The following is a 108,314-nucleotide window of genomic DNA, read 5'->3' as shown; positions in this document are numbered from 1 at the left end:
TTTTTCAGAGCTCTGGAAATTAACCAAAGGCTTGCGGCAACTCATCTAGCATTTACTCAAGAAAAAACAGCTGACTCTCACTAGGAACAGTAATCTTTGTAGCATTTTAACTTACCCTAGTCCTCTCCCACCTCCAGTACCATGGCAACCTTGAAAACTTAAAATCCCACATTCCCAGTACCCTGTACCAGAGGGAGTACACAGTACTGGTCTCTTTCAAAGTCTCATTCCCAAGGAAGAGTCATTATTTGACCTATTTAGTGGTTCCCTGAAAGACCCCCTGAAAAGGTTCGTATTTATCTGGTCTCACTGGAACTAGCCTGGGGGTTGTCAAATGCTTTAATATTATGACTGGCTAAGGTAATGGATAACAGTTGGGGAAAACAACAAACTAACCAAAAAGCTGAAGAATGAGATATCCATAGGGGCTTTGAAAAGCTCCAGCATATTTCTGGAAACCAGAAAGTCACATGCATGCATAGGACTATACACATGCTCAGGAAACACTCCAAAAGATCTTAACCTTTCACAACTAGCTGATCCTGAAGTTCTCTGCACAAAATGCACACAGAGCCCCTTAGCAAAGACTAGGAGACTATTTCCAAGTGTTTAGGGAAAATTCTATTCAGTAAGCTAACCAACTAGAGATGAACAGTCACATACAATGCAGATACACACTTTACAAATGTAGTTTGGAACAGTCAGTAAACAAAGAAGCAGCAACTATTACAATGAGCAGCAACAACGAACCCTGAAGAGGGGAGAATCTGACTTTGGGAGTAGCCACATTATTTGAAATGTTCAATTTTTAACCAAATATTATAAGACATGTAAAGAAATAAGAAATTATGACCCATACAAAGAAAAAGCAATCAATAGAAAAGGTCCCTAAGGAAGCCCAGATGTTGGACTTTGTAGACAAAAGATTTTAAGTCAGCTTTTTCAGATATGTCGAAAGAGCTAAAGAACGCTGTCTCTTAAAAATTAATGAAAATTGTAAGGATGATGTCTCATCAGAGAATATCAACACAAAATTATAAAAAGGAACTAAGTAGAAATTCTGGAGCCAGGGACTGGGGTTGTAACTCAGTGGTAGAGCACTTGCCTAGCATGTGTGAGGCACTGGATTCAATTCTAGCACCACATATAAATAAATAAATAAATGTTCATTGACAACCTAAAAAAAATTAAAAAAAAAAAAAAAAGAAATTCTGTAACCAAAAAGAACAATAAATGAAATGAAAAATTCACTAAGATTCAACAACAGATTTGAGCAGGCAAAAGAGTCAGCAAACTTGGACTGGAGTTGTGACTCAGAGGTAGCACGCTTGCTTAGCATGCAAGAGGCCTTAATGCTCGATCCTCAGCACCACATAAAGAATAAAAGTATTGTATCAGCCTACAACTAAAAAATATATTTTAAAAAAAGCAAAGTTGAAGATTGGTCAATTGAGATTATCTGGTCTATGAAGCAAAACAAATAACAAATAAGCAAAAAAAAAAAAAAAAAAAAAAAAAAAAGAAGAAGCAAATGAACAGATTCTCAAACCAGTTCTGGATACCATGAATTGTACCAACATATACATCATGGAGGTACTAAGAGAAGAAAGAGAAAGGGAGAAGAAAGACTGTTTGAAGAAATTGCAGCCAAAACACCAACAAATTTTATGAAAAACACTAATCCGTATATCCAAGTAACTCAATGAACTTCCAGTAAGATAAACTCAAGAAGATCCACACCTAAATACATCACAATTAAACTACTGAAAGATGAAGAAAATACCAAAGTAAAAGAGAAGCAACTTATCATGCTCAAGGAATCGTCCATAAAATTAACAACTGGTTTTTTGTTAGCAACCTTAGTACTAGAAATAAGTGGAACGACACATTCAAAGTGCAAAATGAACGAAAATCAGGCTGGGGAGATAGCTCGGCACAATGCCCTGAGTTCGGTCCCCAGTACCGCAAAAAAAAAAAAAAAAAAATCAACAACCAAGATTTCAACATCCAGCATAATTGTCTTTTGAAAGTGAAGTATAAATTAAGACATTCCCAGATAACAAAAGCTGAAAGGGTTAGTTGCTAGCACTAAAAGAAATACTAAAGAGTTTTTTGGGTTGAAAGTAAAGGACACTAAACAATAATTCAAATTCTCATGAAGAACTAAAAAGCACCAGGAAAGATAACTATATAGATATATGAAAAATATAGTATTAATGTATTTTTCATTTGCAACCCTTTGCCCATATCTGATTTAAAAGACAACTGCATAATGCAATAATTATAAATCATGTAACTATGTTCTCTGACCATAGTGGAATAAAATTAAAAATGAACAAAAGGAAATTCATACGTATGTGGAATAACATGCTTCTAAATAATAAGTCCAAGGAGAAATTACAAAGGAAATTAGAAAATATTTTGAGATAAATGAAAACAAACTTATAAAATGTAGTGAAAGTAATGTTTAGAGGGTAATTTGTAACTGTCAATACCTTACAATAAAAAAGAAGACCTCATATCAATAACCTAACATTCTACCTTAGAAACTAGGGTGGAAAAAAGAGCAAGCTAAGTCCTCAAAGAAGGAAGTAAAAAGATTAAAGTATTAGTAAACACAATAGAGAATACAAAGAATCAATAAAACCAAAAGCTTGTTCTTGGACAGATTTAAAAAAAAAAAAAATGGGGAGATGAGGGCAAATCTTTACCTAGACTGACCAAGAGAAAATAGAAGACTAAAATTACTAATAGCAGGCATAAAAAAGGGGTCATAGCCTGGATCAGTATCATATGCATGTAACCCCGCGGCTCTGGAGGCTGAGGCAGGAGAATCACAAATTCCAAGGTCAGCTTGGGCAACTTAGCAAGACTCTGTTTCAAAATAAAAAATAAAAAGGGATGGGGTTGTAGCTCAGTGGTAAAGCACCTTTGGATTCAATCCCACAAAAAATAGATAAATTTTTAAAATGTATAAAAGAGGGGTCATTGCTACTGGACTACAGAAACAAAAAAGGAATATAAGAAGTAATAATCACATTTTCTAGTTTCTGTATTTGGTGTTTGACGTCTTGGTCCTTACTGACACTGGAAGGACTGCTCTTCGCAGGGCTGGCTAATTTCTAAGGCTTGCAAACAACTCACATGTGAACTGCCTTTCAGTGCAAACCAGCTGAGCCAGAGTCCATATGTGCAACCAGCTCCTTCCTGGAGCCCATACTTGGGGCCCTTGTTCCCCTTTCCTATTTACTAGAGGTCATGGGTCTCAGGATACTGAGAACATTCTCTGTATGCCTCAGAGGCTGCTGAAATTATTCAGGGTAGCCTACCCTAAGCTTGCTTACCTTTCCTTACTAGAGAAGCCACTATAAAGACTCTTGCCCACATTTCCCCCTCTGTCTGCCTCCCTGTGTGGCCCTGGGTAGCTTGCTATCTCTCCTGTTTCTAGAGATCTGTGAGTACAAAATCTTCCTTCCTTCCTTCATCTGCCTGTGAGTCTTGGCATATTGCTTAAAATGAATCCTGGGTACCATCTAAGACAGATTATAAAGGGTTTTAAGACAGAATAGAGAAGGGCTATAAAATGTCCAAGTGGAAATGCCTAGCAGATGCTTGGATCTGAATCTGGCATTTAAAGAAGAGTCAATACTAGGATTATGAATACTCAAAAGTATTTGAACCCACAGGGCTGGATGAGATCACCCTAAAAAACAGCATAACTCTAGAAGGGAAGGATGCCCTATCCAAGGACCTATCTCCCTAATAGAGATAAGAAGGATGAGAAGCCAGTAGGGTAAGAGGGAAGCCAGAAGAATATGGGGTCACAGAAGCCAAATACCTTTTTCTGTTGGTTCTTTTTAGTTCTATATAACATTAAGATTCATTTTGACATAATTATAAAAGCATGAAATATAATCAATCCTAATTTAGTCCCCAATACATGTCCTTTCCTCCACTCCTCTCTCACCCCATTCCTTTCTACTCTGTTGATCTTTCTTCTATTTTTTTTCTCCTCCCCCTTATTTTGGATTACCTTCTGCATATCAGAGAAAACATTCAATCTCTGGTTTTTTGGGATTGGCTTATTTCACTTAGCATGATAGTCTCCAGTTCCATCCATTTACCAGCAAATGCCATTTTTCTTTACGGTTGAGTATTACTCCGTTGTGTATATGTACCACATTTTCTTTATCCGTTCATCTGTTGAAGGGTACCTAGGTTGGCTCCATTGCTTGGCTATTGTGAATTGAGCTGCTGTAAATGTTGATATGTGGCTGCATCACTGTACTATGGTGATTTTAAGTCCTTTGGGTATATACTGAGGAGTAGGATAGTGGATCATATGGTGGTTCCATTCCTACCTTTTTGAGGAATCCCCATACTGCTTTCCAGAGTGGCTGCACTAATTTGCAGTCCCACCAACAATGCTTGAGTGTACCTTTTCCTCCATATCCTTACCAAGTTTTATTGTTATTTGTATTGTTGATAATTGCCACTCGGACTGGAGTAAGATGAATTCTCAATGTAGTTTTAATTTGCATTTCTCTAATTGTTAGACATGTTGAATATTTTTTCATATATTTGTTGACTGTATTTCTTCTTTTGAGAAGTGACCATTTAGTTCCTTGACCCATTTATTGATTGGGCTCTTGTTTTTTTTAGTGTTAAGTTTTTTGAGTTCTTTGTTTACCCTGGATATTAATGCCCTATCTGAGGAGCAGGTGGTAAAGATTTTCTCCTAGTCTGTAGGCTCTCTTCATGCTCTTAATTGTTTCCTTTGCTGTGAGGAAGCTTTTTAACTTGATGACATCCCATTTATCTTTATTTCTTGTCAAGGAAGTTGGTTCTTGTGATGACATGTTGGAGAGTTGGGCTTACGTTTTCTTTCTACGTTGCAGGGTTTCTGGTCTAATTCCCAGTCTTTTGATCCCCTTTGAGTTGACTTCTATGCAGGGTGAGAGATAGGGGTCATACTTCATTCTTTCACATATGGATTTCCTATTTTGTTTAAAAGGCTATCTTTTCTCCAACATACGTTTTTGGCACCTTTGTCTAGTATCAGATAACTTTATTTATGTAGGTTTGTCTCTGGTCTTATATCCTATTCCATTGATCTTCATGTCTCTTTTGGTGCCAGTACCATGCTGTTTTTGTTACTTTAGTTCTGTAGTATAATTTGAGATCTGGTATTGTGAGGCCTCCTGCTTCACTTTCCTCACTAAGTATTACTTTGGCTATTCTGGGTCTCTTATTTTTCCAAATGAATTTCATAGCCACTCTCTCTATGAAGAATATCATTGGAATTTTAATGGGAATCGCACTGAATCTGTATAGTGTTTTTGGTAGTATGGCCATTTTGACAATACTAATTCTGCCTATTTAAGAACATGGGAGGTCTTTCCATCTTCTATGGTCTTCTTCAATTTCTTATAGTTCTATAGTTTTTATTGTAGAGGTTCTTCACCTGTTTTTTTTAGATTGATTCCCAAGGTTTTGTTTGTCTGTTTTTGAGGCTATTGTAAATGGGTTATTTTTCCTAATTTCTTTTTCAGCAGATTGGAATATAGGAATGCAATTGATTTTTTTATATTTTTTATTTGTTCTAATTAGTTACACATGACAGTAAAATGCATTTTGACACATCATACCTAAATGTAGTATAACTTCTCATTTGTCTTGTTGTACATGATGTACAGTTACACAGGTCATATAATCATATATGCACATAGGGTAATAATTTCTACTATCATTCCTACCCCCCATGCCTACTCCTCTCCCTTCATGCCCCTCTGCCTAGTCCAAATTACCTCCATTCTCTTTGTGAATTAGCATCTGTAAATCAGAGGAAAAAGCTCCACCTATGGTTCTTTGGGATTGGCTTATTTCACTTAGCATGATAGCCTCCACTTCTATCCATTTACCAGCAAATGTCATAATTTCATTTTTCTTTAAGGCTGAGTAATATTCCATATGTACCACAGTTTCTTTATCCATTAATCTGTCTAAGGGCACCTAGGTTGGTTCCACAATCTAGCTATTGTGAATTGAGCTGCTATAAACATTAATGTGGCTGTGTTACTGTAGTATGCTGATTTTAGGTCTGTTGATTATATACCAAGGAGTGGTATATACCAATGACTGGATCAAATGGTAGTTCCATTCCAAGTTTTCTTAGAAATGTCCATACTGCTTTCCATAGTGGTTGCACCAATTTGCAGTCCCACCAGCAATGCATGAGTGTAACTTTTTTCTCCACATCCTCACCAACATTATTGCTGCTTGTATTCTTGCTAATTGCCATTCTGACTGGAGTGAGATATAATCTCAGTATAGTTTTGATTTGCATTTCTTTAATTTCTAGAGATGTTAAACAATTTTTCATATATTTGTTGATCAATTGTATTTCTTCTTCTGTGAAGTGTCTGTTCAATTTCTTTGCCCATTTATTTATTGGGTTATTTGGGTTTGGTTTTTTTTTTTTTTGGTGTTAAGGTTTTTGTGTTCTTTATATATCCTGGAGATTAATGCTGTATCTGAAGTGCAAGTGGTAAATACTTTTCCCATTCTATAGGCTCTCCATGTTATTGTTTTCTTTGATGCAAAGAAGCTTTTTCATTTGATTCCATCCCATTTATTGATTCTTGATTTTACTTCTTGCCCTTAAGGAGTCTTGTTAAGGAAGTCAGTTCCTAAGCTGACATGGTGGAGATTGGGCCTACTTTTTCTTCCATTATGTGCAGGGTCTTTGTTCTAGTGCCTAAATCTTTGATCCACTTTGAATTGAATTGCAATTGACTTATAGGTGCTGATCTTGTGCCCTGCTACTTGGCTGAATTCATTTATGAGCTCTAGAAATTTTCTGGTGGAGTTTTTTGGGTCTCTTAAATATAGGATTATGTCATTAGCAAACAGATAATTTGAGCTCTTCTTTTTATATTTATATTCCTTTAATTTCCTTCTCTTACATGATGGTTCTGATCAGAGTTTCAAGGACTATGTTCAGTAGGAGTGGTGAAAGTGGGCATCCCTGTCTTGTTCCTGTTTTTAGAGGAAATGCTTTCAGTTTTTCTCCATTCAGAATAATGTTGGCCTTGGCTTTATTGTATAAACTGCCAAGCTCATTCTATGAAACCAGTTATCATTCTTCTAGCCCAAGTTTTTCTAGGATTTTAAACATGAATGTATGCTGTACTTTGTCAAATGCTTTTACTGCATCTATTGAGATAATCATGTGCTTCTTGTCCTTAAGTCCATTTATGTGGTGAATTACATTTATTGATTTCCATATGTTGAACCAACCTTGCATCCCTGGGATGAAACCCACTTGGTCATGGTGCACTACCTTTTTAATGTGTTTTTGTATGTGGTTTGCCAATATTTTATTAAGATTTTTTTGCATCCACGTTCATCAGGGATTTGGTCTGAAGTTTTCTTTCCTTGATGTTTATCTGGTTTTTTGATATCAGGATGATAACTGGCTTCATAGAATGAGCTTGGCAGTGCTCCTTCCTATTTTATTTCATGGAATAATATGAGGAGGATTGGTATTAGTTCTTCTTTAAAGGTGTGGTAGAACTCAGCTGAGAATCCCTGTGGTCCTGGGAAAAGTCAAGTATCTTTTTAAAATTATTATTTTTTGTGACTCTGTGGGTTAAACGCTCCTGGCATGCTCTACCACTGAGCAACACCCCCAGCCTTTTCTGTTTTGAGATAGGGTCTCACTAAATCACCCAGGCTGGCCTAGAACTTTCCACCCTCCTGTCTCAGCCTCTCAAGTAGCTGGGATTACAAGTGTGTAACACTTCACCTAGCCAAATATCTAAATTAAAAAGGGATGGTCAACTACATTGAGTACTATTAAAGACTGAGTAAAAGAGGATACAAAAATGTTTTGTCCATTGCTGTACAACCACCTGGAAACTTAGTAGCTAAAAATAACAATGACTTGTGTTTCATCATTCTGTGAATTGATGTGGCTCAGCTGGGTAGTTCTCTTTCTCTGTGTGTTACATGCAGCATAAGTCACCCCTGTGGCTGCCTTCAGCAGGGAACTGAGCTGGGTCAGAATACCCACCAATGGCCCTCCTCCTTCAGAGTATGCTCTATGTGGCTCTCATTATTTGGTAGTGTAGCCTGAGCTTATTGAAAGTGTCCTGGTGACTTTCAAGAGACCAACCCAACGTCAAGCATTTATCAAGGTGTTGTGGTTCAGATATGTAATGCCCCCCCAAAGCTCATGTGCAGTATAATGCAAGAAGGTTTAGAGATGAAATGATTGGGTTATGAGAGTCTTAACCCAATCAGTGAATTAGTCCCCTGATGGGATTAATTGAGTGGGAACTGAAGATGGGTAGGGTGTGGCTGGACGAGGTTGGCTTTGGGGGCGTGCCTTGGGGTATATATTTTGTCCTTGAAGAGCAGAGATTGCTCTGTTCCCTGACATGATGTCCCGTGTCTCTTTCGTCTGCCACACCCTTTCACCATGATGTTCTGCCTCACCTTGAGCCCCAAGGAATAGAACCAGCCTTCTATGGACTGACACCTTTAAACCATGAGCCCCCAAATAAACTCCTCTGAAATTGTTCTTGTGGGGTCTTTTGGTCACAGTGGCAAAAAAACCTGACTAAAACATCAAGGTTTTCCATTTTTCACTGCAGCTCTTGGTTCTGCCCTGGAGTCATCCTTTCCTATAAGAAATGGCTCACATTGGCCATTGAGTAATTTTCTCAGCCTGCTTCCTGTCCACAGAAGATTAAGGCCCAATAAGACTTTTTACACTGGAACTGTCTCTATCCTTTCTTTCTGCACAAGCTGGTGCAGTTTTTTAGAATTCTAGGTATCAAATTATTATCCACGCCATTATGCAAAAGCCACATCCACAAAGTTCTTTGAGACAGGTCCTTCTCTACTTTGGCCTGTGTGTCAGCATGCTGTGGAAAATACCCTTAAGATTCTTATAATTCAACCACAAAGGTCTGGTAGGTGCATTCTTGACCTTTGTGTGTGTCAGAGGGGTTGCTGGGGATTGAACCACGGTCTCACTCTGCCCTGCATACTACTGAACTACATCCCGAGTCACTTTTTTTTTCTTTTTCTTTTTAATTTATTTTTCTTGTAAACAAATGGCCGAATCACTTTTGATTTTGAATGTGACGCAACATTTTACCAGCAGGCCCTGTCCCAGTCTACATCTAGCATTGGCTAAGGCCTGCAGGTAAGTGGGCAGAGGGGCAGGAGTAAAACCCCAGCCCTTCTGGCTCTCAGCACCTGCGTCTGGGCAAAGTGAGTGCCAAGGCTAGGACAGGTCTGTGATGACGGTTTCAAAGCGAGGTTCACAAATGGGCACACAGAAGGGTAAAAGGTGCTGCTGCAATGCCTCTGGCGTATTTCTTATTTCCTTCAGTCTTACAGAAGAGACCCACCTTGTTCCCATTGACCTCCCCAGGGACCATCTAGTTCAGTACCTGGTACTTAGTAAACATTTGAGGAAGAAACAAAGAAAAAAGTGTCATCCAAAATCTCACCGCCCAGGTTGAACTCATCTTAATCCCTGGGGATTGGCTCTGGACAGGAGTGAGCTAGAAGCCCTGCCCCTAAATTCCACGTTGGCCTAAAGGAAGATGATCTTTGTAAGGGTGCTGGGCAGGCTGATGGCTTCCTTCCTGCCCTAGTCACCCTACTACGGTCAAGGGAGTGTATGCTGGTAATGTGGTTAGTAAGAAAATCCTCACTCCTGGTGTCTCAAAATGTAACTGTATTTGGAGACAGTCTTTAAATAGGTAATAAAATGAGGTAATCAGAGAGCGCCTGAAGAGGAAATTTGGCATTAAGCCTTCATTCACTAATCTTTTTATAGACAGTAACATAGATTTATATTCTAAATGAATTGAAGGACTTATGTAGGTTAACTATTGCAGAAGTTTCAAAATAAATTTTAAGGGATTTGCTTTTTCTTTCATATTTTAAATATTATCAAAGTAATTTTTTAAAAAAGAAGAGGACATTGGGTCACAGACATGTACAGAGGAAAAGATGATGTGAAATAACACAGGTAGAAGACAGCCACCCCACCAGCCAAGGAGAAAGGTCTAGAGCAGATCTTTCTCTTAGGGCCATGTGGAAGGAACCAACCCTTCTGAGAACTTGATTTCAGACTTTTGGCCTCCAGAATAAATTCCTTTTGTTGAAGCCTCCACGACACTATTATAGCAGCCTGAGCAAAGCTGTACAAGTAGTTACCCTCCAAACCAAAGAAGAGAATAGCTACATCTTGGCCTCACATTGTTAAGAAGAACTGAGAAGAAATAAGACTTTGGAGCACAGAAGTCCCTCTTCTCCCCCACAGACTGGACAAAGTCCACCTTTGAGCCCTCCCCCCAAAATTGATATTCTTTTTTATACTGGGGATTTAACCCAGGGGTACTTTACCACTGAGCTGTATCCCCAGTCCTTTTTTATTTTTTATTTTGAGACAGAGCCTTGCTAAGTTGCTGAGGCTGGCCTCTAACTTGAAATCCTCCTGCCTCAGCCTCCTGAGTCACTGAGATAACAGGCACGCACACAAAAACTGTTATTCTTAATTGAGTAGCTTGGACTCTCTCTAGAATTGCTGCTGGTGGTTACTGCCTCCTATTGAAGGCTGTACCTCAGGGTGCCATTGGTTCTTCTCTATAAAAAGAAGTGATTTTCTTAAGATGGGGTGGAGATTTTGAAAAGCATTTGTGCTGGATAGTCTCCATTTGCCCCTACAGGTCTACTTTCCCCTCTCCATCCTGCTCTGTGTTCCTAGGGCTAACCTCTGTGGGGTAGTCCAGAACATTCCCTAGTTGTCCAGTTCCCAGAGGGACCCACCAACTCAAAGCCCTGGCAAAGTTGTAGAGAGCAAAGGCAGTAGGAATTTATTCCCCCTGGCTCTCCTCGGGTGGCTGGTAATACACTGGGCAGAGTACACAGCTCCTCTGTATTCTGGTAACTTCTCCCTTCCCTGGCTCTTCAAGAGAGGCAAAAGCTCCTCCTCCTCACTGTAAGCCCCAGGATGCCTCAGCATCCCTTTTATGCTTTCCCTAAATTTTGTTGTAAATAGTCCTTTTATTAAACTCTTGGTAATTACACACAGCTTGAGGGTGTTGTTGGCATTTTTCAAGGGACCCCCCCCAGACAGTGGGATAAAGAGAAATCCCTTCTTAGGGAAAGTGGAGAGGGTCCTGAAAAAGAAGCAAAGTCAGGTTTCCTTTCCCTTGGACTGCAAGGAATAATAATATTGTATGGACAAATTAAACATTTTTTCATAAATCCCTTCAATGATCAAACCTTTGGTTTGCCCATTGGTGAGCCTAGCTCTGGATAGGTGGCACACAGGAAGCTAAATGATGAGCACCAAGGGCCCCACAGCCTTTCCCACTCACCAGTCTGCTGAGGTCAGCATGGGAGTGCCAGGACCATCTCCAGAGCACAGTGGTGTTGTGGAAAACTCCAGAGATCTGATGTGAAAGTGTGGTGACCTAGAGAAGCAACAGGAAGCACCTGCCAAAGGGTGACTCAGTCATGGATGTGAAATAAGACATCTTTAGCCAGATAAACCATAGCCCAGTGAAACTTCAGGGAAAGGAAGCTGATACTGTAGTGACAAATATTAGGAGTCAGGTGCTTTTGGTCCCTACCCTCAAAGTTATTTTGATGTAATTAGGAAAAGATTAGATAGAATCTCAGAAAAAGAATAACAAGGTTGTGCATGGTGGCACACCCCTGTGAGCCCAGCAACTCAGGAGGCTGAGGCAGGAGGAGCACAAGTTCAAAGCCAGCCGCAGCACCTTAGTGAGACCCTGTCTCAAAATAAAAGGGCAGGGAAGTGGCCCAGTGGTTAAACATCCTGGGTTAAATCCCTGGTATAAATAAAATAAAATAAAATAGGGTGTGAATGTAGCTCGTGGTAAAGCACTCCTGGGTTTAATCCCCAGTAACTCCCCCCAAATAAATAACTTGGGGCTAGGAGTACGGTACAGCACATGTTCAGCAACTGTGGGTTCAATCTTCAGTACCAAGAAAAAAAATCATGAAGTGATTATGGTTCACCCTCCTCCTGCTGGCTGGAGATTCGAGCAGCCATCTTGGGTCATGAGGTGGAAGCTGTGTGTTGAAGGTGGCAGGCCAGCAAAATGAATGGATCTGGGTCCTTGGCAACTTTGTGAAGTCTTCCTGTCCTCGAGGGCCTCTCCAGCCTTCTATCTTTAAGGCATTTGTGCTTTGGGTTCTCTATCCCTGGCAGCTGAATCCCTCTCTGATTGATGTACCACATTAAGAAGTTTGGTGTTGGTCCTAAGAGTTTCAAGGACAGCTTTAGTGAGGCTGTTGGTGGTGGTGGCCATCAACCGAAGCCATTTTGGGGCGTGGGGGAAGTCAGAATCATGAGGTACAAGACTGTTTGTTCATGTGTTTGATATTTTTAGTAAGATTTGTACCAAATCTACAAGAGGTGCTAGTGATGGAGCCACAAGAGTCCTGACCCTAAACTCAGGCTGGTAGGAAAGACGGATGAAACGTGGGAGAGCGACAACAGTGAGGAGTGCAGGAGCGGGCGGGAGTGCTCAGCAAGGCTCTCGTGATTGCCTGTGTCCCACAGTTAGCCTGAGTGGTCCCATCCTGCCAGGCTACTCTAGAGGGGCAGGAGAGTTGGATTTCTCATGGACTGCACGTGCACAGGTATCATGGTATAACCAGTGTGTCTTGGAGTGTTGACCCATAACCCATAGAGCACACTTGCTTTTCAAATTACAAAACTGCCATATTATTTGATAAAAACAACCACAACAAAAAACCCCAAGCAACTCAAGCGTGAAAGTCTACATCCTTAATGATCTCTTCTCTCTTACTGCGTTCCCTGCCAGGAGCAACCAGTCACTGTTAACGACCCAGGCGCATTATTCTAGAAACTGAAACATACTTCAGCTCCCTAGCCTGTGTCCTGAAATTTTGGCACATACCATGGCTTGTGTTTGGGCTCAGGTTTCCCACTCCAGGAGGATCCCATCCTCCAGCAGCTGTCCCCTCCTCACTTTCCTGTATGCCCCACTTGCAGTCTGATCTCATTCACTCATGGCAGTAACTCTGGTAAGGAGAGCAGGCGGCACCTGGGCCAACTCCATGGCGCTGTATAACAGCACCACTAACTCAGAGGCCAAGGAGACTGTTCTAACGGCTAACGGTTGTGCCAGGCACTCTCCTGAGTGCTCAGCTTGTTCATCTGTTTAATCCCCTCCACGACTTAGTGAGGTAGAGAAGTATGTCACAAAAGAGTAAACTGAGGCACAGCAAGTGCCTCAAGACCAGTTAGTAAGTGGCAGAGCCAGGATTTAACTGGCTTTCGGTCTGTGCTCTTATCCCTGGTATGCTGATGGGCCTAACGGGTTAGAATGAGGAGTCCCATGAGAACCAAGGGCTAGCCACAAACACCAGCCCTGCTTGCCCCCACCTGCAGCCCGTGGACAAGAGTATGAAGTGGGAATTGTATGCAGTGGCTTGCATACGAGACCTGGGTGGTCTGGGGTAACCCAAAGTACACTGCAAGAGCATGGTTCAGTGCCGGATGCCACCGGGATATGCAGGAACTTGGCCAGACAGAGGTTCCCTCCCTCCCCTGTCAGAAGCTGTCTTTGGTGCCCAGGGGGATGTGGAAGAGTGCAGAGAAGAGGTAAGAGCTAAATCTGCAAAGATTAGCAGTTGGACAAGAAAACTGACATTGCTGGAGCTCCTGCCAAGTGTCTGGGTCAGTGAGGTTCAGCAGCAGGTCCTATGTGACAGATGAAAGGACGGTGGTGTGATACAAAGTGTGCAGAAACAGCACTAGGGCAGCTTCTAGAATAAGAGCACAGGAGAAGGTCAAGTAGGGTTTCTTATTGTTACTGTGAATCTTCTGTCCCTGGTAAAATTGCCCTTAAAAAAATAAATTTGGAATTTACACATATTACTATTTAGACTTTTTTCTTTTTTCAAACTCTGGCACAGAAGGAACATGAATTTACAAATTTTCAGACTCAGCACTTTAAAAAGTGTGAAAGTATTCTGGGTACAGATATTGGGACAAGTCTGGACAAGGAAGGGAGGGGACAGTGGGAGTCCAGAAGTGCCTGAAGTTGGTGTGGATGACAGGGCTCTGGGAGGGGAGCCTTGCATGAGGGAGCTGCAGGTTTTCCTTCTCCTCTACGTGGGCTCACCAGCTAAAGAGCTCAGGGGCAAATGGTGGCAGGAACACGCAGTACCTATGGGAAGGCAGGGGAGGAGGGCAGCCGTGCTGGTCCTCGAGGCCAGGGTCAGGTGTGCAGGGGGCACTGGGCATGGCCTCTGCTCATCCTCTAGTTCTGAACTTCAGAAATCCACATGTGGTTCATGTACTGTGACAGTGGGGCTCATCCGTCACACACAGCCCACGCTCTCTATCAGCAAGTGAGCCAGCTCAGTTCTAGAAAAGAACTGGCGTTCTCTCAGCGTGGCCAGCTCCTGGGGAAGCACAGACTCTGTTGTGTCAACTGACAAAAAACTTCCATAAGAAAAATATTTTAATCCAAAATGAGTGGTGTCTACAGAGAAATGTTTAGGATACAAACCATTCCTAAATCAAGAACCAACTATTCCTCCTTAATGCTTAAAAGTATATAACTAAAAATAATTAGAGAAAAACAATTCAGATAAAAGAGTAAGGCCATTAGATTTGGACAGACTTCCGATTAAAATCTGTTTTACTTAGTAGATGAACCTGGACCTGTTATTTACCCTCTCTGCTCCTTAGCAGTAGTGCCTACTTCGCTGGGATACTAAGGAAGAACACAAATATTCTTTGCACATCGTAAGTACTCCAGTGGAATAAGATAATGAGGGCTTCTAGTCCAAGCCCTATCTGAAGCAAAGCACGTGATTCTTCCTACTCTAAAACAACAGGGGGACAGTCCACAATAAGGTATTTCTTAGCCCTGCTGGTGGAAACACAAAAGCAGGCTAAGAGTCTAAGGAGAGCGGGTGCTATTGACTTAAAGAGGCAAACTTGGAAAAGGTGAACATCCAGATCTAAAACAGTACACGCGGAGTTGCTCAAAAGAGCAGATCTGCTCAGGTTAGGCTCCCTCCGGTTGTATAAAAGCAGGTCAGTCAAGAAAGAGGAGGCGCGAACTGCTTTTGGTGTGACAACAGGGACAGCAGCTGCAGGGCTCTGGCATCCCTAACTTTTGGTAGTAGGGAGGACAGCCATAGCCTCCGGTGCTTCTGCTACCCACTTCCTGTCTTCATCCAAAGCTTCCTTGATGCCCATGAAGTGCTGCCCCAGCATTCCTTTCCCCTGGCTCCCTGGCTCCCTCAGGTAAGAGCTTATCCTCACTCACACTATCCCTGACCTCTCTCAGACCCTAGGTCCCAAAATCCTCCTCCTCCTTGAGCCTGCACTTACACTCTCCCCTTCACTAGGCCCTCAGGCCCCCAGGGCTCCTGGTTGTCCTTTGCCATTTCCCTCTCACATGAGGCCTGGCTTGTGATGCTCATTCTGGTAGCACAAGTGCTAGAGCAGTGCCTGTTACGCTGCAGGTGCCCAGGTTGGGGACACTGAGTGCTCCTAAGTGTTTGTCCACACACACCCACATCCATCCCCGCATCTTGGCCTCATCTCGCTGATCACCCTTTTATATACTTCTCTTTCAGTCATCCTGCTTCCCCAGAAAAACATCTAATAAAATAATAAAACACATTACTTTCACATTGAAATTTTCAGAGAAAGTAAGGAACAGTTTTTCATATTCTTGAATAATGTTCTGAGATTTCAATAAGAAAAAGGTAACAAAGTCAGAATTGGATATAGAATTTGGATTTTTTTCGTTTAGAGACACACTTTATACAACTTTTGAAATTTATACTTTCAAACAAAAGGAGCAAAAAATACACCGAGTGCTAGAAAATCAAAACAGAAGTAATACAATTTTAATTTTAATATTTTAAAATACAGAAATTGGAAAGTAAGAATACCAAATACAACTTTAAACAAGTCACTTGTTTCCCCTATAATAATCAATGTAAGCTACTTAAAGACTTACAAATTCAGAGTAAAACAGAAACAAAATAAATACTGTACACTTTCCCTGCCTGCAGGCAAAAGATGGGAAATACTGTTATGAATCGAAAAAAAATGCTCTTAAAGCTTCTGCATCCCACTCCCCAGCCACACCCCATTCCACTGTCACACAGTGTGCTTCTGTATTCCAAGGACACACATGTGCACACACACTGGCTGCCTATACACATAGACAAGACACTACTCCGCAGACACCCAAAACAAGAAGGGTAACAGTCACCTGGGACCGTGGGCATAAAAACCAGTAAGGAAAGTCAGTCAGGCTAGCAAAACGTTACTACAAAACTAGTAAGTACCATAGCCAACAACTGTCCCCTTTTCAAATTTCACAGAGTTAAAACCCCCAAAACCAATACTACCCCCCCATCACCACCCTCCACCGTCCCCCCAAAAGAAAACTTGCTGAAGCACTGGCAAAGTTAGACATTTCACAGTAAATGTGAAAATTCATACTATATAATCTCTTAAAATGAACCTTTTCACCCTCTTTCCACAGCATGAAACTGTTATGGCTTAATTTATATTAAAAGTAGAAAAGTCTTTTCCGAAGGAAATACAGTCTGCAAAGATGCTCGTGCGTTTCCTGATCGGTGCTACTCCATGCCTAACAACTGCACGACCTGCTTTGCAGCCAGAAGCTGTTTGTGGAAAAACTGAGGCTGTAGCTTTTGATTCAGTCTAACCATAAACTGTAAGGCCCTTAGTTTGGTTTAGGTTTCTTTTACAAGATAAAATAACCTTGGGGTTCACTTAGCAAGTTACACCTCAGGTCCCTGACTATAATGTGGAAGTTATATGTATTTTGTAAAAAATAAAAGGTTACTTTTGAATCTTAGAGGGAAGAAATGATTCTAGGCAAGGAATCAACTCCTCATCATATATTACATTTAATGCTGGTAAGTTTTACCAACCAAAATCCACCAAAGAAATAAAGGAGTATGTCTGGGTTATTTTATTACCGTAAAATATTATATATTCTAGCACTTCATGACCATTGTTTTGGTGAAAAACCTTAGAGGGAAATAGCTTATATTTTGGAAAAGAAATGGTCAAAATAAAATTGCTTGAAAATAAGTTTTTTTTTTTTTTTTTAACAAGGAACTTCCGTTTATGACTGCTTTCTGAAATAAAGAAAAGTGAATTCAGAAGGTCATGGGTTTTGCATAGGTAAACTACTTGGAGGTCAAGGGCTACGTGGTAGCCAGGGTTTATTAGTGAAATAGTGCAGAGCAGATAAACTTGTTGGAAGAATCATTGAATACAGTTTCAAAAAGCTTTTAACAAAATGTAACATTGCAATTGTTAAGACAAAGTCTTAAGACACAAGAAGGGGCACCAAAGGCAAGAGGGAGAATCTAAGGGTCTCTCATTGTTATTTTCTCCTCCCAACTAAAGAAGGAAAATTTTCTACAGAAGAATAAAACCAGTCCATCAAAATAAGCTAACAGCTTTGGAAATAGGCATTTGTTCTTTATGATCTTAAGTTTTAAAAACTTTATGTAAAGGATATCAAATATTTATTTGATTTAGGGCATGTTCATTGAGAAATGTATTAAAATAAGGGAAGGGTTTTTAGTAAGGCTATACATTATGCTCAACAGCCATTTAGTAACCATGGTAATTTCTCCCTTTCCTTTCCATCTGACTTCAAGCATATGGACATCATCTACCACAAGACTGGCAGAGGCTGCAATGTCACAGAACAAGAGCTATTTTAGGAAGCAAGGTTTATTCTATATGTCCCAAGTAGATCCATCCTGTGTTCCCAGGCAAATCACTGCCCTATCAGGTATACACCAGTCTCCTTTATTCACTGGCTTCCCTAGCTAAATGATATATGATATATAAGATATATGATGTTCATTCTCAAGACTGCTTTGGATGAAGGTGAAGGACTCAGGAAAGGACTAGGGAGCCTTCATTTCTCTCTCTTTTGCAGTGCAGAGGATCTAACCAAGGGCCTTGCACGTACCAGGCAAGAGCTTTTCTGTATATCAGGAGAAATTAGGTCAATATTTATGAGAAAGATGAATTTTTGAAAGATGTTTAGATTTATATTATGAAAGTCCTTGTCTCTCCCATGTGAAAACTAAAAATGCTTATTTGCTATAATAGTAACTTCTAGCAGTAGCACAATGGGCCATGCAACTATTCCCATTAACTCTCAAAGTAGCCTTAGCACTATAGAGAGCGTCTTTTGAAACAAGCTGATCATTTTCAGTTGGAGACATAGTCAGTCTCCTTTTCTGCACTACTCCAGAGATTTCTTTGTTTACCCTGGCAACTGTCACCCAACCTGCAGCTATCTGTGGAGTTCCATCTTTCTAACCACCTTTGTATCTTTCTACCAGTCCCAAGGGTAGTTGCTAATCATTTTAATTCCATGACTTATTTCACTTTTCTCTAGTACCTCAAAAGTATGCCAAATCTGGGGAGCAGTACTAAAATCTAAAGGTTATCTTTCAATCATTTTATATCACCTTCTCTCACTTTCCTCTCCATAAACTAGCTCACCATTTTTTCTTTCACTTCAAGCACAGAATCTAACTTTAATTCAGCACCTTGTCAGAGAGTCTTCAGATTTTTTTATATAGCATGCCCTCAGCATATATTTGATAAGAAACGAATACTTTTCATTTTAAAATGTATATAAAGGTGCGTTCATTACCAGTTGTAACTTAAATAAGGATCAATTCTCTGTAAATATGAAGTATCAATAGATTATGGAATGTTTTTCTTCACTAATTATCAAAGTAAGCATTTTTATCCAAATTTACAAATAAGACAACTAAGACTAGAAAGAGTAAGTGACTTACTTAAGGTTAAGAGCTGACACACAAAAGGCAGAACTTAGACCAAAACTCAGGACTTTTGTTTTCTTCCATGCTACGTCATATCTTTATGTTACCAACATTATTAAATAACTTGAAATGTTTCTTAAATTTTTAAAGAACTTGAATTGTTCTTACTTCTATAGTAGGATATCTCAGTTGAAACTAATAGAAGTAAAGCTGCTTTTTATGAATGGGCCCTCTTTTGCTGAAGTTTACCCAAAAGTGAAAATAGTACTGCTAAGTTCCTGGAGGAGACAATTTTGGGGGCAAAAACTACAACTGCAACCTGATGCTCCCCTACCATACTAAATAGTGTGAGGCACAACAGATGTTTGATAAATACCTGCTGATCCCATATGAACTGAGTACAATAAAAAGGCAATAATTAGGTTATTAAAAATAGAACATTCAAGTTAAGTAGTTAACTAGTGATAAAGATGGGCTTGTTTCCTCTGAGTTTATGATTTCAGTCAGAATGTTCAATTTTGTATGCTTCAAATGTTAACTGATACTTATGAAGTTCAATGTATTCCTAGGATACTGAATTGCTATAAACTGCCACTTGTATTATTCACATCACTCATCAGTACTGGGGAGCATAATATGTGATGCTGTGAATTACAGTACAGTGGATCCCAGGTTAAGAATCAATATAGGAAAATCACTATCAATATGGGAAAATTACTACTACTATTAAGTTGCATACATTAAATCATTAATTCTTGATTTTACATATTTTTATTTGCTTACAACTAGCTAAATGCTGTGTTCCTGTCTAAACTGTGGTGTACTATTCATAAACAAAACTAAGGGAAAGACTAAAGGTTATTTCATTACTGTTGAGCCCAGAAACTGGCAGTCATGACTTTAAAGTTCAGTCAGTTCCATGAGATAAAGAGACACTTCACAGCCAGTAACTTTATAAAAGGTTTGATCAGAAAAGTCACTATATGGGTAGCTGAAATTTTACCAAAAAAAAAAAAAAAAAAAATGTATCCTCTTATAGTGGTTATATGACCTTGCTGAAAAGATTTGTTAACTTAGCCAGTTAGTGGGCTAAAACTGCCCCCCCAAAAAAGAATCCACAGTAATTTCACTTAAAAATTTTACATATTTGCTATTCAGAATTAGTGTTTACTGACCTCAGGACATAGGGTGGATAGTGGCCATGATTTTTGTTCATTAAAAATAAATGACATTTTATCTCAAAAAAAATTTTTTTTTTTTTTTTTGCGGTGCTGGGGATTGAACCTATGGCCTTGTGCTTGCGAGGCAAGCACTCTACCAACTGAGCTATCTCCACAGCCCAATTTATCTCAATTTTTATGGCTAAAGAAAAATGTAATTAAAAATAAATTGGGAAAAATACAAAGAAAAAAACTCCAGATCATGAGGTAACTGGGAAAAAAAATTATAGTCCTTATTTCTTAAACCAGAATAAAAACATGTATACTGTAACACCAAAATAGTGTCTATAGAAAACCAAGACACACAAGTATTTAGAGATATACTGTGCAGAAAGGTGAGGCCAGATTTTTGCAGCTTGAGATGTGATGACCAGTCAATGGTTGACTACAGCCATCTCTCCACTAGTTAGGCATAGTACAAACAGGGTTTTAAGTAGGTGGTTTACAGATTTTAAGGATTTCTATAAAAATTCTTCTCCCGGACATCCAGATAAGATTCAGACTCTGGTCCAGATACTCTGGACCAAAAAGGCCAACTAAGAAGCTATTTCACAGTTATCCCATGAAATACTGGAATGAATACAAAGTAAGAAATGTTTCTCTTTGGAAATACACATTTGAATGCAACCATAAAAGATAATGGTATAGATTTCTTTTTCTTAGTGACTTAAGTGATATTTAATACAGAAGGAAAAGACCTGCTATCTTCCTTATTAAAAAAAAGACAAATCCATACTGTGGCCATATTTCTTCTCCATAAAAATAAATTTCAGTCTATTTGCCTATATTGCCTTTGTAGGAATTTGTAAAATGCTATATTGTCAGACTTGGGAATAGTTCCGCTTCACCCCCAGCAATCATTTATTTTTATACCATGGGGGTGGGGAGACCCAGAAACTGATAATCAAATGAAAACTAATATTTAGTAAAAATTGTACATAAAGTAGACAAATGATTACCTTAAAGTTCAAACAGATACTTGACCTAAGTATACACTGGTCAATTTAAGACAGATGGAAGAAACTGCAAAAAGAAGCACCCATTTTACTCCGAATCTATATATGAAATAATTTTGCAGAAGGTTAAGAAAAAGTAAACACACACGCACATATATGATCTACTCCAACATGCTTGCATCTATACAACTTAATATAGTATAATCCTATTATATTACGGCTTATTATGCAGATTTGAGTATCCTACATCAATTTATACTTTTCAACAAATTAGGTGTAGACAATAAAAGCATCATGAGATATAACCTGGCAGCAGGCGTTGGCCCTGTCCTCCAACACCAGCAGTAGGAAGAAGGCCCTCTGTAGTTACAAATGTATTTGGAAAAAATACAAACATGACAATTTAACCAAACTTATAATACTTTCCTCACACGTAGGAAAAAGATTTAAAGCTGTTCTCTTTGGGACCCAGATATCAGCAGAAATGAAAATGCAAGAAGCCTATTTCTTTATATTTAGAAGAAAACCACAATGTCAAAGGAAATGAGAAATGAGGGATCGTTTATGAAGTTCTTACACATTGGCTATGGAAGTATTTCCCTGCAAAGAGTCTCGAAGAGTCATCACAAAATGACGGGGGTTGCGGGGAAGAGGGAAGGTGGGGTGTAAGGGAATCGACCTGGATGACAGTATGCACCTTGAATGTTAGCAAAAGCGAAGCTAATAGCTTATAAAAAACACATGGAATATATAAAATAAAATGATTTTCATATACATCTTAATTTAAAATAATTAATGCATCAAATCCCTGTTTAAGACTTTAACCTGAATATCAAATTTAAGAGTCCAGACTAGTTACTGTTACCGTGGCTCTTCCCCACATGTAACACACACACTATCAAAAATAATTTAAAAACCTTCACATTCTTAAATCTAAATTAGTGAGATATTTCTCCAGAAATCTTCCAAATAAATAGCTTTAAAAAAGAAAGAATTTAAAAGCTGTTAACTTTAAAAAAATCTGTTAAATAAATTATCGATAATTCTTTACCCTATTACAGAAAATAAATCAAGACACTACCAACAACAAAATGAAATTCAAGCCCTGACAAGAGACCCTTTCCAGTTCAAGGTCTCTTTTTAAGGTTCTACCCTCCTTCTTCCTCTCCCCCACCAGGTCCAAAGGGTTATTGCTGAGTGGGTGTGGCACAGTGAAAATGCAGCATCAGGTTCATTCTGTTCCTCGGGCAGTGTTCTTACTGTACACACAAATGTTCCAGGCAAGGGGTGGTGGAAGCTCCAGGCTCCTGCACCCCAAGACTGGTCTCCAAAGTGAAGAGTGGCTGCAACAGTGGCTCTGTCACACGAAGAAACGTGCATGGCCATTTCTGTTCAACTTAAGGATCTTTCCAAGACGTTGTTTGGCTGTTGCCATTCCTTTTTTAGGACGTTTACCTATAAAACACCAACAACAGTGAAGAGCACACTCGCCAGACAGGACAGAAAGACTTAAGAGAGTTTTATAGCAAGTAAGCCCATTAGGTATTTTGACCACAACAAGCTACACTTGTGGGCTTCCAAAACTGGAAGTTTTAAACTGTGTTTAAACTGTGTTTAAAACTCCTCCCTGCATCACGCTAGGGGTAAAGGCTAACTTCTTTCCACATTAAATAAGCTTTTCAGCAACCAGATGTACTGCAATTTCATCAAACTGTTCTTCCCTATGTACCTTAGGTCATGCTTTCTGCCTTCCTTTCTGTCTATTCTGCCTACTCCCCAGTTCAGCTTCGTTAACTCCTTATCATCTACCTTTAGGATCTGCCTTCTCCTGTTAGAAAGTCATTCCTGATCCTCAGGGTTGACTGGGTAACTTCCTTCTTTGTTCCCACAGTACCTTGAGCATACTATTACAGAGCTGGCATGATTCATGAGATGGTGAGCAGCTTGAATGAAGAGATCATAGTACTGCCACTACTGCCACAGTCATAAATATACTTAATCTGCAAATGTTTAAAATTTACCTTTTGTTGCCTGGTTGCTGATAGGCGGTGGATTTGATGCAGGTCTCTTGGTAGGGTGTAGGGGCACTGAAAAGGAAGTTTCACCAACAGGCCTTTCTGGACTTAGGCTGCCATTACTCATCTGGCATGCCCCTGAAAGCAAGCTGGAATTCTGCATGTACTTTCCATTCTGAAGACTTGAGCCACTGCTATCCATATAATTCCTACTTTGTACCTTCTGACTGATTTCTGATAAACCTTCCTTTTTGATGCATTTCTGGCTTCTGCTCAGGTCCTGAAAAGAAAGAAACAAAGCTGAATTTTTAGGGTTTATGATAAGTGAGGTATTAAAACTCTATGCATTAGCAAAGCTGGCAGACAAAGAAACAAACTACTGAATTTAGGTTTTCTTAACATATTAGCTACAGATGACCACCCTTCATGATGGTCTTCTCATCCATAATAAACCTAATAGTTCAGAAGAATCCAGGTCTTGAAGTTGTATCATAACTTAAGTCGAGAAGAGTGAGAGGGGGAAAGCAGAGGTGCTCTGCCTGCCATTCCATGAGCCATGGGGGAACACAATATGGGACACACGGACCCACACAATCATTTCCTTACCACATCACAGCTTCCAAAGAACTCTCATGATACAATGTGCTATCTTTTTGGAACTTAATTTCTGTAAAGTTCATCTATCCTGTATTTGTTTGCTAGAAAAATCCCTAGATCCAAACTCCAAAGCCTGTTTCTTATTTGACTACAACTCTTCTTTCAGTCTTTCAAAATTATTGAGTTAACTTTCAAGGAGGCAGACACTACTAACTGATGAGACTTGAAATTAACCAAGAAGGTCATGACCAGTTGGAGAAAGGAATAGACAGGCCATGAAACGAGTACCCTGCATTGTGATGTTTCAGAAACTAGCTTTAATTATGCATGCATGTGTATGAGAGAGATGTGAAATACATCTGACTCTGTCATGATCAAGTAAGTTTCAAAAGTGGTATTAAATACAGAATTGCTATAAATTAGTCTAACAAATATTCCGGAGCATAAAGAAACGAGCTATAACTTGATATGCCAGTATAATACCTTTCCAAATTAAGACAAAAGAAATCTGATTTGCTCTGCTGTGATCTTGCTAATCATCTGCCCTCTGCTTCTTCATTTATTTTCAAAGACAATTACAAAACACAAAAGTCAGATTTAAATAAAAGCTTACGTTTTTTAATATATATATATATATATATTTTAGTTGTAGGTGGACACAATACCTTTATTTTATTTTTTTATGTGGTGCTAAGGATCAAACCCAGGGCCTCAGGCATGCTAGGTAAGCACTCTACCACTAAGCCACAACCCCAGCCCCACTTTCATTTTTTTTTAACAGATTACTTTTAATACCGAATCCCTCTGATGTTAGTAAGTGACAACTGTATAACCAATAAGTGAGGCATTACAAAATGATACACTGAAAAAGTGAAATAGGGTCTGGAGTTGTGGTAGAGTGCTTGCCTGGCATATGTGAGGTCCTGGGTTCAATACTCGGCACCACATATAAATAAATACAATAAAAGATCCACTGACAACTATATATATATATATTTTTTTTTTTTTTTTTTTTTAAGTAAATTATAACCAGTAAGAAATTTCTTACTTGAGCTTTGATTGTGGAGCATATCCTCCTGATCAAAGAACTTGTTTTAAAAACGACAACAACAACAAAAAAATTGGGGGTACAGCAGCTACCTAGCATGTGCAAGACCCAGCACCACAAAAAAGCTAACTTTTTCTTATTGCAACAGTGCTAAAATTTAGAAAACCAGATAAGCCAAACCAAGAAAAGAAAAACCATCCATACTTCCACTACTCAGAGATCAACAATATTTAATACGTAGAAGCACAGTCTTACTGCCTTTTCTGTGCATGTACATACATCTCTTCCTCTGAGAGTTTAAGTTCAAATCTCCAACTCGACCCAAGGCTCTGGACGATATATCCCCTAGAGGCCCCTTCCAGTCCTGCTGAGGTCTTTCAATATAACATTAAAGTTTTGATTCCTGAAAGTTTCCCTTCACTTTTTCTTAAACTGCCTACTCACATTCCCTCCTCTCACCATTCTCCCCCAAAGTGTTAATTAGACAAGATAGAAGTGACAGTATTTCTACATTTGCTTGATTTACTTTCCTTCTTAAGAATGCTTGGGGTTGGGACAAGATAGAAGTGACAGTATTTCTACATTTGCTTGATTTACTTTCCTTCTTAAGAATGCTTGGGGTTGGGAGTTTTAGGGGCCACACTCTGCCACATGAGAACGCGGATTCTTTCTCTGGCTGCCATTTTCTAAGACGTGCAGCAAAAGGTCTTATCAGTTTCCTTGTTTGGTGCTGCTGTAGGTTTAGTTTTTTTTTTTTTAATGCTGTTTTGGGTTCATTCTGTGTGATGTGAGCACAAATATGCTGGGCTCCTAAAATACCTAGTTTCTTCTCTTAGAGCAGAAGTTCTTAATTTGCAGTCAATGGAGATCTGGTGATGGCAGCACAAAACATTTAGCTAATGTAAGCAAAAGTCAACTAGGATTTATGATGAATATTTTTTTGGAAAAGAGAATCTAACTTTTATCAAATCCTGAAAGAAATTTGGTTATCTAAAACGTTCAAGAGATAACATCAGAGATAAAAAAGAGATGCTCTTTTCCTCATTTTTCACTCTAACCAGATAAAACCTTACAGGTGTTTGCTGCTGAAGGTTTCAACTCTTTCTTGAAAAAGTTACTCTTTTCCAGATCACATTCTGCCGTTAAGCCTTGCACCAGTCATCACATCAGAATCACTAAACATGGACAGCTGTTCAAATGTGCATTTAATTATCATTTCTTTGACTTCCTAGAACTAGTAGTTAATAACCAGTTATAGTTTTAGAAAAGAAAACAAATTAATGATAATTTTAAATCTCATTTTAATGTTTCAACCTTGGAATATACCTGAGGATTAAATCTGGAAGTTTTATCAAATTGTTTAACCCAGGAAGAAGTTCTCAAGTCTTGATCTTCAGTCTTGACACGGTATCCTAGGGAAAAGTTTTAACTGAATTATCTTTGCACAAAATTGATCTTAAAGAATAAAATAAGCTTAGTATTTAAAATTAAAAGCAAATTTATGTTGACATTTTGTTAACTCTTTGGATACTTATCATATCCCTTCACTTTCACTACACTTCTTTCCCTCTCAAAACAAAAACAAAAGTTACCAGCTTACAACTGAACTTGCTACTTTTTTCAATTCTCTCAAAGACTGTTCACATGACAGGTTTTATGTCAGATGCTGCAACACCTATGGTCACATATTATTGATGTAAATCAAATGCAATGTACTCTCTAAAAATGGCAAGTTTTCCCATACAGAATTAAAGGCACATGTTTGCCTGAATTTTGTAGTTATTCCCATAAAAAGTTTTATTTTCAAAGGCCCAAAGAGATTACAGGAAGACAAAGATGGGAGTAAAGACAGACAAACCAAAAAAAAAAAAAAAAAAAAAAAAGACAGACAAACCCAGATTTAAATTTGAGTTTTTCCATTACCAAGTCAACTTTAGGAAAGTTATTTAACCTTTATAAATTTCAGTTTCCTTTTATACAATAAGCAAAGATTTTGGGATCAGATAGTCAGATAGTACTAGGTTCAAATTATAATAGCTCTGAATAATAGCTATCTATGTAAAGTGTGGGCAAGTTAAAATAACTTCACTTAGACAGGTACAGTGGTGTATGCCTGTAATCCCACATTTGGTCTCTTTTCCTTTTCCTTTTTTGTTTTGTCAGTATTGGGGATCAAACATAGGGCCTCATGCATGTTAGACAAGTGCTTTAACACTGAGCTACAACCCCAGTTCAATTCCAGCTACTTGCGAGGATGAGGCAATAGTTCCAGGCCAGCCTGGGCAACTTCGTGAGACCCTGTCTTAAAAATAAAATGGGCTGGGGATGTAGCCCAGTGGTAGAGAGTCCCTGAGTTCAATTTCTAGTACCACACACAAAAAGTAACTTCACACTATACCTACCCCATAAGCGAAATGAATAACAAGTTCCTGGTCTGTGGCTGACCCTTAATTATTTAGAATTGAACACAACTGTTATATAGGCATTCAATCTTAATGCAGTACTGTCTTCTCCCCAAACCTTCTCAGACCTTCTGGCAAACAAAATTTTTCTCTGGAGGCACAGAGAAGAAAATACTAGGTGGCATCACTGACATGCCATTGAATCTACTCTTTCTAATTCTTCCTTTTTGAGGAAGAAAAAGAATATCCTCGATTATGAACAGTTCAAAACTTGTTTTCCCTCTCATAAAAGGAAAAAAGGTTGACTGTTTTAGTTAAGCAGACCATTTAAGAGACCAAAACATTCCTGCCACCTGGTCAACCTAATGGTGGTGAAAAGAGCAACGGCAGAGCTGTGCTAGTGAACACAATTCTCAGTCTTGGGTCATTCACATTTTGTGTTCTTATGCTCACATATTACATGACTTGTAAGTGATATATATATATATATATATATATATATTTTTTTTTTTTTTTTTTTTTTTTTTTTTTTTTGCAGTGCTGGGGAGTGCTGTATATTTTTTTGGTGAATTTTCTTAATACCATTTCCAAATAAAGATGTGTAATAAATAGTCTTTATTCATATAATCTCTAACCTAAACTAGGATTATGGAGCTATTAAGATGGGGGTCAAGTTTTCAAAGATTTAATAATTTATGTTTCTTACCATATTCCACTGGTTTATCATAGCGATACAACTGCCTAACCTCATGGTTACTGCTGTGGCAGCTGTTAGGATCCTGGAGAGAGTTCTTCTCACCACTGCAGTCTGTGCTTTGCATCTGCCTTTGTAAACACGTGGAATAGCGCAACCCTGCCATAGACAGCATGCCCTGAATAGCTTCTTCCTCTGTGCTTGTCGAGGTAGGACATTCCCTAAGGAGAAGGTCATCCCAAGAGAAAAGAATGTTTTCTGAAGAAACGTTTTAGTTTAAAAAAAAACTTAAAAAGTTTTCATTGCATTTATATCACAAATGTAAAACAAATACTACCATTAGCAAGCCTACCTTTTAATTGGAATTTCACTTTTAGATGGCTTCTGACTCTTTTGTAGGAAGTTCCTCATCACACTAGATTCAGCCTTAAAATTTGATGTTATTTCTTGTTTCTTTTCATCGCCGGAACTTTCAGACTCTTCAGTGGTAAAATTAATTTTCTGAGACCATAAATAATTAAATGGAAACAAAGCTATGTAAGAAATTGATGAGGGTTGTACAAACTAGTCAAAAAAGACTTCATCCATCTAGAGAAACGTAGAATCTTAATCACCATAGAATTACTTCCATGTTTCATATGAAAAAGTGAAAATCTCTAGTAACTATGGTAACATACAACCTAAATTTAAAAACACACTGTACAGATTTTCTTTAAGGTATAATAAAATATAAAATATATTTGTGAGAAATACAAACAACCTAAGAATAGCATAGGCAGTGGAGTCTTCTACCCTTTCCAAAACTGGACAAAAGCTGGACAGTCACAGAATAATGTGTGTATAAAGTAAGCACTATAGGAAGACCCTGTACTGCTCAGGTCAGACAGACAAGCTTTGGGAAGAGCTGTCATCTGACTTCCTCCTAGGTGAAGATCCATGGATGCTTATCTCTCATCAAAGGACATGAGTCACATGGTTTCGAGCATACCAGTGCAGTGCAATCAGCTCCAGAGTCTTCTGAATCAGAAATATCAGAATATTCTGATGATCTATTCCTGAGTTCTGATTTCACACTTGTGAAAAATCCTGATGAAGAAGGCAAAGGATGGAAGAAAAAGAAAAAAGACATTAGAACTTTATGAACAAAATGGCAGGTGGCTTCCAAAGTCTAACTGTCTTCACAAAACCTCTTGGTCTCTCCTGCTCTAGCCTACTTTTTCTCTACTTTCATTTTTTTCCATTTCTTCACACATCTCTCCCATTTCTCCATAACAGATCAAGATAAGGACTGAGGCGTTTTCTTAAAATGTTTGGTATTTATTGAACACGACTATATATTCTTTACTTGAGTGAGCTGACTGTATTTCTTTCTAGAAAACAACCTTCAAAATTAAAATAAACTGTAAGAAACCTTTACTTCTCCTTCTAGATTAGTTCTCTCAACAGAAACCAAAAAGATAACTCTTCTAACCCTAAAATGCTTTCAAATAAACTGAATTTAGCAGCTTATACACTGGGCTTTCCCACTGCCTTTCCGCCTTTTCACAGGCATGTGAACAAAGGCAAAGTCAACACTGTATCTAAACCAAATTTATGTAAAATTAGCAGGATCTGAGGTATTCAACATGCATTAAATAATACTCATTATCTGGAACATTTACTTATCAAGTACTAAAATACTGTTACTTTTTTAAAAAATACTTTTTAAATAGAAGGGCATATGGAAGTCTTGACAAAAGTTGAGAAACTGAATTTATTCAAGGAAAAAAGATCTGAAGGAGAAGGAGTTGTTACTTTGGCATCTGATAATATTATTTTATTTGATGATAATCAATTAACAATCTAGTAGAGGACTTCTTGACAACAGGCAATAAAATAAAACCACAGTACAAGAATTCCAAATAACTTCAGATCAGCCAATCATATATGTCACCTAATTCAGAAAATCATATATGTAAAGCTCATAAAACACATGAGCTTTTATGTGACTTTAAAGACTGACTAGACATGGGGCTCACTTACCCACACGCACCCCTTCATTGATACATCCCTGGCCACTATACCTCACTGGCATTCATATTCAGCACTTCCCTACTCAGACATACTTCTGATTTTTCAGAATAGCATAAGGAGCACAGTTTCAATCCTATTAGAAACTTAAAAGTTCTAACATTAGTAAGTTTCTTTATCTATTGTCACAACAATAAAGACATTAAAATGACTATTACAGCAAACATACTGTTAAGTGGTTTTCGAGATTCTTCACTTTCTGTCCTGTTTATTCCTGAACTCTCTTCTGTCTTCATAATGGTCTTTTTTGTCCTTCTCTTATCCTCTTCATTTTCACTATCTGCTGTGTAAAGACTCTGATCTGCGAAGGGCTGTCTTTCATCTCTGCATCATTGGGGAAAAACAAATGAGAAATAGTGCAAGACCATGTATTCCCTCCCACTTCATTTACAGAGTAGAGAACTGAGTGAGACACTTTTCCCATACTACAGTCAATAGCAACAGTATGGACGAGGCAGTGCAAGGACAAAGGGAATCCAATGAAAATTATCTACTTGATATCTGATATATTTTACATACTTAATTATTCTTCCATTTGTCAGCAGCAATCGTAGATCATTATCTTTTGCTCTCCATTCAGGTACCGTGGAAGATGGTTGGAGATGTTTGTTGAATTTTCCATTCAGTTTAGAGCTCAAGATGTCCTTAAAGTATAAAAACAACTGACTTAACCTCAGGCACACCTACTCCACTGAAGACCAGTAGACTGCTCTTTCCCCAAAGCCCTGCTGTGTAGAGTGACAGGCAGCTGCTTGGGCTTGGGAACATTCAGGAACCCCATGCTCCAGAGTTCCTCAAGTCAAAGCATGAGGATAGCTCATCTTTTGGGACAGTCATTAACAATAAAATACATTCTGTAAAGCAGAACGTAAAACACACATAAAGCAAATCCAAAGAAAGTTTCCTCTTGCAGAAGCTGAAAAGGAGGAGCAGCACTGTCTTCAATATTTTTATTCTCTTCTGCTACTTCCTGTTGAAGTGCAGCTGCTGGGCTTTCCCACTCACCCTGACCTTGACCTCATACCTGTCTTCCCATCAGGACCTGTCAGTAGCCCCACCATTATCACCAGGCACAGAGGCCATGAAGTGAACAAAGACACAATGGTAGCTCATTTTTTAATGTATAAAAATTATTTCCTTTTTGAGATATTTTTCCTTAAAAACAAGTAGAACCTTTAGAAATAAGCTAAAACTTCCCCAGGTGGCTATGGGTTAAGTAGGCTTAGAACAATATACTTTTTTTTTTTTGGTACTGGGGATTGAACCCAGGGGCACTGAACCACTGAGTCCAGAGTCCCTGGACTTAAAGATGTGCACCACCATGCCTGGCTTAGAACTGCATGATCTTAAAACAATGTAATTATGTCCAATTTAAAATATTTAAGAAGGTTATAATTTGCATATAACTTCTAATGTTTTAATCTAGTGATTTCTTTAGCTTATTAATTGTGGATTACTGACTTTTCTATATTTAAGACATAAAATTATGGACAGCACAGACTGCATCACAAACTCATTACATGTTTTACAATGGTGCTACATTGATCTCATTACTGCCTCTAACTCTCCCCTGGCCAGTAGGCCAGCATTTCTGACTTTAGTGAGTTTATTCTAACAGTCTTCCTGTCTGACTGTCAGTCAGGCTGCGGCAGCTGGCTCAAGGACAGGCTTTCTGCATTTGCTCTTCCTCTACCTGCAATGCTATTTCTCAAATTTGTGTATCCACATGACATCTTCCTGTCAATCAGGTGTCAGTTCAAATATCTCCACCTGAGAGGCTCTCTGACCACACCGGCTAAAGCAGCTACTCACCATGCCTACTTATGCTATTGCTCTATGTTCTGGGTTCCTTCAAAACACTTAGCATCTGCAATTATATTATTTTAGTATGTTTCTATCTCTCAATTTTCATACTTGAACTCTGATAAAAGTTTCATAAGGACAGGAACTTGATTTCTGCCCACTCTGGTGACTTCTCTAGAATCTAAGAGAGCACAGAGTACTTGGTAAACACTCAATAAACATGTCAGCAAATGAATGATGGTCAACTCATCCTAATGTGACACTAATGCCTAGAAAGATTAGGCACCCCATACTGCCCCAGACAAAAGTATTGATTGACTCCTACAATTTTATAGCAAAGAAAAATAAGAATGGTCATAATGTCAAAAGTTTTATTACTATAGAGAACTTTAAGGAACAACTGAGTTTCTTTTTCTCATCATGAAGTGTAATACTTACCTCTTCCCATGGACACATCTCTAATCTTTTAAGAACTTCTCTTGTGTGGAGCTCTAAGATGTCTAGGTTAGAAGGAGTTCGAATATTATTATGATCTCGAAGTTTCCTCATCTTTCGCCGGGAATGGTATGGGGAGGTTGCTTCATTTGAGGATCGTGAAACTGGACACACAGTAGGAATTCCCTGAGATTTAACTGGTTTGCCATTTTCTTCCTTTAAGAATTAAATTCAGAGTGTGTTTTAAGACAAAGGCTATTGTGTACAGACCCAACTACTCGCTCATAAAAATAAGCTGAAAAGAAGGAACAACATTGTCTTCAATAATTATTCCATTTAATCATAGAAAAGAAAAAGACCAAATCAAAGCTTTAGTTTCCCATCTCTTCCTCATACAATATACTGTTGATACATTTTCATTATTACACTAAAAACTATGTAGTATTTCACTGTGAGGGTATAACATGATTTACTGAACTAATACTTATTGGTTGGTAGCTATTTAGGTGACTTCCAGTTCTTTCCTATGATGAAAATTCTTTTCACATATATATTTGTGTAAATCAATATTTACTTTTTAAACCAAAGTCACACAACTTTGCATTTTTTTCCTTATTTTTTTCTTATAAAATATATTAAAGTATATTACAGCAAAAGGAAAAAAGATCCAGGTACGATAATGAATTGTTATAGTCTTCTAGAAATAATGAGTTGACAGAATTTAGTTAATATTTTAAACATTTTATTTAAAGATTTCAAATGGGCATTTTGGCACAAGCCTGTAATCCCAGTAGCTCAGGAGGCTAAGGCAGGAGGATTGCAAGTTCAAAGTCAGCCTCAGCAACACTGAAGTGCAAAGCAACTCAGTGAGACCTTGTCTCTAAATAAAATTCAAAATAGGGCTGGGGATGTGGCTCAGTGGTTGAGTGCCCCTGAGTTCAATCCCTGGTACCACCTCCCCACCAAAAAAGAGATTTTGAATGGGGCTGGGATTGTGTCTTAGTGGTAGAGTGCTCACCTAGCACATGCGAGGCACTGGGTTCAATTCTCAGCACCACATAAAAATAAATAAAATAAAGGCATAAAAAAAGGATTCTGAATGATTCAAAACCCACCCTGATAATGAAAACAGAGGAGAAATTTTCTTCCTATCTAACTATATTAACTCTTCTGCCCTTTCTTTTCTTTTTCCTTGACTTCAACTGCCACATGGGAACCTCGGCTCTATCCTAAAATAAAACTATCTTCTCTGAGGATTATCTATGCAGTGATTCTTGAGTTTGGTACTTTTTCCTCCTGGTAATCTTTTATGGACCATATATCTATGCAGTTTTAAAAATTAAATAAGAATATCATGAAAAGCAGCATTCTACTTTTTCCCATCCCTGATACCCATTTTTCAAAGGCAACCACTTATATTGTAGAAACTCTTATATAACATAAAATTTGCAATCTTAACCACTTTTAAGTGTACAACTCAGTGGCATTTAGTATAGCAACACAACCAGCATCACCATCCATCTCCAAAACTTTTTCATCTGCCCCCATTAAACACTAACTTCTCATTCTTCCTTTATCCTAGCTCCTGACAGCCATCATTCTGCGTTCTGTCTCTATGAATTTGACAATTCTAGGAATCTCATATAAATGGGATCATACTTGTCCTTTTGTGACTGGTTTATTTCATGTAGCAAAATACCTTCAAAGTTCATCTATGTTGTAGTATGTGTCAGAATATTCTGTTTTATATATACTCCATGTACTAGATGTTTATCATATAAATGGGATCATACTTGTCCTTTTGTGACTGGTTTATTTCATGTAGCAAAATACCTTCAAAGTTCATCTATGTTGTAGCATGTGTCAGAATATTCTGTTTTATATATACTCCATGTACTAGATGTTTATCCATTCATCCACTGATAGACTCTCAGGTTGCTCCTTCCTTTTGGCTATTGTGAATGCTGCTGCTATGAATATGGTACAAATATATCTGTTCAAGTCCCTGCTTTCAATTCTTTTAAGCACATAGCTAAAACTTGCAATTCTTAAAACTATATTGCCCCCCCAGTTATTCAATGCCTCCAACTTTCTTTTCGGTATAACATGTTTATACTGATTTCAGCTTTAGGTATTACTGAATTCCTACTATGCAAGATAAAGTTTTAATCCTCATATACCACTTCCTAAACCTATACATACTTCCCTTTTCTTCAACATTTGGAATTTAAATAGGACTCAGTAAAAACTGATAAACCAGTGCCATGCAACATACTATCACATTTTCCCCTTTTTCTTCCTTTGATTTTTCCCTTGAGTTATAACTGCCTCATTCTCCTTCTGTTTTGTTTTCTGTGTATGTAGCACTGATGTCCAAATTCTCATCAGAAGAGTGCAAACATTAAAACACATTAGGTGATCAATTTTATATTTTTCTTTGAAAACATCCCTCCTAAATAGAATTGCCAGATAAAGTATAAGACATCCAGTCAAACTTGAATTTCAGACAAACAAACAAAGAGTTTCATTTTCTTGTGCTATCCTAAACTGGCTGTTCTCTAGAACAGTCCAATTATTCTTTCAGGTCTATCTTACCACTTAAATTTCTAATATTAATTTGGAATTGAAAAAGTTTTGGAAATGATTACATTTATTCAACTATTATTTTATTTCCCTTAGTAAAGGTTTACAGGGTTGTTTACTGTTTGTCTTCATGTAGATTCACACCTTTATTCTTGAGTTCTTAGTTTTGGTATTGTGTATGATACATACACATTTACATAAGAACAGAAATATGTTTTTTGATGTTAAATCCGTTTATATGCAATCACTATCACTCTTTAAGATATTTTTCTACCTTTATGAACATACTGAGAAATACATGAACTATTCTTATTCTACCCAAAACCTAACATTTTAATATTTCTTAGATGTATACTTCCTTTCATTTCTTAAAAACAGCCCTAATGTAAGATATTAAAATTACCAGTTGACCTCAAGCCTCCACTTAATTTCCTCTTTTTTTTTTTTGCAGTGCTGGGTATCGAACCCAGGGCCTTGTGCTTGCAAGGCAAGCACTCTACTGACTGAGCTATCTCCCCAGCCCTTAATTTCCTCTTAATTCAAGCTATACACTAGCACAATCACTTTCCTGAAGAATTATTTTAATTAAAACCCCCTTTCTTAAATACTTAGAATATCTCTTAATTAATAAAATACCTAATCAGATTTATGGGTTTTTATCAAAGGCATTTACCTCACCAGCTGCTCTCATATTTTCCGTCAAGTGGATTGCCTTGCCCAAACCATTAATACCAATTATCTCTCTTTCCAACCCAGTTTCACTTAGCTTTACTCACTCACCTTAGTTTTTTCTTTTGCTCTAATTACTTAACATGCATTCATTTCTGGGTGGCTGAAATTAATTGGATCTGAAAGTTGTACTGATCACTATGCATTTAAAAAAAATTTTTGGAGTAACCTGGTAACTGCTTCCTCATATTTCATTACTTCATTGCAATACAATATTCCAAATTTCTCTCTAGGACTTTAGAAAACTTGAGACCGTGTTCAAGACTCAGCTCATCTGATTTCTTCTAAGTGTGTAAAAGCTTTTGGCTTTCTTTTCCTTCCTTCCCTTCTTTTTTTTCTCCCTATATGAGGGATGGAACCCAGGGCCTCACATGAGGCAGGCAAGTACTCTACCACTGAGCTACACCCCAGTCTCTGTGTGTTTTCAAACGTTTGCATCATGGTGGTAGATCCATTTGCTCCTCAAAACAGAGTAACCAAGCATTTAGATGACAGTTTCTATCCTTACCTCTATTGCTCGAATTACTTTAGAAAGTTCCTTAATAAGATGTCCAGGTCTAACATTGTCTGGAATTTCAAAGGCATGTTCAGATACAAGCTGTAATTGGATTAACAAAGATAACAAAACCAAAGTTATTTATACTTTATTAATTAAAAACTAACTTACTGACCCAATTTTGGGGTTCTGTAGACTTTACAGAATAGTCAGTAACAAATCCAGTCTCAAAGATCATGTAGTTGGTATAATACCTTCTAAGGAGATCCTCATCATCATATAAAATCTTCAAAGTGAATTAAAAATGGACTTGTTTCAGTGGATTTTGCTTTATATTGAGTAGTAACATTGTATTCTACACCTCAAATCCTGCTGTAATTCTAACTATAGTTACTACTATAGATACTAATTAATAAAACAATAATTAAGCCTAACACTTACTTGACAATATGTAAGGATTTTTATGGGGAACACAAGCAGTTAAATAATTTTCAGTTTCTAATGGAAATCTAATTTGAATAAATTTTGATAAGGTTTTTTCCTTTTAATAGTCAAAAGCAAAATGGGGGAAAGATTCCATCAATAGGAAAAAGAAATCAATTGGTGAGTCACTAATGTTATTAATTTTATGCTTATTTCCATATATTAATCTCTATATCTAAGAACATTCTGATTTTTTAGACACACTTAACATACAAGAATTTCTACTTTTGTTTTATACCCTCTACTTGGGTTTATTTATTGAAACGAATTGCTAATAATGGTAATGCTAACACAGTGCTAACACTGTGCTTTCATACTGTTAAGTAATTATATATTAACTCATTTAACCCCTTCAATAACACAGATATTACTGGTTGAGTATTCCTTATCTGAAATGCTTAGTATCAAAAGTGTTTTGGATTTTGAAGCACTTGAGATTTCAGATTTTCAGATTAGGGATGTTGAACTTATAAATTATTCCCATTTTGCAACCAAGGGAACTAAGGCACAGAGGTTAGATAATGTGTCCTGAGTTACACTGTTTATTAGTAGCAAAGCTGAGATTTGAATACAAATATCTGACTCTAGAATCCAAGTTCTTAACCATTAAGCCAAGCTGTCTCTCATCTTAGAGCAAATTAAACGTTACCCGTGGTAACAAATTTTACTATGCACTGAAATCACCTATAAGATTTTTGGGTTCAGACCCACCCCAGATCTACTAAACCAGAATCTCAAGAGAAGGGTTCAAGGTTTGTTTCTAAAAAGCTCTACAGGCAATGCTCACAAATACACACACTGGAGAACCACTCATCTAAAGCCTCTAGAAGGAAACATATTACACAGTTTTCTAAATATATGTCTGATTTTGTTTTTATGTTAGGTGTTTGTTAATTTGCTTATGTTTTTCCTTATTACATAGATGATGAAGTTTTTTGATGGTGGAAGACATGATTTTTATTTTCTGAATGTTTCCACAGTGCCTTTCTCTGTGGATATATAACAATGATAATAGAGTGAAAGGAAGTGTCAAAACATTGGGACTATCATAACCTATTCTCTCAATATCTCTTAAGAGCAGAATTTTAAGCAGATATTAAAAAAATTAATATGGAAATGTATTTTCATTAGCTCACATTATTTATCACTTATTAAAGCATAATGTATAAAGTTCCATGGGGTTGAAATAAAAATGAGAAAGATGGAGACTATTCTTCAAGAGTTCATAAACCTAGTGAAAGGAGAAATGGATACATTACTCTCTACAGATAAGTTTTAAGTTTTTACTCTATAATGGTTTTAAGTCCACTGGCACACAAAATATATGCTTTCGAGGCATAAGGGAAGGAAACACCAATTCTAAACAAAGATGTGGGATGACCTCTCAAAGGCAGAGTTTCAAGTACAATAACTGGGTCACAATTTAGTGAAAATGAAGAGCTCATGCTTGAACATTACCACTTCCTTTCCTTCATTTTTACATAAGTTTAGCAGAGTGGCAGAGGCTTACAATCCCAGAGACTAACTTTATGTCCCCTAGCTCCACCAGTTCTCTTGGGTTGGTTATACAATAGGGTACCAAGAACAGCAGACCTCATACAGGTGCTCTGTGGATTAAATGAGATCATGCACATAAAGACAAAGCACAATGCTTAGCACACTATAAGAGCTCAATGTTATTTTATTCTATAGTTACAAGTTCATTTCTTAGTCAAAATATTAAATGTACTTGAAATATTTTAATTTCCAGAATAAAGACTAAAGAAATACCTAAGTACTTTCTTATCATAAATGTAACCAGAAATAAGTATATCTATATATATTGTATAATAAAATACAGGCTGTGTTTAAAACATGATTTCCATTCCCTCTACCACTGGCAATTGCAAATGCTGCAAAAACAGCAAAAGTAGTCTTGTTTTCTTGACCTTGCCACATAAAAACAACTGTAATGACTTACATCTTTTTTCATCCATAATTTTAAAGCAGTATGCAGAGCTTTCACTCCCTGTACTAGGTAAGTCTGAGGCTGGAAGCCATCTTCTCTCAGTTCTGTAGGAAGGAAGTCGGTGGGGAAAGGAGTTAAAGTGTTCTAAGACAAAGAGATTAACTTTAGGTTCTGAATAACCCGCAAATGTCAAATTGTACATTAACAACAAAAACAGTAGAAAACAAAATAATCAATTCAAAAGAAAAAAAAACGAACTATATTAAATCTAATGGTATTAAATGTTCCAGCTAAACATATTTTTAAAAATACAAAAAGGTTTAAGATAAAAAACAAACAAACAAACAAACAAACGAATTCCCCAAGCTTTAAAAAAAAAAAAAAAAAAAAAAGCTGGAATAACTATGAATTTATTTTCATTAATAAAGGGTCATTTTAAAATGGCAAAAAATTCAATTCATGAGAAAGACAACTATTTAAAATTTGTACTCAATAACATGGTCTGAAAATATAAAAAGCAGTAACTAAACAGAATTACAAAAAGAATAAGCAACTTCTACAATCATAATGGAAGATTTTAACACATGTAGTGAACAACAGAATAACTACTAAAAATGAAAATCTGTAGATTTTATTTGAATAACATAAAACGTGATTCAGCAACTATAGGATAGAACATTGTTTTCAATCATACACAGAACATTTACAAAAATTATCCATCTGCCAGGGTCAGAAATAAGTCCCATCAAATGTCCAAAGACCTAAATCACCTATATGTTCATAGACAATTAAGCCTGAAATCAGTAATACAGACATCGGCCACAAAAAGATAGAGAAAGCCCACATATTTCGAAACTAAGAAACTCAGATAATTAAGAAATAAACTGCTAAACAGCATTTAATAGTATTGAAACAGCATTTAAATAGTATTGAAAATCAGAAAACATTGGTTAAATAATAAACACATTATATCATACATTTAAATGTATTAGAAAAAATGCTGAAAATTAATTAGTTGACACACTAAAATGTTAAAAAATAAAAAATGATAAGGAAAAATTAAACAGAAAACAGATTATTAATTCTAAAATTGGTTATTTAAAAAGACAATAAAATTCATGAAAAGAGAAAATAGTTACAAATACCAAGTATCAAAAGAGAGACATCAACATAAATGTTATAGGCATCAAACAGTTAAGAGAATAACACGAACAACTTCATGCTGACAAATGTAAAAACTTAGAAATGAACACACTTCTAAAAATTAACTTATCAAAATGGACTCAATGAAACTAGAAAACCAGAAAAACTTAATAGTCCTATATTTTAAAATGATATTTAATAGCAGTCAAAAATCTTCCCACAAAGATTAAGTATAAATGATTTTTTTCATCAGTGAGGTCTACCAATCATTCAAGAGTCTTTCCAATCATATACAAATCCTCCAGAGATCAAAAATAGGAGGAACAATTCCAACTTTTATCCTGAGCCTAATGTAACTTTCATGCCCAAATCATAAATTTCATATAATGTGCTATTTATGGCCAGTAAATCACGTTTTACATTATTCCAAAAAAATCTACAGATTTTTGGTTTTAGTAGTTATTCTGTTGTTTACTAAATGAGAAAATAAAATACAAGCCAGTTTCACTCATGTGCCAAAAGAAAAAAAACACACACATACACACATTTATATGCAAATATGTAAATGTATATTTTCTATATATTTAGAGAATATATTTTACTATTTTAGATATAGCAAATATAAAAACAGACTATAACATAAATAATATTCTAAGTTACTACACGGAAATTATAAATTATCAAGACTGAGGTGGGAGTAATATTAGAAAGTCAATAAATATAACCACTAAATTAAAAAATTAAAAAAGAAAAATCATAAGACATGCAGGAAAAGTTTTTGATAAAATTCAACTACCACTGATTATTTAAGAACTAGTCTTTTAGCTAACTTGGAGTAGATAAGGACTTCCTCAACCTGATAAAGGTTATCAACAAAAAGCCTACAGCAAGCCCAAGATTCAGTGATGAAAGGCTAAAAGCTCCTTTTGAGACTGGGAATAAGATAAAGGCTCCCATCTTCCCTACTTCTAGTTACTACTGCCCTGGGGATCCTAGCAGACCTAGTAAGGCAAGAAATAAGTTAATGATATAAATATTAGAAAAGAAGGAATACAGGGCTGGGGAGATAGCTCAGTCGGTAGAGTGCTTGCCTTGTAAGCACAAGGCCCTGGGTTCGATCCCCAGCACCCAAAAAAAAAAAGAATACTCATTATTCATAGAGGAAAAAAAAGAAGGAATTCTCATTATTCACAGAGGATGTATGTGATTATATGTTAGAGAACCCACAATAACCTCAGATAAATGATGAAGTCACGGTTTTTAATAAGATTGCTAGACGCAAAATCAGTATGAAAATTTTTTTCTATATTCCAGCATCACATAGTTAATAGGTTTAACTACATGCAATTGCCAATGTTTGACCATTTTGAAATACAAAAATAGCACCTTCATAAACGCAACCATATGTATAATGACATATATCATTAATGTAATTAAATTATATCATGATATAATTATATCATATAGTATAATTAATATCATTAATATGATATTAATGATACTATTATAATTACATTTTATTTAAGTAACAATATATAATGGCACCAAAAATACGATGAACCTAGAAATAAATTTCAGGGATATATGTGCAAGAGTTTACATAGCTATACACATACACACACACACACACACTCTCTACAAGAGATCAAAAAAGAGCTAAATAGATATTCCATGACAATTTTTTGAGAAAACTCAATTACTTAACAACATAGAATTTTACCAAAATTGATCTCTATATTCAATACACTCGAATTAAGATTCTCACATTTTTATTTGCCTGATTGATTTTGGGGTGGGGGAGACGAGTGTCAATGTATAAAAAAACTAACTCAAAAATTTATGTGGAAAAGAAAAACAGAAGCCAAGGCAGACTTGAAGAACAAAGTATGAGGACCTACTATATATCAATCAATTATTAATTTAGTGCTAATATGATAGTGTGCTTGGTGAAGACACAGATTACTAGCCTCACAGGATAGAAAGGTAAGTGAGTATTATGGTTTGGATATCAGATATCACAAAAGCTCCTGTGTTAGTGCAGAAATATTCAGAGGTGAAATGATTGGATTATGAGAGCTGCAACCTAATCAGTTCATCCTAGTTTGAATGGACAGACTGGATGATAACTATAGGCAGGTGGGTCATGGACAGAGGAGGTGGGTCATTAGGGGTCATCTTCTCCTGAGGCCCCTTCCCCCTCCCTCTCTTCTTTTCAACTCCCCTACCCCCACCCAACCCAGTTTCCTGGCTGCCAAGAACATAGCAATTTCCCTCTACCACGCCCTTCCTCGATGTTCTGTATCATCTTGGGCCCAAAGCAATGGAGTCAGCTGAACATGTACTAAACCTCTGAAACCATGAGCCAGAATAAACTCTTCCTCCTCTAAGTTGTCTTGTTGGGTATTTTGGTTACAGCAAAGAAAAGCAGACTAAGACAATGACTAATGAGTAAGTATCACAGGATCCACACACACACCAACAGAGGACAAGAACAGGAAAAAAAAATGGAATGTTCAAAATATGACCCTGGAACAAATGGGTATTTGTAAGGAAATAACTGTCATCATTTGCAGGAAAATCAATTACAAGTGAGTTAAAGGCCTAAATGCAAAAATTAAACTACTTAAGTTTTTAGTAGGCAAAGAATATTTGTAAAACCCTAGAATAAGAAAGAACTTCTTAAGTAAGGCACAAAAAGCACTAACCATAAAAGCTAGAAAAAAATACTATTTTAAAATTTAATAAAGTCTGTCCTTCGACAGACACCAAAGAGAATAAAAAGGTAAGTCAGAGTTGCAGGTTATTTGTAACATATATTCCTGAAAGGACTAGGAACCAGGATAGATAAAGAACTCCATAAATTAGTATTAAAAAAAAACTACATTAAAATATTGCTGAAAGACCTAAACAGCTACTTCACTGAAGAGGAAATCCAAAAGGCCATTACATATATGAAAAGTACTCAATTATATTAATAATCAGGACTACGTACACCAAAAACACAAGGAATACTATTTCACATCTGATGGGTTTGCGAAAATTAGAACCTAATAATACCAAGTGTTGCCATGAAAGAATGGACATTTTTTTAAGCTGTCTGTTTTATCTCAACTCCCTCCCAGTGATGGGAACAAAGCCCTTAAAGTTGTTCCAGGAAACAGCCCCAAACAGAGAGTAAAAGGGTAAATTGAGCAAGATAGTGCTCAGACAGTTAAGATATATAGGATATAAGATTACCAGAAACTGTTGACCAGAATCTACACCCTGTTGTAAAACATTGCGAAACATGTTGTATGTTATCAGCAAACCCAGACCCCCTTTGGAATTTCCCGGCGGCTTTGTTCCCCTTTTCCCTTCCGTGTGCGACCCCTCCCGATGTGTGGTTTCTGCCTTTATAAACTTGTAAGATTTTCTGCTAGGGACTCGACTCCTCGACTCCTGCGTGAGTCACGAGTTGGGTCCCAGCGCGGTGGAATAAAAGCCTCTTGCGGTTTGCATCAAGTGACGCCTCCTGTGGTTGATTGGGGTTGCCGTCGATCCGTGGGACAGAGTTAGGGTCTCCTTTGTGGGGTCTTACATTTGGGGGCTCGTCCGGGATCTGATGGCCCCCCCTCATCCGCGGAGTCGACCTTGGAGGAGGGAAGGGGTACCCCGAGGTTGTCTGTCTTTGTCTTGTGTTTTGTTAGTTGGTCTGGTCCTGTGAGCGCGCTTTCAGTTTCGGTTTTGCAGCCGTTCAGCGACTCGTGAGAGTGGTCAAACAGTGGTTGGTAGACGTGCCAGGAGGGCCACAGGTTGCAGCCCTGGGGGACGCCCCAAGGGTGGAGGAGAGCCAGGGACGCCTGGTAGTCTCCTACAATAAGGGCGCTGATCGGGTTCAATTGTTGGATCAGAGATTGGCACCCGTCTCATTCTGTTGCGTGTTTGTGGCGGACAAGGTGGAGTAAGTGGGTCCTCCTGTCTGTAGCATTTTTGTTGTGATTCTACCGACAGACGAACTGACGATGGGACAGACTGTGACAACCCCTCTTAGTCTGACATTAGACCATTGGGCTGAAGTTAAGGGAAGAGGTTGCGACCTATCAGTTGAGATCAAGAAAGGTCCATGGCGGACATTCTGCTCCTCAGAATGGCCTGCTTTTAATGTAGGATGGCCAGCAGAAGGGACCTTTAATCTATCTGTCATTCTTGCTGTTAAAGAGATTGTTTTTCAGAAGGAACCTGGAGCCCATCCGAATCAGCAGCCTTACATCGTGGTCTGGCAGGATCTGGTGCAAAATCCACCTCCCTGGATTCCACCTTGGGTTGCAAAACCCAAGCCCCGGCCAGCCGCACAGATCCTAGCAGCCCAATCTCCCAGTTCTGGGGGGAAATCCAGTCACTCAGAAACCCCCAAGAAGATTTATCCCGAAATCCAGGCTGACCCACCTTCTCCTTGACTCACCTCCCCCATACCCTCCCGCCTCGGTCCCCATAGGGGGTCAGGAAGAGCCAGAAGAACCGCCGGCCCCTGTAGTCGCCCCCTCTGCTCCCCTTAACAAGTCTCTGCCGGGGCCCACGCAGGGCACCACGGGGCCTGCACGGGATACCAGGAGCCGCCGCGGAGTAACTCCCGACACCACCCTTAAGGGCTTATGGGCCCCCGCCGGTGGCAACGGATGGTGGACCGGCTCCTCTTCAGCCCCTCCAGTATCGGCCTTTCTCCTCCACAGACTTGTATAACTGGAAAACTAATCATCCTCCCTTTTCAGAGGACCCCCAGCGCTTAACTGGGCTGGTTGAGTCTTTAATGTTCTCTCATCAGCCCACATGGGATGATTGCCAGCAGCTACTGCAGACCCTTTTCACTACTGAGGAGAGGGAGAGGATTTTATTGGAGGCAAGGAAGAATGTACCAGGAGCAGATGGACGACCCACCCAGCTCCCCAACATCATTGAGACTGCCTTCCCCCTCTCCAGGCCTGACTGGGATTTCAACAGGGCAGAAGGTAGGGAGCGACTGACAGTCTATCGCCAGACTCTAGTGGCCGGCCTCCGTGGGGCAGCAAGACGCCCCACTAATTTGGCTAAGGTAAGAGAGGTTATCCAGGGGGCCACGGAACCCCCGTCAGTATTTCTCGAGCACTTAATGGAAGCTTTCAGGCACTACACCCGTTTGACCCTAACTCTGAGGGGCAAAGGGCTTCCGTGGCCATGGCTTTTATAGGGCAGTCAGCAATAGATATTAAGAGAAAGTTGCAGAGAATAGAAGGGTTACAAGATTATACCCTACAGGATTTAGTTAAGGAGGCAGAGAAAGTGTATCATAAGAGGGAAACTGAGGAAGAGAAGGAGCAAAGGAAAGAAAAGGAGAGAGAGGAAAGAGAAAACCAAAGGGATCGTAAGCAGGAGAAGAACCTAACACGGATTTTGGCTGCAGTAGTAGGTGAGAGAGGCCAGGAACAAACACAAGGCAGGGCTAAAAAAGGGTCAGGCAACCTGGGCAACCGCACTCCATTAGACAAGGATCAGTGTGCCTACTGCAAGGAGAGAGGTCACTGGGCTAGAGAGTGTCCTAAGGAGAAGACCGGGCCCTCTAAGAAAGCATTAGCCCTAGAAGAAGAAGAAGATTAGCGGGGACAGGGCTCGGAACCCCTCCCCAAGCCTAGGGTAACACTAGAGGTGGAAGGGAAGCCAGTTGAGTTCTTAGTAGATACTGGGGCTCAACACTCGGTCCTGCTCGAATCGTCTGGGCCCATCTCCCACAAGAAATCGTGGGTCATGGGAGCTACAGGGCACCGGCAGTACTCATGGACTACCCGAAGAACGGTAGACTTAGGAACGGGACGGGTAACCCACTCGTTTCTAGTCATCCCCGAGTGCCCTGCACCTCTACTTGGGAGAGACCTCCTAACCAAAATGGGAGCTCAGATTACCTTCACCCCTGATGGCCCAGAAGTGACCCGAAGCAAGAGAATAACTACTGCCCTGACTATGCGCCTGGATGATGAACACAGACTTTTTGAGAGACAGGGAGCAAAAATATGTCACATAAATAACTATTGAACAGGTATCCAGGGGCGTGGGCCGAAACGGCTGGAACAGGACTAGCCGCAGAAAGACCACCCATAGTCATAGAGCTTAAGGCCACATCTACTCCTGTGGCTGTACGTCAATACCCTATGACTAAAGAGGCCCGGGAAGGAATTAGGCCCAATATCCAGCACCTCCTTCAGCAAGGTATCCTAGTGAAGTGTCAGTCACCATGGAACACTCCCTTGTTACCTGTTAAAAAGCCTGGCACAGGAGACTATCGCCCGGTACAGGACTTAAAAGAAGTAAACAAGCGAGTACAGGGCATCCACCCCACTGTACCTAACCCTTACAGCTTGCTGAGCTCTCTTCCCCCGGATCATATTTGGTACACTGTCTTGGACTTAAAGGCCGCTTTCTTCTGCCTGCGACTACACCCTTCCAGCCAAAACATCTTCGCATTCGAGTGGAGGAACCCTGACTCTGGGACAACAGGACAATTGACTTGGACCTGACTACCCCAGGGGTTCAAGAATTCCCCGACCCTCTTCGATGAAGCTCACCACCAAGATTTAGCCCACTTCCATGCCAGCCATCCCCAGGTAACACTTCTGCAGTATGTAGATGACTTACTACTGGCCGAGGCCACAGAGGAGGAATGCCAATGGGGCACGGGACTACTGCTAGAAGAACTTGCCCACTTAGGGTATCGGGCCTCCGCCAAGAAGGCCCAGATATGCCAACTCATCTGGGCCCAACATTTAAAAACTCTTGTCCAGTCTTCACCATATTACATCATGAAGCTCGGGGAGCTGCAGATACAACTGTAAAAGAATGCAAGTCTTGCCAGATGGTGAATGCCCGGCCCAGCAAGCTACCTCACGGCAAACGGCTGCGAGGAGACCGTCCTGGGAGTTACTAGGAGTGGACTTTACTGAGGTAAAACCAGCCAGGTATGGATACAGATACTTATTAGTATTCATAGATACATTTTTAGGATGGGTTAAAGCCTTTCCTACCAAGAAGGAGACTGCTCAGGTGGTGGCCAAAATAATACTAGAAGACATCTTCCCGAGGTTTGGGGTGCCCAAGGTAATCGGGTCAGACAACGGCCCTGCGTTTGTTGCTCAGGTAAGTCAGGGACTGGCCAAAATCCTGGGGCTTAACTGGAAATTACATTGTGCTTATAGGCCCCAAAGCTCAGGGCAGATAGAAAGAATGAATAGAACTTTAAAAGAGGTCATGACTAAATTATCCTTAGAGACTGGCATAACAGACTGGACAGTCCTCCTTCCCTTTGCTCTGTTTCGGGTGCGCAATACCCCTGGCTCCCTCAAGCTAACTCCTTTTGAAATCCTTTATGGGACTCACCCCCCACTCATTACCATACATAGTGCTGCTCACTACTCCAACTGCAGTAAAAGTCGATGGCATCACCGCCTGGATTCATGCTTCGCATGTCAAGCCTGCACCACCACCAGACCCAACGTGGAAAGTGGAAAAATTGGACAACCCCCTCAAGCTCCACATCCACCGTGTTCCTGCTCCTGTTGACGCACCTCCCACCGATAAGTAGTCCCAACCCTCATGTCCACCCTGATGGGTCCCCTTGTTATACTGCTTTTACTCCTCACTTTTGGGCCCTGCATCCTAAATCGCCTAGTCACCTTCATCAGGGAGAGAGTAAGTGCTGTACAGGTACTAATGCTCAGGCAACAATAACAGTCCCTCCGCCAAGGAAATAGCTTTGGAGAAGAGTATATAGAGACAGAAGTTCCATGATTAGAACTTACCAAAAAGAAAATGAGGGAATGAAAGAATGGACATTTTTCTAAGCTGTTTTATCTCAACTCCCTAAGGTCTCCCTCCCAGTGATGGGAACAAAGCCCTTAAAACTGTTCCAGGAAACAGCCCCAAACAGAGAGTAAAAGGGTAAATTGAGCAAGATAGTGCTCAGACAGTTAAGATATATAGGATATAAGATTACCAGAAACTGTTGACCAGAATCTACACCCTGTTGTAAAACATTGCGAAACATGTTGTATGTTTTCAGCAAACCCAGACACCCTTTGGAATTTCCCGGCGGCTTTGTTCCCCTTTTCCCTTCCGTGTGCGACCCCTCCCGATGTGTGGTTTCTGCCTTTATAACCTTGTAAGATTTTCTGCTAGGGACTCGACTCCTCGACTCCTGCGTGAGTCACGAGTTGGGTCCCAGCGCGGTGGAATAAAAGCCTCTTGCGGTTTGCATCAAGTGACGCCTCCTGCGGTTGATTGGGGTTGCCGTCGATCCGTGGGACAGAGTTAGGGTCTCCTTTTGGGGGTCTTACAGCCACAGAAATGGGAATTGGGAACTACTGAATTCTGTCTATGACTCAGCAACTGGGGCTATTCTCTGGAGTAACTCTTGCACTCAGTTGGACAATGACAAGAACTTCTAAGAATCATCTTCCATAAATACCAAAAACTGAAAATAATCTCCAAATGTCCAACAACTGTAGTAGAAGTATACAAATTAAGGTACATTCACACGTGATATTACAGTAATGAAAAAGAAAGGACTACAGCTACACACAATAACATGAATGAATCTCACAAATAAAGCTTAGTCAAAGACAGGTTATATATAAAAGAAAAAGTTTTAACCTATCATATGAAGTTTACAAATAGATAAAAATCAAACTATTTTCATTTACAACACAGGTGATAAAACTGAAGAAAAGGATCATCATAAAAGTTGAGACAGTGTTTATCTCCAGAAAGTGAAAGACAATGTAATGGGGAGGTTCTGGGGCATTTTTAAGGTATTGCTGCTTTTGCTTCACTTGGGTAGAAGTTACCTGAATAACAGCCTTCTTTAAACTAGATGAGAATATACAGTGTGTGTGTGATCTACATACAGTAAGCTGTATATGGTCTATTTTACTATTTGTCAAAATTAAAAATATAAGCTGAATCTTTTATCTTTTGGGGGATTTTAAACCAGAGTGTAATTATCTAAAACTCATGCAAAATATTTCAGATGTGTCCCAAAATCAGGTGTGTTGAATCAAAAGCAAAATATTGGGGCTTGGGATATAGCTCAGTGATAGAGCACTTGCCTAGCATGTGTGAAGCACTGGGTTCAATACTAAGTACCACATTAAAATTAATTAATCAATTATTAATGATTAATAATTATTAATTATGTCCATCTACAACTAAAAATATATTAAAAATAAATGCAAAATATTTCACTTCTGCCCACTGGCTAACTCATACAAATCCAAACTGATTCATTCTTTTTTTAAATTGGTATTGAAGCCAGAATTGGGGACAGGCAGTTAGTGTAGAAATAGGGGATCGGGTCAGATCGAGGAAATGGAGGCCATGAAAGCCATCTGCCTGTGGAAGTTGGGGACCGCCCTGGGAGAATGGAATGTCAAGGATTGCAGAGCCCATTGATTACCAAATTTATCTGCCCTTGTCAGGGACTACAGGCAAGGAGATGCTAATCAATGCCCCCTGGGCCCTTACCTGCCTGAATCACCTTGGCCCTCCCCCTGCCCATTGCTTCTCACTTTATGCAAAACCATGCCTAATCACATAGGCGGGAAGGAAAGAGATAAGGGGGAAAGTACAGGAGAATAAAACCTATAAAAAGGACAAGATTTGCTCCCAGGGATTCCGCCTTTGGGTCCCCTTCTTCCGTCCGGGAGGAGTCTGCTTTTACTTTTCTTTAAAGCTTACTTTCTACTCTTATGCTTACCTCGGCTTGCTTCTCTGGCGTTATACTTCAACACCTGAGGAAGCAGGACTCATCACTGGTAAACGCGGTATCAGTATCAGGGATTAAAACTCAGGGGCCCTCAACCATTGAGCCACATTCCCAGTCCTATTTTGTATTTTATTTAGAGACATGGTCTCACTGAGCTGCTTAGCACCCTGCCATTGCAGAGGTTGGCTTTGAACTCGAGATCCTCCTGCCTCAGCCTCCCAAGCTCCTGGGATTTATAGGCATGTGCCACTGCACCCAGCTGTTCATTCTTTTATTATCATTAACATGGAACCTCACAAAGTGCGAGTTTCAGACAATCCATCACACTGCAGAAGCTTTATAACACTCTGATAATGGGCAAACAGGTCACAATGGAAAAGTAAAAAAGTTAGTGAGAACATAATGTGGGGTAAAAATAATCCCATTTCAGTTTGTTTCCAGGAAGAATGCCTCGGATTAAAAGAATGGACATTTTTTTAAGCTGTCTGAGGTCACCCTCCCAGTTATCTTAACTCCCTAAGGTCTCCCTCCCATTGTCTCAACTCCCTAAGGTCACCCTCCCAGTAATGGGAACAAAGCCCCTAAAGCTGTTCCAAGAAACAGCCCCAAACAGAGAGTAAAAGAGTAAATTGAGCCAGATAGCTAGATAGTGCTCAAACAGTAGGATTACCAGGAACTATTGACCAGAATCTACGCCCTGTTGTAAAACATTGTAAAACATGTTGTATGTTATCAGCAAACCCAGACCCCCTTTGAAATTTCCCGGCAGCTTTGTTCCCCTTTTCCCTTTCATGTGCGACCCCTCCCGATGTGTGGTCTCTGCCTTTATAAACCTACAAGATTTTCTGCTAGGGACTCGACTCCTGGACTCCTGCGTGAGTAGGGTCCCAGCGCACTGGAATAAACACCTCTTGCGGTTTGCATCAAGTGACGCCTCCTGCTGTTGATTGGGGTTGCCGTAGATCCATGGGACAGAGTTGGGGTTTCCTTTTTGGGGGCATTACAGGATAATGGCGACGAATAGATTGGTCATTTGGCTCTAGCCTTAGGGGGGACTGGATTAAAACAATTGTATCACTAAGTATCCTGGTTTACTGATTTGGCTGATAAAAAAATTTTAAAGTGACCTACCAATACTCTTACAGAATCCTTTTTAAAGTCCTTAATATATAGGACTATCCTGCTGATTGCACCTCATTTCTGGATTTTTGATGGGCTAAAACAATACCAAATAGTTATTTCTAAGACTGAGCATATTACTTTTGCAGCTTCAAGAATAATAGCAAGCTTTTGTCTCTCAAAACAACTCTTTAATTTGTTCTAAAAGGTAAACTGATGAGCCTCTCTAGACATGGGGGGGAGAAGAAGACTCCAGCAAGGGATGGGGGTAGGGGAGGCAAGGGGGGAGAGGAAGGGAGAGAGGGAGGGGGGGGGGAAAGGGGGAGGGAGAGAGAAAGGGGGAGGGAGGGAAGGAAGGATGGGGGGAGAGAGAGAGAGAGAGGGAGAGAGGAAGAGAGAATGTGTGTATGTGTAGTTTCTCGTGTGTGTGTGTGTGTGTGTGTGTGCGCGTGTGTGTGTGTGTGTGTGTGTGTGTGTGTGGTTTCTTGTAGGTAACCGTAAGACAGGAACTTGGGGTCCTGGGTCAGAATAAGAGAAAAGATGGGAGAAAGTACTCTGGACAAAATGAACTGCAAATCTCTTAAGTGGAGAGTTCAGTAGTTGAGTTTTATTTTAGAAAATAAGGACATTATAAATGTTTTTATAAGCATGCTTCTGCTTTTCTAGGCATGTACTTGATAAAAGACTGAAATTCACCATCCAGTTTTTTTTACTGGAAACCGAACATTCTGGAGATGACAACTCTATGGTCCATGAGACATTCCTGCAGCCAAGAACTATATCTAAAAACAACACTGGGCCTGGGATTTAGGATAAAGATTCATTTCTGAAGGAGGGACTAGATTTGTGAAGAAGAACCTGGTCCTCTTCATTCAGGTAACCCCACCTCCATCACACACACCCACAGCACTGTCACATCTCCCTCAACACTGTATTGCATGGTGATGATATTTTTTCCTTTCATTCAAAGGGAAGGAGCTTATTTTGAGGAGAAAAAAAAATTCATGAGTTTTATCATTTTACTTTATTTTTTAATACTTTTTAGTTGTAGCTAGATGCAACATCTTCATTTTTATGTGGTGCTGAGGATCGAACCCAGTGCCTCACACGTGCAAGGCAAGCACTCTACCACTGAGCTACTAGCCCCAGCCCTCATTTTACTTTCTGTATATGCTTTCCTGGGTTATTTCATTTTATTTTTTCTTCTTATATATCTTCTAAATAGAGAAGAAACAAATTTCTAGATAAATCTTACTGTTTAATCCATATCTATTCTCCTGAGAGTTAATTATAATATTTTCACCATTTGCAGACTCATTAGAAAAGTTAGGCAACTCAAAACTTTACAAACTGTATTCTCACTGGCACAAGTACATGAAAAGTAAAAATTGGACAGAAGAAGTGACACTCAATTTTCAACTTAACTGCCCAAAGATTAAGTCAAAATATAAAAGCAGGAAAATCTGAAATTCTATCTTTTAAAAAACAACTTCAAAGCTACAAAAGGGGATTTCAAAACAATATTTTTCTTCAACTATAGGCTGCAACTTAACATTCAGCTGGTTTGCATACAAACGTGAATTATAATAGCCAGCATTATGGTCATGATGGTGATGTCACAGGGATTCCCTGATTTCCTCAGAACATGAAAGTTATCCACTTGGTTTTTTTAAAGCAAATGTCTGGGAATGCATATTAGGTAACCGTCTTTTGACATAACTAAATTTTTAGAGCAAGGCACTTAAATATGCTTGAGAATGTGTGTAGGTCTCTAAAGCACTACATGAAATGAATGTTTTCCGGTATTACCCATGTGGCTCTGATACAGGTTTTCACATACTGATTTCTAAGAATATGGGTTAGTAGGCTATGGACTGGAAACTAATTGCTATAAAACTTCCTGGCAGGGGGGAGATCACATATTTACAAACAAACAGGTGTGACATCCAGACCCTAGAAACTTTGAGGGTATTTACAAACATTATGCATCATATTATATAACAAATTGTACAAATCATTAATTACCTTTCAGGGTTTCCAGCAAATTTTTGGCTACAAACCAACATATGGCTTCAAAGAAAGGGAATTTGAAAAGATCTGGTGTTTTTAGCCTTTTCTCCATCTCATAACACCTAAATGAATAAGATTTGAAGAAATACTTAGTATTAATATTAGCATTTCAAAATAGCTAATTAAAGATGGCCAATTAAAGATAAAATAAGCAGGGCATGATACATAAGAAAGACTGATCAAGCATAGTATATTATTTAATGTCACATTTGGACAACAAAGAATTGTGATCTTATCCAGGTTCTGACCTTCATAAATTTGACAGTGTATTAAAGAATTACATTGGGTTTTCATGAAAGGTCACATGTTGAGATTTGTATCCTAGTTTTAACAAAAGGTACTTTATGAGGGTTCCACTACAATGAATCAAACAACGCGTTTAAAAATCAGCTTCTTGTGTTGGACAACACAGAACAGCCACTTAAGCATTTAAGATCAGAACCACATTTGGTACTAGGTTAAAGTATGAAGACAGGAACCACAGTCTGCCTGATAACTATGAATCTTCTGCAGGAGTCCATGTAGCTGTCCCTGTATAAGCCATCTTTCCTCCAAGGACAGCTCAGGTACAAAGAGAACAAATCCACATTTGATAGGTGTGGGACATACCCTCAGTTAAAGCCTCATACCCTCTAAGACCTACTATCTTCTGTAACCCCACAGATGTAGAGTATTCAGGGTTCCCTGTGCGCATGCAAAGTTACAAGTCCCACACATTCAGGGAAGCCCAAAGATAAACCTCACACCAAGAATTTCTAGTTCTCCCAGTCCTTATGCATTTTATCAATCATGAATTATTTGTACCATAAGCAACGTTGCTCCGTAACATTCTACCCTCATTAGGCTATCTGGGGAACAGTATTACAAAGGTCAAATATTCATGCGGAAGGGTAATAGCTGTTAATCCTTTACCTGAAGCAAAACTAAAGCATATATATGTCTGACAGCAATATCAACTTAAGAATTGGTTTGTTCCAGCATCAATGGTTACATATAAGTCTGGCTAACTTAAATCATTTTCCTTAGGGCAAAAACAGCCAAGGAGAATATACAAATACTTGTACATTTTTTTAAATTTGGAGGAATATTAAGTTATTATTTTTGCTTTAGATTTGAAATGTCTCAAGGAATCCTTCTGACAACATTTTAAAATAATAGTTTTGTTAAAAATTTCTATTCCTAATCATTCTCAAGACCTATCTCCATGGACTCTCAAATAAAATATGTCAAATTTTTTCTTAAACAAGCAAATAATCAAAAACATCCTATTTAAGGAAAGACGAAAGATCCTTTCAAAATTAATGACACAAACCTGAGCTGCATGCCAATGTTAAGGTTGTGCAGAAAGTTCCCCCCAAAAGCCATACAGTCCTGAGAAGTGAGCACAGCATGAATCCACCCTGAAATGGTTATGAATGTAAAAATTAGTGTTTTCAACATTTTAAATCAAACAAGTTAAGCTGGGTGCCATGGCACACACTTGTAACTCCAACTAAGCAGGAAGCAAGAGGATCACAAGTTTGAGTCCAGTCTAGGCAACTTAGCAAGACACAGTCTCAAAATTTCAAAAGGGTCCTGGATGTAGCTCAGTGGTAAGTGCTTGCCTAGCATATGTGAGGCTCTGGGTTCAATCCCAATTACTTCAAAACAAGCAAAAAACAAAACAGATATTTACCTGTGAAATAATTAAATCAACTATTAACATCTGTTTGTTTCATACTCCAGTGCTAAAGAAATTAATGTCTATTACAATTGATTGAGGCATTCAATTAAATATTAAATACCTATAATATGCCAGGCTCTATGCTGAGTTTGAGGAATAAAGTAAAGGGTTTTGGTGGTAGTCATTCTTTTAGTTTAAAAACATAATACAACTTAAAAGATGTTACTCTGAGACAAGTCAAATGTGCTTTAAAATTAGAAAAGCACATTTCCCATTTAAAAACATTGGGGCTGGCTGAGCACTCTGCTTCTTTGGGATCACACTGAACTGAGTGCCCTGAAGGAAACAAGCAGAGGAGGATTGGAAAACCCAATAGGACTAGACTCTGTAAGACGGAAAAGGCAGATCACCCACATTTAATTATTGTTTTATAATTTCTTTTAGTTGCAGATGGACACAATATCTTTAGTTTATTTATTTATTTTTATGTGGTGCTGAGGATAGAACCCTGTGCCTCACACATTCTAGACAAGTACTCTGCCAGTGAGCTACAACCCCTGCCCTGCCACCCCACCCACATTTAATTATGGCAGGTCATGGTCCTATAAATATAAATGTTAGCAATCAAAATGTTTTCAAAGTAAGAATCATTTCAAGAGATGATGCCTACCTTTCGAAAGAAATGTTGAAAGACTTAACAGTCCTTTAGTATAGAAATATAAATTTCAGCACATACTGTAATAACAAATCCCACCATTATGCATAATTATAATGCACCAATAAAAAACAGGGGAATTAAAAAAAGAAATATAAACTCCACTGGGCCTTCATATAGATACAAAAGCCTGTTCATTAACAAACCAACCCTAGAAAATAGAACTCCATTATACATCTTAACAATGTATTTCTGCATGGTTTTGGCACAATTTCCAGGAATACAATTATCCTGTAAATTGAAGGAAATAATAGTTTAGATTGCATGGAAGTGTCTCAGTTGCCAACTACTTTAGAAAGAAACATCGCATTGCCTACAACAGTTCTCCAAGTGTGATCACCAGACCAGGCACCAGCATCAATTGAGAACTTGTTAAAAACACAAATTCTCAGGCCCGTCCCAAATCAACGAAATCAGAATCTTGCGGGGAGGAGGCCCAGCAATCTGGTTAACAAGCCCTTCAGGTGATCCTGATACTCCATGAAGTATGAAAATCACTAACTTTCACCCATGCCACTGAAAGAATTTTTGAGTTGCCACTAGCACCCATCTGTATTGGTTTGCTGGCTTATGCAGTTAACCAATTCATTCTGTCCTCTAATGCTGTGGTGCATACAAGCACATATAGCATTTCATTATAAATTACCTTTCCATATCCTCCTTATATTCTAGTTAGGTCATTAAGTCAACTTTTTAAAAAATTATTCATGTAGGTTATATTATCTATGAATTTCAATTTAATATTTTGAAGAGGATACAACAAAACATTTATTATAAAAAGAAACAAGGAAAGAGCTTAGTCATTCATAATGAAGATAATGATACAAAACTAGGCAAAACATGGCATTTTTGGTCATTAATTCATTCATTCATTTAAGCAACGTTATGATTATATATACCAGAGATAAGGTAAAAAGCAGGGCCTGTGGTAACAGAGCCCTGTGAACTTTACGGCCATTGAAGTCACCCAAACCAGAAGAACACTGTCCTCAAAACCACTCACTGGTCTGGTGAGTTTATACACTGCATTCATTCACATCTCAAATGGACACACTGATACCTATACTTGAGATATAAAGCACAGTTATTTGGAGGACAGCTTGGCTGTTCCTCAAAAAGTTAAATATAGGCAAACCATGCAGTGCAGCAATTCCAATACTAGTTATATATCTGAAAGAAATGAACATACTGCCACATAAAAACTTGCACACAAATGTTTAAAGTAACACTATTCAGAATAGCCAAAAGTGGAAGCAACTCAAATGTCCATCAACTGATGAATGGGTAAATAAAATATGGTATACCTTACAATGGAATATTGTTGGGCCACAAAAAGATCAAGTACTTATGGCCTCCTGATGCTTACCACAAGCTGTGTTCTTATACTGACTGCATAGAAAGAGGAGGCAGAGTAAGCCTACCCCACGTACAACTCAGCCCAGGACCTGTGTCTGGTTGTGTTGTGAAATGGGGAGACATGGAGGGGAAAAATAAAGATGAAGTACTTATATGTGCTACAGCATGGATAAGTCCAGAGAATATTATGGTAAATCAAAGAAGATGGATACAAAATGCCACATTCATGAAGTGTCCAGAATAGCAAATCAAGAGAGACAAAGCTTATTAGTAGTAGTTCATCCCCTCAGGGAAGGGGGAAATGGGAAGACTACTAAAGGGTACGTGGTTTCCTTCTGAGAAGATGAAAATGTTCTAGAATTAGTGGTGATAGTTATGCAACCTTATTAATCTACTAAAAATCCACTGAATTATACACTTTAAAAGGATGAAAGTGACATAGCATGTGAATTTTATTTCAATAAAAACAAAAGTTAAAGCAAATGAAACAATGCCAAAAGAAATCCTAAACTATAAGACAAGCCCTCTAAAAGATACAAAGAAGTAAAAAGCCCAAGATCAGAATTATTTCTTAGGCAAATATGGAAAAGTCAAAGGGCCTAATTACAAGATGATGCCAAGTGCTGAGTATCAACTGTGAATAGTGGGGGGTGGGATTAAAACCTTACCTGTAGGAACAAATAAGGTATGCCCCTGCTTTACCACACATTTATAGCATTTATCCACTTTATCTCCAAAGAACACTTCACTCTGGGTCACAGACGAACTCCAAGATTCATAGAGTGCCAAATTTTCATTTGTTGGCTTTATCAAATAAAAAATCTTCTCACCCTAAAACGAAATAACCACACAATTTTTGAAAAAACAAATCATTCTAGGATGGCCTACACTGATACAATTTCCCAATACAATGATCTGAGTTAAATTAGATAATTATCAGATTTTTTTTTTAGGTTCAAAAAGATCTATGTTGGGCTGGGGATATGGCTCAGTTGGTAGAGTACTTGCCTTGCAAGCACAAGGCCCTGGGTTTAATCCCCAGTACCGCCAAAAAAAAAAAAATGATCTATGTCACATACCTGATCAATAGCTAATTCCCTCAATAAACATTTTCACTGGAGTTAAAGCTCCCCCTACCCCTAAACCAATCGGGAGTCAATAACTGAATTGGAGAAAAAGAAGGTAACAAACCAAAAAACATTCCACTTGCTGTGACCTGCGCAGCATCAACAAAGGATTCTCGAGTAGAGGTAACAGGAGATGAAGAAAAATCATGGAGACAAAGAAGACACAGAAATAATTTCACTAAAAGCTGGGACCAAGTGGGAAAACTGCATTCTGATGGAGCAGCAGTGACGCAGAACTAGCTGTGCAAGTTTATTACAAAGGGTCTCATAATCAGGAAGTTGAACTATAAGGGTACTGTAAGCTGTTCAAGGCTTGTAAGCCGTCAGAGGCTTCTTTGTGCATTACAAATTTACAGAGCCAGAAACATTTTGCAGCAACTATACTACTGTTACAGTGCTAAGAACATTCTGTCATTATCCTCTTGTCCCAGGACACCCATTGTCCTGGGATGTCTGATAACTATGAGCATCAGAGCCCCCAGAGTCAAGACTGATAACATGCTCGCCTTTGGCAAAGAATGTTTCCCAAGCTTGGCTCTGCCAACACTGCAGGATCAGCTGATGACAGGGGCTCATCTGCTCTCCATACCCACTGATGACCCCCACCCCTTTTGTGGTGCTGGGGATCAAACTCAGAGCCTCATGTGTGCTAGGCAAGTACTCTAACCACTGAGCAACATCATTACCCCAGGACCTCCCATTTTTAAGATGTAAAGAGAAATACATGTTACTAGGGTCCAGGTCACAGCACAGTCACCTTTCAAATTCTGTCCTTTCTCCTAAGATCTGTAACATAATGCATATTCTCAAAGATCTAGAAATAAACTTCCCTTAATGAACTCTGTGTCCTCAAAGAGCAAAGGAATAGGAGCTCAAGAACTGAGCACCAAATACAGACCAAAGCATTGCCAACACAGAGGCAGTTGATGGGCATGAAGAATCTGGTTCTAGATTAGTGCTCTCCAATAAGCCTTCCTGAGCTGATGGAAAATTTTTATATCTATGCCATCCACTACAGTAGCCACTAGCCACATGTGGTTACAGAGCACTTGAAATGCAGCTAGTACAAAAAGGAACTGAATTTTTAACTATTTAACAAAATTTAACTAATTTAATTAATTATTTAAATTTAACTACTTAAATTTAGTCACATGTGTATCGTAGATACTATATTAAGCAGTGTAGCTCCAGATACAGCAAAGTAAATACAAACTATGTAGAATTAGCATTTTTATGGGCATTTGTGACTTATCCAACTAGTTGTCCTACCCCCACCTTAAAGTCAGATGCCATTATTACTATAATTTTGCTCCTTCTTAGGCATCTGTTCAAGAATTAATGAATAACTGATGAAAGGAAAAGTGGGGAGAAGGCTAACAGAAACCAACTTAAAAGTGAAGGTAAAAAAGGAATCTAAACATATACATAAAACTTGACAACTTGGGATTGAGAAAAAAAAATCACAACTTTTAACAACAAAGTGATAGATTACACTTTAAAAGTAGAAAAATATTCCCCTGTACAAATGTTACTTATAGTAAGTGAATGTGCCACCAGAAAAATATTACTAAATGTTTTTGTGAATAAAAGGACCAAAAAACAAAAAAAAAACCCTAGTCTTACCCAGAGGACATGGTACCAGACTGAAGTTCCACCGAAGTCAATGTGGAAATCTGTATAGCTGTCTTGAACTCCCATTAAACAGTATTTCTGAACAAATGGCTTGGGAAAGACTGAATCATCTGGCCAATAATTTTCCACCCAGGACAGTTTTCTGGCTATATCGGGGACCTCCACCAATTCCGACATCCTTTAAAAATAATAATTAACAGAAGTACATACACACACCCCCACATAAAACAAAACTTAAAATCACTTCTCCCATGTAAACCGAAACCAAGTAATTAACTGGAACACAAGGTTAAAAACACTTAAAGTTTAAAACACATCATGTCCAATTATTCTCTGAGGATGCTAAAGCAAAATATGCAACATTACTACCAGTGGATAAATTTAGAAGTCACAATCATGTTTCTTACTAAAATAAATACATCATTAAACTGCATTTAGCTAACACTCAGAATGCTACATCAAAATGTCCAGAATTACTCACTTTGTATCTGAAAATTCAAGGCTGATCACATTTAACACTTTTGGTCTGTTAGGATTCATGAAGTATTTAACATAATTGTGAAGTGTCATTTTGCTGTCTGCCTGCCTTGCCACATCAATGACATCTATTACTTTGTCACCACCTGCAGAGAAAAATTAGAGTCTTATTGTTGGGCTTAAAAGTTACATTAATGGATGCCCTAAACAAAAATATTTTACAGGCTATATTTGATTGTTATGATAATTAAGCCAACTATAAAACTACATAACCTAGGCAAAGATATTTCTTATATTCTTACTTATTAGTCCAAATGGACCTTTTAAAAAGAAGGGAAGGGTTTTTGTTTGTTTGTTTTTAATATTTTTTAGTTGTTCATAGACCTTTATTTTTATTTATTTATATGCAGTGCTGAGAATTGAACTCAGTGCCTCACACATGCTAGGCAAGCACTCTACCACAGAGTCACAACCCCAGCACCAAGGGACAGTTTTTGAGGGAAAGAATAAAGCAATAATGAAGAGCTGCATAATTAATACTGGGTGTAAAAACTTACAGGGCTTACAAAACTTTCTATGCATCTATGATTTCTTGTGGAAAGCTCATAATGACAAAAAATACATTGCACTGGGATGTGAAAATTGTCCAATACTTTCTGAGTTTCAATTTTCTCATGCATAAAATGAGAGAACAGGCTTTTAGTTTTAACTTTTGTAACACCTAAAATTCTATCATTTTGAAAACTCAAATCAATCATTGGGGAATTAGTGAGCATGTTGACCAGGACAATTTCTGTTTTTTGTTTGTTTGTTTACTCTTTGGCACCAGAGACTGAACCCAAGGGCACTTAACCACTGAGCCACATCCCCAGCCCTTTTTATTTTTTACTTTGAGATAGGGTCTCACTAGGTTGCTTACAGTCTCACTAAGTTGCTGAAGCTAGCTTTGAACCTGGGATTCTCCTGCCTCAGTCTCCCAAGCTGCTGGAATTGTAGGTATGTGCCACCATGCCTGGAGGTTTACTCAGACAATTTCTAGTCTCCTGGTAAGTGTCTTCACCGCCCCCCCGTCTTTCTCTCTCTCTCTTTCTCTCTCTCTCTCTCTCTCTCTCTCTCTCTCGTCTCCTGGTAGTATCTTTTTTTGTTTCTCTCTCTCTCTCTATTCTCCTGGTAGTGTCTTCTCCCCACTCCCCATCTCTTGTGGGGGTACCACTGAGCCACATCCCCAGCCCTACTTTTGTATTTTATTTAGAGACAGGGTCTCACTGAGTTGCTTAGCACCTCACTTTTGCTGAGGCTGGCTTTGAACTCGTGATCCTCCTTCCTCAGCCTCCCAAGTCACTGGGATTATTACAGGTGTGCACCACCATACTCAAGTGTATTCTCTTAAGAAAAAAAATCTCAAGAAAACAATCAGTGGTTAGGAGGCAGAAATCAGTTCATACAATGCCTGTCTGAATGCCCAAGTTCTGAGTTATGATTAATTTACAAATTTTCCTATAAAACCATGATATGAGAGCTTACATTATCAACCTAGCAAGCATTATCAGTTATATACAATGAATTAATGGATAAATTATGGCAATACTTAACCAAACTGAACGGAAAACTATTAAATGACATTTTCTTAATGTAATTTCACACAGTTTAGTAATATTGCCTCAGAGATTAGTCCTCAGGATGTAACAAAGTTACATTACTAGTATTTAAACTAAGGTGCTTTGCAGTACTGAAAAGTTAGCAATATGCAAGCAGTTTGAACATTTTTTTCTATACTTACATTATAGTAGCCATTTATATCACAGTGCTATCTATGCAAATAGGTTTAGATTAAATGTCAGCCTCATCCCCTAATTGATCACATTCAAATTTAGCTGAATGTGAAGTCATGATACTAAATGGATTTCCTCAGTAAAATAATTATCAATCAGAATTGTTAACCAATAGCTCAATAAAAGGACAAGTTCTTCCTCATTCCATGCTGAAGAGATAAATGTATTCTAGTGAACATACACCATTCTAAGTCAAGGTAGATTTGAGATCTAATCTTCAAATAATATCTTTCTACTGCTGACAAGGAATGGCACCTACATATAGTCAGCCTTATCTATAGATAACATGATGAGAATAAATGAAATGACTGAAAGTGTCAACAATATGGCAATCGGTAAAGAGCTTTGGCCATTCTTTCTTTTTACTTTCTGAGTCTCAAAAATCACAAATTAAGTCCAGATGTCATTAAATGAAAATATTCACCAAGCCATTAATATATAAACAGGTTTGAATATAATCTCCTATTTTTACTGCCCTTCCTCCAGGCAACAAGTCACTAAGCAAGTTCCAAAGGACTCGCTGGCACAGTGGGCTCTGGGAACTCTACACCTGCATTCTACAGATGCCTAGTACCAATCCAGTTTCTCCATGTATTCTTGGCATCTTCAGAAGCCCCTCAGTCATGGTTTTCCCTAAGCAAGTATCACATAACAGCAGGATGAAGGTGAGTAAATAAGAATAGATAAAATCTTTCCCTCTTTTTCTGACCATTGTTTTAGATCATCTGAGAAAAGCAGTTTTCAACAAAGGTAATACTTAGTTTTACTTTTCCTGACCCAGGAGAGTGAACTAAATTGACATTCCTTCATTCAATTTTAATACTGTTAAGACACTTCCATTTTTACTTTTACCATGCTTTGCCGAGTACTTAAAGGAACCAAGTTCGTACCTACATAACGTTCCACATCCATCACAGAAAAAGCAGGTGGAGGAAGCCTGAGTCCTAGATCATCTAATTTAGGGACCATAATAGGGACATCAAATCCATGTTTTTCCAGGTATCTTTGTGTCAGCTGGTTGCCATGCATCTTTACAATGATTTCATCGGCACTAAGAAAAACATAAGAATAAAATGTCATTTTTATTAAGTTCAGTTTTAAAATGATACCATTATTTCATATACTGTATAATTATCTACATCAGTGGTTCTCAACCTGTCATGCCTAATTCTCTTAATAACAAATATTTTGTAAAACTCCTTTTGCTAGCCTAAAGGAAAATTCATGGTAATATAATCTATTTAATTCAATACAAAATAATTAGAAAAATATATAGGAGACTATAAAAAGAAAAAAACTAATTTATAGTAAAATATGTATTTCAATATGTGAATGTTCACGTAAATTATATTAGAATACATAATAAAATAATAGGATTTTAAAATTAGGATAATGAAGGATTAAAGTAGGAGAAATTAAAGATCAAAAGTCACATAATACAAACTGTGTAAGAAATCAAAAGAGCAAGAAGGTAAGGTATAATTTATAATAAAAAATTAGTGTTAGGTAAAAACAGTAGATTTTTATCTACACAAATATTTGTCAGACACTTCAAAGGAACATAGAAAAATGAATTACTTTTATGGTATATTGAAGGATGACTATCACCTGGTCCCTGCACATTGAAACATATGTCCCAAATGCCCCCATTAAGAACTACCAATTTAAATGATCTATTACAACCAGTATTAAACAAATTTTAATACTAGATAGTCACTTAATCCACTAACAATTATTGAACTCAGGCTGCCTTCTCTGATGATCTACCCAATCATAATTCCAAAGAAATCTAGTATGCAGCTGCTGTACAAAAATCATTGTAAAACTTGCCTTAAAGGTTAAAACACAACAATTTCCATTTATCCAATCAGAGCTTAAGTATTTAATGTCATCTATAACCTAGGTGGCAAGGAGAAAATAGAAAAAGGAAACACTGGTTCTCTGAATTGCTGGGCTCTGATTTCCCTACCCTCTTAATAAGGAAAGAGCAGTTTGAGACCTAAGAAAATCAAGACTGCCTTTTCCTAGATAGTCTCACATTAAGGAATTTAGGTCTTGTTCATCTGACTCGACCTACTGATCTTGCGTTCTGTCATATCTTTTAGTTTCCACAATAAGCATCTACAATTATCCCTCCTTCCCCCATCCTCTGATGATGAAATAATTCCTTAAATGCCAATCTAAGACAGAATTTTAAAATCATTATGTTCCTTCATCTCAAATATTTAGTGCTTTACTTTCCCTATTGATCATAAAATATACAGATACCAGTACTAAAATACAGATACATTATTTGCGAGAGGAAAACAATTGGAGATAAATTTAAATATATATCACATGGGGATGTTAAACAAATTATGGTATATATACACTATTGCAGTTAAAGAGTGAAATAAATCTAGGTATTCATATGGAAGAATATCTATAAAATAGAGTAAAAAAGGCAAGTTGCACAACACTATGCATAACTAAATCCCACTTTTAAAAAAATTATATGCATTAGTACATCTTTACACAATGTTTTAAATGTTATTCTTTATATAGAAAAATGTCTAAAAGACACTAAGTAGTAAAATAGGGAAGAGGATAGAAAGCCTATTCATTTAATTCTACACAGTTCTGTAAAATTATATCAAATATGGTTGATTTAGTAATTACTGTTACTCTAACATGGTTTTAAATGATGCAAAATCTCATGGAGTTAAACAAAATAAAGCCAAGACCTTTAATTACTGGCAATTACAATTTAGCCATTTGAGTCATCTCTAACCTGTTCTAATTTGTGTTCATTTTTTTGCAGAAAAGCCACATGAATTATTAGGTCTATGTTTTGAATACTGCTTTTTAGAGGGTCACAAACCTATCTGAAAAAAGTAAAGGCATGGCTCCTCTGCTTGAAAAATGCACACTCACACACTGGCACTAAACTTTGTATATACAACAAAAATCACATGGAAACATTATGTTTCATATGGTTTTCTTTTGTTTGTTTGTTTGTTTCTATCAACAGATCTGACTAACCCAACATGAATGCTTACTCGAGTTTCTGTTTAAGGATTATGAGGCAGAGTGATAGTTAGGAATCCTAAAGATTGAGGAAAAATAGCAGAGGCTTTTTTTTAAATCTCATAATCTGAAACAATTCCACTATAGGCTGCATATGATACTGTGATTTAAATTTAAATTGTGCTTCCCTCTTTAACAAGCCTGGATATGATCTTGTATAAAAGCCCATTAAGCATTATCACTTTAAATAGATGTCAGACAGTGAGAAGGAAATGATCTAAATTAGCATGATTAAATGCTTTATAATGCTTTTGACTCTCTTTCAGTCACAGACAACTCAAATACATTCCATTATTTTTAAAAATCAAAAAAGCTCAGTCCTCCTGCTATTAGAAGCTAAGCAATAATTATGTATGCTTTTGGTGGTCCTAGGACATACACAGATATTGAAAACAAGATGAAGAATTTAAAAAAAAAAGAGTTGGAAAGTGGGGAAGGTTAAGTGAAAGAAAAAGACAAACAGCAGCTAGATATCTGGTGGAACCACATACTGGGAACATGTGCTTCATATCACTGTATTTCAGTTTTTGAACTGTGATCCATAAATAAGAACTATATTTTTACATGGTGGTGCACTATGTAGATACATATTACAAAAGTTCCATGCAACTATGCTTACTTACTCCCATTACATTCAATGTACAAATACTTTCTATCCTATTTCATTAAGAAATAAAATGAAAGGTCAGTTGGGAACAATAATATAGTAGTCTGAAGTTTGAAAGCACTACTTTACACACTGTCACCTTATCAGTCAACTTTCTTAAATTTTATTTAATCAGAGCAAGTTTTCCATACCTTGGGAAGACTCGAGATCGTAATTCCTTAACAAAAGTCCTAGTTCCAGCTTGCACTGGTTTGGAACCATCATCAACTTCTGTGTAGTCATGCCTGTGCCAGTTCCTCCTCTTTTTCACTAAATTTTTAGAAAGTTAAAAAAAGAACATACTTTTGGGTAACTGGAGATACTATATACTTTCTTGTTATTATAGTCTACATTTATCAGAAATAATAACTGTAAGTACTATAAAAATACTCATTTTTATTTTATTTATTTTTATTTTTGCAGACTGCATTTTGATTAACACTCAAATTTTTAATGTATTTCCAGGACACAGAAGTAAATTTTACTTAATCTAATGTTGTAATTATAGACAATTAAGTGTGGATTTTAAAACTTATTCTTTTTATTTTGAAATAATTTAAAAATCAAATCAAAGAATTCAAATCAGCAGATGAAGCCTTTTACAATATCGACATTTTACCCATACCAGAATATTTCCAAATAATTTTAAATTATGATTTTCACTGGAATATTAGGTCATAACAAAATTATCCAGATCATCCAAATTATTTTCTCAGGATAGGGTCTTTTATCCCACAACGGAAATATCTTTTAACAGTATGATTTCTTTCTCTTTTAAGATTTACTCCCAAAATAAGCACATTCACCCTGACATTAAGAACAGTTCACAAAGTTGTAATTAAAGCAAGATGGTTGGGATGACAAAATAAACAACTTTATGGTTAGTTCCAATGGTAAGATCCTATGATTTACTGCTCTGGCTCAATCTTGAGTAGTCATAACAATTAAAATCATGAGACTAAGATTTGATTCTTTTATCTTTTAACTTCCCCGTGCAACCCTGGGCAAGTTACTTAATATCTGTGGATCCAGATTTCCCAAGATAGGAGTCAAGGGGATAGGTCAGAATGCTGATTTTCAAAACAGAGGGGAAGTGGAAGAAAGCCAAGGGAGAAGCTTTGGACCTCATTCTTCTTTTCCACCACTGTGGTGCCACCTACAACTCTCTAGTGTGGTATCAATATAAAATTTCAGTTTTAAATCTTTTTTTTTTTAAGCTTGAAAATCACTTACGCATAAAACCCCCATGATTCTGGCAAATGTACTGATGACTGCAACTTATTCAGAAATTCATCAAAAAGAAAATGATGAATAGAAAGTAGATCAGTTGCATGGAGAGATAAGTGGAAGAACAAGTGATGTAAATGTTAACAGTAGAACCCAGGTGGTAAAGGCTTATAGGGAGATGTTATAAAATTACTTCAGCTTTTTTTGTATGTTTGAACATTGTCATAACAAAATGTAAGGGAAAAAAGCAACTCTATGATTCCAAGGTAGTTTAAACTTTCACCTTACCAAGATCTTAAGACAATAATACTGGATCGTCATATGGATAAGGAGGGTCACATCAAATAATAGGAGTGGAAACAGAGTCTAAAACAAGATTCCCAAATAACTTATTGCAACCAGATCTCCAATATGGGAGAGTAAATTCCATTTTTTAAAAATCTCACAAAAATATTTAGAATCACAGAGGAATCTTCCTAGAAATTTCCATGGAGGGATTGTTTGTATGTTATTTTTTCCTCATTTAAAACCTACTCCTAAAATTCAAAGGTATTTCATTTCATTCCTGGGTTTTTTTTGTTTTTTTGTTTTTTTTTTAACACTTCTAGATGTAGATGAACACAATGCCTTCATTTATTTATTTATATGTGATGCTGAGGATTGAACCCAGTGCCTCACATGTGCTAGGCAAGCACTCTACCACTGAGCTAAAACTCTAGCTCCTCCAGGTTTCCCCCCCCCCACTAATAAATACAGATAGATAGCTCTGTTTATTTTCAAGAGGAATGACAATGTTTATCCTGCTTACCTGTCTTAAGTCATGAGCATTTTCTCCTTATTAAATATTCAAAAGCAATCTAAAGGCAGTCGAGAATTTTAAGATGTGGATGTATCAGTTATAATTATTTGTTATTCTTAAGCACTTAGTTCATCCTGAATCCTTCTTCAAACAAAATTATGGTTAGTATTCAGATATATTACTCTGTTTCCCTGATTAATTTCTTAGGATAAATTTCTAGAAATGCTAGAAGGAAGATCACAGATTTTGAGATGCTTGCTACATACTGCAAAACTGCCTCCAGTAAAGTGTTAGTAACTTGCATTCTGCTAGTAAAGTAGTTAGCCTATTTCAAACATTCACATTGACAATGAGCACTGCCATTTAAAAAAAAAAAAAAAAAAGAAATAAAAGCTGTCCATTTAGTAAGGAAACAATGATACTACATTGTTTTAAATTCATTTTTGCAAAGTAATCAATGAAGTACACTGGCTTTGGTATTTGACAGTTAAGGGTTCAAATTCCAGCTCTACCAAATAGGTATATAAGAGAGCTAGTTACTAATTTTTCCTGTATCTCTTATCAAATTGTTATAAATATCAAAGGAGAATACAGATTAAGTACTTACCCACTATCATACCCTGGCATATAATAAGCAGTTACTCCCATTTCTTTAAATGTGCCGTCTTGTAGGAGATTTAACCGAAGGATACAATTGTACTATTAGACCAATAGGACATACTTAAATGTAAAACCTGCCACTATAATGGCTGACTGAATGCTTTAGGGGAAAGAGGACAATGAAGGAATATTTTAGTAGTGGCCATAGGGAAAGATGAAAAACTTTTATGTTTGGATTACCCATGGTGAGGAATACAAAGAATATGTTTAGGTGTCAAGCTATTTTCCGAGACCTACCTTCAAGTAATATCCTTAATTCCCAGAGAGTAAAGTCTAAATTCATCATATTAAATGAGTATTATGTTATCTAAATGGTATCTATTATAAAGATTCCTAGGGAACTCTGAAAGAAACAGGAAACCCTGAGCAGCAAGCAAAAGAAGTTTAACAGCAGAGGAAAAGAAATCAAAAGTGACTGCCCAAGTTTGGGTGGATGGTGAGGGGTGGGGAAGGTGAGCTTTAAATCAAGGCAAAATAGATTACTGAATCTTGGGCATTTTCCCTCTGAGTATTCAGCGTTGGACCTCTGCCCAGAAGATAGCCAATGTCTAATCTTATGTTCCTTCCAGGATGAGAAGCACCCCAAGGGCCACATAATAAGCAAGCTACTCTCTGAAGCATCATTACTCAAAGTGCAGAGCGTAATCCATTATAGACTATGTAATCAATTTAGTGAGTTTGACAAGTTTTTAAAAAGATGAAATCACACAGGGAAAATAGAAAATAGAGTGCATCACATGTATAGTACATTTTTTGGTCTCTCAGTAACTCAATATTTCATGCGAATTAAGTTTAAATTATTTCATTTTAGGATTATATACTTGAATTCTAAACTAAAACTGTTATAAAAGTTAGTTCTGTTTGTCCTGAGACAAAAATATTGTATTATTTACTTCCTCCAAGAATTATTCTTGGTCAACAATTATTTCAAGTTATACACCATATACTTCAGCACTACAGAGTAAAATCCTTTAAAAACATCTTTGACTATAGTCAATTAGACATGTAACAGTTCTACCAGTTTGTTAATTTTAAGTTTTATATTGTGTTAACTAAAAAATTAAATAACCTGTGTTTCTTACAAAAATACTTCAATGTACTCATAGAGCCTAAATTTCTCTCTTACAAAGAAACTGTTAGAGAAACTACTACTATTTCTAACAAAAGAGATGAGCAGTCGGTTGCTAGTAAATCTCTTTTCAATGATTACTTCCATAACTTCAGAGCAACATTTCCATTTTTTTTTTAAAGTACTAAGATAAAGTAAAAAGATTGTACATTACCTACATCCCACCTACTTCTATAACAAGATATCTTCAGGCAAAGGTGACTTCTAGTTTTAAATGACGAAGACTACAGTTTCCCCTTAAATTTTGTGAACACAGAAACACTAGTTTGCAGGTCAAAATTTTAAAGGAATGGTTACAGTCCAAAGCCTTTTAAATATTTTCTTTCATACATGTACAATGACAAATTAATATTACAACTTGTTCTTCAGAAGCATGTGTAAAAGTAGTCTCTGGAGCATTTATAAAAAGCTAAAAATAGTATTTGTGATTCTGGTATACTCCAGAGAATACAGAAGGCTTGTCTACCTTTGTACTGCCCTCTTCCAAAGAAGAGTGTGGTCAGAGACCTGAGCTGGCCAGTCAAACCTCTGTCTCTATCCTCCTAGGGTTCTCATAAGAGGAATTTCAAGCAGAGAGGAGGAGGGCTCTGCAAGATTCCAGGTCATGCTCAATATAACAACCAAATTCAGAAAAGATGAGTAGTATTTTAGTTTATCAACATCCTAATTTTTTCCTAAAAATATACATGCATGTGCATTAAAGTCTTATTCTATACATTAACTAAAAATATTACTAAAAATCTTTTATCTGAGAGAAAAAGTCGAAATAGGTTTCCATAATGAAGAGAAATAGTTAAAATAAGTTCCAGAATAAAAAAAAAAAAAAATTTACTTTACCATGATTCCCAAACTGAAATACAATACAATGTATACTTAAATTTGAGGGCTCTGCACCAGCAATTTAAAATATTAATTAGTGTTTTTCCCTTATTCTTTTGACTTACTTAGTAAGTTATCTAAAAATTAAGATAAAAACTACATTCTAAATATCTTCAGTGAAACCTTCCCTATAATTCTTGATGAGTATAATGTGATTAATCAGAATATCATTAAAGCATCATTATATACATGTTAAGTTCAAAATATCAATTTTTCAAGCATCCAGTACTTACTCAAGGAGGAACCATGTAGAACTGCACAATTGGGACAGTGATACAGGTCAATGTCAACAGCATGATGTTCTTCTACTCCAACACAGCTAATATAATAAAAAATAAATAAAGCCAATATGTAAATAAATTAAAAATCTTTACTTAATTATAATACAATGTTTGGAAATTGAGCTGAGAAATGTACTACAACCAGAAAATTTTGTAAAGCACAGAAACATATGCAAGGACAAATTTTATTTGCTTCTCTATATAAATATTGTGGGGGAGAATACAACCAAATATGTGAAATGTTTCATTCTCAGCAGCAGTGTAAACATCAAAAATAATATAATTATAAGCTATGAAATCCTAAACCATTATGTGAATGCCATCTATTCTGGAATTAGTGTCAATAAAGTATGACTTAAAAGAGAAGCCATGGGCTCAATGGTGGAGCACTTGCCTTGCACCTGCAGGACACTGGGTTCAATCCTCAGCACCACATAAAAATGAATGAATGAAGATACTGTGTCCATCTACAACTAAAAAATATTTTTAAAAAAGAGAAGCCATAATGAAAATCTGAAAAAATTGAGAACACAATGAAAATAACATATAAGAAAATTTGCTGGAAGCAGAACTTACGAACAGAAATGTATATCCCTAAATGTATGTGTTAGAAAAAGGCTGATCTGGGCATGGCGGTATGCACTGGTAATCCCAGCTACTCAGAAAGCTGAGGTAGGAGGATACAAATTTCAAGGCCAGCCTGAGCAACATAGCAAGATCATGCTTAAAAAGAGGAAAAAGAGAGGCTGAAACTACTGAGCTAAGCATATGCTCAAGAAAATTTTAAAAAAGAGTAACAAAATAAATCTTAAATAAAAGAATAAAGAGTAGAAATTGATGATAAAAAAAAAACATGTAATAGAGCATCTAAATAAAAAATAGATTTCTTGAAAAGACTTACAAAATTGGCAAACCTTAGCAAGATCAAGATAAAAGAAGACAACTGATATCAGGAATGAAAACCAAAACTGCTGATTATATAGACATTAAATATAAAAGATGGTATTATGAACAATGTTATGATATGAGATTTAAAAAGACACCAGTTTAACTGGTTAAAAAATTAACCAGTGAAATTAACCACATTAACATATTAAAAGAAAAAAAGCAAATTACCCTTTTAAAACATGCAGGGCAAATATATGATAAAGTGTAATATTAACTTGTGATTAAAAAGAAAATAAACAAAACCTCTCAGCAAACTAAAAGTAGAGGATACTTTATCTTCCAATAAAAGGTACCTCTTGAAAAAATTCTATTCAAACATGAAAGCAGTCATTTTCAGACTAAGAACATAACAGAAACACCTGATGGTACCACTTCTGCTAAGCATTGTGCTGGAGAAGTGAGATGGTACAGTAAAATAAGATAAAGAATGAAAGGGTTAAGGGACTGGAAAAAGCTGTAGTTTGCAAATACAATGGTAACACAGGCAGAGAACATGAAATAATCCATAAATTATAAGAATCCATTAAAATATTACTAGATACAATATTAGTATATAAAAAGTAATCATATCTCCATATATCAACAATTGAAAGATAAAAAATGAAATAAAATAAAATATGCAGTCAGGCATGATGGCATATACCAGTAACACCTGTTACTTGGGAAACTAAGGCAGAAGGATGTCAAGTTTGGTTTAACTGCCCCTGAATTCAATCCCCAATACCAATAAACAAAACAAAACTCCATGTACAACCACAAAAAAAAAGTCAAGATATGCTGAAATAAATTTAACAAAAACTTTGCAAAACTTTTAAAGAAAAATTATAAAACATTATTGAGAGACTTCAAAGACCTTAAATAAGGAGAGATATACATCATGATCACAGACTTAAAGTTCAATAAGGTAAAGATATTAATTTTTCTCAAAGTGATTTATAGATTCAAGTTAATCCCAATCAAAATCTGTGGAACCTGTCAAGTCAATTCTAAAATTAACGTGGAAATGTAAAGGGCCAAGAATATGCAAGGCAGTCTTAGGGGGGAAAAAACCTCTACTAGGTATCAAGACTTATTTTAAAGCTACAGGAATCAAGGGAATTTAGAACAGATGCCTGTGCCCCACCCCCTAAAAATATAGTGGACATTAATATATAACATAGGAAGCACTGCAGGTCACATGAGCAGGACAGACAATTTTCAATACAGTTCCAGAGACACACTGTATATATCTGCATGGGATTATAAACCTAAACAGAAAAGGAGAAAGTACAAAGGTTATGCAACGTAATCTAGAAAATATCTTTATGACTTTGTCGCAAGAAGGGTTATCTTTCTTTTGTTTTTGTTTTGAGATTTTTGTCAGTATTGGGGATTGAATCCAAAGGCGCTCTACCACTGAGCTACAACCTCATCCCTTTTTACTTTTTATTTTGAGAGAGAGGGTCTCACTAAATCGCCAGGGCTGGCCTCAAACTTGCAATCCTCCTGGCCTCTACCTCCTGAGTATGTGGGGTTACAAGTGAGTAACTGAGGTTACAGACATGTGCCACCAAACCCAGAAGGAAAGGTCGTCTTAAACAAAACATAAAAAGCACTGTCTATAAGTGGAACAACTTTCAACTGCAGACATATTAAAATAACTTGTTTATTAAATGATAGAGTAAAATGAATCAGAGTAGAAGACATTACAACCCAGATAACCACTAAAGAAATTTTACCCAGAATATAATAAACTCCTACAAATTAATAAGAAGGGGGGGGGGAAACATCTAAGAGAAAAGCAGAGGAGACTTGAAAAGGTACACATCCAACAGGAAATCCAACCTGAATAGGTGCACATCATGACAGGAAATCCACGTGATTAATACAAAATGAAAACTGTGCAACCTCAAAAAAATAACCAGAAGAAATATAAATTAAAACCACAATAAAATACTACAATGTAACTACTTGACCAGATAAACTAAAAAGTCTAATGATACCAAACGTTGAAGATAATGTGGAATGATAGGAACTTTAACATACAACTGGCTGCATCAAAACTGAAGAATCATGTACTCTACAACCAAGCAATTCTTCTTTTAGGTAAATATATCTTAAAGAAACTCATGTATATGTGCACCAGGATATCTACCTATACAGGAATAGTTGTAAAATTTTTGTTTATAATAGTCTATCAATAATAAAATCAGTTCACAGTATATTCTCATAATGGAAGTCTACACAGCACTGAAAATGAAAGAACTAACACCATGCTGTAAGTGAATAACTTCTACAATATGCTCAGTTTAAAAAAGATATAAAAGAATACATACAGCATATATTATTTTTATATATGAAGTTCAAGAGTAGGGAAAGCTGGAATATGCTAAATGTTTAGGGATGATAAAACTACACAGAGAAGCAAGGAAGAGATAGATTATAACATAAGGACAGTGGTTTCCTCTACAGAGTTGTGATCTGGAAAGAATGGTGAGAAGGTCTTGGGGTCCTGGGTGACTGTTATTTTATATGTTTATATTTTATAATATAAAAGATTATTCATTAAAATGTATATATATATATGTTACAGATACTTTGTTGTTTCATAAATAAAATATTTAAGGGTAAAAGTCTATTAAGCAAACAAAAATCTTGAAATGTATTAATACAGTTACTACAACAATACATCAAAACCAATGAACAGAAGCAATCAATGGATACCCTAAAACAAGCCTACTCTTATCTGAGAAATCCAGAACATTTGCTACCATGAGGTCTTTGAGAATATTGAGTATAACATGCTGCAATCAAATCCAAAAAGTCAAAACCAACTAGGTATCAAATAAATAAATGAGGGCTCAGGGGTACAGTTCAGTGACATAGGGCTGGCCCAGCATGAGTGAAGCTCTGGGTTTGATTCTTAACACTGAGAAGAAAAAAAAAAAAAAAGAAAAGAAAGAAAGAAAGAAAGGATAGGAAAGAAAAGAAACAATATGACATTGAACTCATGTAACTGAATCGGGTAATGACAATTATCTTTGCATAAAGATACTTCATTTTTCCAATTTGGATTTATTTCATTTTTTCTTTACAGAGAGGGGGAAAAAAAAGAATATGCTAATTGTTTAAGGGGGGGGGTAACTTTGTTTTCTTTTGACGCTGGCGACTGAACCTAGGACCTCAGGTGCCATTAAGCAAGGCACCTCAAGGACCAGCTACACACTCCAACCCCTAAAATGCTTTTGTTTTTGTTTCTGTTTTTGTTTTTGTGCCAGGGATTGAAGTCAGAGAAGCTTAGCCACTGAGTCACATTATCAGCCCTTTTTAAATTTTTAAAATTTTTGAGAAAGGGTCTCACTAAGTTGCTTAGGGCCTCACTTTGAACTTAGCATTCTCAGCATTATGAGTTGCTGGGACTGTAGGCATGGGCCACCAAGACTGGCCCTAAAGTTATTTTTTTAACTGTGTGACTACAAACTTCCAGTCCAGTATAATAAACTTTTTAAAAAATTATATATTTATGTACTATATCCTGGGTCCAGAGTTTCTTATATTAAAAGAGTTCTGTGACCTGAAGAAAAGGTTAAGTCATCAGATGGATGATTCACACTTCCTGATCTCAAAACATATTTAACAAAGCTAGAGTAATCAACAATGTGGTACTGGCACAAAGACAGACACAGAATAGGCTAGAACTGAGAGTGCAGATATAAATCCTTACACTTATGGTACACGGATTTTCGACAAGGGTGCCAAGGTGATTCCATAAGGAAAGACTAGCCCTTTCAACAAATGGTACTGAGACAACACACATGCAAAAGAATCCATTAGGACTTTACCATACACCAGATATTAAAAAAAAAAAAAAATTAGCTCAAATGGGTCATATGCTAAAACTATACAACTCCTCAAAAAAAAAAAAAAAAAAAATACAGGAGCAAATTGTCATGGCCTTGAAACAGGATATGGTTTCTTACACCAGACATCAAAAGCACAAGGGACAAAAGAAAAAAACAGACAAATTGAACTTCATACTATAGTCTGAAAAATTGTGTTTTCTCAGCTTAGTTGGTATGAAATAATCAGATGAGTGTGGAAAGAAGCAGGAGTGAGGAAAGAAAGTATAAAATGGTTGATCTGAAAAATGAATGACCAAAAATGGCAGTAACAATATTGCTAGCATTGTTAAGAATTATGTGTCCTGAAAAACCTAAAGCAGGCTCATATCATAAGCTCATCTACGAACATCTAAGTTACTTATGTAACCCAAACAGTGGCTCATCCACGTATGTCAAACAAATCCTTCTCAATTCCAGAAATCAAATAGACCACAACACAATAATACTAGGTGATTTTAACACACCTCTCTCACCACTGGACGGATCTTCCGAACAAAAACTGAACAAAGAAACCATTGATCTCAATAACACAATAATTTAGACTTAACGGACACATATAGAATATACCATCCAACAAAGAGCGAATACACTTTCTTCTCAGCAGCACATGGATCCTTCTCTAAAATAGACCATATTCTATGCCACAAAGCTAATGTTAGCAAATACAAGAAGATAGAGATACTACCTTGTATTCTATCAGATCATAATGGACTGAAATTAGAAATAAATGACAGAATAAAAAACAGAAACTACTCCAACACCTGGAGATTAAATAATACGCTATTGGATGATGAATGGATAACAGAAGACATCAGGAGGGAAATAAAAAAATTCTTAGAGGTAAACAAGAACAAAGATACATCATATCAAAATCTCTGGGACAATATGAAAGCAGTAATTAGAGGAAAATTTATTTCATGGAGTGCATTCAATAAAAGAAGAAAAAAAAAAAATCAACAAATAAACGACCTAACACTACGGCTCAAAGCCCTAGAAAAAGAACAGAGCAACACCAGAAGTAGTAGAAAACAGGAAATAGTTAAAATCAGAGCTGAAATCAATGAAATTGAAACAAAAGAAACAATCGAAAAAATTGACAAAATAAATAGTTGGTTCTTTGAAAAAATAAACAAAATTGATAAACCCTTAGCCACACTAACAAAGAGAGAGAGAAAACTCAAATTACTCAAATTCGGAATGAACAAGGAAATATCACAACAGAACGCGTGAAATACAAAACGTAATTAGAAGCTATTTTGAAAATCTATACTCCAACAAAATAGAAAATCTTGAAGACATCAGCAGGTTTCTAGAGACATATGAATTACCTATACTGAACCAGGAGGACATATACAATTTAAACAGATGACTTGCAAGTAATGATACAGAAGAAGTCATCAAAAGCCTACCAACAAAGAAAAGTCCAGGACAAGATGGGTTCTCAGCCGAGTTCTATAAAACCTTTAAAGAGGGGCTGGGGAGATGGCTCAGTTGGTAGAGTGCTTACCTTGCATGCACAAGGCTCTGGGTTCTAATCCCCAGCACCCAAAAAAAAAAAAAAAACTTTAAAGAAGAGCTCATTCCAATACTTCTCAAAGTATTCCATGAAATAGAAGAAAAGGGAACCCTCCCAAACTCATTCTATGAAGCCAATATCACCCTGATACCTAAACCAGACAGAGATTCATGGAGGAAAGAAAATTTCAGACTAATATTCTTAATGAACATTGATGCAAAAATTCTCAACAAAATTTTAGCAAATCGCATTCGAAAATATATTAAAAAGATAGTGCACCACAATCAAGTGGGTTTTATCCCAGGAATGCAAGCTTGGTTCAACATCTAGAAATCAATAAATGTAATTCACCATATCAACAGACTTAAAGTCAAGAATCACATGATTATTTCAATGGATGCAGAAGAAGCATTTGATAAAATACAGCATCCCTTCATGCTCAAAACACTAGAAAAAATAGGGATAATGGGAACATTCCTTAACATTGTAAAAGCCATCTACACTAAGCCCATGGCCAATATCATTCTAAATGGTGAAAAACTGAAAGCATTCCCCCTAAAAACTGGAACAAGGCAGGGATGCCCTCTTTCACCACTTCTATTCAACATTGTCCTCGAAACTCTAGCCAGAGCAATTAGGCAGATTAAAGACATTAAAGGGATACAAATAGGAAAAGAGGAACTGAAGCTGTCACTATTTGCTGATGACATGATTCTACATTTAGAGTATCCAAAATCCTCCACCAGAAAACTTCTAGACCTCATCAATGAATTCAGCAAAATAGCAGGCTATAAAATCAACACACATAAATCTAAAGCATTCTTATATGCAAGCAACGAAACAGCTGAAAGGGAAATGAAGAAAACAACTCCATTTGCAATAGCCTCAAAAAAAAAAAATTAAAATACTTGGGAATCAATCTAACCAAAGAGGTAAAAGATCTCTACAATGAAAACTACAAAACACTGAAGAAAGAAATTAAGGAAGACCTTAGAAGATGGAAAGATCTCCCATGTTCTTGGATAGGCAGAATTAATATTGTCAAAATGGCCATACTACCAAAAGTGCTATACAGATTCAATCCAATTGAATTAAAATCCAATTTTTTCCAATTAAAATCCCAATGATGTACCTTACAGAAATAGAGCAAGCAATCATGAAATTCATCTGGAAGAATAAGAAACCCAGAATAGCTAAAGCAATCCTTAGCAGGAAGAATGAAACAGGGGGTATCGCAATACCAGAACTTCAACTATACTACAAAGCAATAGTAACAAAAATGGCATGGTATTGGCACCAAAATAGACAGGTAGATCAATGGTACAGAATAGAGGACATGGACACAAACCCAAATAAATACAATTCTCTCATATTAGACAAAGGTGCCAAAAATATGCAATGGAGAAAAGATAGCCTCTTCAACAAATGGTGCTGGGAAAACTGGAAATCAATAGCAGAATGAAATTAAACCCCTATCTCTCACCCTGCACAAAAATCAACTCACAATGGATCAAGGACCTTGGAATCAGACCAGAGACCCTGCATCTTACAGAAGAAAAAGTAGGTCCAAATCTTCAACATGTCAGCTTAAGATCAGACTTCCTTAACAGGACTCCCATAGCACAAGAAATAAAAGCAAGAATCAATAACTGGGAAAGATTCAAACTAAAAAGCTTTCTCTCAACAAAAGAAACTATCAGCAATGTGAAGAGAGAGCCTACAGAGTGGGAGAATATCTTTGCCACTCATACTTCAGATAGAGCACTAATTTCCAGAATATATAAAGAACTCAAAACACTCTACACAAAGAATACAAATAACCCAGTCAAGAAATGGGCTAAGGAAATGAACAGACACTTCACAGAAGAAGATCTACAAGCAATCAACAAACATATGAAAAAATGTTCAACATCTTTAGTAATAAGAGAAATGCAAATCAAAACTACCCTAAGATTCCATCTCACCCCAATTAGAATGGCGATTATCAAGAATACAAGCAACAATAGGTGTTGGCAAGGATGTAGGGGAAAAGGTACACTTATACATTGCTGGTGGGGTTGTGATTAGTGCAGCCACTCTGGAAAGCAGTGTGGAGATTCCTTAGAAAACTTGGAATGGACCCACCATTTGACTCAGCTATCCCACTCCTTGGCCTACACTTAAAATCAGCATACTACAGAGATACAGCCACATCAATGTTCACAGCTGCTCAATTCACAATAGCCAGATTGTGGAACCAACCTAGATGCCCTTCAATTGATGAATGGATAAAAAAACTGTGAGATATATATATATCTCACACACACACACACACACACAATGGAATATTACTCAGCCATAAAGAATAATAAAATTATGGCATGTGCAGGCAAATGGATAAAACTGGAGAATATCATGCTAAGTGAGATAAGCCAATCTGAAAAAACCAAAGGATGAATGATCCCGTTGATAAGTGGATGATGACACATAATGGGGGATGGGAGAGGGGCAAGAATGGAGGAAGGAAGTACTGTATAGAGGGAAAAGAGGGGTGGGAGAGGTAGGGGGAAGGAAAAAAATAACAATGAATCAAAAACTATTACCCTATGTAAATGTATGATTACCCAAATAGTATGCCTCTACTTTGTGTACAGAGAAACAACATGTATCCCATTTGTTTACAATAAAAATTAAAAAAAAAAAGATACTTATGTAAGTGTGACTCCCACAAAGCTTAGGGAAGAAGGAAGAAACAGAAATTTCGATTAGTCAAGGGCACTTAAGGCAAAACTTAAGCTATTTTTTCCTCAAAAACCCAGGAGTTGCTTTCTCTAGATTCTTCTAGAATGGTCCATTCTCATACCATTTAATTTGTTTTACTAAAATGTCAGTGATGTCTTCAGATTTTGGCCAATTCTCAATCAGCCCACAAAACACAGCTACATTTACTTTTAAATCTAAATATTTAAGCAAATTTGGCAAATCAGTAAAAACATTAAATTTGGTAAATGAATAAGCCTTGAAAAAAGTCCACTTAATCATATAAAACATAATTTCAAGAAATCAAATTTAACATAAAATTTTAATTTTCCTAAAGCAAGATTATTTCAGATCTTTGAAGAGCACTAAAACGAATTACAAGATATTCTTCAGTTCCTCTCTGAGGGAGGGACAGACAACTCCCCACTCTTCATTAAGTCCACTAACTCTACTGCTCACCTCCCATTAAAAGAATTTTAGAATCACTATTTCTTTAACAGACATGTTAAGAGCAATTGCAGTAGAATGCACAAAATGTACAGCTTTGAAAGCAAGTTTTGTAAGAATCACTTTCAAATCTGACACTAAAGTTTCTTTGGTCTCTTCCATTCCATTTATTTCCCTTATCGAATTTTCCTTCAGATACAAGCCTTCACGGTTTTCCCTAACAGCAAAACATTCCATGTGTATTAGACCATTGTGCAGGGGGTAGGGGTGGACTTTCCTGTGTGCTGACAATCTGACCTTTGCTGAATAGCTTCCATCTACAGAACAGACTCACTGCCATTTGGTGAGTGGGGCAGTGACAACTTTAGCACATTCTATTGTCTTAATCTTCTCAAATTGTTGCTTAGCTGGCTTTTTTGGACACTTGATGAGAAGAGAATTGAATTAAAGGCAAACCAGAATTCCCTAGGATCTGCCAAACATTCTTTTCTCTTGGATAATGCTCCCATTTATATTCCCGACTCTTGGAACTAGGAAAGTGGGTGGTCAAATTCTCTTAAGATCTTAAGATCAGTGGGCTTCATTAGATATTCTTCTTACTTAAATGCTCTTTCCATTCTTTTTTCCCCCCTCTCTCCATTCTTTACCAAGCAATCTTACCTTGCCTCATCTTCAAAGCCCCACACAAATTCTTCCTCGATGAAACCACTCTTGAGCACCACACAGGAAGCCCTTCAACATTTCACTGATATACATTTTCACTCATTTTGGCCTAATACTGGGCTATTTTGTATACCTTATCTCCTGAACTGAACTCCCTAAGACTCTCCCTAAGTACATGATCCCAGTTATACTCCATGTATATACAAGACGTAAAAATACATTCTACTGCCATGTATCACTAAAAAGAACAACAATGACAAACTAAAAATTCTGTCAACTAGCTTCTAATGAAATCATTTCATGATGAATACATGAAATACATGTGTCAAACATGATTTCTATGCTGGCACCTTAAACTTTTGGCTTTCTGAGTGCAGAAGACATACTTGCTTTTCCACTTGTCCTTGTCTCTTGACACTGAACACAGAGTAGGCAATGCAAATTATGAATAAGCACAAATGAACCACTCTCTCATGAAGGTAATAATTTCTATTGAATGTTCCAAAGAAGGAAATGGTGTATAACATTTCTGAAGCATCTAAAAATGACTTGTGGTCATTCCACTAGCCTTTCTACCTCTCAAGCTAACACTCGCTAGTTCTTCTTCACCAGTCAACTTTACATCTCTCCAGCTCCATATTAGGTGTGTCCACAGAGACTAAGGGAAGTTATAATGCAAACAGTGCCCAGAGCGCCTGTTATTCTGTGGAAATAAAAACTATACTTTTATATATAACTAGTGATACAAAAGAAGGATAATAAGAAATACAGCAACAAAGTCTTCCTAAAATGAATATTATGTGAAAATACAATTAAGAATTTTATAAATCATCTTGGAGGAGAAAAAACTTGCCATGATGTAAAGGATAAGAAGTGTTAATTTCATAAAGGTTTGCTTGGCAGTGTTTTTAAGTTGATGGAATTAAAAAGTACATTATCAAAAATGTATCAGCATGGAAGGGTCTAACAACAGATGTGAATGTATCCCTTACACATAGATATTTGAGTGAAAGACATGTAGAATATAATGATTTTTTTTTCCTGTGGTGCTGGGGATTGAATCCAGGAGCTCACACATGCTAGGCATAAAGTGCTCTGCTACTAAACTACACCTCCAGTCCCCAAAATTACCATTTTATAGAGCAAAATTTTTGGTATAATGTACTAACAGAGAAGGCCTTTTGCCTTCTCTGTTCACACCACCCTCCCTCCCTTAACATCAAGGAAAACCAAAGAACTAGAGCTCAAAGGTGGAAAATTCTTGCTTCCAGCTGATTCCATCAACACAAATTACCTCCTCAATGAAATAAATGAATACATGCTACTGCCTTCATATATTTTTGACTGATGAATTCTACCTAATAACTGTTGCAAGGAAGAAACTTTTATACAAAAGTTTGTTTGAATCTAAAAGTTCATGAAATATTTGCTAGTCCAGCTCCTTATGAAATGCAAGACTCAAAGAATTAACATTCCAAGAACACTTTTTCTGAACCCTTTAATAAATTTGGTCTAACTGTGGCTCGCAATCCTGGCATTAGAATCCCCTGCAGAGCTTTGCCATAGCCTTTCAAAAGAATGAAGCAACTCTATAAGAAGGGCTATGGGAAGAGCTCCAAAATACATTGCAAAACAACAAATGCCAGGTGCAGAACAGTTTTATAGTATTCCCCCTACAAACACACATTTGTAGATACAAGGTGTATGTCTTAAAATATATGCAAAAAAAAAAAAAAAATGGTAAGAGGGCTGCATCTGGGAAAGAAGGATGAATGGATGAAGAATTGAAGAGAGGATTTTCACCACATAGCCTTCTATTTTTGAAATCTGCACTATGCATTTGTTATTTAAAAAAAAAAAAAGAAAAAAGAAAAAAAAAGAAAGAAAAAGAAAAGGAAAAACACATTACTGAGCCCCACCTTTAATCTACAGGGAAAAGGTAAGGGTTGGCCCAATAATCTTTATTCTTAACAAGTTCCCCAGGTGATTCTTTTGCAGCCAGCTCATCAAAAAAAAAATGGCACTGGGGAACTACTGACCTAAAACCCTAGCACAGAGGCTAGGAGAGTACCTTATTCACAACTACTTCCTGTGAAAACTCTATTACTCCAATTAGACTTCAGGCTCCTAAATGGGTAATACTTAATACATAATTCAGAATTTCCTACTCTCAACACATCTATCTAAAGCTGATTCCACAGTGAATCCACACAAAATATGTACTGATTGATACAAAGCAAGAATGCAAAGCACATTGGGGAGGCATTACTTTGAGCATCTAACCTGGAGACGGCTTAAATATGTATTTTGCAAATATGAAGGACTAGAAAATGAATGTGAGGGGGGAAATAAAAGAACTGATTAACTTTCCTTTCAAGATCTTATTCTGAAATCCTCATATTTTTTGTCAATGAAAAAGGATGCAGTATCTTTACTGCAGGTTTAGTTGTATGTATAATCCTTTTGTATAGAAGCAGTCCCTATTCATTACAAACTTATATAAAATGCTCATTTTGTTTTCCTTTCATGCTTTTTCTTCCCTTTCATGTAGCCCCCAAGTACCCCTATAATAACTTGATTTTCCAAACAGATTATCTATAGATAATAGATACAGAAATAGATTTTTTAAAAAGATGAACCAATAGCCATCAGATACACTGCAATCCAGTTGCAGTTTTACTTCCCATTCTGAGTACAGGAAGGAAAGCTATATTCTCTAGGACTAAATGACACCTACAGAAAATTTAATATATGTGGGGTAAAGAGACTATCCCACAGAATAAAAGTTAACAGACAGTCAAAAGTGATGTTTATATCTAGGACACTTAGTGATGTGTCAGCTGCCAAGGACTGGAATCAACTAAAGCAGATCAAACAGATCATATCTTTCTACTAACCTTTCTCATATCATATGTAATAGTCCCAGGGCCTGCATTTAAAGGAAAGACCACATGTCAAGCCAAGCACAAGCATTCACATTAGAGAACTTCCTGTAGGGCAGAAACTAACGTAGCATGCTTCGAGGGACTTAATACTGTTAGCATGCTTTTTCATTCTTGATGAGGGATTTGGACCACAGAAATTCTGACATAATCCATAACAAACATTCCAAAGTACAATTTCATATGTGACTCAGGAGATCTCAAAGAATTTCAATACAATTAAAAATCAGAAATGCCCATCAATAGCAAAATGGGTACCACTAACTTATGTGGAAAAATCCAATAGCAAGCACCAGACCATCTTATTTCAAAACATACAAGTCAGAGAGATAGTAAAGTATGCAATATTCAAAAAAAGAAGGACTTTTTACTTATTTATATATTGATTTCATTCAAAAGATAGTTTGTCATTTCAGGTTCCTCAAAGTCCATTAACTCTTAATTTCCACTAAAGGTCAGATGATGGATGACTGATAAATGTAAGAGAAATACAGGCAGTCCATGCTTTGCAAGATAGCATAGGACCATAAAAATAACTATACAAAGCCATCTTAATAATCAATGATGGAAATTACAATTGTTCCATGACCTTGAAAAATGTTTGTCAAAGCATTAAAACCTTTCATACTGTTGGTTACAATATAGAAAGAAACAAAGAATAATAAATATTTTTTAGTACACTTTAAAACATTGTGCTGATTAAGTGTGCCTTCACTAAGTACCTCTGACTAGATGGCTAGAGTCACTCCAGGGTTGGTAGTGTCAATATTTCTGTGTCAGTTATTTATGTTATTACTCCAGTTAGGCCCTATTCAATTTCACTTCCAGCAAGGTCACTTTTTGTTTCTTTGCTGCACTTTCATTTTTACTGGCCACTTTCCTCTTTTGATTATTTTGGTAATAAGTCCTGTGAGTTTGTTACTGGAAGGCAAGAAGGCAGCACAACATGCTTTCATATCTGGGTGAACTGAAGAGCAGATGTACATCTCTTACTTATAAAGTGATTTTGGATCTGCACGCTAAAGAGGTAGCAGCAAGTCTGTATTTCATGCATTCATAGGTAATATGTCATGTCGACTGTAATTTGAATTCTGGGGAACTGGTGTTATTTAAGGCATGTAAGGGAATTTTGTGCATACCACAACAGTTAAAATGAGGACAACGACTGCCTATACATAATTCTCCCAAAAGAACATTTTTATAACAGTTCCACAGGAGTCAAAGATACGCACCAAAAAAATTCTGTAACTGATAACACTGAGAAACACTGGGTTAAGTCAAATCACCTTTATTTTCCAGCAGGGTTTCTCAAGAGAATTCAACAAGTTAACTAGCACTCTAGAGTTCCATGATGGGTATCTAACATAAGTGATAAATACCACATTCTGACCTCAAGTCAGTCTGTCTGTTTTTTTGTTTTTTTGTTTTTTTGTTTTTTTCATGAAATACTTCATGGAAAATCAGGCTATTACTTTCCACCTTAGGAAAGTGCTTTAGGTTAATTTTCAGACTCACAAGCTGTGAAAAGTTTACTATTACAAATTTAATGTTTTTATCCTTGTTATAATTTCAAAAATTTTAAGGCTTAATTTTTGTTTGACCATTTTACAATTGATACAAAGTACCAAGAAATCAAATGCATTGTATTAACAACAGAGGAAATTAGTGACAGCATTACCAAGCATTTACTGACTGCCAGCAAAGCACATTTGAGCCAAATCTTTTTAAACTTTTTAACCTCAACATTAGCAAAGATATTTGTCTCAAATTATTATTGTTTTCTTTTTCCAGTACTGGGAATTGAAGCCAAGGGCACTCTATCACATCCTCAGTCCTTTTGAGTTAAGCATCCCCAACCCTTTTATTGTTTATTTTGAGGGTTTTGATAAATTGCCCAGGCTAGCCGTGAACTTGTGATCTTCCTGTCACTGTTTCCTGAGTAGCTGGGATTACAGGTGTGCACCACTGCATCCAACTTTAAATTATTCATATTACAATATAATTACCAAGTATTTACAGGACACTTTCTAAGCTGAAGCCTAAAGACTGAGTATTCTTACCTTAAGGAGCTACCAATTTTATCAAAATACAAAACCAAAATAAAAAGTAAGATGCAAAATAAAAAGATGTGTGTGTGTGTGTATATATATATATATATATATATACACACATATATACACACACACACATACACACACCAACCATCTGATTGTGTTTTGGGTAAAATAACCTAGAAGGCTAGACTATCCTTACTACCAGGCACAGCTTCTATCCTAGGAAGACTTCAAAGCTACTATCTAGTACCATGCAAACTTGCTTCAAAACTTCCAATCCCAACTGCCAAGCCTATTTAAAGGGTATCTGGCAAACCCTTTTAGCTTGGCTTAACTCTATTCGCTGGTTAGGCCCCATACTATTGTCACCAATGTATCAGAATGATGGAGTGGGCAGTTTAAGAAGTCCTCCATCTGATTCCCCACAGAAATCTTAAGTTATGCTCTAGTTATGAGAACAGAAAATTAGAAGCAGAAGCAGGGGCTGATCAAAGCAGATTAAGAAGCAGTAGGAAAAATAAACTGCAAAAAAAGGAGATGAAACCCTATGAATAAATACCCACTGGTCTGAGGCTCCTTAGTACACGAACAGTCCAAAAGCCCACATGACACAGAAAATAACTAAGGTCCATGATACTCAGTCACCAAAATTAGTGTACTATTCTATTAAGAAGAGCATAATATATATATCAAAATCCTAAAAATAGTTGACACATAAAGAAGTTTATCTCCTGAGTAACTTTTCTAAGGACACTCGGTTACTTTGCAAGTAAAACCTTCAGTTAGATGAAAATCTGATTTAAATTGACCATACCATTTCCCAAAGAAGGTAAAATAGCTGCTAGTTTTTGTATGCGCTAATTAACCTGTGCAGTGTTAACAATTTATGGCAGTGTTCCCATGTTAAAGGTTACTTCCTGCTATGGGGCATTTCTAGTGTTTTGATTAACATGGGATATGAAAGGAAGAGAGAAATAAAACAGAAACAACAGCTTCGAATTAAAATAACATACACTGTAACTTCAAGGCATCATATCTTTTCACAGTGGCAAGACCAAAAAGTTATTCCATGAGGTAAGGAAGCAGTTTTCATAATCTATCCTGAAAGCCACATTCATAACACATTTGCACATAGATGTAAGTAAACGAAGTCATATCGCTACACAGATATTAATGCACAACCATAACTATCATGTCAAAAACCAGTTATCAATGAAATCCAAATTCTTCTCCCACCCACCTTTGGAACCCAGGCCCTCAAACAGTTTGGCGAGTGCTACTACAGAGCTACACCCCCAGTTCTGCCACCCAAACTCTCCTTTCAAATCCAGCATTTCTCATTTATCACCTTTATTCTCAATAATTTATCTACTGCTTTAGTATGGAGTCCCCCAGAAGCAGATCTTGAGACCCGATTTGAGTATAAGCAGCCATTCACATGAGAGGTAATCACCTGGAAGCACTAGTAGGAAAGTGGAAGGGTGAGACAGGGAAGGAGAAAAAGACACAGAGTGTACCTTAACAAGCATCTACCCTCTGGGGACGTCTGGAAGTCTATGCAGAAAGGGCTTTAGAGTGGTCTCACCCAACAGAAGAGTAAGTTTGCTTACCTACTGTTTCCCCTTAGACAATGTTTGAGGACTATCCCAGAGGCATTAACATCCCAGTATTTCAAGCCTGCTTCAAGTGCAAGCTGCTGAGCAACTGCAGCCAAAGAAGGCCCTCAGGCCAAATCTCTGGCGCTTTAGCAATAAATATTCCAGAGATAAAGACACAGAGAAACAGAGAAAGCCAGGGATATGGGTGGGGCTCTAAAGAGCCTGTTACCTATGTGAAATTCTACTCCAAACACACAGACACGTATTTAACCCGCTCATTCTTTGCACACGCATGCTCCTCTCAATACCCATTGTGCTCTTCCCACTTCCTCTGATGTCCCATCACCCTCTCTGTGATAAAGACAGCATAAGAATATACATAAAATAAGTATAATATTTATTATAGGTAAGCAGGTATAGATTAAGTAAATAATCTTAAGCAATATTTAATACATAATTCAACATAATATTTAATAATAATAATCTAATATGAATAATAAGCAATATTTAATACTATAATTGTTCCACCTGATAAGGAAATCCACAATTGATTTATATAAGAGAAAAAGAACCATCTTTGGACCTCAGGAATTTTCCAAAGGGAAAAATAATCATTCCTAGCAACTTACTATATGTCGTTCCGGAGACAAAAATAAAATTGATGAGTTTTTCTGGGTACAGTGATGCATGCCTATAATCCCAGTGGCTTGAGAAGTTGAGGCAAAAGGATCTCAAATTCAAAGCCAGTCTCAGCAAAAGCAAGGTGCTAAGCAACTTAATGAGACCCTGTCTCTAAATAAAATACAAAACAGGGCTAGGGGTATGGCTTAGTGGTTGTGTGCCCCTGAATTCGATCCCCAGTACCCCCCTAAATTTGATAAGTTTTAAAGACAAATCTTGTCCTACCAGTGAGGCAGATTCACCTCTAGGCTCAACTGGACCATCGTGTAGAAGATTGAGATGTGGAGTAGGTAAAGAAAGGACTTTTTGTCTTTTAGACAAAAAGGACTAAAATACACAAGCTATCTTAAATTCCCCAAAGCAAGTAGCACTTTAGGAAATATTTAAGAATGGGGAAATTGTGCTGATGAACAGGGAATGTCCAGAGAAGCTTTTCATATGAGAACAAATGTTATGCTAAATTACATTTAAGTAGGCGGTGGGGTGAGGGGACAGAAGATATAGAGAGGGATGGCTCTAAGAATAAGGAGGAAAATCGAGAGACTAGGGCTAGGTAAAAGACTGGGTCAAGAAGAGGAAGCTAGAAGATAACCAAACCTATAGAAGAAGGCAAAAGCAAGGAAGTGACATACTAAGAGACAAAGATGCACGCCGTAATATTGTAGGTGGGTAAAGCACACATTTGACACCACCTTCTTTCCTTTATCAAGAGATAAACATGTGCCAGGGACAGTGTTATACACCTGTAATCCCAATTATTTGGGAGGCTAAGGCAGGAGGGATAGCAAGTTCAAGGCCAGTCTGTGCAACTTGGTGAGATCCTGTCTCAAAAAGGGCTGGGGATATAGCTCATGAGCTCCCGGAGTTCAGTACTCAATACTGCAAAAACAGGAAAGAAACAAATTTTGGGCCTTCAAAGGAATCCAAAATGCCTATTACTGGCTCACATTTACTCATTCAAAGCACAATCCGGACAATGAAAATGCAGTAATAATAAAATCAACAAATCAAATGTCTACTCTTGAAATTTTAAAACCAAACAAGTAAATATATGGTATGTCTGAAGGTAATAAGTGCAATGGAAAAAAAGAGTGCCAGAGGGTAGGGGAATTTCTATTTTATATAAGAGTGGTTAGACAAGGCCTCAGTGAGAAGACGACAATTAAAAAAAAAAAAACAAAACACTAGCAGAAGTTCAGGAGCAAGCCTTGTAATATCCGAGGGATGTTCTAAGCATAAGTGAAAGCAAATGCAAGAGCCCCAAGGCCTGAGAAACAAGTAGGAGTTTGTACAGGAATAAGTCCTAAATTTTTATCCCCTGAGCTCTAGTCTTGAACACATAATTACCATCTTCATATCTCTATGTGAACTGGATAATAAGCATCTCAACCTAAAGTGTATCCTATAGAATTCCCTTCCTGATGAGACCTGTTCCTCCTGCAGTCCTCTCCATCTCACTTAATGGCAATCCTTCAAGCAGTTTAGGATAGAATCTTTGAAGTCATCCTTGGTTCTTCTCTCAAGATCTGCTTTAAAATCTTCAGCTAAATTCTAATGGCATACCTTCGAATACCTTCAGCACTTTACATCACCTTCACCATTACCGCCCCTGTATGATATTACTGCAGTAGACTCCTAACTAATCACCTTCCTCCTGACCTCTAGAAACCTGAGGGATACACGTAAACTGGTCCTGCTACTCTACTTATCGACACCTCAAAAGAATTCCATTTCACTCAAAGTAAAAGCCTTTCTAAGGCCTGTGGGAGCCTACAAAAATCTGTTTGATACCATCCCCTGCCACTGCTCCCTTGTTTTATGTCTACGTATATGACAGGTAACACACTCTGGCAGCTCACAGAGGAAAAAAAGCCCAGGAACTCACAAACTCAATCTTTAGGGGAGAAAGCGCCCATGTGATCACCCCAGGAAGTTTTTGAAGCCATTGATGGGAACTGGCCAGAAAGCCTTTGCTTCAAGAGTACCTTGTGTTCTATACTTTGTCATTCAGGGACTCAGGATGCTATCCAAATTATTTTGCTTTTCTGAACTTTGTTCATGACTTTTTTTCCAATAGCCTGTCTCCAGGACCTCCAGGGAGATTTCCAGGACCATTTTATTTTCCTTTTAATATAATATTAAGGAATCCATGGGAAGCTATATAAATCAAAAGGACCACATGGACCACATTCCTATTGCTCGGTTAAAACAGCAACCACTCATCAGACAAACAGTTTTTGCACGTTAAAACACCAAATGAAGGCTGGGGGTATAGCTCAGTAGTACAGTACTTGCCTAGTATGCACAAGGATCTCGCTTCAATTTGCAATGCACTCACACACACACACTAAATGATCTACAATGGTATAGATTTCTCCCAGTTTTTGAAATTCCATGATTTTATTGCACATGGTATCAAATTGTTATGATTACTAACTGGTAAAGAGGAGTCAATATTTTAGATGTTTGGAATTCCTGTGTTTTGTGCTCCAGAAAAATGACATTTCTAAATTATAAAGGAAAAGAAGCCCTTCACACAAAACTCTGAAAGTGTTTCATCCCCTTCCCCACTGTAAAATATAAATTGGTTATAATGTCACTGTTTTTTTTCTCTAATATTGAATTTTTTTAGCATGAGTTTAGAAAAGTAATCAAATGGACATTCAAGCAAGGACTGTCAATTGAAAAAGCTTCACATCATTCTCCAAATTGAAAGTGAATACATAGAAAAGAACACTTCTTCCCTTTGTCCATCCACTCACTCTTTCCCTTCTCCCTTTCTATATAAAACCAACAGATATTAATATAATCTACTGGAGTTTCCAGAAGATGATCCCCCTGCCCCCTACCCAAATGTGCACTTTATTAATCAGAATGAGACTGTGCAGCATGAAATACATCTTAGGGAGAACCCAAAAAACAACTCAAAATTTCTCCACTTTGGGTTTCACTTTTAGAGGTGACAATTTAGAAGCAGACAATTGAGTTACCCCCAAGGAAGGTATCATCACCAATATAGCATTTATTTCCAGGAAGGTCTCAGTTCTAACACTGATTTTTGATGTATCAGAATTATCAAATAAATACAACTTAAGAGTCCTGGTAAAGAAGAATCTTACATTTGCATTGTATATTTAAGTTCATCAAATTTATGTATCAGTGTTATGTTTCCTGTCTTTGATCAATGGTCTCTTTTGAACACAAATTTTAATATGATTACAAATTTTAAAATTTTCAAAATCTATTAATGCTATAAACCTGTTTTAAGGATATGCAAATGATTACCAAAAAAAGCTAAATATATGCACAAATATATATCTATTTACATAAACATATACATATATGTGTGTGTATATATATATATATTTCATACAGTAAGAAAAAGAGAGAGAGAACCCAGTCCAAAAAAAAAAACCACACAATCAACGGAGGGCAAATCCACAAAATGGAATTTTGTGCAACTACTAAAAAGGAAGAATTTGTACATGTTAGCATAACAGCTTTACTAGATCCCCAGAAAATTTTAATAAATGAAAGATACAGAAACAGGTTTATAGTATGACCTCATCCTCTGGATGAAAACTCCAAACTTTTTACCTAATGCTGTTAATCACTGGGGGTGGGACTGCAGGAAAGAGACAAATGATTTTCACTTTTCAATCACTCTATATTGCTTGAATTTCTTCCCAGATACTTTGTTTTGTTTTGTGTTCCTAATGTTTTAATACAGGGTCTTGTGGAGTTCAAAGGATCCTCTCTCCTCATCACCCCAGTAGCTGCCATGCCCCCGTTTTTGTTGTTGTTACTTTAATGATAGGTTATGTGGTCAAATGAGACAAGAACCCTTTTATATACATCTTTCTACTTCTCTGTATAACTTAAAACTAATAAATATTATACATTTAATTTCTCTTTAAGGTAATAATAATAGAGAATGCTAATGATCTGATTAATTTTTAACTACTAATGATAAGGGTAAAACCTAGTATTTAATTCTGCCTGTCCTATATAAACTGTACAACTAGGTAAATGAAGAACAGTTGAAGGAAATTTTTCTCTTCATAGAAGTACTGCAGCTAAGAAAGAACTTTTTAATTAAAATATTATTTTCCATTACTATTTTAGCATTCATGATGGCCACAAACATGCCAAAAAAGAAACCACTGGACATTTTAAGTCTTATTAGATAGAAGACTCCATCACTCAGCTATAAATATTCTTGAAGGGAAAATCCTGAATCTAATCAACCTTCTCTAGAGTCAACTACCAATTTATAGGAAAGAAAGAAACAGGTTACAGAGTAAAGAGAAGAACATATTAAAAGACACTGTAGGGATGTAAATCAGCAATATCCAAAAACTGAAAATTTTATAGGACAAGTACTTTCTGAAGTAGACTACAAAGGGAAAAGGGAGACACAAAAGGAAAATTCACAGATCAGGGTTCTCAACAGGAACACATATGGTCATTCAGGACCAGGGCTACGGAGCGCATACTTAGCAGTATCCCTGCCCTCTACCTATTTGATGCCAGGAAAAATCACCCTTCTGCCCCAAATTAAAAATGATTCTAGATAGTGCCAAGTGCTCCCTGGAGGACAAAACTGGATACCTAAAAGCATACTATACTATTCTACTTCTGTTTGTTTGAAATTTTCTCTCAAAAGAAAAAAAAAAAAAAAAATGACCAAAGTAACATTCAGTAAATAATAAACCAGCACAGAGACAAAATCTTGAGAACTTTCATCTTAACCCCCTGTCACAAATACAGGTTTACAAAACACTCTGTGGTATGGGGGAGGAGGCAAGCAGGAAGGAGTAAAAGAAAACGCTGCATTAAGGAAATTCCTGGTCATTAATGCTTTGGGGACTCCTATTATATTCCTTTGCTTGCTCAATGTTTCTTTGTTTCTGTATGTCACTAATGTCAGTTTTGTTTTATTCTAAAAACTATCAAAGGCAATGATCTTTTTAAATTTAGATACAGGAAAATATTTTTAAATGTAGGTACAGAGCATAAACAAGGTACAATTTAAATACCCAACAGTGAATCAAGTAGTTAAAGATTATTTACCCATGAGGCTGTTATTCATAGTAGCTACTGACGAGTTACACTTAAAATTGTTATATTAACAGATCTAAAGAAAAAGGTATAGTGGTTGTCTCCACAAATGCTTAAGCAGTCTTTGATAAAATTCAGCATCCATTTATGACAAAAACACTTAAATAAATAAATACATACATACATAATACAGAAAATAAAAAGAACTTTCCTAATATGAAAAAATCAGTCCTAAAGTTAGTATCTTCTTTCATAAGGGCAGACAGGCATTTCCACTAAGATCAGGAACAGAACTATCTCGGCTGACACCCCACTCTGAACTAGTGATGTAAGCCTGTGCAATTATGTAAGAGAAATCAGAGGCAGAATAAACAAGCAAAACCACCTCTATTTGCATATGATACAAACCTCTTTTTTAAAAAAATATTTTTTAGTTATCAACAGATTTTTATTTTTCTAATTTATAAGTGGTGCTGTGAATCAAACCCAGTGCCTTACACTTACTGAGTGCTCTAGCACTGAGCTACAGCCCCAGCCCTCATTTTACTTCTGTACATGCTTTCCCAGTGGCTCAGGAGGCTGAGGCAGGAGGATCTCCAGTTCAAAGTCAGCCTCAGCAAAAGCGAGGCTTTAAGCAACTCAGTGAGACCCTGTCTCTAAATTAAATAGGACTGGGGATGTAGCTTAGTGGTCGAGTGCCCTTGAGTTCAATTCCCTGTAGTTAAAAAAAAAAAGTGATACTGGTACATGAAGGGATAAACAGGTAGAACAGATAGAAAGCATGGAATTTTTGGTGTAACACACACACATACACTTCTGGCATATCAATCATTGAGCAAATCACCAAAAAAAAAAATATGAACTTTTCAATAAACAGTGCTAGGACAACTAGATATTCATTTAGAAAACAAATAAAATTATATTTCTATTTCATTACCATATACAAGAAGAAAATCCAAATGGATCAGGATCTAAATTTAAAAAGCAAAACCATACATATATTATTGAAGAAAATGGATAAATTCTTTCTCCTTGGTGTAGAGAACAGATTGTTAATATGACTCAAAATCCAGAGTCAATTAAAATAAAAGGTTGATAATACTCTGGTTTCTCTTTGAATCATATAAATCTTTCACCTTTTACTAAAAGAAAAGACTAATAAATATGACTACATAACTATTTTTAAAAACTGTATGAGCAGGAAAAAAACTCACCATTAACAAAACCAAAAGACAAGTAAAACTGAGAGAGAATATTTAGAACACACCACAAGGGTTAATATCCCTAATATATAAAGAGCTCTTAAAAAGTAAGGAACAAAGGACCAAAAACCTGAGACAATCAGAAATGATTCTTTAAGAGGCCCTAAAACATTAAAATTGTTCAAACTCACTTATAATTAAAGAAATGCAGGTTAAAACACAGATACCATTTTTCATCCATCAAATTGGCAGAGATTTTAAAAAGGACAACACATCCCAATGGCAAGGATGTGGTGAAAGAGGCACTCTCACACACACTGTTGGTAGGAATGCAAACTAGTCCAACAATTCTGGAAGAAAATCTAGTAATCCTAATAAAACAACGCATGCAATTATCTTTTAACCAAATAATCCCACTTTAAGCAATCTACCTAAAGATATACTTCCAATAATATGAAAATACATATGCAAAGTTAATTGCAACATTGTTTGTAATTGCAAAATAAACTTCAATGCCATGTACAAGAAAGTGATCAAAGACATGGCACACCCACACAAAGGAGTACCATACAGAGATGAAGATCTCTATGAACTGATGTGAAGTGATTTCCAGTATGTACTGTTAAGTAAAAAAAGGAGCCAAGTACAAAAAAGCATTTATAACATACTATCCTTCAGGTAAAGAAAACAGATAAATACACAGGCATCTGCTCATTTGTGGGAAAAACAAACTAAAAGCACAAGGGTGAGGGTGCAGCTCAGTGGTAATGCACTTGGCCTAGCATGTGCAAGGCCCTGGGTTTAGTCCTAGCGTCACAAAAAAATTAAACAAAAAAATAAATAAATAAATAACCAAACATAAACAGGGTTCAGGAGTTGATCGTAGACTTAGCATTCATAACATCCTGGATTCAAACCCCTGAACCAAAAAATAAGTTAAAAACAACAACCAAAACAAACACACACACACACACACACACACTCTCAAACACACGTGTGATAAACCAGAAACTAAAGGGTCTAATCCCTTAAAGGTGTGAATGAGAAAGTGTGGAAAAAAGAATGAGAAAGCCATAGGAGGGATGAAGTGGGAGTGACATTTCTCATACCTTTCATAAAACATAGTTTTAAGAATCAACAATTAAAGCCAACTACAATGTGGGAAGAATCAAACTGCAATACAAACAGTAATAAACGAACCTAACTATATTAAAAGAAAAATGGCAGCACACTACAGTGGGGGAGGAGAGAATTAATCTAAGAATTATGGAAAACAGAATTCTGACTGTACAGCATATGACTAAAGACAAAAAGAACTATATAAAAATATTGTAATACCTAGAAAATTTGTTTCTCACAATGCGATGAGTTAGCAACTCTAGAATTACTTTAGGTATTCACTGGGATTCAACAAATATATTTATCGTAGATAATGAGAGTTGAGTTTCTCACTGTTGGGCAAGAAAGTTACAACAGGGGAAAAGGAAAAGGCTAAAATAAACCCTGTGCTGTTGGGCTAAAATCAAAGGTATCATTATGAAAATTTGTGGTTTTCACTATACACAGAGAGATACAGAAACAAATACAGATGTGCATTTATGTGGATGATTAATGGATTTCCTAGCTCTGTCCACTGAGAATACCTAGAAGCAATGAGCCTGCCTAGTGCCAGACAACCCTCAGATTCTAAACACTATTTTCCCATAAAAGGAATCAGAGCTCATACAAATGTGCGCATGCGCATGCGCACACACACATTATTATTAATTCACACTACAATTAATGAGGAAATTAACATTTTTATTAATAGAAAAGTAAATAAAAACTAGCATAGTGGCATACACCTGTAATCCCAGCTACTCAGGAAGCTGAAGCAGGAGGATCGCAAGTTTGAGGCCAGTGTGGGCAACTTAACAAGACTTTGTTTCAAAATAAAATAAAAAGGGTTGGAGATATAGCTCGGTTGGTGATCTAGTACTTGCCTAGTATGTGTGAAGCCTGGTTCAATCCTAACACAAGAGAAAAAAAAAAAAAAAAAAGTAAAGGATCACTACAATAATAAAATGTAACTTCCAAAAAGAACCCAAAACTTGGTAGCTAGCAGCTGTGAGATCAGCACCCGCCAGCTGTTCAAAAGCTGTGCAAATTATCTTGGAGTTGAAATTGCTAGAATCAACCAAAGCACGCTTTATAATCAAAGTGCTCTACACCTGTTCTTATTCTCAAGCCCCCACTTCAAATCTTCAAAACTAAAAGCATTCCTCCCCTTGGATGATCAGAAAGCTCAATTTCAAATCTAAGAACACAGGCTATAAGAGGACAGGAAGCAGAAATCTGTCCCGAACTAATGGTTAAAAAAACAAAGTGTTTGATGAGAAAACTCTGTCGTCCCCCATGATAAACTGTCTTAACAAAAAAAGAAGTTGAGAAGTTCAATAAATGGACATTTTGTTTTCTTATGGACAGATATGTCATAACTGACATATGTCATATGTCAGTTTATAATATTAACAATAAAAGATGTAATCATTTAAGAACAGATGTCTATAAAACAAATTTTTTAAATAATTCTAACTCCCAACTAATTTTTAAAATATCAAAATACACTCTAATAAGAAATCCCTTTATAACAAAAATGAAAGTGAAGTTAAATCAGAAAACATTCCAAATAAGTACTACATAAAATTCTGTCCCTAAAGCAGTTACATATTTTTAGATATTTATACTGAAGAACATAATTTTTTTAAAGGAACTAAAAAAGTAAGAGGTTGCCAGGCACGGTGGCACAGGCCTATAATCTCAGCAACTTGGGAGGCTGAGGCAGGATCACGAGTTCAAAGACAACCTCAGCAACTTAATGAGGCCCTAAGCAACTTAGCAAGACCCTGTCTCAAAATAAACATAAAAAGGGCTGGGGATGTAGCCGAGGGGCTAGGTGCCCCTGGGTCAATCCATCCCCCCACCCCACCCCCTGCCAAAAAAAAAAGGCCAGAAGTTTATAGACATCTCTCCCCTGGAACTCTGTCAAATGTGTTCTATCTGCACACCCTCAAGACAAAAACAAACCACTTACATCTAATGTTTTCCTGAGGCTGGGTACTACCCAGGAGCAGAGGACACCCAGGACAGCTACTAGATGAGCCATGAGCTCTGCAGTTAGTCATTCCAATGCTCTCTCACCTTCTTCTAGCTTTGCAGCTCTGGGAAAGTTACTGAACTCTCTAACCCTCAGTTTCCTCATCTGTAAAACGGGATAATTATGACATTTATATAACAAGGTAAATGTGAGAATTAGATGAGTTAATTAAACATGTAATGTAATTTGAACAGCGCCTAGCACTCAGTAAAACATTTGCTAAGTGTTCAAGTGAGTTTCTATGGTTCTATAGGGTAAGTACCTAAGAAACTCCCACCTAAATTCTTCAGTTCATGAATTAAGTCCTTTATTCATTCAAGTTACAGAAATAAATACTAACATAAGACCTTTGTAAGTTACCAAAACCTACTAGAACATTTCAAAGCACCTGTCACCTGGATTATTACAACAGCCTTCTTACTGGTCTCCCTGCCTTCACCTTTGCCTTCCCTCAGTCTATTCTCCAAGCAGCCAGAGTCAGCTTGAGATGCTGTGCATACTAGGCAAGCACTCTACCACTGAGCTATGCCCCCAAACCAAGACTGATACTTTTAAAGATTGTGTCAACTCAGTTACTTCTCCACTCAGATCAAACCATTTACTCAGAGTAAAATCCAAAATACTAGTTCTGGCCTGTGAGACCCAACAATGAGCCCCATGTCCCTCCACATGAGTGTTCTTGTTCTTCCTATAAAATGACAAGCATGGCTCTCCCTCAGGACACTGAGCTTCTTTCTCCTCTGGCCTGGCATTCTTGAGCTCAAATGTCTCCTCAAGGCCTTCCCTAATCACACCATATGAAAGCAGCATCAGTACCACTCTGTCTCCCTCTGTTTCCAGCTCATTTTTTCTTCACAGCACTCTGCACTCATTTGCCATATGCATTTGTTTACCTCTTTCCCCCTGATAGAATGTTACCAGAGAGAGAGCACTTTGTTCAGCTTATCAATAAATTCCTAGCACCAAGAGAAGAACCTGGTATACTACAAACTAGACCGAAGTCAACATCATACTTAATGATAAAACACAAGAACAAAAAAAACAAAATTACAAAATAATACACATCAACTCCCAAATTGGCAATTTTTTAGTTTTTAAAACTTTTTGGTTGAAAAATAAAGAACTTTTAGTGTGCTGGAGTTGTAGCTCAGTGGTAGAGCATTTGCCTAGCAAGTGTGAGGCACTGGGTTCGATTCTCAGCACCGTGAATATATAGATAAAATAAAGGTCCAACAACAACTTAAAAAAGTATTTCAAAATATACATATATGAAAACTTTTTAGTGATTGAAGTATACTTTAAACATTAAAAGTTTTCTTTTTAAATTTTCAGTGCACAAACAACTCAGATTTTCAGATCCATACACAGGTAACCACACCCAAGAGGAAGATACAAAACATTCTCTGTATCTGAGAAGTTCCCTCTCAGCATATATTCACCCCAGAAAAGGTAAACACTGTAGTTTCTGTCCTCCAATTATGCCTGTCCTTGAACTTCACAAAAATGAAATCAAACAGTATACTCCTTTGTGTCTAGCTTCTTCTGTTTCATTTTACATCTATGACATTCATCCACATTAGTGTGTACATCAATAGTCATTCTTTTTTATTGCTGAGTAGCATTCCACTTTATGAATATATTAAAATTTATCCAAACTACTATTGGTGATATCTCTGTTGTTCCAGTTTGGGGATTACTATGAATAGTTTTGGATACTTCTTTTGGTGAAAATATCCACTTATCTACAGATTGGTAAAATTTCTGTTTGTTTTGAGAGGTAAAATGAATAACACCTTAGACTGGTGAGGATGCAGGGAACTAGAAGGTGGGCGCTGCTGATGAGAATATAAATTGGAATAACCTTTCTAGACGACAATCTGGTAATAAGACACAAAAAGTCTAAAAACACCTGTACCTTCTGACCAAAAATTCTAGCTCAAGGAAAACTCTTACTGAGAACTTACACATGCCAGGTCTTCTAAGTGTCTCACGTGTATTAACTAACTGGTTTACTCTACAGAAATAGAGATGTCCACAATAATTTCTTAAAACCCTGTCAATCATATCATTAACAAATACAAGAAAGTAGTAAAGCAAATGTTAAAAGGGGAATGATTTTCAAATATATAGTACTTTCATGGAATTAAACACTATACTACCACTAAAAATGCTTTCAAAGAACATTAAAGACAGGGGGAAAGTACATATTAACAGAAAAGTTAGGTAACAGAATGCATAAAACAAAGACCAATTATTTTAAAAAAGAATATACATGCCAGGCACAATGCAACATGCCAGGTATAGTGCTACATGCCTATAATTCTAGCTATTCAAGAGGTTGAGGCAGGAGAATTGCAAGTTCAAGAACAGCCTGGGCAACTTAGACTGTCTTAAAATAAAAAATAAAAAGGATTGGGGATGAGATCAGTGTAAAGTGTCCCTGAATTCAATCTGGGTGGGGTGAGGGGGGAATATACCTAGAAACATATCTCAAATGTTAAAAATAGAGATTATCTCTGGAAGACATGGCATTTTTTTATTACTTTCCAACAAAAGTAAAATATAAAAATATGAGATTTTAAAAGCTAATAAAATGTTTGACTATAATGGGAACACAAAAGATATTCTAAGTCAATTTACTTAGTGCAGTGATGCAGTTTTTCTTGGGATGATATCAAAGTGCTATGGAAATTAGATTCATGGAGCCTAGAGATTAGAGGGTGAGGCATTATCTGGAAGAACCTCATTGTGCTACTTCCACCCAGGACTTGGAAAAGAAGAACTTGATCTCTAGGTTTGAAGGAACTTTCCCAGGAAAATTCTGCTAATTCCTCAGCTCACTGCCCCTAGGGTAGCAATTACACACTGTACCCTACCTGGTGAGTGTTCTTTTTTCCACTCCTTTGCAAAAAGATCTGGGTAGACTAAGGATGGGAATTCCTGAACACCAAGAATGAAACCTCAGACCTGGAGGCAGCTGTTCCATTCCCCCTGCGGCCTTATGAAAAAGCATCAAGGAAGGAACTTTCTTCCATCAGAAGAAATTAGGACAACTTTTCAGATTTCTGAGTATCAGAAACTCCACGTAGAATAAACCAAAATTTATATTGATTCACTGACTCCCCAAATTTAAAAAAGTTCTTTTATTTAAAGAAATAAAGCTATCAAAAATCACCCAGGTAAAGGCAATTCTGTGTATCCAACTTCCTACTCCCCTTCTTTCTCCTCTGCTGATGGATCACTTCTGTAAACCACAGGAAACCTGAGCATAGGTATTAAAGATATACTTTCATCCTGTAAGGGCCAAATCTCATATATTTGCTTAAATTAATATATAAGGAAGAGTCTGATGTGTTAAAAAAAATCACTCATTTCATGGTACACTAAACATTGGAGTAAATACTGAGCCCAGGAAAAATATATAGATCCTAAATTACCAATAGTTTAATTCATTAGTTTTTTTAATTCTTCAGAATTAAACTTACTAAAAAAATACTCCATTTGTAGGGCAGAAATATCACTATATTTTCTAACTTTCAACATCTGAATCACATTAAAGTTTCAATTACTGGTGGTCATAAAAACCTTGGGCTCAAAATGTACTATTTGAGTCACTTTCACAGACATGAAGTCACACACATGACAAAGCAGAGAGGACACCTGTTTTGGCCTGTGTCTCATTCACATATGCCCTCTTTATTTCCTCTTCAATTTCTCCTGTTTACAAATGTGTACTTATGCATGTAACAAAAATCCTGTAGAAAATACCTGTGGCTTGTTTGGATATAGTATTAAGTTAACTAAATTAGGATTTTAAAAAGTCTAGTCTAAAATTTACTACCCATCATATCTCTATATTGCATAATGGAATAAGTTTCTTGTGCAGCTTAAAGGGCCTCAATCTCATAAAATAGTTCCTTGAAAACAAACATTTACATAATCACTATGGATTCTGATTCTTATTCTATACAGAACTTAAATGTTTGGATTATTCTCTATTCTGGTTGCTTAGAATATTTTACTGGAACAAAGGATATAGTGATAGAACTGGAAAGATTTGGTATCTTGAAATTTCACTTTTATATATAATAAATATATAGGAAAGCATCAGTTTAAACTAAAAAAATACGGATACTTTATTCTTAATTACAAGTGGCAAGACTGCAATAATATTCCTCAATCGTTTATCAGATTAATCAAGACTACCTTTATACAAAATGAGGATGCTGCCCTTCTTATAAAGTGGTAATGTGTTGTCTTGTTTTCAAGCCAGAATCTTCTAACCTGAAAATTGCTAAACTAAGTGGTATTTCAAAATTAAGTTGAACTATACCTAGAACTCAACACTGAAAAGAACCCTGTAATTTAAATGGTTTTCTCTCGCCGGACCAGTAGAGGGAGACTAAGACATCTGGCCTGGTCGTGCACTGTTTCTGTAAAATTGGGGAGGGGGGAAGCGGAGGCTGTATTTAAATGTCCTGCTGTCAATCAAAGGACACTTCCTACAATCACAGTCACCATAACAGCTACTACTCGCGAGCGTGCTCTCGCCAAGATACACCACCCAACGGTGCCCAAGAAACCGGCTTCACCTAAAGGTGACCGCAGGCTTTGCCACAACACCCAAATAAGGACTTTGGGAGCCCAACCCCAACTAGTTTCTTTGTTTAAATGCCTACGAATCCTCCCACGCCGGAGTCAAGAGGCTGTGGCGCCGCCCTTTATTAGCCTCACACTTTGATTACAAAACACACGAGTCGGCGGCCTGGCTGCGGAGGCGGCCCGAGCTCTCACAAACGTCAAACCCGCGGCGCGGCGCAATCAGAGGGCAACGTCCGCCACCGCCGCCGCAGCCGCCCCAAAGTTGGACGCCCCGGCGCCCCGGCCGCCGCCGCGGGCCGTCCTGGTGTCGCCGGCCCGCGGATGACGGCAACTGCACTCTTTGTAAAGTTTGAGCCGCGGCGCGAGGGCGACGCGGGGGGTCGGGAGGAGCTGTCCCTCCGGCCCGCGCCCACTCCCTCCGCCCACCCCCGGCGGCAGGGGGTGTGTTGCAGGGTGGCCGTCCCGGAGCCGACCTGCCGCCGCGGCCCGGGCCCCGCGCCGCACCTCGCAGGTCCCCGAGAGTGCCGCAACTGTTGCTCTGTTTACTCGCCCGGCCCCGCCGCGCCGCTCCCGCCGCCCCGTCCCGCCGCCCGACGGCCGGGGAAGTTTGATAAAGACGGAAAGGGGGCGCGACGCGACGGGACCCGCGGCAGGGACACGCGCGGCCAGAGCGAGCGCGGCCGCCCGGAAGCAAGGCAGGCGCGGCGGCCGACCGGGCAGGCGGCCGGGCGGCCGGCGAGTCGGGCCGGAGCCCCGGGCGCAGCGGGGCGGGGCGGCGGCGGCCCGGGCGGCGGCGGGCGAGGGGCTCCCGGCCCTACCGGCGCCCCGCCACCGTCCCCGCCGCGCCGCCCCGAGCGTCCCCTCGGCCCGGGTCCCCCCTGCCAACTTCTCCGCCGGCCCCCTTTGTTCCTGTTTGTTGTGGCGACTCTTCGCCCGGGCCGGGCGAGCCCACCGGCTCCCCTCGGCAGCCTGCCCGGCGCCCGCCGAGCGCGGGGCCCCGCGCGCCCCTCCACCCGGCCTGAGGGCTCGGCGCCGGGGCCGCAGGGCGCGGGGCAAGGCGCGGCGGCCGGGCCGGAGGGAGGCGCGGCCGGCCGGCCGGCGGCGGCAGCAGCTGGTCGGTGGCCGGCGGCGGCGACGGGGCTGAGGGGGTTTATTTACCTGCCGTGGAACCAGTCCTTGCAGATATCGCACTCGATCATGAAGCGGTTCACGTCGTACGGCTGCCGGCACACACAGTACACGGGCGGGGGCGGCGGGGCCGCCGAGGCCCGACCCGGAGCCGCCACCGACACGGCTGCCGCGGCGGCTCCAGCTGCTGCTCCCGCGGCCACCGCCGCCGCCGCTCCGGCCATCTTTAAAAAACACACACACGCTCGCTCGCTGCTCCGCTCGCCGACTGGAGCGAGCGCAGCCGCCAGCCAGCGCCGCCTCCTGCAGCAGCAGGAGCAGCAGCCGCGGCGGCGGCGGCGGCGGCGGCGGCGGCGGCGTCCTGGGCGCCTTAGTGCGCGCGCGCGCGAGGCCGCGGCGGCGGGGGTGTGGGCGGCGCGCGCGACGCGCGAGGCCGGCCCGGCCGCTTCCGGCGCTCGGCGCGGGGCCGTGCGTCTCGCGCACGTCGTCTCCTAGCGGCGCGCGCTCCCTACTCGCTCCGCGACGGCCTGGAGGAGCGATCCACTGAAGGGCTCCGGGGCCAGAGAGGCGGAGGCGCCGTCAGGACACGCGCAGCGGCGTCGGGAGCGCGACCTCGGACGGAGGAGGACGGCGGGCGCGTGCGAGGCGCCGGCTTCGTTATTTCTGAGTGGAAGCCGAGGTCCGGGGAAGTTCTGCCGAGTGAAGAAGGGCAGATGTTGCGTCTCTGTTCTGAGATCCGAAGCTGGGAAGTTTCGGCCCGCCTGGGTCGCCTCCGACTGGGCGAGAATCTGAAGTCAGTTAGCGGCCGCCCAGCGATGATGGGAGATGCCGCCCCGCGGGGGCCCAGCCGCGGCGACTCGCCGAGCGAGAGTCGTGTCCCCCGAAGTGGAGGAACGCGCGGTGCAGTCCCAACTGCGGAAACGTCGTGCCCGAATTCCCCGCGAGCAGCCAGGAAATCCGAGTGTCGATAGAGCCACCGTTGGGTGGAGGAGGGTTGTTCCCAAGAGGAATTCATTAATGTCTGTCACCGAGGGGACCAGCCTTGACACGGGGTTGTTGGAGAAAGGAATGGAGAAGAACCTTCGTGTTTGTGAATAACCTGGCAACTTGAGATGCTTACAATTCCCAACTGGGAAGGTAGGCGTAAAATTCGAAATGACTTTTCCCTGGGAAGAGAAATATTACAAAAAGCGGATCATGCAGTGCTTAGTGCATCATGGGCCATTGATAAATATTTTTGAATGAAGGATGCAATTGAGAGCCAAATGTAAGATGATAAAACTGAAGGATAAAAGCAGTTAAGCGCCGGGGGTGGGGGGTGGCCTAGGGTGGAATAGAGGTACTTTGGTTTAGACAGAGGGGAGTGAAGGGAGGGGAAGGGGTGTGGGGTAGCACGGATAGTAGAATGAATCGGACATTATTACCCTATGTGCATATTCGATTACAGGACCATTGTCATTCTGCATCATGTACAACCAGAAGAATGAGAAGTTACACTCCATTTATGTACCATTTATGTATGATGTGTCAAAATGCATTCTACTGTCATGTATAACTAGAACAACAAAAAAGCATTTAACAGATACCGAACAGACAAAGATTGCCTTGGAAGCACAACTCAGAATTGGAAGGGATGCTAAGGACTTTTGAATGGAATAGTTGTGCTGAATTTCTGTAGGCCTATCAGTAGGGAAAGCCCTACAGCTGCCTAGGTAATTTTTGTTAGGAAAGTACGAGGGTGGTCCATCTCACTCCTCCAGGCAAACACTAATCTATTCCCACCTCCTTTTTGTAGTTAGGTTAAGCAAGTAACTTGACTACAGTCTTACAGACACTTCAATTCTTTTTCTACCGCACCACGGTTTGTCACATGTATCATTGCAGGAAAAGAAAAACCCAGAATTCATAATTGAATTAGTTTGAAACATTTCTACTGAAGAAAAAAGAAAAGTACTGTAATGTTTGCATATGGTCAGAGATACTATGGATTGGTGGAGCGGAAAGAGCCCTGCATTATATTCATCCAGAGCCTGCTTTATATAGGATGTGTGACTCTGGGAAGCCACTTAATTCCTCTTGAACTAGATCCCTGAAGATCTGTTAAAAGAAAGATTATGGATAATTATTACTTCCCTAATTACTTCACTGATGTTTTACAAGAAGCAAAAGAGAATGTATTTTTAAATATATGTTGTAGAGGGTGTGTGCTGTCAGGGAACAGCACAGCATCATCAGTGAAGAGGTATGTCAAGCTATGGTAGTCTGAGGTGTGCATCCATGAACCAAAATGCCTGGTGTGAGGTGTTCTCTGGAGGCTTCCTGGCAGCATGGAGGGGCAGTGGTCTGTAGAGGGCAGCTGAGCAGAGCAGGAGGCAGCTGCAGCCAGAGCATGGTCATGTAGAGAGGATTGATCAAGTACTTGAATATATTAAGGAAAATAGCCAGATTTCTCATTGCTGAGGAAGGGAATTGCAAATACAGAAAGAGAAAACTAGAAAACCTTTTGATGAACTAGGAATGGAGGTATCAATCTATTTGTAGAAATAGGTATAGGTATATAAGTACATATAATCTCCTGAGAGGATCCAGGAGCCAGTGACTCCACAAAACAGTGAGTACAACTAGCCCAGATCTTGGCTTCTAAGTACCATTCTCCAATTTTCTTCTTGACAAAATAGTTGATTCCAGAACTGAAGAAGTGAAGACACCTGAAGCCTCTCGTTGTACTAGATAGAAGAACACGCTCAAAGAATATGGGGCATGTCAGAAGGACACGGGCCAGCTTTTAAGTGGCCAACTTGGGAACAAATGAGCTTAAATATTTATATAGTATTACAACCCATTGGCTAGTATAAGAAAGCATACAGATGTGAATTCATACATAAATTAGAAGTTTGATAAGGATTGGGATATTTACATAGTTTCAACATACCTCCCCACATAATTCTTAATAATTACAGGGGGAACTACAGTAAATCTACAGTGTGAAGAACCAGACACCATCTTAAGTGGTGAAGTGCTATCAAAATGGGACAATCACATTCCATCTGATGGAAAAATACTAGCAACCCTCCTCTGCATTTCTACCCACTCTACTTAATTGAGCCTCCAGTTTCAAAATGCAGCTCGTTTTAGAGGTACATGAAGAGAGCAATGAAGAATATAAACACTGTAAGGTATACAAATCTATAAAGAAAGGTTAAAGAGATTGTAAACACAAGTATTTGACCTTGAGAAGAAAGGGATAAAGACTACAATTCTGGATAATGCTAAAATTTTAGTGGCAAGCCCCATATATCATAATTAAGCACACGGGTTTGGATTCCACAACCTATTATCTCTGCAACAACATATGCTTGGGTTTTAGTTTTTTCATTTTAGTGGGGATGATAATAATATTTGCCTCACAGAGTTACGTGCTTTAAATGAGATAAATTGGTGCGCACAGTTCTTAGCATATCATAAGCCATATAGCTGCTAACTATAGTTATGAATAATCATTTTTACTTGTTTATTAAAGAAGACTAAAGACCCTTTCTGCCTCTGCTGCTGCCTTGGCACCTGTGAAAAAACTTGTGGCAAAGGGGAGAAAAAAAGAAACATGTTCTGAAGTTCACCCTTAACTGCACCCATACTGCAGAAGATAGAATCATGGGCACTATCAATTTTGAGCAGTTTCTCCAAGAGAGAATTGAACTCCAAGAGAGAAAAGCTGGGAATCTTCATGGAGCAGTGTGACTGTCAAAAAGAGCAAGACCAAGATCATTGTAACATCTGAGGTGAGTTTTTCCAAAAGGTATTTGAAATATTTCACCAAAAAAAAAAAAAAAAATTGAAGAATAGTCTACATGACTGGTTGCATGTAGTCACAAACAGCATAGTTATGAATTATGTTACCTCCAAATTAACCAGGATGAAAAAGAGGAGGGAGATGAGGATTAAAACTCTTTTATCTGAAATATTTTGTATGAGGTTTTTGAATAAAACTTGGGAATCAAAAAAGACTGAGGACAGCTTAGAAAGTTAGGATAAAGACTAGGGAAGCATTATCCCAAAATTAGAGGGAGAGAGAATTTAAGAAAGAAAATATTTTGCAGAAAGGCACCCAGATCCATGCCAGTGTTAATTGACAATGACTATGGGATTTCCTCTGCCTTTCTCCTTTGTGAGTACTCCAATGGATCTCTTTCCACATCAGATCTAAGCTATTTTATGTGTTTGATTTTAATACTCTGCTTGTCCCTAAAACCTCATTTCTTCAACAAGGAATTTTTTGTTTCAACCTAGAAATTCTGCTTCCTGTCACTACCAATACTTGTCTCCTCTATAACCATGTCTGCTGTTCTCTTCCCTTCCTTGGAAAACAAACTTTCAGAATAATACATTGAATCATTGGCAAGCATTGTGGTTTGGATCTTAAATGTCCCCAAAGTCCCATATCTGAAAGGTGTGGTCACCAGCTTGTGGTGCTAGTGGGAGACAATGGAATCTTTACAAGACCAGACCTAGTTGGAGGAAGTCTGGTCATTAAAGATGTGCCCTAGAAGGGGACACTAGAACCCTGGCCCCTTTCCCCCTCTGCTTCCTGGCCTCCATGAGGTGAACAGGTTTCCTCTGCCATGATTTACTGCCTTGCCACAGGCCCTAAAGCATCAGGCCTACTATGGACTGAAAGTGTGAACCAAAATAAACCTTATAAGTTGATTGTCTCAGGTATCTTGATATAGTAATAGAAAACTAACACAACATGCATTAAATGATAAGTGATTTGCTTTTGTATAGCACTTTATACTACTTGATCCTCATAATAGCCTGTTCATCATGTTAACCAGAGGAAACAGCCTGCCTACAGTTGTACAGGAAAAAAAACTAGGAATTTTTAATTATACTGAGCTGAAGGTAAGAGGATAATGTCTAGATTGAAAACATCACCCAGGGAGAATACATCTTAGAAGAGGAAGAATTGCATTGGTGCTGGAAAAGGAGAGCAGAGTCCCAGAGGAGAAAGCAGGACCAAAAACTCAAAATTCAGCAGCTTCATTGATGGTCCACCTGATTGTCTTTGCTTCTACCTAAGAGAAGATAAAAATTTTACACTAACGTCTCAAGGTGAGATATTATTAAAAAACAGTTATGAGAAAGTAATATAGATGAAGACAAAGTCAATAAATGACATTAGTAAGGAAAGTGAATAAAATACGTAGCCTGGCATTATACACCTCAGTAGAAGGTTCAGGCCATCACTTACAAAGAATTCTTTACCAAAAATGTCTAACCTGGATGCAACTGATCCTTTAGACTTAACTTCCACTTTATAGGAAATTCAGGAGCAAGGGCAACAAGTTGTATGAAACCACAAGGAAATAAGACAAATCCAAAATGTGAAATAGTCCACAAGACTTCACGTGTCTTTTCAAAAGTTGGATGTGTGTGTGCACATACACATGCACAGAAACTCATACATGATAAGCACATTAAAGTTGTTAACAACAACCAAAAAGACAGGAGAGGAGAGGAACAATCTTCTAAATAAGTCCCAAGAAACAAACACAATTCATGATCCTGATTCTAAAAAAAACTCTACTATTAAAAACAATTTGGGGGATACTTGAAAATTTTTAATATAACTGGAATTAGGTAGTATTAAGGAAATATTCTTTGGTGGGATACAGTATTATGGTTTTATTTTTAGGAAATGCGTGCTAAGGTTTTTAAAGGGGAAGCATGATGTTAGTGCTTGCTTT

At 37.8% G+C, this 108,314-nt stretch overlaps 1 protein-coding gene and 1 pseudogene across 2 annotated transcripts; one reads left to right on the top strand and one right to left on the bottom strand.

The window, feature by feature from the left end:
* Window positions 1-20,255: 20,255 nt before the first annotated feature.
* On the bottom strand, window positions 20,256-102,898 carry KDM7A (lysine demethylase 7A). Its single transcript, XM_079150100.1, has 20 exons — window positions 102,601-102,898; window positions 69,925-70,010; window positions 65,150-65,267; window positions 62,176-62,336; window positions 59,458-59,599; window positions 58,968-59,154; window positions 56,886-57,048; window positions 53,796-53,883; window positions 52,439-52,545; window positions 38,401-38,492; window positions 35,970-36,059; window positions 32,153-32,365; window positions 30,431-30,555; window positions 30,081-30,235; window positions 28,830-28,927; window positions 28,194-28,342; window positions 27,854-28,062; window positions 26,072-26,157; window positions 23,107-23,380; window positions 20,256-22,540 (listed from the first exon to the last, which is right to left on the bottom strand). Exons 1-20 carry the CDS (start codon window positions 102,792-102,794, stop codon window positions 22,446-22,448), a joined length of 2,832 nt encoding a protein of 943 aa, XP_079006226.1. The 5' UTR covers window positions 102,795-102,898; the 3' UTR covers window positions 20,256-22,445.
* Window positions 102,899-103,725: 827 nt separating this feature from the next.
* LOC306668845 (large ribosomal subunit protein eL22-like) lies at window positions 103,726-106,512 on the top strand (annotated as a pseudogene). Its single transcript has 2 exons — window positions 103,726-103,772; window positions 106,091-106,512. The product of its transcript is annotated as a large ribosomal subunit protein eL22-like (transcript).
* The last annotated feature ends 1,802 nt before the right edge of the window (window positions 106,513-108,314 follow it).

The sequence above is a fragment of the Sciurus vulgaris genome (genome assembly GCF_902686455.1).
Source record: "Sciurus vulgaris genome assembly, chromosome: 8".
Taxonomy (NCBI): domain Eukaryota; kingdom Metazoa; phylum Chordata; class Mammalia; order Rodentia; family Sciuridae; genus Sciurus; species Sciurus vulgaris.
This window is presented reverse-complemented; position numbering and strand designations above follow the sequence as displayed.

What these genes read in the sequence shown, in the direction of transcription:
- KDM7A (XM_079150100.1), bottom strand. Translation starts at nt 102,794, where the DNA reads ATGGCCGGAGCGGCGGCGGCGGTGGCCGCGGGAGCAGCAGCTGGAGCC. An exon ending in TACCTTATTTGTTCCTACAG is followed by an intron (nt 53,884 to 56,885) that starts GTAAGGTTTTAA and finishes TAACCATTTCAG; the next exon opens with GGTGGATTCATGCTGTGCTC. An exon ending in AGATGTGTCCATGGGAAGAG is followed by an intron (nt 30,556 to 32,152) that starts GTAAGTATTACA and finishes TTATACTTTAAG; the next exon opens with GACATCTTGAGCTCTAAACT.